General features: G+C 34.9%; 4 protein-coding genes, 7 long non-coding RNA genes and 13 other non-coding genes across 37 annotated transcripts; 21 read left to right on the top strand and 3 right to left on the bottom strand.

Annotated features, from left to right (window-relative positions):
• Positions 1–24,377: 24,377 nt before the first annotated feature.
• Positions 24,378–27,670, bottom strand: LOC123921205. Of its 2 annotated transcripts, XR_006813988.1 has the most exons (8): positions 27,341–27,670; positions 27,201–27,263; positions 26,745–26,843; positions 26,093–26,162; positions 25,678–25,720; positions 25,245–25,339; positions 25,110–25,159; positions 24,378–24,672 (listed from the first exon to the last, which is right to left on the bottom strand). It is a non-coding gene; the product is annotated as an uncharacterized LOC123921205 (long non-coding RNA). The 2 variants fall into 2 exon arrangements; XR_006813989.1 differs by lacking the exon at positions 25,678–25,720.
• A 1,480-nt stretch (positions 27,671–29,150) lies between these two features.
• On the top strand, positions 29,151–31,535 carry LOC123921206. Its single transcript, XR_006813990.1, has 2 exons — positions 29,151–29,379; positions 30,871–31,535. It is a non-coding gene; the product is annotated as an uncharacterized LOC123921206 (long non-coding RNA).
• On the top strand, positions 30,112–30,203 carry LOC123882650. The gene has a single exon (XR_006799961.1). It is a non-coding gene; the product is annotated as a small nucleolar RNA SNORD25 (small nucleolar RNA).
• LOC123882607 lies at positions 30,287–30,429 on the top strand. The gene has a single exon (XR_006799923.1). It is a non-coding gene; the product is annotated as a small nucleolar RNA snoR136 (small nucleolar RNA).
• Positions 30,495–30,578, top strand: LOC123882575. The gene has a single exon (XR_006799899.1). It is a non-coding gene; the product is annotated as a small nucleolar RNA snoR31 (small nucleolar RNA).
• Positions 30,864–31,003, top strand: LOC123882567. Its single transcript, XR_006799891.1, has one exon. It is a non-coding gene; the product is annotated as a small nucleolar RNA snoR83 (small nucleolar RNA).
• A 1,536-nt stretch (positions 31,536–33,071) lies between the features above and the next one.
• On the top strand, positions 33,072–35,536 carry LOC123922452. Its single transcript, XM_045975166.1, has 5 exons — positions 33,072–33,216; positions 33,313–33,681; positions 33,771–33,995; positions 34,328–34,911; positions 35,483–35,536. The coding sequence occupies exons 1-5, from the start codon at positions 33,072–33,074 to the stop codon at positions 35,534–35,536; spliced, it is 1,377 nt and encodes a 458-aa protein (XP_045831122.1).
• Positions 35,482–35,573, top strand: LOC123882656. The gene has a single exon (XR_006799966.1). It is a non-coding gene; the product is annotated as a small nucleolar RNA SNORD25 (small nucleolar RNA).
• A 6,612-nt stretch (positions 35,574–42,185) lies between these two features.
• Positions 42,186–42,847, top strand: LOC123921208. The gene is made up of 4 exons (XR_006813996.1): positions 42,186–42,228; positions 42,328–42,393; positions 42,515–42,579; positions 42,790–42,847. It is a non-coding gene; the product is annotated as an uncharacterized LOC123921208 (long non-coding RNA).
• Positions 42,848–43,227: 380 nt separating this feature from the next.
• On the top strand, positions 43,228–46,712 carry LOC123921207. Of its 5 annotated transcripts, XR_006813995.1 has the most exons (4): positions 43,228–43,282; positions 43,883–44,015; positions 45,610–45,709; positions 46,278–46,712. It is a non-coding gene; the product is annotated as an uncharacterized LOC123921207 (long non-coding RNA). The 5 variants fall into 5 exon arrangements; XR_006813992.1 differs by lacking the exon at positions 43,228–43,282 and having other exon boundaries at positions 43,312–44,015; XR_006813993.1 differs by lacking the exons at positions 43,228–43,282; positions 43,883–44,015 and adding an exon at positions 45,338–45,481.
• A 2,220-nt stretch (positions 46,713–48,932) lies between these two features.
• LOC123921211 lies at positions 48,933–50,784 on the bottom strand. Its single transcript, XR_006813997.1, has 3 exons — positions 50,385–50,784; positions 50,110–50,179; positions 48,933–49,247 (listed from the first exon to the last, which is right to left on the bottom strand). It is a non-coding gene; the product is annotated as an uncharacterized LOC123921211 (long non-coding RNA).
• Positions 50,785–54,949: 4,165 nt separating this feature from the next.
• LOC123921209 (phosphoenolpyruvate carboxylase 4-like) lies at positions 54,950–61,429 on the bottom strand. 9 transcript variants are annotated; one of them, XM_045973647.1, is made up of 14 exons: positions 61,148–61,379; positions 60,478–60,562; positions 59,921–59,968; positions 59,786–59,829; positions 59,659–59,683; positions 59,470–59,578; positions 58,784–58,823; positions 58,611–58,674; positions 58,151–58,214; positions 57,947–58,008; positions 57,537–57,723; positions 56,400–57,301; positions 56,125–56,194; positions 54,950–55,264 (listed from the first exon to the last, which is right to left on the bottom strand). In XM_045973647.1, the coding sequence occupies exons 1-9, from the start codon at positions 61,164–61,166 to the stop codon at positions 58,187–58,189; spliced, it is 462 nt and encodes a 153-aa protein (XP_045829603.1). In that variant the 5' UTR covers positions 61,167–61,379; the 3' UTR covers positions 54,950–55,264; positions 56,125–56,194; positions 56,400–57,301; positions 57,537–57,723; positions 57,947–58,008; positions 58,151–58,186. The 9 variants fall into 9 exon arrangements, with proteins under 9 accessions (XP_045829603.1, XP_045829602.1, XP_045829606.1 ...); XM_045973646.1 differs by having other exon boundaries at positions 57,537–57,774; positions 61,148–61,378; XM_045973650.1 differs by lacking the exon at positions 58,151–58,214 and having other exon boundaries at positions 61,148–61,429.
• A 1,700-nt stretch (positions 61,430–63,129) lies between these two features.
• LOC123921212 lies at positions 63,130–65,387 on the top strand. Its single transcript, XR_006813998.1, has 2 exons — positions 63,130–63,360; positions 64,811–65,387. It is a non-coding gene; the product is annotated as an uncharacterized LOC123921212 (long non-coding RNA).
• On the top strand, positions 64,093–64,184 carry LOC123882651. Its single transcript, XR_006799962.1, has one exon. It is a non-coding gene; the product is annotated as a small nucleolar RNA SNORD25 (small nucleolar RNA).
• Positions 64,268–64,410, top strand: LOC123882608. The gene has a single exon (XR_006799924.1). It is a non-coding gene; the product is annotated as a small nucleolar RNA snoR136 (small nucleolar RNA).
• On the top strand, positions 64,476–64,559 carry LOC123882576. Its single transcript, XR_006799900.1, has one exon. It is a non-coding gene; the product is annotated as a small nucleolar RNA snoR31 (small nucleolar RNA).
• Positions 64,804–64,943, top strand: LOC123882568. The gene has a single exon (XR_006799892.1). It is a non-coding gene; the product is annotated as a small nucleolar RNA snoR83 (small nucleolar RNA).
• Positions 65,388–67,713: 2,326 nt separating the features above from the next.
• On the top strand, positions 67,714–68,714 carry LOC123921213. Its single transcript, XR_006813999.1, has 2 exons — positions 67,714–68,047; positions 68,445–68,714. It is a non-coding gene; the product is annotated as an uncharacterized LOC123921213 (long non-coding RNA).
• A 47,882-nt stretch (positions 68,715–116,596) lies between these two features.
• Positions 116,597–117,189, top strand: LOC123922453. The gene is made up of 2 exons (XM_045975168.1): positions 116,597–116,735; positions 116,837–117,189. Exons 1-2 carry the CDS (start codon positions 116,597–116,599, stop codon positions 117,187–117,189), a joined length of 492 nt encoding a protein of 163 aa, XP_045831124.1.
• A 2,126-nt stretch (positions 117,190–119,315) lies between these two features.
• On the top strand, positions 119,316–119,407 carry LOC123882653. Its single transcript, XR_006799964.1, has one exon. It is a non-coding gene; the product is annotated as a small nucleolar RNA SNORD25 (small nucleolar RNA).
• Positions 119,408–119,490: 83 nt separating this feature from the next.
• Positions 119,491–119,633, top strand: LOC123882611. Its single transcript, XR_006799927.1, has one exon. It is a non-coding gene; the product is annotated as a small nucleolar RNA snoR136 (small nucleolar RNA).
• A 65-nt stretch (positions 119,634–119,698) lies between these two features.
• Positions 119,699–119,782, top strand: LOC123882577. The gene has a single exon (XR_006799901.1). It is a non-coding gene; the product is annotated as a small nucleolar RNA snoR31 (small nucleolar RNA).
• A 3,575-nt stretch (positions 119,783–123,357) lies between these two features.
• Positions 123,358–130,901, top strand: LOC123922454 (beta-glucosidase 13-like). The gene is made up of 13 exons (XM_045975169.1): positions 123,358–123,592; positions 123,872–123,941; positions 125,619–125,677; positions 126,346–126,421; positions 126,501–126,578; positions 126,690–126,777; positions 127,192–127,447; positions 129,113–129,378; positions 129,756–129,973; positions 130,076–130,107; positions 130,196–130,298; positions 130,427–130,535; positions 130,634–130,901. Exons 1-13 carry the CDS (start codon positions 123,410–123,412, stop codon positions 130,803–130,805), a joined length of 1,710 nt encoding a protein of 569 aa, XP_045831125.1. The 5' UTR covers positions 123,358–123,409; the 3' UTR covers positions 130,806–130,901.
• A 1,416-nt stretch (positions 130,902–132,317) lies between these two features.
• TRNAE-CUC lies at positions 132,318–132,390 on the top strand. The gene has a single exon. It is a non-coding gene; the product is annotated as a tRNA-Glu (tRNA).
• Positions 132,391–144,179: the final 11,789 nt, after the last annotated feature.

Consider the following 144,179-nt stretch of genomic DNA (forward strand, 5'->3'; position numbering starts at 1 on the left):
CATCGTTGTGGTAGCTGGTACCATTTGATGCCGGGCTTAGAAGGTGCGGGGAACCATTCTAAGTGTTTGGAGATGTTAATCCAAACTAACAACGAGGAGAGGGGCTGTTGTTAAGCTTTCCTCCTCGGGGTGTGAACATCCCATCGCGAGCTGGGGTTCTACCGGGCGTGTACTACGACGATGGTGCTCCGTGGTCTAGAGATTTCCTCGCCAACATCATCGAGCTCTAAACGTCTCGACTTTGTTTTATATTTTAAGATTCATGCCCGTACCTAAGCACTCCTCCGTTGTATAGGCGTGTTTCTCATGGGCGAAGACACAGCCTTCGTTGAGGGATGGTTTTGACCTTCTCTCAACTGTAGTATTGTTTGAGCTTCTCGGCATTCCAAGGTCGGGGAATTTCTTTTCCGTAAAGATCTTCCAAATAATAGGCACCGTTTTCGGTTTTGGCTCGAACACGATAAGGTCCCTCCCAATTTGCCGCGAGTTTACCTTCACGAGAATCTTTTTGGTTGCGTCGGAGTACTAGTGTCCCAACGTCAAATTCTCGCTTGATGACCTTTTTGTCGTGCCGCTTTGCTATTTTTTGTTTCAAAGTAGCTTCTCGGAGGGCTGCGCCGTCTCGGAGTTCTTCCAAGAGGTCGAGCTCCTCTCTGAGCATTTCATGGTTGTCTTCCCCTTCGAGGGGTACTTCTGTTCGGAAGGAGGATGCTCCGGTTTCTACTGGAATTACGGCCTCTGTTCCGTACGTCAGTCGGAAAGGCGTTTCTCCCGTTGTAGAATGTGGAGTGGTTCGGTAAGACCAGAGTACGCTGTGTAGTTCCTCTGTCCATTTTCCTTTTGCTTCATCCAACCTTCTTTTGAGTCCTCGTAGTATAACCCTGTTCGCAGCTTCGGCTTGTCCGTTCGTTTGAGGGTGTTCGACAGAGGTGAAATGTTGGGTTGTACCTATTTTTGCCATAAATTCTCGCACTTTCTTGTCCGTGAATTGAGTCCCGTTATCTGTAATGACAACTTGAGGGATCCCAAATCTCGCAAGTATATTGCGTTTGAAAAATCGCAACACGTTGAATGTTGTGATGTGGGCGAGAGGTTCGGCTTCGATCCACTTCGTGAAGTAGTCGACAGCTACTATTAGGTATTTATTTTGTCCTGCTGCCGTTGGAAACGGTCCTAAGAGGTCCATCCCCCACCAAGAAAACGGCCACGGGGACGATAGCGTTCTTAGCTCGTTTGGAGGGGCCACGTGCATATCCCCGTGACGTTGGCATTTGTCACATTTTTTGACATGCTCTTTTGCGTCTGCTTGCATGGTAGGCCAATAGAATCCTGCTCGCAAGGCCTTTCTGGCCAAGGAGCGTCCACCGATGTGTTGACCGTTTATTCCTTCGTGGATCTCGCCGAGGATCGAGGCTACCTCGCTTTCCTCGACACACCTTAGCAGAGGGATGGAAAATCCTCGGCGGTACATTTTTCCATTTAGGATTACATATGCGCAGGCTCTCCTTTTTATCTTAGCCGCCTCCTTCTTATCAAGTGGGAGGTTTCCAGTGTTCAGAAATTCGAACACGGGTGTCATCCAGCTGTTGGCGTCGATCTCGCATATCAGGAATACCTCGGTGGGTTTTACTATGCTTGGTTTGGACAGCGTTTCCTGAATAAGTGATTGATTTCTGCCCTTCTTTTTCTTAGTGCTTGCGAGCTTTGATAAGATATCTGCTCTTGCATTGTGTTCGCGAGGAACGTGCTTGATTTCGGTTTGTCTGAATTTGGTTAATTTTTCTTTGATCAAGTTTAAATATTCCGTGAGTCGCTCGTCTTTTGTTTGGTATTCCCCGGTTATTTGTGATGCGACGAGCTGTGAGTCCGTGAATATTTTAATTTCCTCAGCTTCCATATCCTGAGCCAACCTTAATCCTGCCAAGAAAGCTTCGTATTCGGCTTGGCTGTTTGTGGTTGGAAAGGCGAGCTCGAGTGAAACTTCTATGAGCGCTCCTTCACCGCTTTCGAGTATGATACCCGCACCACTCCCTTGTGGATTCGAGGATCCATCTACGAAGATGGTCCATTTGTTTTTGTTCGGGGTAGATGATGTGGTCATCTCGGCTATGAAGTCTGCTAGCACTTGGGCTTTTAAAGCCTTTCTGCTTTCGAAAAAGATTTCGAATTCGGACAACTCGAGCGACCATTTTAGCATTCGTCCTGTCATATCCGGCCTCGCAAGGAGTTGCTTGATCGGTTGATCAGTTCGAACCACGATGGAGTGAGCTAAGAAATAGTGTCTTAGCTTCCTCGCGGCCATGACTACTGCTAAGGTCGTTTTTTCAATCTGTAAATACCGGAGTTCTGGTCCTTGCAGAGCCTTGCTCACGAAATAGACAGGTTTTTGTCCTTGCTCGGTTTCTCTTATGAGAACGGCGCTGATGGCCTCCGATGCTACGGCGAGATAAAGATATAATGTCTCCCCTTCGTTGGGTCGTGTTAGGACTGGAGGTTCGGATAGTGCTCGTTTTAAATGTTGTAGCGCATCCTCGCATTCCTTTGTCCATTCGAATGCGGATTCTTTTCGAAGTAATTTGAATAAAGGTAGCGCGTGTTGAGCGGATTTTGCGACAAAACGAGATAAGGCTGTGAGCATCCCGTTTAATGATTGGATAGATTTCTTTGAGTCCGGCGTAGGGAATTCAAAGAATGCTCTGCATTTATCGGGGTTAGCTTCGATTCCTCTTTCGGTTAAGTAAAACCCGAGGAATTTCCCAGCTTTTACGCCGAACGTGCATTTTTCAGGATTGAATCTCATGTTATACTTTCTCGCCTGGTCGAACACTCTTTTTAGATGGGCTGTATGATCGACTTCCTCTTCGGATTTGACGATCATATCATCCATGTAGACTTCGAGCATGTCACCGATTTCATTATTAAAGACTTTGTTCATCATCCTTTGGTATGTGGCGCCTGCGTTTTTAAGCCCGAAAGGCATTACGTTGTAATAATAATTACCGGATTCGGTCATAAACGCTGTTTTCTTTTTATCGATTTCAGCCATTTTTATTTGATTATAACCCGAGTACGCGTCCATAAACGATAGTAATTTAAATCCTGATGAATTATCTACTAATTTGTCTATGTTAGGTAAAGGGTAAGCGTCTTTAGGGCAAGCCCTATTAAGATCGGTATAGTCAACGCACATGCGCCATTTTCCATTCGATTTCTTAACAAGTACAACATTGGATAGCCAGGTGGTATACCTAGCTTCCGAAATGAAATTTGCCTCGAGGAGGTCTTTTACAGCTTTTTCGGCAGCCTCCGCTTTTTCGGGAGACTGCTTCCTACGCCGCTGAACAACGGCACTAGCCCTAGGATCTAAAGTCAGCTGGTGACAAGCGACCTCAGGGTCGATACCAGGCATCTCTGCAGCGCTCCAGGCGAACAGTTCAGCATTGTCCTTAAGGCAGGCGATCAGCTGCTTTTTGACCAAGTCGGGGAGTCCAGTTCCAATCTTGATCCCTTTGAGGGGGTCTTCGCCCAAGGGCACTAGCTCGAAATCTCCGTCCGGGATGGGGCGGTAGATTTTCTTTTCAGCATCGGCGAGGTCCTTCTGTTTTTCTTCTTGATGCTCCTTTTTTGTGAGTCGAGCATCGATGTCGACGGAACCTCCAATAGTGTTTACCCCCGGATTTTTCTTTTCAGTTTTCTTGGGGGTTGCCACGGTGCTCAGATTCTTTGCCGCGGCCTCGAAGCATCTCCTCGCAGCAGCTATGTCGCCGTTGATGGTGGCGACCTGGCCGTCCGGTGTGTAGTATTTCAGCTTCAAGTGAACAGTGGACGACACAGCAAATAGCTCCGCTAAAGTAGTTCTGCCGATGATGCAGTTGTACAGCGAGGGACAGTCGACGACCATGAATTGCGTCCTCACGGATTTCATAGCCTTTTCCTCGCCGAAAGTGACGATGAGGTCCACGTATCCCCAAGGTTTGGTAGTCGACCCATTGAACCCCTGAAGGTCGGGTCCTACATATGGGACCAAGTTCTTCTCCGATAGCTGTAGAGTTTTGAATAGCCCCGAGTACATTACGTCGCACGAGCTCCCCTGATCCACGAGGATGCGGTGGACGTCGAAGTTTGCCATGCGAGCCCTCACCAACAGTGGTATCTGATAGTTTGGTGAGCCCCCGGGAACTTCTGATTTGTAGAAGGCTAGCGGGTCGGAGTCTCCCTCAGGTTTGGTGACGGTGATGGGAGTCACCGAGCAAACGTTTTCCAGCTCTTCGAACTTCCTTTTTACCGATCCGAGGGTGATTTTGTTTAGCCCTCCACCTGTTATCACCAGTGCTTTTGGGAAATTTTCCCATGAGCCATTCAGGTGGGCGTTGAAATGCCTTAGGAGCGCTCCCTCGTCTGACCCCGGGGATGGGAGTGGAATTTCAGGTGCTGAGATGGCAAGCGCCTGAGGGACGATGCCTCTGTTTTCCTGCTCGGGAACATCAATGGCCATTGCGACCTCTTGAGGCTCCCGCCTTTGTTGTTGTTGTTGTTGTTGTGCTTGTTCGTCGTTCTGAACATATCTTCGGGCATAACCCTTTTGTATCAGAATCTCGATGGCATCTTTCAAGTGGACACAGTCCTCAGTGACGTGTCCATGGCTTTTATGATAGCGACAAAATTTCGTCCTATCAGTATTTGCCTTCATGGGCTGCTGTCTCGGGAAGTGGATCCCAGCCTTTTTGAAGTCCGCAGCGGAGACTTCGGCGAAAATGCGATCTCTTGACGCATTCAGTGGAGTATATGTTGTGAATTTTCCCCGAGGAGGTTTGGAATCTTTTATCCTTTCCTCCCTTTGCTTTTCGTTACCTCTTCGCGAGGTCCCAGCTTCGTCCTTTTCATGGTTCCTGGTTTTTTCTTGACTTTTCGGCCTTCTTATATCTTTGGCCCTTTGTTTCTCCTCGTAGGTAATGTACTTCTTCGCTTTTTCGAAGAATGCATCCAGCGTTTTCGGCTCTTCGATACCGACAGCTTTAGCAAAGTCGCTGTCTGGATGTAATCCCCTGTCGAGGAGGTACAGCTTCATGCTCTCATCGACCTTCACTTCAACGGCTGCCTTGTTGAACCGTTCGAGGTAGGCCCTTAGAGGCTCGTTTTCGCCTTGGATAATGGCCTCGAGGGTTGCTTCAGTTTTCGGGTGACGCCTCGAGGAAGTGAAATGAGCCCGGAAGCGGGCGCACAGGTCCGACCAAGAGTCTATGGATCCTGGCGCCAAGCTCTTGTACCAAGCCATAGCGCCTTTCCTCAGAGTTGTGGGAAAGAGCTTACACTTGATAGAGCCTCGTACATTTCTGTACTCGAGGAGAGCTTCAAGATTTTCGATGTGCTCGTCAGGGTCTGTCGAGCCATCGTAGGTATCCATTGCCGGTGGTTTTTCGAGTCCGACCGGTAGGGGGAGTTCTCGGATCCTTCGGGAGAGGGGGCCTTGGTGATTGTCCCTTTCTTCCGGGGATCGGTTCCTTTGGCGGCGAGGAGGGTTGTCCCTTCTAGGGGAATGTCTCCTCGGTGGGGTGGAGTTTCGAGATATTGCCTCGTTTCTCCTTGGGCTCGACCTCCTTTCGCTTCTGTGGCGAGGTGGTGAGCGTGACCTGGAGTAGGTTCTGCTTCTCACAGGTGTGGGTGAACGGCGAGCTGGGCGAGCTTGCGCCGTGGCCCTTGACTCAGCAATTGCGTCGATGCGACGGCTTTGTTGCTCGAGCCTTTGATTCTGCTGCTCGTATCGCTGGTTCTGCTGCAGCAGTAAGTCCGATTGGCGGTTGATTGCATTGACCAACGCAGCCATCATTTCTTGCATTGGAACGCCCGGAGGGATAGCCACTGCCGGAGTCGCCTGTGGCGGGGTAGCCACAGGGATCTGCGGTTCTTCTGGGTTGTAGGGCTCGTAATGCGCGTCTTGCCCTCCCTGGCCATCTTCCGTTACGGAGGCGAACTGGCCGTCCAGCGGGTGGTACGGTGCGTAGTCCATCGGTTGAACGTTGTTCTCCGCCACGTGCTCCGGGATTTGGTGGTTGTTAACGCCAGCCATTGGTCGTGAAAGGGTGTTTTGAGGAAGTTTTTAGTTTTTGGTTTGAATAAACAGGGAAACTATGCTTCCCACAGACGGCGCCACTGATCGTGCAGACCAGAAAGATGCGACTTCGCCGGCGTTTGACGGTGGTTGAGAGCGTTTGAGACCCCTGTTGGAGCGGAGGGGGGTTGTGTACCTGCAGGCACTCCGACGCTCAAGTCAGTATGTGTGTAAGGTTTTCTTAGCTATAAAAATGCGTACCTTGCAAATGAAGTGAGATGCATATATATATAGCCCCCAGCGCTGGGCTAAGGCCCTTGATGGCATTAATGGCCATCAAGTGGCTGCCGGAAAACGGCTTGGAGGCCTTGATGTGCAGTAAATGCTCATCATTCCGGTTTACGGCCGTTACAATACGCAAGGGTATCTGACCGTTAGGACGTGCTCGGATGGTGTATGTGTTCGACACCCTCTGATGCTCGAGCTCGATGCTCGGCCCAGAACAGTGATGATATTTTTTACGTATGCATAATGTTGATCCACTTGAGGTTAAATAGATGCTAGATACCCGCGGGTACGGTTTTTACCTTCCTCGTTCCCCATACCCGAATCATTGATAAATACCCGTTCCCCGCCCATTACCCGACGGGGATGAAAAATTGAACCCAATCCCCGTCCCAAATGGGTTCGGGTATACCCAAATGGGTTCGGGTATCCCCGAACCTTGCCCTGCCCTGCTGAACCTTACCCGAACCCAAAATTTTCCTAAACGCTGACATACATACAATACAAAAAATTTCAAATAATAAAGTACAAACCAAAATTTCAATGCATTAAACATACAAATGAAATGATATTCCAAAATATCAAACCAAAATTATCAAAACCATAAAATAGTACCGGTACAAACCAATATTCCAAAATATAGTAATTTTATATAAACGGGCGGGTTTGGGGACGGGTTCGGGGTGGGTACCAATATCTCCGTTACCCGCCCCATCCCCATGTTTTGAAATCGGGGAAAACCCAAACTCGAACCCAAACCCAGTCAAATCGATTTTTCCCCGTCAAACTCGGGGTGGGTTCGGGCGGGTACCCGCGGGTACGGGTTCTGTTGCCATGCCTAGATGCTACTTGTGATAGTGAAGGCAAATGCTATTGATGTGATGCTAAATGAATTTGGTGCTTATGAGAATAATATAGAAGTAGTTTTATTTTGTTAATCGATGAACTGATGTCACTTAGAAATATTTTAAGTAGACCTTACATGATTGTGATTCATGAAATATTTTGAGATACCATAAACTATAATATGGTATATTGTGGATTATCCATTGTATTAAAATAATACAATGATGTTTAGTGAAATTTGTTTATAAGAAAATATTTAAAATTATAAATTGTCCTTATTGAAGGGTCACTGTCACTTGAAATAGTTCAAGTAGACCTGAATAAAAATCCACCTATGTTATCAAATGTGGGGGTGTCGTCGCTTGAAATCTTTCAAGTAGACATGTATAATAAATCAAATCTTGAGTTTTATTCACTCATTTGTGGAGACGTTGTCGCTTAGAAAAATTTATATAAGCAGACCTGATGAAATATATTATGAAAGTCAGTTTGACAATATATGAGATATTGCTTAATGTGATGAGCCATTGTATTAAAATAATACAATGATGTTAATCGGATAAGAGCCGAAGAGAATAAAATTAGTCAGTGAATTCAATTGTTCTAAGTGAGAATGTTGTCGCTTAGTTAACTAAGCAAAGATGTAAAGTTTTATCGCGGAGAACAAGTTATTGTTATAGACTTGAGTAAATATGTGAGATTGATTGACTTAGAGACGTCTTAGTCGATATTATACTTGATGAAAGAAAATTATGTCTTCATCATTTGTGTAAAGTACGAACTGAAAAAGCCCCTAGGAAGAAATAATTTTGTGACACATCGAGGGGAATTGAACTTAGCCAATTGAAATCAACAAGTAATAGGAACTCAACCTTTGTGATTGGAGATCCCATGAATAAGGTTCATATGGGTAAAAACAAGTTACTTGTTAGATCTGCTAGCACATAAAACTAGTTAATTAATTTTTGTCTTAGTCCTTTTCCTATGGTGTGAGTGAGAAAGTGCTAGACACTGCATTGTTGAGAAGTTAAGCTTACTATATAAAGTTTTTAATGAATTTCATATCCCTTATGGGTGGTGTATGATTTGCAGCATACACTTGATGAAATCACCTATGTGAGTGTCAAGTGGGGCCGCTTGTATGAGATCTTGGCGAAATCTCTATAGCACTCATGAAAGAATCCAGGCACGCGCACGGCCTATTCGCGCACCACAGCGTCAACAGCAAGAAATGTGGGGTGTAATGTGATTGGTAGACCGCTAACATACGCTAAGTATCATTGGTTCATATAGCTTGCTACACCAATGTTACTGTGTGTTAAGTACTATCAGTCTAGCACTGGTTCATATAGCTTGCTACACCAGTTTGATGCATTACATCAATGATGTTAATCCAGGAAATGTTTTTGAGTATTCTTTTATATACTTTAAAATAAATTGTGGGGGATTGTTAGATATTTTGATCTTATAATTTATTTTAAAGTTATTTAAAATAATTTTATAAATAATTTTAAAAAAATTAATGTTGTTGTTATTATTATTATTAATGATTTGTTAAAATGTGTTTTATACTTGGTCAAAGAAACGTTTATCTTTTAATTCCCATTATTTAGTATCAATCCCTATTAATAGGGCCTTGTGGTATATGCAAACATAAGAGGAAAACATAATGATATATGGAAAAAGGGGAATACGGTGCATATATATTTTTCATCTCACAAAGAGGCTTGGTTCATAGAGATTGGAATGTGGCTTACGGCAGTGAGAGAGGGGATATACATGGGCACATAAAATAAGCTAATTTTATTTTTTCTAATAAAAATTGAGGTGTTATCTTCCTGGATTACATCACTGATGTCTATTAATTCTTGCTAGTTCTGTCACCTCGGATATGATTCATATCCGGGAAGAACCTGTTGAATCCTAGGGGATTTGCGCTTATGAGGCGGATAAATCCTTAAGGACAGTGCAATCAGCACGCCTCAGGTATTGTATCACGGTTCACTATTTTGCAGGCTTATGATTCTGTGGTTGTTTACTATGCGGTTGACATCAAACTACTACACCCGCAAGAGATAAGTTTCTATAAACTCTATTTTAATTTATTCTCTATAATATTTGTTGAATTACTTAAATTAATATATGGCTGAATATTATGATTAGGTCCAATTTTAACAACAGAGTCGACAAGACTCTTCTTAAATAACAACCTCTAAGGTGATCTTGTACTTTAACTAAAGATGGTCGAGTAACAAAACTAGTCGCCTTCTTGCTACGACTTCAAAGTCCTCGTGATACACACTAGCTCAAAATCTAAAAAGAACCTGAGAGTCCAACACCATATCATAGGTAGCGTAGAGGGTCACCATCTAAATACAACATATAAACCAAGAACAGGCTATACAAGATACACCACAACTGAGTAATTCAGCAAAACGAGTACACATGCATGCCCTCTTAAGACGACTATTTGCCCTCCCTGGTTTCGGCTTGCTAAAGACTTAAAGTAGCACCATTCTTCAAACACAATATTGCTCGTCCTTTTGCTTCCAACTTACCGAAGATTCAAATCCTTACTATATTTCATAGCAAGCACTAGGGGGCAACTGTTTCAGACTGGCCAAAGGCACACAAAACCAACCGCCCATGTATATCCTAAGTCCAACGGCGCTTTGTCATCCTTACTAAGGCATATAGCCCTCATGGTGTAGCTCATCATACTCTTATGTTACACTGTCCATACTCTTATGTTACACTGCCCATAGCGGATAAATGACCTCTGTATTCATTCTTCATTCTGCTCACACGGTGAGATCCATAAAATAGTTATGCATATCATCTCTTATATATACATGCACATGCACTCATCCTCAAAGTACACATATTTACTCATTTCGTACACACTCATTTTGAGTTGTTACTAACTTGAGTGTTAAAGTGCTAACACTCTTGCATATACTCTTCCCGCGTGTACTTGAACTCGTCACCATCAACATCACCAAAAAAACCATATAGTTTTGCCCATTCAAAACCAATTATTATATGCAGAAAACAATTGGCATCATAGTATAAACTAAATACTAATTTAATTTACATCTAAACTTACTCTAAAATAAGTTCCTAATAAATTCCAATTTATTTCTAAATCTAATTTATTTAAATAAATTATGGAAAATGTTAAATAGTGCACCCGATGCACTAATTAAGCATACCAAAAAGGAAATTTTATCTTGAAACTTGTGCATTCAATGCATTGAAAGTGTAAAAAATTGTTTTTATCAACATTAACTTTATGTTTTATTTCTATTTTTGGTATGCTTAACAAGTGCACCGTTTAACATGACCCATAAATTATTTAAAATATTTTAAAAAATATAGAGAGAAATAAAAGTATTGTTTTTTCCTATCTTATGTTTCATAATTCATAGACATGTCTAAAATCTCATCTTATCCTTTGCACGTGGAATAGAATGATCCCCTCTTATGATTTGTTTCTTGCCTATTATTAGGCAAATCTTTTATATTATAAGCTTGTATACACAAGCAAACTCTAAACCCTAATTTGTTTTCCGTGTTTTCCCTCCATTTTATCTTGCAATTTTTATTAAAAAATAATATAATTTTGTCTTGACTAGGATTAGAACCTACAACCCTCCGGTGCAAGGCAATATTTCCAACCACTATGGCAAATATACCAATTGTGATTAAAATTATGTGCAATAATTGATAAGCACCATCAATTTTAAAAGTATATCATATCAAAATTATTGTTGACTATATTATTCATCACGAAATATTTTTATGTCTTTCTTGATCAATGATTTTTTTTCTACCGGATCATAAATTTATAGAATAATTATCATGTGAGATTTGAAAAGTTATTATCATGCGTGATTTGGAAAGTTATATATATATATAACAAAAAGCATTTTTCACATTTCAATGTCTAATGTTAACAACTTCACCACAATTTGACTTAATTTATTCAGAGGTGTGTATAAACTTTCATTTCTGTTTTGTGATTTATAATCTTTATTCCTGAAATCGATATTGTTTTAAAACTTTAAAATATATATATATATATATATATATATATATATATATATATATATATATATATATATATATATATATATATATATATATATAAAAACAGGTCCTTTGAATCTCAATCCTTTATCCGATCGGGAGAAAGTTGGTTAATGAATTGCAAATTTGTAATAGATTGTTTTTTACACCAAAATTCTCAATTATTTATATTTAATTTTATTTTATATTTTATTTCTATTAAAATTATGATACTGAGTATTGATATTAGGATTTTCACACACGACACAATTTTGCATTTAGTGACAAGTCATAATGATTGTGTTACAACAAATTTCTATACATCTGATAATGGAAGCGACAAGTCACAATGTTTTGATGAAATAAAGATGTATTATGACTGTAGATATTTGTCGGCATGTGAAGTTGCTTGGAGGATATTTTCTTTTGATATACACTATAGAGAGCCTACAGTTGAGCGGCTTAATTATCATCTTGAAGATGAGCACACTGTTTTATTTGAAGATAACGAGCGTATTGAAGACGTTCTAAACAAACCAAAAGTCGCAATCAAAATTTTTGGCATGGATCGATGCAAACAAGAAATTTCGAGAGGCAAAAAATTTAACATATAATCAATTCCCAACTAAGTTTGTGTGGAAAGAAAATTTGCATCAGTGGGCTCCAAGACAAAGAGGTTTTTCAACTGGTGCAGGTGAAAGGTTTTATTTGAGGACGTTGTTAAACTACGTCAAAGGTCCTACTTCTTTTGATGAATTAAAAACAGTGGATAATTTCAAATATGATAATTTTAAGGAAGCCTGTTTTGCAAGGGGTTTGCTGGATGATGACAAGGAGTATATAGAGGCAATAAAAGAGACAAGCCACTAGGGTTCAGGGACTTTTTTAAGGATAATGTTTGCAACATTATTGGTGTCAGATCTGCTGACCAAGCCAGAAATAGTTTGGACAAGTACTTCACACCTTTTGATTGATGACATTTTGCACAAACAGAGACGTTTGCTTGGTGCTCCAAGTATAAAATATTTTCAGCTATTTCTATAAAACCATACTTATTAGTTGTTTATTTTTTTACTCATGTAACCTTGCTTATATCACTTTTTAAATTATTTATTATGCAGTTTATTAAATTGTAGTTTTTTAAAATTGGAAAAAGAATTTTGTCAAAAAAAAAAAAAAGAATTGATATTTTTTATAAATACCCTTTATTTTTACGTTAATGTATCCAAACATAAATCAATTATGTTTAACTCACTTTTAACAAAAATCAAATCTATCAAACTCAATTATGTTAGCTTATCAAAAAAAAAAAAAAAAAACTCAATTATGTTAAATCAATTTTTTTTGCAATACAACCAAACACAAACATAGTCATGTCACTAATCACATTTATTATTTTGATTTTAACATTGCAGATTTAATATTAACCGATGATCAATTTATACAATATGCACTAGCAGATATTGAGATGATGTTACGTAGTTGTGAGAAAAGTTTAAAAGATTATCCTCCAATGCCTAGAGCAGACACATCAATAGTTCCTGATATACAAAATAGTTTAATACACGAAGAATTGAATTATAACAGACAATCATTAGCTGAGGAACATGTTAGATTGATGTCAACTATGACTTCAAAACAACGTAAAGTATATGACACAATCATGACAAGAGTTAACAAAAACAAACCTGGTGTGTTTTTTTCTTTATGGTTATGGCGGTACAGGGAAAACATTTATCTGGAGGGCCATGTCAGCCACATTACGCTCAAAAGGTGAGATAGTTTTAACAGTTGCCACAAGTGGGATCACTGCATTGCTTATACCTGGCGGTAGAACAACACATTCAAGGTTTTGTATTCCACTCAACACCATAGTTCCTAAAATCCCTTTGGCGCTATTAATACAAAATGCATATGGGATGAAGCACCAATGATGCACAAACACTGTTTTGAAGCTGTTGATCGAACTTTAAAAGATATTCTCAAGTCCGTTGATGAAAAAAATAAACACATTCCCTTCGATGGAAAAGTTATTGTTTTTGTCGGAGATTTTAGACAAATTATACCAGTAATACCCAAAGGTACAAGGCCATAAGTTGTTCATGCTACTATTAATTCTTCGGTTCTTTAGAATTTTTGGGAAGGTTTAACATTGAGTAAAAACATGGGCTTATCGGTGGTGCTTCGAGTGCAGACGTTGAACAAAGAAGATTGTTTTCTGAATGGGTTTTGGGTGTTGGCGATGGAGAAATTGGAGATGACAATGACGATGATTTAAAACTTGAAATTCCATCAGATTTATTGATTTCAAATTCAGGTGATCCTCTTGCTTCTATCGTTGAAAACACCTATACCCAATTTTTACAAAACATAATGATATAACGTATTTCCAAAATAGAGCTATACTAGCTCCAAAAAATTCAATAGTCGGCACAATAAATGATTATATATTGGATTTAATTCCTGATGAAGAAAAAACATATTTGAGTTATGATACTTCACTCACACAAAATGTAGACGGTCAAACAGTGGATGATGTTCATACTCCCGAATTTTTTAACACGATTTCTACGCTGGAACTTCCAAATCACAAGTTAGACTTAAAGTTGGAGTTTCAGTTATGCTATTAAGGATTTTGAATCAAAAATTAGGATTATGCAATGGAACAAAACTTATTATTACGAGATTGAGAAAACGTGCTCTTGAAGGAAAAATTATTTCAGGAAGTAATATTGGTGATCAGGTTTTAATACCTAGATTTTCTCTGACACCATCTGACGTGAGAATTTCTTTTAAATTTCAACGGAGACAATTTCCTATAATGATTTCTTTTGCGATTACTATTAATAAGAGTCAGGGACAATCTTTAAAGCATGTTGGGATATATCTTCTGTCGCCATTGTTTTCACACGGTCAGTTGTATGTTGCAATTTCAAGAGTTACTTCTAGAAAATGATTAAAAATATTGATCATCGATGACGACGGTGAAGATACGACTAAGACTTCGAATGTGGTCTATAAGAAAGTGTTCCGTAATATAACATAATTTTCTTTGTATGAATATTTTTCCAAAATTATTGTTGAAATATCGTTTAATGTTACTCAACTTTTTTCATATACCTTACATTATTGGAATTATCATATCTTATTTAATCATTATATATCTTACAGCTAATCAGACCCGTGTACCGCACGGGTCGATGTTCTAGTGATACATATACATGTGTACATTTGTTATAGGTTTTCTTTTTACATTATATATTAATAATTTTTAATATTTACTCAACTACAACAAATCGTATGTATATCAAGTAAAAATTTATTATAAATATTATATACAAATCAGCAGTGCTATATAGCACGACACATTTGGCCGCACGACATCATTTACAAGTTACCACGCGTATTTCATATCCTAATTTTTTTCATGGTAATTGATTTTATTTTTTTTAATCAAATGGTAATTGATATCTAAGTATTTTTCTATTAAAATATTATTTATGCAATTTTGTGTTTTTAAGCTTTACCAACAAGGTAGTGATGGAGAATTTCAAAAAAAAAAAAAACACAAGGTAGTGATGGCAACAATTATATTACAACATAAATTTTAGCTTTCTTTGATAAAATTAAACTATAAGTTAGCATTGTATTAGTTTTGAGCTAATAGTTGGAAAGTTACTAGAATGAAATAAAAATATTTGGTAAACTTAGCTGTTATTAGTATAAAATAATATAAAAGTATAAGATTAATTTATGTGAGTGAGTAGTTATTTTATGAGTGGATAGTTTTTTATGAAAAAAATAAAGAAATTAAAATAATAAGGTTAAAATTGAAATGAAAGGTAAAAAATTATAAGCTCTAAATTCAAATGCTACTACAAATAACATGTGGAAAAAACTATAAACTAGTGGAAAAAAAACTTGTTATCAAATACCTATAATTTTATGAAAGAAGCTTATAAGCTTTTTTTTTGTTACAAGAGAGAAAGAAAAAGAGAAAGACAAAACAAAAGGGACTACTCCCTAATAAAAATCACACCCCTAGCGTCAGCGTCAAAAAGATTGAGCAACTCGATAGGGGGAACTGTTAACAACACTAGAGGAGAATTCGCTGAAGCTCCCAATTTAGCCAAAAGGTCTGCACACTTGTTGCCTTCCCGAAGAGTATGGTCAATCACAACCCTCCAATCTCTTCTTAATAGTTGCCGAATTATGTGAACCTCATTTGCCAAACTGTGACAGTTTGAGACACCCTCATTTATCAACTTGACGGTAAGCAGAGAGTCAGAGAAGCATACAACATCACGGAACCCCTTATTCCAGCATAACTCGTATGAGCATCAGTTGGTTTCGATCGGGTTGGGGCCAGAAATCACAAAACCAATAAAAATCGCAATGATTTAATTTGGACTTAATTCCGACCAATTATATCTTCGGTTTGTTCAGGTGTCAGGCCGTACGAGTGGCAGCGTGGCAGGTAGATCGAATCGATTAAAATGTTCATTATCCAAAAATTCAATATGTTGTTTGTTATATCAGTTTCGAGTCGGATCACAGGTTCATGCTCAACTCTATAATAAACTATAAGTCAGTTTATTTGTGTTACCAAATAGACCTTTTAAGATTTATTTTTGAAGTAATTTTTTATTTCATTTCACAAGCCGACAATTAAATCAAAGCTTATGTAAGTTATGTGTTCTCAAAAAATAAAAAATAGCAAAAGCTAAATAATGACATTAAAAGGAGAGAGAGAATTTCCATTTGTGCAATGCGACGACCGATACATGTCGTGCACTTTAGCATTATTGTATACAAATACTCCCTCCGGTCCTTATTATAAGGAACAGTTTGGATTTTTTTTTTGGTCCTTTATATAAGGAACACTCCTTAAATCTATGCTTTATTAAATAAGTAATTCCTTTTATACCCTTATTGAATTGAATTGTATATTCCAATATAACCTATTCCAATGCTTAACATTAATTACACACACATTTCCTATACAAAAAAATTGGAGGCAAATTTTAGTAAACAAAGAGTCACATAAATGGTCTACCACCATGTATAGGAGGAGTTACACTGGAATTAAGAATAGTGGTTTAGTATATTGATAATTACAAGAGACAACAATCAATTAAGACCAAGGTTATTTTTGGAATTAAACATAACATTTTAGAATTTTTAATAAAAAAAATAGGTTTCCTTGGTTTGTGTGTTTTTGTCAAACTGTTCCTTATAATAAGGACCGGAGGGAGTAAGAGAGAGAGAGAGTACAAAATTATGCATCATAGTTGATGATAGCTTAAAGAAATCAATTACCACCGTTTATATTAACTAAACTCATCTTCTTTTCATGATCCTATAACATAATAACAACTTCACAATTCAGCTGTCCACATTTATTTATTTTTATGTCAGTGGGGTAACTTTGGGTTCGGGGAGGGGTGGGTATCAACACCCAACTCCGCCCCGAATTTAAATACTAAGGAAATTTTGTTATTCTAAATTCACACCCGGTCATAATCAGTTTTTTTTTGTCCGAATTGGAACAACTTCACGTGGATATGTTCATAATTTTGTATGGACAAAAAAAATATTTAATTTAAAAAAATTAAATTGAACATGTTCACTTCAAACAAGCCCCAAAAATCAAGAGTCAAAATCGAAGAAAGGGGAGATGAATTCAAGTTGCAAAATTTTAATTGAAATTAAGCATACATGATACATGAAGTAACAATAGCGACAGCAAATTGGTTGTCAAGTAGAATATGTCAAGAATAAACGGATAAAATTAAGATATACTATTCTCTTTACAAGTCATTATTGTAAGTCATAATCTTTTTTTTTTCTTCTGGATAAGTCATAATGTTTTTTACAATAAATAGAAAAAATGACAAGTTACTAAAAACTTAAACACACAAATAAAGAGGCCGAAATTTAAACCTCAATTATAGTGTTAAATCTAATAATTTTTACATTTTTTTTAATTAAACTAAAATTTATGTACAAGTCATAATCCTTTTCTACATATAAAAAACATTCAATCAATTCATGAATCCATTTTATTATATTAGTATTCATTTTCTACAATGTTTTCCGCGGTGGATGACATAAAGGATGGTATGGGGTAGAGGATATGATAACGTTGTAGTTGTAGGTGTAGGCAATATAAAAAACAATTATCAATGATTTCTTTTTCTCAATAACTTTTATCAATTGGTAATATTATTTGAAACATTATTGTAAATTACATATGACACCTCAGTTTTAATGAGTTCCTTCTATAAGTCATAATCAATTGTTTATAAGAATTCAAATTTCATTTTTCTTTCAAAATAGTAAACCCATTTTTCAGAGTAAACTAAACGGAAAAAGAGCTTATCTTCTTATAACAGCTCTCTCAGGGAAGCTTAACATATAATCGAACTTTTAATTAAATGAGTTTTCTTTTCTAAGAATCAAATGATAATTAATACTTAAAAAAAATAAAAATGGACAACTCACTTGGTTGAAATATGAATATTGATTTACACCATTGTGAATATTGTCTCATGCACTTAAATTAAACCAATATACAGAGCTGTTTATAAAATTTTGGTGGCTAAAAGGCGAATCTATAATTTAAGAGTCCAAATTTTGAGCTTATATTTTTAATTTAGGACAGTTGTCTTATTCGTCTACCTCAAATACGGCTATGCCAATATATAATAAAAAAATAAGTCCAATTTAGCACAAAATGTGCACAAACTAAAAAAAAATACAATATTATTAATCAAAACCATAGGGAAAACAATAAAACAAAACTATATGTTTTCTCCCACTTTATCTATATATGATTTTCTTTGAGAATATCGTCACTACCTTAAGATGCATAATAATAATAATAAATAACATAGCTTTCATGGGGTGGGTAAGCTCCAAAACAAACCATGCTGAGCTAGCCTTGAAAATGAAAGCAAAAGAGTGACATCAATTGAATAATTAGCGTGCGGCGACACGAAGAAGTTGCGTATGTAATTATAACAAGACCGGTAGGGACAATGACATATATGTATTTTTTAAAGATTGAATAAGGTGTGGATTTTGGTACAAGTTCAATCAACTTAATTGTCAAAAAAGTTCAACTTATTTTTTTTTGCATTTTAGGGGTTTAAAAAATTGACAATGGACCACCTTATCTATACTTGAATTAGAGAAATTATGTCATGTGGATGGAATTATTGAATCACTAGGCAGGACAATGTATGGAGATGAGAATGTGGCAAGTGAGTTGCTATAATTAGGCAGTAGCACTCTATTTTATTTATAAAAAAAATATTAAAAAATGTTTAGGCAGATTGAGTAATTCGCAGTTTCATAAGGTTGAAAAATGTCTCATGATTTAGTGACTGTTTTGATAGTCATCCGTATGTTTTAAAGTCATCCCACCATGAAAAAATAGAAGTTAAAAATAGTTGCTTCTTTGTGGACGTCCGTTTAAGACATGTGTGCCGCAAAAACAAACAGATAACTAGAAAGTACTAACGAATAATGTACTTGCGTTGAATTCAAACTCACGCTATCACATTGATATTAGATTCAATCTCAAATCCTCGTAAAGTTTTAGTTGGATCAACCTATGTTGGCATTGTGCTTTATCTAATACTCCCCCAAAATTGTATTTTTTTCAAAAAATATCTCTATTCATGAGTTAATTCTAGAATATCATTTTTTTAAAGTGTGGGTGTCAAATTAGTCTTTAAAAGTGTTAATCTTTAATAATATTTAAATTCAAGGGCTAATTTGAGAATAGGACAATGTCAGACTAAAATTAAAGGGATTCATTTACCGGCAAAGGTTGGCAGGGTGGAAAATGTTAGACTCCTTTGACGTGACAAATAAAGTTTAAATATATATATGACAAAAGAAGTCTATATTTTTAATATCCGAGACGCTTTAAATACAATTACTTTTGGTGAAGCTAAAAATAATTACCGTAATTACTTTTGGTGAAATTAACACATGAAAAATCAATAAATAAATTCTTTTTAAAATAAGAGGAAAGTCTTTGTTATGACAATTTTCGATTAATTATTTGCCTAATTAACTCTCGATGTCTACAATTCAATAGGTATATATGATTTAATCGTGACTGAAGTAAGTGTGACTATTATTTTTTCTTTTATAAATGGAAAGTTTCTCATTTTTTTTTTTTTGACAGAAGAAATTTTCTCATATAATAAACAAGCCTAAAAAATGCATTATTTTGTGAGACGTCCGAAATTTATAAACCAAAAAATATGTTTAGATTTTTAAATTATGAACACGTTGTAAAGAGTATTTTCATATTTTGGGGGGAGGGGGACGAAAGAAGTGTGTGGGGGGCAAAAAGAAATGTAAAGGATAATGTTATCATAAAAAATATAATGGACCGTAGAAGAATACTTTTCTTCAAAACATTCTTGAAAAACCCACCATCTATATTGCAAGCTCTATATTTGACCGCAAGATTTCTTCTTGTATGTTTTTGCCACAGTGGATGTGCTGCACATTCTCTGCCGTGTTGACATCCCTAGTCCCAATGCCTCCCTTTTAGTGGTATGTAAATTTAAAAGGAAACTCCGCATAAATCAAATTCTTTCCCTAATTGTAGGTTTGATTTGCAACAAACAGAGCCTCAAACATTGTTGAGGTAGATTCATGGTAATTAAGAACACTTTAAATTTTCTAATGTTCCATGAATGTAATTGGTTGCTGACCTTCAAGATGCAAACATAATCTCAAAACCCAAGCCGCTTCAGCTGGTGGCATGTATCTACAATTGTAGTAGTGTTTGACTTCATCAATTGGGGCTGTTTGTTGGCCGTCTTTAATATGAAGGTTAGCTGGTGTGCATGGTTTGGAAACCACACCATACCACACCTAATTGATGGTTTTGGTTCTAAACCAAAACCATTTCAATAACAAACCGGTTATTTTTTAAAACTAATTTGGATTTGGTTATTAACCGGATCGAACCAATTTATAACCGGTTTGTAATAAAATTTAAGTTATTCACATGATCCAATTTTAAATAGGTTTTTTACTTAAACTATTTTTTTTTTATTAGTTGATTAAAAAAAATAGATTTATTAATTATTTTAAAAACATAATTTTTCATTAATTTTATGATTGAATTGGTTTATAATCAACCCACAAAATATTTTTTTTAAACCCAAATTATTTTTTACTTAGCCGAAAACTTGTTTTTTATATTGTTTTAAAAATATTTTTTATTATTTAAAAAAAGAGTAATTTTTAAAATTAAAAAATCTGATTTTTAAATACAAAAAAAACTAATAAATAGGAAAAAAATTAAAATACTAAATTTTTGAAAAACTAAAAACATTAAAAACTGATTTTTTAATTATTTTAAAAAAAAACTGAATTTTTTAATTATTTTTAAAAACTAAAAACATTAAAAATTGTTTTTTTAATTATTTTTAAAATAATTATTAAAAATCTGATTTTTAAAATAAAATAATAATAAAATAGTATGGGTGGTTGGTGGTGGCCGGCCGCCGGAGCACCAACACCGGCCACCGGAGCACCAACACCGGCCACCGGAGCACCACCACCGGCCTCCGTGAAAGTCGCCGGAGGTCCGCCGGAAAACTGCCGTCCGCCGCCGTGCCGGTCGGAGCGCCGCCGCCCCCTCTTTTAATTAATTATTTTATTATATAATAAAGAATTTTAAAAAATTGAAGAGTGGACCTGAATTAGCTATTGGGCCTAAATTTTCAAACCAATTCCAAACCAAATTACAAAATGTGGTTATGGTTTATAATTGGTGTTTTTTTATTGGAGTGGTGTGGTTTTTTTTTAAATGGATTTTACAAACTAAAATTGGATATGGATTGGTTAGTAATTTGGTTAAGGATAACCAAATTTTTTGCACACCCCTAGTTAGCTCTATCACGCCCTTTGTTAACATCCTTGAATAAGTACTTGATTGTATTTGATTTGTTGTAGTGGGAATGGATTCTCTCAAGTGTAATTTACACTTGAGAGAATAAAGTGTGGTTTGTTACCATTGATATCAAGACAGAGAAACATATAAAAATTTAGAGAAAATAAATTTAGATGGTGTTAGATTACACTTTATTCTCTCAAATGTAAATCACACTTGAGAGAATTCATTCCCTATTGTAGTACTCAATATTCACATGACCGTGGTACCTTATTAAAAGTTTTGGATTGTAAGGAACTACATTTCTATTGTTCAAACATGCTCCATTCTTGTTCACAATGTCACCATGGATATTCATCTTCATCTATGGTAGTGTCTGTTAAAAATTTATTAGAAAACCAAGTATTTGGAACATTTTGTCCCTTCTTAAGATGACTTCAAATAACCAAACCCGCATGGACCATGTATCATATGTACGATGCAACATGAAACTACTACTTTGGATATAAATCGAGATGCAGAATTTCAGCTAATATTATCTTATCTATATCGCTAGTAGTCATCAATTTGTTTGTACCTTCTAACCACTATAGAATATGTGCATGTGAAAGCCCTCTTTTTTGAAATTAACTCTTTAAGTTGATCATAATAATATTTTTTCATACTGAAACTGACTAATTTAAAGAAATTTACAAACCTGCGATAACATTGCAGAATATTTCTTTTTTAAAAAAACAATAAAATCTATCATCATTTCACAAGTTTCAATTTGAAAATGCAAGATACAATGTATGGTTATCAAATACATTCAAACCTCTCTTTGATACAAAGTCGCGCATTTCGCTCCATTAGATTTGCACATTACTGTAATGAAAAGATCTTGAATTTTTTTGAACATGTAGCTTGGTGAACTTGTAAATGAATATGGAAGTATGAGTCTTTTTCCCACCGAGCGAGGATCGGTATCATCAGAATCTACTGCGTCTTGCAATCCATTTAACAACTTTGATCGAATTGTTTGTTGCTTATTTCTTTTAAAAGACATATGTTGAGCCTCAATCATGGTGTAACAATCAACTATAAATTACTGAAACAAAACAATGTAACCAAATTCACATTTCCTCTCTTGGATCCTAAAAGCAATAAACTCTCTTATAGAAACTTTTGTCCATGAACGATGTGTCTTGAAATCCATTTGGACCAACTTCTCTTAAAGTAATATCTTCCTCAAAATCATTCTAACCACGAGGAAATACCAAGGAATATTGCAGTGACATGTATAGAACACGTGTCTTATGTAACCTTCTCAATCCTATTATAACATCATCAACAATATTCTTCTCAAGGTCTCATGTTCGATTCCCTCTGATGCCAATTTCGGTGGACTAGTTCATACAGAACAAAAAATAATCTGGCTTTAAATGACCCCCCGCAAGTGGACGTAAAAGTAAGTTGTGGATATGCATATGCCCACCTACCATATGCTTAAATTCCACTTTTTAATTAGAAAGTGAGGGGAGCGGGGATCGAACTCTAGACCACTTAATCATAGAAGCCCTGATACTATGTCAAATAACCGATTATCCCCAAAACTTAAACTGTTAAGATATGACCACATCAATAATTTTATATTATTTATAACAGATCCTAAGGCCGAATACCAATTTTATTTTTTTAAAAAAACATCATCAACAATGATATCTATGCCTTCTTCATTATGATCAAAGTCACCAACTATCAAACCCGTAACTTCATCTACGATTGGAATGTTTTGCATTGTTGAATCATTTTCTCTTTTGTAAGGCTAACTTTGGACGTTCTCCTTGATCAACAATATCTTGAGTTTTTTTCAATGTTTTAAGAACCGGACCGGACCGGCCGATTTGACCGGGAACCGGACACAACAGCGGTCCGGATGAGTGCTAAGAACCGGTAGTCTGTAGAACCGGAAAAAAACTGTTTGGAACCGTTCTGAACCGCCCTGAACCGCTCAAACCGTTGAACCGGGGGCGGTTTTAAAAAACCGGCCGGTTCGGAATCTAGCTTTTAAAAAAAAAAAACATTTTTTCCCCTATTGTTCGTTTCTTTTCACGCTTTTTTTTTTTCAAGAATTTTTTTTCCTTTTATCCATTGATTAAGATTTGCCTTTGTCTTTTACGGTAATTAATTAACAGAGTTGTAAAAAGATCCGTACATAGAAATACAAAGACCAAAAGGATTCAATTTTCTTTTCTTGTGCTTTTATACAAATAAAAGTAACTGATTTGTTTAAAAAGTAAAAGAAAAGAGAGAGATTTGTTTGAAGAAGAGAAAGAAAAGAGAGAAAAAGAACAAGATTGAGCTTGAAGAAGAGATATAAGAAAGGATGTGCCAATAAAAAATAAGAAAGAAAAAGAAAGAAAGAAAAAATCTCACGTGATTGAGAAGAGAAAGATGAACAGTGACGGCTGATTACATTACCTTTGCATATTGTTTGTATTGTATACTAAGATTAGATTAGATATTTATATTTAGGGTTTAGTAAATGAGCTTGGGTCAAGTATGTTCTTTTTTCCCTAATAAATTGGGCTTATTGTTGAGCTAAGTATTATTCTTTTTATTTTATTTAATATTTATTTATTTATTACTTTCTTAAGTTGTGTTTTGTTAGTTTGTTATAGAGAAAAAAAAAATTCTATTCTATTTTGTTATTATAGTAAAATTATATGAACGGTTCAATATAAACGGTTCAATAACGGTCGAACCGGTCCGACCGGTTGAACCTTGAACCGGTGGTCACAACGGTTCGACTTCCGGTCCGGTTTTTAAAACATTGGTTTTTTTAAACCATGTCACTAGTAGAAAAAAGCTTTTTTACATCTGGTGAAAACCACTTTTTACATCTGAACAATTTCAGATGTAGGCGCACGAGACTTAGTAAGTATACACGTTTTACATCTGGCGTAGTCAGATGTAAAAAAACACTTTTTACCTCTGACCAAGGCGAAAATCAAATATTATTTTTTTAAAATTAAATTGGACTTTTTACATCTGACCAAGTCCACCAGATGTGAAATCTTAACTTTTTTTTTTGTTAAAAACCTGCGTTTTTTTTTTTTTATATATTTTAAATCTTTTTTTTTTATTAAAAAAATCTAACCCACAATGCCAACAATATAACATAACTTGCATCAAGAACATAATACTAAAATTCAACATCCATAGCCAAATTCAACATATATATATATATAGTAATAATATCATTAAAGTACAACCACATTGTAATCCAAAATACAAAACATCATAATAATTAATACTAATCCATCCAAAGTACAAATTAAAACATCATCATAACTAGTCAATTGTAACTTCACACAAACCTAACTAGCTCCTAATCTTTCTCGTCGGCATCATCATAATCTACCTCGGGATTATATAGTTCAAGAAAACAAGTTGCCCAGCGGTCTCGCAAATCATACAGCTCATCCTCTGTTAATGCCGTGGGATCATTGAACACCTACAATATGTAAATAACTTAATTCATATGTAAACTACAATATGTTAATTAATGTATGGTAAATGAATCAGCATAGCCATTTAGTGAACCAGCATAGCACAAAAATTGTGAACGCTATAGCACAAAAATTGTGAACCAGCATAGCACAAAAATACACCAGCTGCTGGAGCCAAAAAAGGTGCCCAAATAGAAATGCACAGCAGGAAAAAAACAAGCACAGCAGCAAAAAAACAAGCACAACAATGACCAGCAACCAAAATAGAAATGCACAGCAACCTATATATCATCATTCATTCACTACTAAGTATACAAATGTCTTCCTATCATCATTCATTCACTATACTAAAGTATACAACTGTCATTAACTACTTAGCTAAATGCACTAAACTATGAGTCTCATAGAAAAATACAAATTCATTACATAGAAAAATACTCACAGTCATGATGTCGCCAGCATACATAGCCAAAGGATCATTTTTCTTTTCACCTGCAAATGTCAAAGACAATGAAACAATTACTACTACAGGTAGTAACATGCAATAATGCAAAAGGAAAGATATGCAGATGCTTACAAATTTTATAAGCAACTGAAGGAAGGTGCAGGGGAAATCAAGATATCATATTGATCCAATGTCTCCTTAATGCTATTCCTTATAATGGTTCTCACCTGTAACATACAACACACATAAAACGTCTTCTTGTAGATCCCAAACCTCTAAACAAAAAATGAAATTCAGATTATTGATAAGATAACCTACGAAAAGAAGCAAGAGTCTAACTATCACAACAATATCTATGTAACATTATATTCTAAGAGACACAAAAAGAACAAGAGTGGATGTATATTGTGTAAGGATGAAATCTTGAAACATTATAAATTTCTCTAAGCATTTGTGTATTTATCTGAGTCCTGTGATACTGAATTCATCGTCATTGGTTGAAGACTGAAGACTCGAGAGGTAGATCAGATACACCAAGAAATACATAAAATAAAGTTAGCAGTACCTATTGTAAAGTTAGCAGTACCCATCAAAATTCCCATTTTCACCTGAAATGTATTAAACATAGAAAAGTCGTGCTTCAAGTAAGCATTTAGAATGTCCACCAAAAAGAACTGAAAAAGCTAAGTCGTGCTTCTGTTTTAATTTATTTTCTTTTTCCCCTCTATACAAATTAAATCCAACCAATATATACAAATTTCTTAACACAAATCACAAAACCTATATACCAGTTTTCAGAAAATAGATAGTCATCACTCTCTTATTACTTTGCAGACCACAAAATATACCAATTTTGCAGTCTCCGCAGCAACATCGCGCAACAACATTGACAGTGTGACCGCGACTGTCTTATGAATTGACTAATATTCACTTACTAATCACAATGAGAAATAGTTATACATGTTGCAATGAAAACTAACCTCATCAGTCTCTAGGCCAGTTGGGTGATTGGTTGCTTCAACAAGAAACTTCTCAGCTCCATCTTCAAATCTATATATGGAAAAAAAAAAAATGGTATTGTATTAGTTATAAAAGTCTTTAATTTGGAGAAACTGAAAAGGTATTAACCACATCAAATACAAAGACTAAACTGCTAGCTCGTTCTTCCGATCTATGGAGAAAAAAAAAGAATATTATGTTTCCAATTTAGTCTATCATCACAATTTTTTGCATAAAAAGTATTAAACACAACACATACACAAGTGTATCCAACACTCAATTTGCAATAAACTCCTATCATAATATTAATTTATCAATCTCAAGTGTGAGACAAAAATTAAAAAGGTGCAATCCCTAACGACACACTTGATGTCTTTGTACTAGTTCATGACAACGAGAGCACAAAGGAAAAGGAAAATTAATGTAACTTCAAGCTAGGAAATCCTTAATGTCTTTCTACTAGTTCATGACATCCTTTAATTTATTATAGTTTGAAACAATGAGACAACAAACAAAGGAACTGTCAAGAACATAATACAAAACTGACAAGACAAATATGGAGATAAACCAGAAAGTGCAGTTGGTTTACAAGGGTTATTGCGATATGGAGATAAACCATAATAATATCTCAACCTTTTAGTTAAGAATCCATTTGTACTTCCCATCGATACTTCCATAGCAACACTTTCGCCACACTTACACCAATTAACTTCAGGAACCTTGGCTCCACTCCTAGTTTCAAAAATAAATCACATCAACAGATATGCATATACCCACATGATTAAGACATTATTTATTTGGATATAAACAGCTTCATAAAGCACTCATCATATAAGCTATTTCTATCATAAAAGATAAAATAAACTCAAACCAAAAATAATTATATAACTTCAATACTAGACAAAAAAATCATATAATTATGAAAAAAATCACTATCATATAATTTACCTTCATAATTTCCACTATACCAGACAAAAAATCACTTGAAACTTTAAATGAAATAAAACTAAGAAAACATAAACAGATCTGACAGAGTTCCAAACTAAGAACATAATTTTAAGAATAAAAATTGAGAAATAGAATCAGTACCTGTTTGCGTTTTCAGTCGGAGAGCTTCGATTCGTGACGAGAGAGAGCTTCAATTCGTGTATACTAGTACAGAAAAAGAAATTGATGAATATACAGAAAAGGAAAATATTTAAAAAGGAATAAAAAAGAAAGAAGAGTACCTGAATCGATGAAGGTTTGACAATAGTGAAAGAGAAAGACAAGCTTCGATTCGTGAGAGCAAAGGCTTCGATTCGTTTCAATTTGTTTCAATTCGTGAGAGCGGAGAGAGGCTTCGATTTGGAGTTAGGGTTCAAGTGAGAAGCTTCGATTTGACGAGTGAGAGAGACAGAGGACGACTGCGAGTGATAAGGCGGTGGTGGTGAGTTGTTTTGAGGTTGCTGAGGGTTCAATCGATGGTGGTGGTGGACGACTGCGAGGGTTTGTTCATGGCTGAAGGTTGTTCATCGAGAGAGAGATTGCGTTGATTTGTTTTATTTTTTTGTATCAGATTGCGTTTTTGTTTAGTCTATATCTAAATTCACTTATTGGTTCCAATAATTTTTTTTTTTTTTATTCAACCTGACTTTTTACTTCTGTGGGTAAATATGGCCAGATATATATATATTTTAGATAATTTTCGCCATAATTACAGGATTGCCACCGCGTTCACTTATGTTTCTGGTACATTGACACCAGATGTAAAAAGTCTTGTCTATATATTTTTTACTTCTGTGGGTATTGAAATCAGATGAAAAGACTACTCCATATAGCTTTTCACATCTGACATATGTTCCTCAGATGTAAAATGTTTATGTAATATGTCATTTTTCTACTAGTGTGTGCACAGTAGATTTGAGTCATCCAACATATTTGTTAGATCGTCTACCAATGAAAGGTCAAAATTATCATCCTCATCAATCATCATCATTAAGTGATCTGCATCCATATACATGTTTGATAAAAATTTGATGTTAAATTCAAGTTGATTTACGACAAAAAACTGGATTTATGTTCATTGGGCTGGGTTTAATTGTGTTTCAGGGCCCATAATGGTATTCATTAATTGTTTTGCTCCAAATTTAAATTTGTAAGAAGTGGTGGGAAAATTCAAATATTTGGTAGTGCTCGTTAGCTTAATTTGGTAAAGGAATGTGAAATTGAAGTGAATGTAAGTACAATTTGGTAGTTCAAAATGTTTGGTAGTGCTTGTTGGTTCAAAATGTTGACACAATTTAAAATTTTTGATTTCGTCACACTTTGTTTTGTTGCTTGAAGGTGATTTCATCGCACTTACCTTTTAAGATCTGACACAATTTAAATGTAAAAGTACTCCACATAAATTTCACATGAGTGTGTTCAAAATTAATATTGAGATACATACATCTAGATGTTTCGAAAACTAAATCCCACATGATAATTAAATAAACCTAAAATGTTCCTCTATGCATAATTCAGTCGTAGAGACATTGCAGTTGTAAATATATAAGAAATGAAATTCAAAAATGAGATTCTCTAACATAACACAAGACCCAATTTCTTTTAAACTAAAAATTCACTATTTTATTTCATGGGCCATAAAAAATAACCTTATTCAGACCAAACTGTATTCCCTATTCAGCATGCTTGAGTGAAGGTAATTAGGGTTTGACCAAGCCGCACATAAACCAGCAATATATACAAAAACAATATACACCGTCCGATCACTCTTCTACTAACCGTCCGATCAACCATCTATTTCATTATATAACCAACCACACAATACACATTCTTCATCCACTTCTTTTCCTCTTAGCCCCTTGTCATACCCCAATTTTTGACCTAAAATCCTTCATCAAAGGACACCTCACTTTTTTTTTTTTTTTCATTTTATCCATTAACCATAAATAAAAAATTTATTTCCTTACAAAACACCTAAATTACCCTTTACCCTAATTTCCCCCGATAAATACCCTTCATTCCTAGTTCACAAGGGGAGGCTTTTTTGGAGAAAAAAAAGAGAAAAATTCTTAGATCCAAAAGCTCAAAAAAATCACATATTCATCAAAAATCCAAAATCATCAAAAACTTCAATCCATTCATTCATAAAGCTTCTAAACCATTTCAGAAGCTTGAATCACTCAAAAACCACAACAAAAAACACCCAAAACCGTGACAATCCTAGCTCACGGTGGCAAAGAAAAAGCTTGCAATCCATAGACCGAATCTTAATCCAAAAAACGTAGGTTCCTCTGGAAACTTGTTACCCATCATGTTTAGAAGCTTTCTATCGGTTTAGATTGTTCTGATTTTGCTTATTTTTAAGTTTTGTATTTTTGAGTTTTTTCTTTTTTCGTTTTTCAAGTTTCACACCTCCAATGTGAAATCTAGTCATGGATTCGTGATCAGGAGGAAGAAACAAGCAAGATCATAGCTTGTTTCGTGTGTTTTGGTCCCCTTTTGGGTATTTACCATTATTGTGTTCTTGAAGTTTTTGCTTCGTTTTTCAAATTCCAAGCACCTATTGCAAAATCTAATCTCATATTTGTGATCTATGCGAAAAACCGAGCAAAACCATATATAACTTGTTGATTTTGGAGTCCGGATGCGACTCCGACAGTGTTTCATAGTACGCCGTTTCCATCCACTTCTCTCCTTTGCCCTCTTTTGAAATTAGGGTTCTCTAATTTTCTTTCAATCTTGTTTCTTTGTTCAATTTTTGCAATTCGAATTCGGAATTAGTAGTAGTAGGCTTCACTATCTGGTCGATGTGGATAAATTCAATTCCCATTCAGACTCGTTCCCTTGAAGCAATAGTAATATGTGTTGTTCTTTCAATTCACTTCCAAAATCCTTTTTTTTTGGTTTTGGGAGCTCGCTAGAACAACTAAATTTTAAATTTCTTTTTGAAAAATCAGTTTTTTATTAATGGGTTTTCTGTTTTTGAATCATTTGAGTAAATGGGGTTTTGGTAGTTAACTGTGATGAGTCACATACAGACACAGACCTGTAATGATTTGCGGCTATGATCGCAGATTTATTGAACATCTAAGGGACTGAGTTAACTATTTCTTCTCCCAATTTTAATTTTAATATTTAAGTTGTTTTAATTTTTTGTAATATTATGGTTAATTAGTTAACATGTTTTAGTGGCTTCAAATCATGAATTTAATAATGCTTGCATGTTTTTGTAATATGTTTGCAATGTTTTATTGAAGCCTATAATTGTGTTCCCCTCGCTATCCACTGCAGCAATTCTAATGCTGTAATTGGACGTCGGGGAACAAAATTTTTAATTTATTATAGATCTATTTTAATTTTTATTATTTGAATGTGTATCATTTATAGTATATATGGTAGATAAGGATGAAGCAAAATATATAATCCAACACTTGATCTGATTTAGTGATGCAAGATATATTACTATGTTTCTGAATCTACATTGTGTACTTAGTTTCATGCTCATTAGGATAAATCTTATGTTGTTATGTAATGATGTTTTATGTTGTTGGGTCATGTGATGAGTTTGGAATAAATCTTAGGACACCTTCCTACACAACAAATGTTGTGGATGAGATGAACTTTCCTTTCTGATGATGTGCCTAAATTGTTCTTAATATGAAATATGAAATTATTATCTTAACATGTATTAATTATAAATCTAATTATTGATTTTTTAGTTGTCTTTTTAATGTAATTTGTTTTTATTGATTTTTGGCCTTCATAATCCCAGGTAAGATTGAATATTTTCATTAGTGCTTAACTGATTCATGGGAGGCCAAAATTAAGTGTTGGGAGTTTCGCTGATAAATGCCACCATTTGATTATTACCTTGAGGTGTTTACTAGTAACTATGCCGCACACTCATTTCAATCTTTTTTTTTTATTTTATTTTCGAAACTGTTATGTAGAATTTGGTAAAGTAGTGGATTGGACTGTGTGAATTAGGTTAAATGGATAAAATAGTAGAAGCGAGGCTAGTTTGATTTTTTCTATATAACATTCCAATGAAGTTTGAACTACTAGTTTTTGAAGGCTTTGGTAGCTACAAATTTGAGCAACACGGTTGAATTTTTTGACGGCTTACACAATAACAATGTGATTGAAGGACACATTTGAATTTAGGCGATTTATTTGTTTTATTTGATTATCTTGTTCAATTTAATTTCTATTAATCTCTCTAACATAATTTGTTAAAATAGTTATTTCTCTTTTGGTGTTTTCACTCTTTTGGTATTCTCTTTGGTGGATGATAATCTTTCAATGTATGGTTGTTGATATTCTTCCAATGTAAAAGTTAAATACAACAAATGTGACAGGAAACAACAATTCCTCTAGTTCTGATGTAATATTAAACATACCCAATATAATTAATCTATGATTATTCTTTATTTTAAATTGGCTTAATTAGTCTTTTGGTCTCTTAAAGATATTTTAGGTTTCACAATGGTCCCTTAAAGAAAAAAAAAAGGTCAGGATTGATCCCACACATTCATTTCTCAATTGGTCATTTTCGTCAATTTTTTACGAAAAACGTTAGTTTTAATAGACTGGAATGTGGATGTCATTAAGTGTAAGTGATCCACCAAAAATTTTATTAATTTTTAAAATTTTAACCATTGAAATTTTTTGTTATATTTGGAGTTAAAATTTAACGGAAATGATCAATATGGCAAAAATATATGTCTTTAAGGGACCAATTCAAGCTTTTTTTTTTCTTTAAGGGAATAATTCAGACCTTTTTTTATTTAAGGGACTAGTGTAAAACTTAAAATGTATTTAAGGGACCAATAGACTAATTAATTTGTTAGCTGCTTCAAATTAAGATCATATCAAGAAACACAAATCTAGTTTTCTGACTACTTTTATCATGATAACTAGATGTGTAAATGAAAGGATAATTATAGCTAATAAGAAAATTCATTTAATGAATGCATTATTTTTTGTAAGGGTATAAATTGTAAAGAATCATTAATTGTGTCTTGCTTTCTTAAAAGAACCACAGTTTTGAAACAAAACTAAAAAGCTAAAAAGACAAAAAATTTGGGACGGAGCGAGTAATATCTACAAGTCGAGGATAACTATCAGAAAGTTATTGGGATTTCCTCATTTGGCAATGACAAGTCTTAGTTTGATGTACCTGATCTCCGCAGAAGTTCTCTAGAAACTTTTTTTTTTTTTTTTTTTCACCACCAGTTGAATTTGATTTAGGATCAGTTTTTGCCTCAAGAAACTTTTGTGTCACATAAACTTCTGCAAAAGCCTGCGATATCTGTTAGGAGAAACTCTTTGTATTAGCCTTACAAAGAAATCTGAAACCTGAGGGTCATGTAGAGTAAAATCATGTACAGTTTCCAATTAAAGAAGAGAAAAAACCGGGACAATAAATAATTTCTACTCTCCTACAATAACATACAACAGCTAAAATCTTTTCCTACCGAATGAAGTGCATAAATGCACAGACCAGACCGGACAATGTCATAATACCGTATCAAATTCAATAAAGGAACATGCAAAAAGAAATATTTTGTTGGAAATACCTTAGGAACTGAGAGCATCTGAGCTGTCTTAGCAAATACTCTCTCCGTCCCAAAATATAAGTAAAAAGTGATCAACAAAAATTGATAAATTTGGTTTAAAATTTAGTCTAGATACATTCATTTTTGTTGACTCATTTTTACTTATATTTTGGGACGGAGGGAGTATGTCTCCATAGATAAGATATCTGCAAAAGATTTATAAAAAAAAAATGGTTTAACTACACATTTGCCTGAGCCGCTAGTATATATACCACTTGGGTTGGTGCATTGGTATTGGCTTGGGACCTAGGAGTGTGCTCCTCTTGAGGTCTGAGGTTCGATTCTCTCTGGCGCCAATTTGGGTGGACTAATTTAGCTTCTTAAAAAAAAAGTATATATAAATCAGCTGTGTGAAATGGCTGAGGTGAAATCAGCTGTGTGGGATTATGATAGTTATAAAAGTCCGGGCCCAGACGGGATTAATTTTGGTTTCATTAAAGATTTCTGGGCTGAGTTACGGGGTGACATTATGCGTTTTCTTTCTGATTTTCATCGTAATGGCAAGTTGACAAAATGAATAAATTCTACTTTCATTGCTTTGATTCCTAAAATTGATAGTCCCCAAAGGTTGAACGACTTTCGTCCTATTTCGCTAGTGGGAAGCTTGTATAAAATTTTGGCGAAGGTGTTAGCGAATAGGTTGCATTTAGTGATCGGTAGTGTGATTTCTGAGTCTCAGACGGCGTTTGTGAAAGATAGGCAAATCCTCGATGGCATACTCATTGCAAACGAGGTGGTGGATGAGGCGCGGAAGTCTAAGAAGGAGCTTATGTTGTTTAAGGTAGATTTTGAGAAGGCCTATGATTTAGTGGACTTGGGCTATCTGGATGAGGTTATGGGGAGAATGTCTTTTCCGACCCTGTGGAGGAAGTGGATTCGAGAGTGTGTATGTACGGCTACGACATCAGTGTTAGTTAATGGTAGTCCGACTGATGAATTTCCTCTCCAGCGGGGCCTTAGGCAAGGTGACCCGTTATCCCTTTTCTCTTTTTATTGGCTGCTGAGGGTCTGAATGTGCTTATGGAGGCGATGATAGCGAATAATTTGTTTACAGAGTATAGTATTGGTGAGCAAGGTTCGATGACGGTGTCACACCTTCAGTTTGCAGATGACACTCTTTTGTCAGGGGTTAAAAGTTGGGCTAATGTTCGGGCTTTGCGAGCTGTCCTTGTGCTTTTTGAGACTATGTCGGGCCTGAAAGTCAATTTTAATAAAAGCATGTTGGTTGGAGTTAATATTCCGGATACTTGGTTAGGCGAAGCGGCGTCTGCTCTGTGTTGTAAAGTGGGAAAGATCCCTTTTCTTTATATGAGTCTTCAGATTGGGGGTGATCCGAGACGTTTGAGTTTTTGGGAACCGGTGTTGAGTCGTATAAAGAATAGATTGTCTGGGTGAAAGAGTCGTTTCTTGTCTTTTGGTGGTCGTCTGGTTCTGTTAAAGGCTGTCTTGACTTCTCTACCTGTCTACACTCTTTCCTTCTTCAAAGCTCCCTCAGGTACTATTTCCTCTATTGAATCTCTTTTCATTAAATTTTTTTTTTTTTGGGGGGGGGGGGGGGTTGTGAGGGATCTCGGAAAATTTCTTGGGTTAGTTGGAACTCTATTTGCTTAGGTAAGGAGAGTGGAGGTTTGGGGGTCAGGAGGGTGAGGGAGTTTAACCAGGCTCTTTTAGGTAAATGGTGTTGGAGGATGCTAGTGGACCGAGAGGGGTTGTGGTTTAGAGTGCTGGCTGCTCGTTATGGGATTGAGGGAGGTAGACTTCGAGATGGAGGTAGGAGAGGGTCATCGTGGTGGAGGGAGATTGCGCGTATTAGGGATGGAGGGAGTGAGACAGGGGGCAGTTGGTTTGGGGAGCAGGTTGTGAAGAGGGTGGGGGACGGATCAGATACTTTTTTCTGGACCGATCCCTGGGTGGATGGGTTTCCTTTGTGTCAGCGGTTTGAACGTCTGTTTGAGTTGACAGAGACCAAATCGCGTACGGTGGCAGAGATGTTTGCGTTAGGGTGGGGTGAGGGTGGCGAGGCGTGGGAGTGGCGGAGGCAGTTGAGGGCATGGGAGGAGGAGATGTTGGGGGAGTGTCAGTCTTTACTTCTTAATATTTTCTCGCAGGCTCATTCTATTGATAGGTGGCATTGGCGCCCAGATCCTGCTACAGGTTACTCTGTTATAGGAGCATATAAGCTTCTTACTTCTCATGTATTGGTTACTATGGATGGCGCGAATAATCTCATTTGGCACGTCTTGTGCTGGGGAGGCTGTTGTGGTAATATATCTCATTTTAGCTTGTTCAAAAAAAAAGTGTAGAATTGATTTTTTTTTAAAAAAAGTATATATTTAATTAATAATTTTTTTTTATGAGAATAGTGACCGAGTCACTCGAGGAAGTGTTATATAAACACATCCACACAAGACATATTTCATAGTACGCCGTTTCCATCCACTTCTCTCCTTTGCCCCCTCTTTTGAAATTAGGGTTCTCTAATTTTCTTTCAATCTTGTTTCTTTGTTCAATTTTTGCAATTCGAATTCGAATTGTAGTAGTAGGCTTCACTATCTGGTCGATGTGGATCAATTCAATTCCCATTCAGACTCGTTCCCTTGAAGCAATAGTAATATGTGTCGTTGTTTCAATTCACTTCCAAAATCCCTTTTTTTGGTTTTGGGAGCACGCTAGAACAACTAAATTTTAAATTTCTTTTTGAAAAATCGTTTTTTTTATTAACGGGTTTTCGTTTTTGATTGATTTGAGTAATTGGGGTTTTTCTAGTTAACTATGATGAGTCACATACAGACACAGACCTATAATGATTTGCGGCTATGATCGCAGATTTATTGAACATCTAAGGGACTGAGTTAACTACTACTCAATTTTAAACAAATATATTTTTATGTTTCTGAATCTGAATCTACATTTTATGCACTTTTGTTCTGTATTGGAAATTTCTTTCCTCATTCAATTCAATTTACATAACAAATGTTGTTTTATGTTGTTGGGTCATGTGATGAGTTTGGAATAAATCTTAGGACACCTTCCTACACAACTTATGTTGTGGATGAGATGAATTTTCCTTTCTGATGATGTTTGGAATACAGATGTTTCTCTGATTTTGCTATTATCTATTTTCTTGCAATGTTTTTGTTCTGGTTTTCTTTTCATTTTCTTTAACAGTTACAATGTTATTTGTTTCTGATTTATACTGTATTTTGTATGAGTTTGTTTGTTTTCACTTTTCACTATCAGTAGGTCTCATAATTGGATCAAAATGTTACATTACTTCTATTGGTGTTTTATGTTGGCCTCATTTTGCTAAAACAAATATTCAAGTTAGATGTTGAACTGAATGTTTCACCATCAGATATAAGCAAGATGTTGGATAGAATGCTTCAACATTGGATACAACATTCAGTGCTTCAACATTGGATACCACATCCAGTGCGCTCTGTTTTCGCGAATGATATATTTTTGCGTGAGATCTTTGAAAGATTTGATTGAAGAATTAATCCATGCCTTTTAATTTGTGTGCCAACACACAGGTGGTTCCAGAATCTTCAGAAGGCGGTTTGTGTCATAAAATATTAAGAAATAAAAGATTTGATTTTAAAATATATTTTGTGAAGATTGTTGCAAAAAATATAAAAGATTTATTTCAAATAAATCTTTATGGTTCAAGGAGATTATTATTGAAAATATATTCAAGGAGATTGTTACTGAAAATATATTTATGGACAATAAATATATTTATGGAAGGAATAAATATTTGGTGAAAATATATTTGTGGAAAATATATTTATCTTCTAGAAGACTTCTTGGATCTGAATTATTGTGCAGCTTGTTTACTCATCAAAGCCCATGTTGCTTATCCTATTAAAGAAAGGAGCTAACCCTAATTTACTCACCGAAGCCATTGTTCATCAAGATGTAGTCTTTAGGGTTTCGTGTCATGTAGCCACTCTCTAGGAGAGTTGGTGTAAGTGAACCACTCGGGTTGTGAGATGGTCACTATGTCTTCACTCAGAAACCTTTAGGTAATGAGTAGAGTATTGTAATATCTCCGGAGCTTCTAAGCAAGGAGATAGTGTGTGAACCATTCCTAAGCTTTGAAGTACGGAATTGGTGAATGTTTAAGAAGTGTGTCTTCATCTGCAAGTTGTTATGTGTACGATCACAGTGGCTGTGATTAAGAGGAGTTGAGCGGAGGTTCTCATACCTAGGTGTGACTTAGGTAGAATATAGCACGGGTGGTGATTAGGTGATAAGTTGTAAACGGGCGAGTTTAGCTTTGAACTAATACTATCATAGTGGATTCACTCCTGGATTGGTATCCCCCCAGATTAGGTGACGTTGCACCGAACTGGGTTAACAAATAACTTGTGTTTTACGTTCTGCACTTTATTATTAACTTGTCTGTACTGGTACGAGATGCTTAAGCATCGCGTTCAACATCAGTATACTATCGCTCCTGACAAATGTTGGAGCATCGTGTAGAACATCTACTGTTTACGTTTTTCAGTATCTGTTGTTAATGTTATATGCCTTGCCATATTATTCATGACAGACCAGATGTTTCGCCATCCTGTACAACATCTGGTTCTGCTATACCAGAATTTCAACTTCCTTTTAATCAATGGTGAGATTTATTGATCCGATAGTAAATACAAGCTTATAAGTGATGAAATATTTATTTGACTTGTGTAACATAGACTTGATCTCATAACGAATATTAGTTTGTGTTCTAATGTCCACCTAACATTATATAGCATAAAAAAGTTGTAGAATAACTTTAAAATTTGTCATATCTTACTGTGTATAGTATTTACCTGATATGAATCAAAATAACTTAATGGAGTGAGATGGTTAGTTCAACTGATTGTAGTTGAGCTAAAGGCGAAGAAGTTGAAGGTCCAAGATTAAGTCCTAGCAAGGAGAAAAATTAACATATCAATGTAATATACTAACAATTTGCCATTAAAAAATAAAATAAAAATCAACATAACTTATAGCTCTTTTGTTAAGCGATTTAAAGTAGTGTTTTTGTTCTATTATTTTTTAAAAAAATTGTATATATTATGGATTTTTTTAGAGTTGTCTAGTAGTATTCATATTCAATAACTTTTTGTTATTGTATGCCAAAGAAGAAAAATAACAACAAATTGCTAAAACTCTACATTTAATGTTATCCAGTATCCACTACTTCCGAAGCATTTAGAATTTTTCCATCAAAGAGGATGTTGTTTCGCTCTAACCAAACGCACTAAACCACCGCAAGCCAAATTATGTGAGAAACCTTCCTTCCCTTGTTTCCTCCACAAATAGTATTGAATTGCAAGAAGTTCTCTATCAGTTCTTCACCACAAAATGAAACCCTCCAACTCATACATAAGAAATTCTTGTCCCAAATCTTCTTTGTTTTAGAACAGTTTGCAAACAAGTGGCTTGATGAATCAAGTTCCTTGAAGCAAACAGAAAGTTTTACATTTAGGTACCATTTAACCCAACTTTTTTTAGGTGTAGATAGCAAAAACTAGAATAAAAACAATTCACATCGTAGGATGCAAACTGAGTCGCTCATTCGCTACCTGTGAGAGCAGAGTGAAGAGGACAAAATAAAAATTGATTATTTATAACGTTCTCATCCTAGGTAGCGACTTAGTTCGCATCCTAGGGGCTTGGATCATCTCCTTCAATTACTTTTCTCTCACTTTCTCATTCACTCATTTGCCTCTATCTCTCTTGCATTTTCTCAGTCTTCTTCTTTTTATTAGTTTTTTTTTATTGATTTTCTCTCCTATTACATCTATATTTTTGAAGGAGGGAGAAGGATGGAAGGAGATGATCGGTGTTGGGTGTTAGAGATATAAGACAAATAAATATGCATCCATAGATGAAATGTATGATTGGATTTGGATCGATTTAGATGAATGAATATAGATTAGTAGATAAAATCTGTCACTGCTATTTATCGTTTAAAAATTCTCTTATCAATAATAAATTATTTCAAATAGTAAAAGTATTCAACTCTTTAAGCGGATAGTCAGACGTTTAATACCTAATTCTAAAAACACATGTCATTCTTTTCTTTGTTTTACTAATGCATCAACATGAAGTAAAACACTATATATATATATATATATATATATATATATATATATATATATATATATATATATATATATATATATATATATAAATTTAGATTATCTTGACATCAAGGTAGAGACAGACATCCCAACTTAGTTGGCATCTCTATCCTTCCATGTCCTCTACCTATAGCTCATATTATTAATAAAAAAGAAAATAAGATATATACAATAACTAGCGAGCGGACATATACCTAACCCAGGGAGTCCACACAAAAGCGCGTAGAACAAGAAAATAAATCAACTTCTAGTTAATCCTAAAAGATAAAATAGAAATCCTAGATAATTGAGGCGAATTGACGACTGTCAGCACGGAAACGGTCCAACGTACCCACACTACTCCCTGCGTCAAGCAGCAAGCGTTGATACTTTTTCAAGCAATACAGTCCGAAATCAATGAATGATACGGATATTGAAATATCATCCACTGACAAAACAAATCTTGTTGGACAACCAAAGCAACCAGAACCGTTCGAAAGTCAGATCGAGGGATATTGGTCAATCAATGGAATTGAGCACCACAAACACGATAATCGCCAAAATAACCATCGAACCCCTTAGTGTGATGAACGACACTACCGCCAACACGGTGTATCACACACCAAACCCTTTTGAACATTATCAAGCTGAGACAGAACTTGATGAATTCGGAACGTGACTACCCTATTTATGCCAAATAAAACAATATCCATATTATATATAGTAAATAAATTGAGTGTGGGATCTAAGTGCATGAATAAGACACCATAGGAAAGATTTCAAGAATAACTTATTTATAAATTAATTCCTATATTGTGGCTCTGAAATAAATTCTTTATTATATGCTAATTTATCAACCTTAATTTACAAAACTAATTTTCTTATACTGACATTCGAACCATATTAGACGATCCAGGAGGCTGAACACTGATGGTGAAAACTCAAAAAAAAAATATTAATTAAGTTCTAAAATTAAATATAAATTATTGTTGAATATTGCCTTGAAATAATGTAAAAATCAGAAAATCATGTTTTGGTAGATTTTGCCTGCTCACGCCCAGGCATGGGAGCAGGCGCCCAGACGTGAAAAAACTGGGCTGAACACTGCCTGCTCACGCCCAGGCGTGGGAGGCTGCGCCCAGGCGTAGTGCCTGCGGGCCTATATATATGTTATGCGTTTTCTGACTTTTTTAAGGTGATTTTAGGGTTTCTAAAGCCAACAAAAGACTAGGGTTTATTAGAGAACTTCTCTTGGGCATACTCTAGGGTTGGGGATTGATTCATCACCTTGTAAACACTTATTGATTGAATCTCTTGGTCACGGGGAGAGATTCGGGAAAAGGGTAGAATTTAGGATCAAGGCTAAATTCTTGCAACTCTTGTATTGAATCTTTGTAATCAAGTTTTTCATTGATAGTGGAACGGAGAGTCTCTCTCCCCCAGACTAGGTTGTTATAACCGAACTGGGTAAACAATATCTCGTGTTCTTTACGTTTTCGCGGTTTATCTTTTGTTATTGTTATTATTGTCATTCTCGCTTGTTGATTGCTTTAATCCATTTGCTCCACACACATCAAGGTATTGGTGTGATTCAATCCGAATTCACAATAATTGGCGCCCACCGTGGGGCAAGGATCAAAGGATTAAGGTATCATGGGTTCTAAGTGGGAAATTGAGAAGTTCACCGGGAGTAACGACTTCGGGTTGTGGAAGGTGAAGGTTAGGGCAATTTTATTAACTCAACAAAAGTGCGATGAAGCTTATGAGGAAGGCTATGAGAGTGCGGGAGCACTCATAGTCACAAGTTGGGAACCATAGATGATTGTTCAGCCTGGAGAGGCGGTGGTAATAATACTCAACATCAGCCTGGAGAGGCGGGTGGTAATAATACTCAACATCAGTCTGGAGAGGCGGTGATAATAATACTCAACATCAGCCTGGAGAGGCGGTGGTAATAATACTCAACATCAGCCTGGAGAGGCGGTGGAATAATACTCGGGATTACGTTTGAAACAACAACTTTATTATTGTGAGAATGCGGATGTGCTAGTGTGGTGAAGTTGGGAATCAATGGAGTTGAAGTCATGGACTTTGGATGCTCCGATCACATGTGTTTTGAGGAAGGAGTACTTTGAAGCCCTAGAGCTAGTTGAAGGTGGAGTTTGTTCATCTTGGAGACGGGAAAGCTTATAAGGTTCAAGGTATGGTTGAATTTCTTTCACACAATGCGAGGTATTGTTCTTGAACTTTGTTACTAGTTGTGATTCTCATGGTGTGGATAAGTTGTGAAACTTCGGTTGGTTGTTAGTGACATTGGTTGGTTTTAGTTGTACTAGTGAAATGAAGTTTACTAGGTGGTGGAACTAAACCGGGAAGTGTTGGAGACTAACAATGACTTGATGTGTGTTTCGGAGTAGTTGAAAAGTGTTACGTTACAAGGTGGAGGACATAGTGGATATATCGGTTTGAGGTGGAGGTACACCAAAGTGGTATGGCTATGGAGACCTTGTGTGGAAGCAACGGTGATCAAGCTTGGTAACTTGTTAGACTGCGGGAGGTAGTTGGACACAAGGAGAGTTTGAGGTTGCAGCTTGTGAAACCACCTAAAAATTCCAAGGTTGGTTGGAGGCAAGCATATCTTCAAGAGTACGGAAAGCTACAATCCGGGGTTTGAAGATGGTACGGTGTAGCTTGTGGGTTGTCCTAAAAATCCAAGGGCAATTGGAGGCAAGCATTTTTTCGGGAGTACGGAGAGGTAGACTCCGGGGGCCGAATAGGGTGGTGTAAACTTGGAGAGAGCAGCACGGTGGTTGATGAGAAGTCGGCATCACCATTGATTTAAAGGCAAGGTGGAGAATTGTTGAATATTGCCTTGAAATAATGTAAAAATCAGAAAATCATGTTTTGGTAGATTCTGCCTGCTCACGCCCAGGCGTGGGAGCTGGCGCCCAGACGTGAAAAAATTGGGCTGAACACTGCCTGCTCACGCCCAGGCGTGGGAGGCTGCGCCCAGGCGTAGTGCCTGCGGGCCTATATATATGTTATGCGTTTTCTGACTTTTTTAAGGTGATTTTAGGGTTTCTAAAGCCAACAAAAGACTAGGGTTTATTAGAGAACTTCTCTTGGGCATACTCTAGGGTTGGGGATTGATTCATCACCTTGTAAACACTTATTGATTGAATCTCTTGGTCACGGGGAGAGATTCGGGAAAATGGTAGAATTTAGGATCAAGGCTAAATTCTTGCAACTCTTGTATTGAATCTTTGTAATCAAGTTTTTCATTGATAGTGGAATGGAGAGTCTCTCTCCCCCAGACTAGGTTGTTAGTTACTCACTTGATTGATGTTTGTATTGGATTAACAGTTGTTTCCTGGACGAGGAGGGTATCCCACCCTGGTATATATTTCCATAAAATTAAACATCAATTTTCTTCAACAACTGATGGATCTTTCCTGCTCAATTAATCTGATTATTTGCTGCACAATTTTTGTTCAGGCCTCACTTCAACCTGGCGGAACTATTGTTTTTGAGCATCGGAATCTTCAAGGACTGAATACAGCTGTTAGTGGTTCTATAACTTGACAATTGATGTGTATTTATCCTTTCTTTGCCAGCATGAACATTATGTTTAGTTTTAATTAAATTAATACTAATAACAATAACGATTATTATGATTTTGCAGTGAAAAAAGATGGTGCAGCTGACTTTATGATAATTGAATGAGTGAAAGCTTGTAGGTTTCAAGAGGTGAATATTTTGCTATTCTATTTCTGTTGATTTAGATTTAACAAGAAAGTAGATTATTTTGGACCTAATTTTTTATTTTTGGTGATTAAGGTTACTATGTTTTTGAGTTTGGTAAAATAGTTTCAGCTTTTAAATATCTCTTTTTTATGTTTGTAGAATGAAAAATGATTTATTTTCTAACATTTGATGAGATTGTGTTTTTTTTTGCAGATAAAGGGTGGATTTTGATCTAGCTTGAAGGTTTTGATCATCTCTTATAAGAGATAGTTCTCTTCTTGCATCTCTTACATTATGATGATATATCAATGTATTCATATTTATGTATGCATGCCTTGGGATATGCTGTATCTTAATGGCTAGTGTTTTGATCATGATGTATGTGTATACATCTACATATCCATGGCCAATCAACAAATTAAAATTGATGAATGTATGCGCAAATCCTTCCTCTCTTGACATCAATTCTGTTATCTGCATCCTCTCCTCATTTAATACTTCAATAATATAAGAATGGTTAACTCCACCATCAGACAACCCAAATCCCTTAATTTTCTTGCATCCAAAACCATCCATTCCCATCTATCATCTTCAACCAATCACTCCTTCATTATTTTTGCAAGGAGATTGATCAGGCTCAAGGTTCATGTGTGCACAATGTTCTTGACAAGATTCACACTTATCGGATGGAATATGATCTTACAATGTAAGTATAATCTCTATATACATTTTTCTCTATATATAAAAGATTGATTTCTTTGTAGTTTTGCATATCCTCATCCATTTTCTGTCATATGCTACCACAATGGTCTCAAGGAAGATTGACATGTTTTGTATGATTACTATCTCTATCATTTTGTTTTTCATGTGTTATTTTTGGACAATAATAAATCTTTGTTAAGATTTAAGACAATAATAAATCTTATTTTATTATTTTTGGACTTAATTTGTCAACAAAATTAATTGGGATTGTATACGATTTCCATATGTTTGAATGTTTTCCTCCTCTGTCAATTTTAGTGACATTTCTTTTGAAGAGCTGTTTTCTACCTTACCCCTTCAATTGTTTGTAGCTTTTAAATATGGTTAGTATATCCTGCTTCTGCATAATTGCTAAAGTTGAATCTTTTATCCAAACTTTGTATCATTATTTTTACTTGCTTTAAAATGGTATGAGATTTCTGTTAGCTTTTCCAACCTATGTTTCCTTGACCCCTTTGTTTTTCTAATGATATGATCAACTGGAGTTACTTCTTATTCATGAACTTTTTATCTATGTGGACAATTTTATGCTGGATAATTGGAGTGTGGCATGGACAAGGAAGGTGGAGATAAAGAATGCTCGCTAGATTGATGAAATATTTGATGCAATAAGTTATAGAAAAGGTGCATCTGTTATCAGGATGCTGCAAAGCTATCTTGGTGCTCAATGCTTTCAGGTTGGTACTGACCTCTTACCACTTTCAGAAAAAAAATTGTATTTTCAATGCTAAATTTTATGGAATGAGAACCCACAATGAACTGCTCATATGGGGATAATAAGTTGTATCACTATTAACTGCATAAGTAAACTATAGTTTCCAGTTTTTAGAGACTTCTCTCAACTTTGATTTTACACTTTTGAATGGAGTGGGTTGACTAGGTTGCACAGTGAGTTGGCAAGACACATTTTATATCTTCAATGGCTCATAGGCTGATGTTCTTTATAATAGGATGTAAAAGGTTTTAAGATGTACATTTTAGAATATGGTCAAAATCAAGGAAAGCCTTGAAAAGTAGGGATGTGAAACGAACAAAAAGACTAAAGCTTCCCAGCAAATGAAATTTAGTAGTTTTTTTAGGTGAAGATGGGTCTTAATGAGTTGTAATTTGTAAGGACTGTGTTGCAGCAACTCTTAGATGTGTGATGGACATTTGGTGTGCATAGAAGTTGGATAAGTTTATGAGAAACAGTTTAAGTCTCTCATCTTGGGTTGAGGATATTTGAAAGCATGAGGTTATGGCATTGGTTGTCCATGAATCCCTCAAAGGTTTCAATTGATTATGGATATATCTCTTTGCCATGGGTATGAAGATGTTAATCAATTTGTTGTACCTTTAGGCTCTTCCCATTTTGAAGATTGAAAAAGACCTAAATAGGTTAGCTGGCAGCTCCAAAGTTCACTCTGAAGTGGAATTTTTAAAAGACTACAATCAAAAGTGCTGGAAAAGATAACAGGTACCAAAAGTTAGGTGAAGGAACAACAAATTTATCCACTATGCTGTGCAGGAGTGTTCTGAATAGAACACTTTTTGCAGAATAGAGACATAAAAGCAATAAAAGATAAACAAAAGGATAGCTTGTAAATTGTTTGTTGCCTGAACCATATTTACTCTAAATCAGCAGCAAATGACAGACCGACTGTTACACATATATAATAAGTAATAGGAGAAAGTAGAAAAGAGTTAAATGACTCAAAAACCTTTAACACTCAACTTCAGTAAAAAAGTCAGTTAAATCTAACTTAGGTTACTTAGTGTATGTTTGGTTTCAATTCTGGAGCATCCAGAATTGATTCTGGACGTGTAGAATTGATTCTGACTTGTTTGGTTTCTCAAAAGTAGAATTGATTCTGCCTCCAGAATTGATTCTACTTGAAGCTAGAAATCGTAGCTTCTGATTCTAGAATTAATTTTTACACTCAAATTTTTTGTTCAACTCACTTTTTCATGAATATATCCAAACATAAACCACTTCAGCTTAAAATCAGTTTTCCTTCATTATAAATGTTGCTAGCCTTAAAATGATTTTGTTGAGCACAAAACATTATTCTTACTCATGATTAAAGATTTGAAAGGCAAGCGAGCGAGAGATAGAGAGAGAAATGGCTCTGTCTCTTAGGTATCGCCGTGTAAAAGAAATCTCGTGGTGGTTTCTACAACTACTTCTCTACTACTCAATTCTCTTCTCAATTACTTCATGTTTTCACAATTTTCATAATGTTTAATTTAATTTCTTCAACTAATTTTAATTTAATTTTAATATTTTTTTAGGTGACTGTTATCGGCAATATGGTAAAGGTTTAGGCTCAGTGCCATTTTCTCCTAAATCAATTGCTAAACGAGGTTTAGTGAGAGGTATTCATCAACATAGGTAATTGCTTTTTGAAATTTCAATTTTTTTCCCTTAATTCGGTGTGGTGGTGTTTGTTTAGTTCTTTTCAAGTTTATTAGCTTCACTGCATTGCAAAACAAATTTCATTATTTTGAGGATTATCATTTTTTAATTTTAAATTTGGCTTAAATAATTTTGAGTTTAATTTTGATACACTGTCAACAAATCACAACTATCACAACTAATTATATATGTGAATTTAGAAGTGTTTATGAACTTATGATTATACAACGATTATCGATATATTGGCATTGTAGAAAAACATTTATACTGATAGTATATATGAATTAAGTTTGGTTTTTGTGTTGATTTGATTACACTACTCACTGTTCAAAGAGATTAGTAATCATGTTATTGCTTGTGAACAAGCATGTTATTGATTACACTACTCACTCTTACCATCTCACTCACTATTTGGAGCAAGTTTGTTCACAACATAGTACCATTATTTGAGAAACTTTGGTTTTCACATATGAATTATGTTGCTGCATATTATATCCTCTTCATTATTTTGATTATTTTCATTTACATTTGTTGTATTTTTCAGTGTATGTGCAGTGAGTGTGCAAAAGCTTTGCTGTTACAATCAGATAAATACCCTATATGCCGCCAAGCTATCGAGGAGCTTATAGAGATCAAGATAAACAATGGCGACGACCAATGACATCTTTTGCCCTGAAGCCAAGCTGAATTAAGTGCATAGTTTTGTTTTTTATGTTATATTCACTTTATGTAAATTGCAGTCAATAATCTGTTTATAGCTTATATGTATTGTTATTATAATCAATAGACAAATAGATTCTATGTCGTTATCCTGTTGCTGAATGTTACTCCTGCTCATTTAAATTGTATAGGTGATTGTTTTGTTTTGGTCTGTGTGTGATATTTAAGAGAGGATCATTATTCATTTGTATTGTGTAGATCTGATTTGATCACTGGATGACTTCTTTGTAATGTATCTTGAAGGTGAAGGTTCCTTTACTGTATTATGTTTGAAAGTTATCATAGGGATCTTTAAGTTTCGCATTATGGTGAAGTTAATTTAAGAAAGAATATGGAATCATTTGCTATTTTGTAGATAAAACAAGCACTTTTTTTTTCGACAAAAGATAAAACCAACATTTAAATCTCGGAAAAATTATCAATTTCTACCTAGCACTTAAATATTGGGCTTTAATAACAAGTTCTTAATTTTTAAGATAATCGTTAAAACTACGGGTTTAATAGGAGATGCTTGAAGTATAAGTATAAATGGAGTGAGGAGGTTAAAAATCCTATCTCTAGAGTGGCCTTGATTGTGGCGTTGGTTCATCTACTTGCCTCTACCTCGATCAAAATCATATATATGTCCCATATTATTTTTCTAAACTTTATCTTAACTAGCATATTTTGCATACTTTAACTTAATATTCATATGCTTATGACTAACTCCCTTGGCTCATATCAACCATGATTGGCATATAGATGCCTATGCTTGCCCCCTTTCATTGTTTACAATCATGATTGATATATATTGGGCGTTTCGCAAAACCCGTGCAACGCACGGGCAGCCGTCTAGTTGTTTGTATTGTATACTAAGATTAGATTAGATATTTATATTTAGGGTTTAGTAAATGGGCTTGGGTCAAGTATGTTCTTTTTTCCCTAACTAGACGGCCGCCCGTGCGTTGCACGGGTTCGGCGGAGCATGATTTATATACCAATCATGGTTGTTATGAGTCAAGAAAGCTAGTCATAAGCATATGGAAATTTCTTAGGGGGAGTATCATTTATATATCAATCATGGATGCTATGAGCCGAGGAAGCTAGTCATAAGCATATGGAAATCAATTAGGGGGAGCATCATTTATATATCAATCATGGATGTTATGAGCCAAGGAAGCTAGTCATAAGCATATGGAAATCAATTAGGGGGAGCATCATTTACATATCAATCATCGATACTATGAGCAAAGGAACGTAGTCATAAGCATATGGAAATTAAGCAATTTAATTACAATATCATTACCAAAACCGCATAGTGGAAAGAAAACATAAGTGATCTCACCTTGCCATTGAAATTAAAACAAATTAAAACTGGATCACCAGAATTAGAACCAACCCGGATATTCTTTTTGTTGTTGACTATTTTGTCTTTCATGAGTTTATCAAATTTGGCCTGCCGAACAACAAAAGATGACTCCCAAACAACAGCTTCCGCAGAACAATGGTTCTTCCACTTAATGTACGTCAGATGTATCGGACAACCATCTTTCAACTTGACATACACATAATGACCGGGAATAGTTCCAAGACAAATAATCAGTGAAGAAAGGTCGAATGATGGGATGCCACGCAATGGGAAAGACCAGACATATATATTAGAAAGATACAAAACCTCTATATTACAATGAAAAAAAATTACAAATATATATTGATAATCGGAGAACAATAAAAAAAAAATTGTGAATCTCCATCAATACCCAAATGTTTATAAAACGTGCAATAAAGTAAGACATCAAATTGTGAGACCTCCATCCATGATTAGAATTAGGAACCTGGATAAGAAACTATATATTAAAAGTTGGCCTTAAGCGGAGATAATTTTTTAAACTCTATATGCAGCGCGCATAAATTATTGAAAGCGCCCATAAATTACATGCATATATGTTAGAAAGATACAAAATCTCTATATTAGAATGAAAAAAAAAATTATAAATATATATTGATAATCGGAGAATAATAAAAAAAAATTGCAAATCTCGATCGACATCCGAAAGTTGTGTACATTGTTATAGTTATTGAGAAGCAAGGTTAACCGGTATTCCTCATACCAGCAGCGATCCCATTTACAGTGATAAGCAAAGCATCTCTGAGTTTAAGGTTGTCATCATCGCGCCTTAACCTCTTGAGAATCTCCACTTGTAACAGGTTCATTGGATTGAGAAATGGAAGTCTGTTCTCAACCAACCTCCTCAAGCTCCTATTATTCTGCTGAAGTTTCTCATGGCCACTAATCACCAGCACAAACTTTTCAGCTGTCAAGAGCTCGTTTCTTAGCTCGCGGCCGAGTTCTTGCCTCTCCTCTGACACAAGGGCTTCATCATAGTACTTTGCTATAGTAGTGTCTGTGTCACGACCCAATTCCAATCGTGACCGGCGCACGAACTAATACTAGTCCGGCAAGCCTAATGACCGAATTTAACAAACAATAAATATATTATTTCCAAATGACTATTTACTTTAGAACAATTTTACTGAAATTTCGACAAAGTCTCATCTGTATTTTTAATGTTTCCAAATCAGAATAAATCCTGTTTGCAGCATATACATCATTCAGTCAAAATTTTCAAAATATACATGTTTAAATTTATACATTTAAAAACAAGATATTCCTAGACTCAAAATAGCTGCAGATACTCGATCAACTCCAAATATACATATACAAAATAGTTGTTCATCAAGAAGGCCTACCAAAAGAGTGACATTGACAAATCTTTAACTCTGATAGAAGCTTTCTATTCAGTTGACTTTGAATCTGAAAAAAAAAATATAAGATGAAGGAGTAAGTCACAAGGACTTAGTGAGAGATAACAACCATTACCAACTAGATGGGAAACACACAAAGGCACGAGCATTTGATTTTTAGAAAGCTTGTAATAATTATTGTGTAGCAGTAACTACATACTATAAATAATATTCGATCCAAATCATTATAGAGTTTGAAATTTGAAATAATAAAAAATATAGAAATCCAATCAAATAAAAAGAAGTCATAACGAGAGAATCGAGAGACGGCTCCATCTCGTTGATAGCCCTTTCCTCCTAAGAGTGGCCTTTCACTTAGGGGCGGCTCCATCTAACGGATAGCCCTTTTCTCCTCGATTACGAAAATACATCCTCATCTTTAATTAGAGAGTCTACAATATCGTTGATAGCCAATTCGTTACGAGAGAATCGAGAGACGGCTCCATCTCGTTGATAGCCCTTTCCTCCTAAGAGTGGCCTTTCACTTAGGGGCGGCTCCATCTAACGGATAGCCCTTTTCTACTCGATATTATATAACTAGGTGCACCTAGACCGTTATCCTCGTTATCGGTTACTTGATCGAAATCATTATTCTCAAAACATATTTATCAAAATCCACGTTTCACAAGATATTGAAATTTATCTAAAAATACCACAATCAAACCTCATTTTCAATTCATTTGTTCAACAAGTCATGGATAAGTCCAAATAAAGTATAGTTAAATTTGATGACTTGGAAATTATATAACAATGACGAGAAAATGTTCAAAGGTTGTGTTCCCCAATTTTATAAATACTTTAACATAGAAAATAAGTAACATAAAATTGATAATAGTAGTTAAAATAAGTAGTAATGATCATCATCAACTCACAACTATGACGAATCAACTCCGTTCCTAGCAATGCCTTCCGGAATGACCACCGGAGCAATTTTCATCGAATCTGAACATCATACAATAATTTCAGCTCTCGTGAAAACTTATTTAAGATCACACTACCAATAGATAAAAGAATTAGACAAAACCCCCAATTTGTTAGAGTTAGAGTTTAAAGTGACTCATGAAAATCTAAGAGTTTACTACACACTAGTTCTGCTACTCATCCAAAATAGATATCATTTTTAAACTCGTGAATCATAAAATTTTACCTCAAAGAATATAAATGACCAACTTTCAAGAGATGGATATTCTTCTCCTTTCTTAGAGCAATAACCCTAACTCCAAAATCTTTACCCATGAACACTTTTAGACTAGGAGATAGCTTTGCTTATATGAGTAATTAACCATCAAGAGTGGAGAGAAGAGAAAAAGAATTATGGTGAATTGGAATAGAGACGAACAAAATGAAAGTGAGAGTGGAGAGAATTCTAGAAGATGGGAGTAGAGAGTGAAAGGCACGTGAGAGAAATAGAAAGGGGTGGGTGGGGTTTCCGTGTTTTATTTGGTTTGTCTTTTTGTCCCATGTTTTTTTTTTTTATTATTATTTTTTTATATATTTTTTTTATTTTAGAAAAAAAAAAACCGAAACGGTGCGTTTCAATCTTCCCCCCTTAAGAAAATTCGTCCTCGAATTTATACTACTAATCTTGATTTTTAAATAAATGTGGATACTTGTCACACATGACTTATCTGGGTTCTCAAGTTATTACCTCGTTAAACAATCTTTGCCATAGAATCTCTGCTTAAACGATACCCTTTGATCATAAACATATATATCACTTCCTTATCTATATATATTATAGCTATCAAATGGTTCAACATAAGAAAAATCCTAGTCTAGCTGCACATTTTCATGAATAATCACATGAAAGGGTCATAAAGGTATTTCTAGAGCATAGAAATATAAAATACCGTACGGACTGTCGAGAGATCTGGTCGAAGTCCCAAGTGATAAGCTAGAAGTTCGAATCTCTACCGAAACTCTAACATTCCATTGAACCTTAAACTAATTTCCCCCCCCCCCCCCCCCCCTTCTGCCAAACCACAATACACCCTACATTTGTGAAACATGTAGGAATACATGCATGCTCTCCCACTGTGAACAGTAAGGGCGACATCTCTGATTAGAGTAAGACTTTTCCTACTTCGAATTGTCATTAAACACTCCTAGAAAATCTTAACCTTTTCAACAATATGTTGAATCAACTCTAGGCCCACTAGTTTAGAGTTTAGACTAGCCAACATCCAATCATACTATCAAAGACATACATTGTCTACATACAATGCCTCAAAGGCGCCACTTTAATACTAGATTCGTAACTATTTATATGAAATTTCCATCATAGAAAAACATTGGTCAACTTCCTCTAATAATAAGAACACAAGCACGAAACATATCCTCTATGTTTTTTTTTTTTTATAGTTTTGACAAATTGACCATCGGTCCTAGGATAATGATTGTACTAAGATTCAAACGGGTTCCTATTTCTGATAGACATCTAAAACGGAGCAGGCAACTGAGCACCATGTTGTCAGAGATAGTAGAGATTGACATACCATGTAAAGAAAGGATCTAGTTTAAATAAATCTTAACATAATGATCTATGGATGGTTTAAAGTTTCTACTGTTACTTATATGTAAAATGGTCTACTGTTGGCACAATTCCACTAGCATTCTTGCTGTAACTAACTAAAATTCAACAATAGATCTTAGAATCACATCTCTTTTAGTTCAATGGTCTATTACTTTAGGCATTTGGAATCATACTTTCACATCTTACAATCATTAAAACAATATACTCATGGTTCTCACTCTTGTGACATCTGTAAGACCACCCCCAACAAGAACTTATATAAGGTTGCAACATTACTTTCAAACAAAACACACAAGGAATTGAACATAAAATTAAAGGTACCGAACTTAAATTATGTCTTGAACAATGATGTATGGAGGTTTTGGGAGTAGCACTTCACACACTTCTAGTTTTATTTGACACCCTGCTTTAACTATAATCATTGCAGCATATCAAAATCTCCTTTCCACCAACATGCTTCCGCTGCGCAACTCTGATTTGTTTGGTAAGTAGTTTATGACCGTATTCCATAATACTCACCTAATTTACTCTCTACTGTTTCAATTTATCAACTCGTGATCTAATAACCCAAGAAACATATAGTAGGAAATATTGAGAGGTTTATAAAATAGTCTTCAAGAGCTTATAAATAAAAAATACTTGTTTCATTCATTCCAGAAGTTAATCACCTTGAATGACTATCACAGGGCATCATTCTATTATAACTAGTATTTATGTTATATAAATAAACCACCTACTTCATATTTAATTTACATCTTAATAGTCTACCAACCAAGCCTGGACATACTCAATCCAAATGTATTCCTAAATCAAGGAATATTAAATTTCAAGTTTAATAATATCCTTATCAAGGCCTAATTTTTTACTGATAAATATGTTAATAGCCTAGAAGCTACTAACCAATGCAGAGTTAATAGGTGGTTTTCCGCATGTTTCTATTGCTTAGGAATTCACAGATAAGTAATTTTTTATTTTTTTTTATTTTTTATTTTTGGTGACTCATAAGAAAAGGTAGAATTTTGAGACTTGAAAATAAATTTTTCAATCCTAGTAGGTCTTCAATACAATCTTGATTTGAAAACGCTCAGGTTTATGACCGTTCCTAACTCTATCAAATATCCATAAAGATGTTAGAGAATTAGTAAACTCAAAAGACATAACCAGAATTATATAATGCTCATAGTATGTGCAAAGAGTTTTTTATTGAAATAAGACCCCTCTCAACCTTTAATTGGTGATGCCTAGACCGCAAATCAATCCTAGACAAAACACTTAACTTCTTGAAGTTGATCACACAACTCGTCAATTCAAAGTAAACAATATTCAATCGTTACTACCCTCCTATTCGATTCTCTACCACACAATATCACATGGGTTCATCTTTCTTCCCTATAAACAATATCACGGCTTCCCAAGGAAAAGATGTTGGACTAATAAATATCTTATTGAGAAAATCATATAGCTTTCTCCCTTAACACTTAAAGTTATGCTAACTATTTGATGAAGAGGTATGGATGTCGTTGAGTGTTAGGAACCAAGTTTATAGATATCTTAATATTCTTATCATGAGGCAATCTAAGAAATTCTTCAGGAAAAACATTAGGAAACTCACGTTTTTTGGAACTATTTAATGTTTTTTCTTCACTCACTTGTATTTCCATAATCAAGAATAATTATCCATAATAACTCCTTTTTTTAACAACTTGTTAGATCCTAAACCAGAGGTTAAATTATATGGTACAAAATCACGTTCTACTCGCAAAGGATAAAAGCGATTACCCAATATCTCAATTCTCACTCCCTTGTTATAATAGACTAAGGTGATATGATGGAAGAACATCCAATTCATACACAACATCCTGTCATAATCTATACTAAAGCTACCAGTGTTAATTCATAACTAGATAATAATTGTGTCGTAGCTGCCAAGGACGACCCCTCCTGTTACTGCATACTCGACCACATTGAAAGTACATTTTACCCTCTTTGAAAAAAATTCAGATTGAAATCAACCTTTAAAGTCAAAATTATTCTAAGGAAAAGTGAATTATTTATATGCACCATAATCTAATCTACGACTCTACACTGTGTAAAAAAATTTGTCTACTAGAACTATCTCTCTTGTGATAGTAATATTTGTTGTGCCTTGAAAGTTCTGCAAAACGAGTTTTGTTCTTTGAAATTGACATAACCTCAGTTTGTTTAAATCCCTCATAGTCATAATTTAAACCATGCATCTCCAACACTTTCTAAAAGAAAACGAGTCATAAACAATCAAGAGATCTCACTCCATGCCAACGTCGGTGATCCTATTTGTACAGGTAAGTGTATCAAACAAGTCATATACCAAATCCTCCAACTTAAATGATGTCAACTTCACTGCCCCTATATCTGAGCATCCTAACGCTTTTTATAACCTCTTTAGATAGTCAATGAATTTAAGTGGATCCTCACGCACACTCGACGTAGAAAAGGTAAGGGTTTAAGTATCATGAATTTCTCTATATCAACATTAATCTCTCTAGATGGGGTTATCGTCTAGTACTCACCCTGGCTAACTACTTGTGACCCAACAAAATTTGTTTGTCTTAGATTATCATTATCATGCTACTTCTCAACAACAATCACAATAAGTTGTTGCAATACCTTTAGCAATATTTGTCTTCCTCTAGGCACCTCAACACTAACTACTACTACTACAACCAATCACGTCCGTCGACATGAATTCCGCATCCTCGATCATCTACTTTAAATCGACAACGAGTACGTACGAATCATTACTCTTTAACTAGGTTGGGAAGTAAACCATAAGGAAAAACTTTGCTTCTAGTGGAGATCCTAGTGTTGGGTGGCGTCCTGACCAAATGAAAGAAAATTGACCGAATATGGGACAAGACGACAAATCAGATGTAGACAAATCAAAGACCAAAAGAGATCATTGGATTGAACAACAAGTGAGACTACCATAGAATGCTAATAGCTTCTTGCAAGTAAATGGTGCCGCGGTTCACAATTTACTAACAAGAACCTATTCTCATTCTATGTCAGCAGCTATTAGGACCTATAACCGAGCTCTGATACCAACTTTGTCACGACCCAATTCCAATCGTGACCGGCGCACGAACTAATACTAGTCCGGCAAGCCTAATGACCGAATTTAACAAACAATAAATATATTATTTCCAAATGACTATTTACTTTAGAACAATTTTACTGAAATTTCGACAAAGTCTCATCTGTATTTTTAATGTTTCCAAATCAGAATAAATCCTGTTTGCAGCATATACATCATTCAGTCAAAATTTTCAAAATATACATGTTTAAATTTATACATTTAAAAACAAGATATTCCTAGACTCAAAATAGCTGCAGATACTCGATCAACTCCAAATATACATATACAAAATAGTTGTTCATCAAGAAGGCCTACCAAAAGAGTGACGTTGACAAATCTTTAACTCTGATAGAAGCTTTCTATTCAGTTGACTTTGAATCTGAAAAAAAAAATAAGATGAAGGAGTAAGTCACAAGGACTTAGTGAGAGATAACAACCATTACCAACTAGATGGGAAACACACAAAGGCACAAGCATTTGATTTTTAGAAAGCTTGTAATAATTATTGTGTAGCAGTAACTACATACTATAAATAATATTCGATCCAAATCATTATAGAGTTTGAAATTTGAAATAATAAAAAATATAGAAATCCAATCAAATAAAAAGAAGTCATAACGAGAGAATCGAGAGACGGCTCCATCTCGTTGATAGCCCTTTCCTCCTAAGAGTGGCCTTTCACTTAGGGGCGGCTCCATCTAACGGATAGCCCTTTTCTCCTTGATTACGAAAATACATCCTCATCTTTAATTAGAGAGTCTACAATATCGTTGATAGCCAATTCGTTACGAGAGAATCGAGAGACGGCTCCATCTCGTTGATAGCCCTTTCCTCCTAAGAGTGGCCTTTCACTTAGGGGCGGCTCCATCTAACGGATAGCCCTTTTCTACTCGATATTATATAACTAGGTGCACCTAGACCGTTATCCTCGTTATCGGTTACTTGATCGAAATCATTATTCTCAAAACATATTTATCAAAATCCACGTTTCACAAGATATTGAAATTTATCTAAAAATACCACAATCAAACCTCATTTTCAATTCATTTGTTCAACAAGTCATGGATAAGTCCAAATAAAGTATAGTTAAATTTGATGACTTGGAAATTATATAACAATGACGAGAAAATGTTCAAAGGTTGTGTTCCCCAATTTTATAAATACTTTAACATAGAAAATAAGTAACATAAAATTGATAATAGTAGTTAAAATAAGTAGTAATGATCATCATCAACTCACAACTATGATGAATCAACTCCGTTCCTAGCAATGCCTTCCGGAATGACCACCGGAGCAATTTTCATCGAATCTGAACATCATACAATAATTTCAGCTCTCGTGAAAACTTATTTAAGATCACACTACCAATAGATAAAAGAATTAGACAAAACCCCCAATTTGTTAGAGTTAGAGTTTAAAGTGACTCATGAAAATCTAAGAGTTTACTACACACTAGTTCTGCTACTCATCCAAAATAGATATCATTTTTAAACTCGTGAATCATAAAATTTTACCTCAAAGAATATAAATGACCAACTTTCAAGAGATGGATATTCTTCTCCTTTCTTAGAGCAATAACCCTAACTCCAAAATCTTTACCCATGAACACTTTTAGACTAGGAGATAGCTTTGCTTATATGAGTAATTAACCATCAAGAGTGGAGAGAAGAGAAAAAGAATTATGGTGAATTGGAATAGAGACGAAAAAATGAAAGTGAGAGTGGAGAGAATTCTAGAAGATGGGAGTAGAGAGTGAAAGGCACGTGAGAGAAATAGAAAGGGGTGGGTGGGGTTTCCGTGTTTTATTTGGTTTGTCTTTTTGTCCCATGTTTTTTTTTTTATTATTATTTTTTTATATATTTTTTTTATTTTAGAAAAAAAAAAACCGAAACGGTGCGTTTCAGTCTGCTTTCCCTAAAACCATCTCAATAAGGTCTATTGTGCTTTGAAAGAAAGGCCATTCTTTGTACATTGCTTTTAGTTCTTCACTGTGACCTTTCTCACTGGCACCTTTCAAACCTGCTCCGACTCCGAGCCAAGCTGGAAGAACAAATCTAGTTTGAGTCCATGCAAACACCCAGGGAATAGCACGTAGGTGTCCAATTCCTCTCGTGTTCTTCCTCCTTGCAGGACGGCTACCTATGTTGAGGAAGTCGAGTTCTGCTTCAGGCGTGGCTTCGGCGAAGTAGGTAAGGAATTCTGGATTTTCGTAGACTACGTTGCGGTAACACTGGCAACTGATCTCTGAGATTTCTTCCATGAGATTACGCCAATTTTCATCTCGAGGTGGGAGTGGTGGACGAAGAGTTGCAAGTAGTACTGCGGTTGTGTATATTTCAAGTTGTCGAACAGCTATTTGTGGTAACCCAAACTTGGCCTCTACCATTTTTCCCTGCTCAGTAGACCGAAGTGTTCCCTGCGATGCACCATCGGAAAAATAAATTTGTATTTTCAAATGTTATATTTAGATACTTGAGGACTACATAAATCACTACACTACCAGTCCAATAGTCCAAATGTTACTTCCTTACGATCCAAGGAATCAAGTCCTTGAAGTTGAAACCATACAACCACCATCACCTCATACAATTAGTTTTAAGAAGAAAAAATATATTGAGAAAAATAATAACAAAGTTAAATGTATAACCTACCATCACAGACCCGGGTGGTTGAGACTGAATAGCCAGATATGTAGGGCCACCACCTCGGCCAATACTGCCTCCACGGCCATGAAACAATGTAACTTTAATACCGTAATCATTGCAAGCAGCTACAACATCCTCCTGAGCTTTGTAAAGTTCCCAAGCAGCAGTGAAGCGGCCAGCATCTTTACCATGGCTGCCATGACATATTCTTAAAGATTAGTTTCAACTTTCAACTTAGTACTACCTGCAAGCAACAACGACAACATTACAAACCTGTTGCAACTCATAATCAGCACAAATGACACTAAAATCATTTAAGACAAAGCTTGTTATGTTTTTTCCCTTTCAAATAAATTAATCCTAAATAATTCTAAACCGTCATCGTAAAAAATAGCAGTCCGACAAAGAACACTTACAGCTACCCGTTGTTGGTTGATCCCACCATTTGCACTAACCAAAATGTATCCATTACTTCCCTCTAATGAAGTAGTACAATAGAAGAGAGCAAACTGTGAGTACTCATAATGGACCAATAAGCCTTTCTTTATTTGTAATTGTAGTTATGCAAAGACATGAATCATGATAATAATCGTCAAATTTCAAAGTTCAGACACACATACCATTAGGTTCCCAAATTCGCTGATCAGAACATGGTGTCAAAGAAGAAGCAGGGACCAAAGGTTCCTGCCAAAAATCTTTTGGTTCACATTTGTTCTCCACCATTACACAAAACACAGTTACTGAAAATCGAAAATTGTGCAATGGCAAACAATTGAAAATGGTTTGGATTTCGCGAACTTGGTGAGTTGGAATTGAACAATAGAATACAAATTTTCAATTTCTAAAGCCCCCAAATAAGATACATTGTATCATTAAAGAACCAATCATAGTGCTGCATATAGTATAACATGTTAAAATTGAAAACAATTTAAAGTGAAATAGAAAGGAGTAATCACTATCCCATCTAACAGTTCCTTTCCAATTTTCATGAGTGGCAAATCTAACAATCTATCAAACTCCACAATAAAAAAAAAGAAAAATCTAAATATCGATCTATATCTACAGGCCATTTATTCATACCATTCGACCCGCCAACAAATAAGTCCCCGAGTCAGCAATGGCCGCACATCCATCAGCACAATATCTTGAATGACAATAAGAAAACGTCAAACCAATGAAATTAAAGCTAAGATCAATTTATGAAATATTAGGAAAATGAAGTGGAATCTATGCTTATAGCAATCTACACATACCAGTGGATTTACCATCAATAATTACATCTCCAATATCAAACTGAAAAGAAAAACAAAAAAAAAAAAAGGTTACGAAAAAGAATATTATACATGGAAAAAAATTATATGTAGTAATTAACATGCCAATATCCTTTTCTTGTCACAGGCACATAAAAGTGATTTCCCTTATAATGAGCAAATTCCGGCGCCAAGTGAAGATACAGTCTCAGATCCTTAGAACTAAGTATCATTGTTGGACCACCAATCCAGTTCCTCTCCATATCACTTTCTTTCTTATGTGGAATAAAAATAAAACAAATTAAAATTGAAACAAATCAAATAAAAAAAAAAGATACAAAATCTAAAAAAAGAAAATCTAAAATTTAACAAAAACAAATCAGTTATATTGTATTTGAGAAAACCATCTAAATCCCACTAACAACTCCTAAAAGGTAGTGATTATTATTAACTAAAACATAGAAACAAATCCTAATAAATATGACAACTAAGCATCTAAATCCCACTAACAACTCCTAAAAGGTAGTGATTATTATTAACTTAAACATAGAAATAAATCCTAATAAATATGACAACTAAGCAACAATAATTTCAAAACAAAAAAAATAAAAATAGAGAGAGGATTATAAAATCAGATATAAGAAACACAATTGAAGAAAAATAGGGAATTCAAATAAAAAAGGACATACCTTTTTTTTCAAATTCATGAACAACAATCTCTGATAATTGATTTCTGAAACACTATATTCCATTTTCTGGTAATCAAAACAAACCCAAGTTTTCTGATAAAATTGAATTCTGAAATGAAAACTTACTCAAATCCCAAACATCAGCTAAATATTACTCAAATACAATCAAATAAAGTTTAGAAAACTTACACAATCAAACCATAATTTTGTGAACCTGAACAAACAATAAAATTCGCAAAAAAAGAAATCAGAATATGAAATGAAATATATGAAATAAGGAAGGGATTTCAATTATATCTTCATGAGTTTCACATACCTTGCTTTTTGAGAAGCTCTTTAAACATTCCTTTATGAGGATACCTGCATGTCAATTGACCAAAGAAAACACAGGACTCATTAAACACAACAATGGTGTGAAACCCATGAAATCCAAAGCCAAGAAAAACATTACCTTAATTCCAAATCTTCATCGATCTTTGTCGTTGCTGGGTTTGTAAATCTGAACAAACATTATTTGTGACATAAGATTAATAGAGCAATTGATCAAAAAGCCCAATATTACTTAATTTGGTAGTTTTATTCCTAAAATTATTCCAACACTAACCCAAATATCATCTGAACACAACCAAGTCTGATTGACAAATAGAAAGTAGCTATAATTTTCATATGAGATTGACAAACAAAAAGTCTACAGAAAGTAGCTATAAAAAACAGTTAGAATCGTTTCACGGATGCAAGTCTCATTGATTCACTAAATAGCTTTAAGAAACCATTAGCTTTAAGAGAAGACACACAACACAAGCAATCCAACATCAAAATCAAAAATAAAAAATACCAAAATCTACCTTGGATAATGGATTGGGTGCAATCTTGCAGGAGAAACTATTTTATCAAACTCAAAAACATAATAACCTTGAATCATCAAAAATAAATAATTAGGTCCAAAATAACCAATTTTCTTGTTAAATCTAATCTAAATCAACAAAAATAGAATAGCAAAACATTCACCTCTTCCCATTAGAAAGGTTGTGGTCGTGAGTTTTCACCATTTTCCTAGCCGCAAAACAGAGACAAATCTGAATATGAAAGAAAACTAAAAAAGCGAAAGATTAAGCAAGTTTATGAGCACATTGACATGAGGAACCTGTTGTAACAACAAACAAACACACATTAGTTAATCAATTAATTAAAAATATAATCCAAACCCAAAAGATAATCTCATATTAAAATGAAAATCATACATCACAGTTATGAGAAGAAGGAACAATATTTTCAAGTTTTTGGCCAGTGAAGATGTCAATACCTACAAACCAACACTTAACATGATGTTTTCCAGTTTTGGAAGTTGAAACTTCAACTACCTGTGTCCAACACAAACAAACAGACCCCACAAAACGTAAATCATTAAAAATCAAAACTTAACTTTGTTTTGCACAAAATAACACAAAAATCATCTGAGGTTTGATTAAGCATAATCCAATTGATAAAAATTCAATTTTATCATTGGAATGCTTTCTGCAAAAATTTAAAACAAAAAAAAAACGAAAACAGTTTGAAAGAGAAAAGAGATTTTTCTAGTCAACTGAGTTTATTGACATCCAAAGATCCAATTTCATGGAGGATCTCTAAATTTGAGGAATTGAAATTTGGGGGTTAGGGTTGATGATTTTCGGCCTACCTGAGAGGAAGAATAACATGATTCTGATGACGGCGGCATCACCGGAAGCGGAGAGAACGTTCTGATTCGGAGATTGATTTGAAGGTGGTGGTGGAGGTTATGGTGGATGCGGTGGTGGAGGAGGAGATGAGGCAGGGAGGAGAGATGAAAGTGTGAGATGGTGAGAAAAGAGAGAGCGTACGAGAGAGAGGAAGAGAAGAGAGAGAAAAAAACTTTACAAATGAAAAAATTTTGGGAAAAGAGAAATACATATGTCACTGGGCCCAATGCATGTATAACATATTGCTAGTATGGGGAAGCTTCTTGTTACCTCCTCTGCATCACAACCCACACACTTGTCATGTGAGGCTTTGCATGGATGACATATAGATGGTTTCAAAGTTGACAAAACCTTGTAGCCAGGCATGTGGAACATGATCATTGGGCCAAGACAAGCACATGGTGGCAATACACAATTGGACATGAGTCAAGGTGTGAAGCATTTATTGGCCAATTGATTAGGGTTTGCAATTAGGGTTTCCCAATCCATGATCTTTTATGTATATTATAGACTATAGATAAATTGGGCTTATTGTTGAGCTAAGTATAATTCTTTTTATTTTATTTAATATTTATTTATTTATTACTTTCTTAAGTTGTGTTTTGTTAGTTTGTTATAGAGAAAGAAAAAAATTCTATTCTATTTTGTTATTATAGTAAAATTATATGAACGGTTCAATATAAACGGTTCAATAACGGTCGAACCGGTCCGACCGGTTGAACCTAGAACCGGTGGTCACAACGGTTCGACTTCCGGTCCGGTTCTTAAAACATTGGTTTTTTTAAACCATGTGCACAGTAGATTTGAGTCATCCAACATATTTGTTAGATCGTCTACCAATGAAAGGTCAAAATTATCATCCTCATCAATCATCATTATTAAGTGATCTGCATCCATATACATGTTTGATAAAAATTTGATGTTAAATTCAAGTTGATTTACGACAGAAAACTGGATTTATGTTCATTGGGCTGGGTTTAATTGTGTTTTAGGGCCCATAATGGTATTCATTAATTGTTTTGCTCCAAATTTAAATTTGTAAGAAGTGGTGGGAAAATTCAAATATTTGGTAGTGCTCGTTAGCTTAATTTGGTAAAGGAATGTGAAATTGAAGTGAATGTAAGTACAATTTGGTAGTTCAAAATGTTTGGTAGTGCTTGTTGGTTCAAAATGTTGACACAATTTAAAATTTTTGATTTCGTCACACTTTGTTTTGTTGCTTGAAGGTGATTTCATCGCACTTACCTTTTAAGATCTGACACAATTTAAATGTAAAAGTACTCCACATAAATTTCACATGAGTGTGTTCAAAATTAATATTGAGATACATACATCTAGATGTTTCGAAAACTAAATCCCACATGATAATTAAATAAACCTAAAATGTTCCTCTATGCATAATTCAGTCGTAGAGACATTGCAGTTGTAAATATATAAGAAATGAAATTCAAAAATGAGATTCTCTAACATAACACAAGGCCCAATTTCTTTTAAACTAAAAATTCACTATTTTATTTCATGGGCCATAAAAAATAACCTTATTCAGACCAAACTGTATTCCCTATTCAGCATGCTTGAGTGAAGGTAATTAGGGTTTGACCAAGCCGCACATAAACCAGCAATGTATACAAAAACAATATACACCGTCCGATCACTCTTCTACTAACCGTCCGATCAACCATCTATTTCATTATATAACCAACCACACAATACACATTCTTCATCCACTTCTTTTCCTCTTAGCCCCTTGTCATACCCCAATTTTTGACCTAAGATCCTTCATCAAAGGACACCTCACTTTTTTTTTTTTTCTTCTCATTTTATCCATTAACCATAAATCAAAAATTTATTTCCTTACAAAACACCTAAATTACCCTTTACCCTAATTTCCCCCGATAAATACCCTTCATTCCTAGTTCACAAGGGGAGGCTTTTTTGGAGAAAAAAAAAGAGAAAAATTCTTAGATCCAAAAGCTCAAAAAAATCACATATTCATCAAAAATCCAAAATCATCAAAAACTTCAATCCATTCATTCATAAAGCTTCTAAACCATTTCAGAAGCTTGAATCACTCAAAAACCACAACAAAAAACACCCAAAACCGTGACAATCCTAGCTCACGGTGGCAAAGAAAAAGCTTGCAATCCATAGACCGAATCTTAATCCAAAAAACGTAGGTTCCTCTGGAAACTTGTTACCCATCATGTTTAGAAGCTTTCTATCGGTTTAGATTGTTCTGATTTTGCTTATTTTTAAGTTTTGTATTTTTGAGTTTTTTCTTTTTTCGTTTTTCAAGTTTCACACCTCCAATGTGAAATCTAGTCATGGATTCGTGATCAGGAGGAAGAAACAAGCAAGATCATAGCTTGTTTCGTGTGTTTTGGTCCCCTTTTGGGTATTTACCATTATTGTGTTCTTGAAGTTTTTGCTTCGTTTTTCAAATTCCAAGCACCTATTGCAAAATCTAATCTCATATTTGTGATCTATGCGAAAAACCGAGCAAAACCATATATAACTTGTTGATTTTGGAGTCCGGATGCGACTCCGACAGTGTTTCATAGTACGCCGTTTCCATCCACTTCTCTCCTTTGCCCTCTTTTGAAATTAGGGTTCTCTAATTTTCTTTCAATCTTGTTTCTTTGTTCAATTTTTGCAATTCGAATTCGGAATTAGTAGTAGTAGGCTTCACTATCTGGTCGATGTGGATAAATTCAATTCCCATTCAGACTCGTTCCCTTGAAGCAATAGTAATATGTGTTGTTCTTTCAATTCACTTCCAAAATCCTTTTTTTTTGGTTTTGGGAGCTCGCTAGAACAACTAAATTTTAAATTTCTTTTTGAAAAATCAGTTTTTTATTAATGGGTTTTCTGTTTTTGAATCATTTGAGTAAATGGGGTTTTGGTAGTTAACTGTGATGAGTCACATACAGACACAGACCTGTAATGATTTGCGGCTATGATCGCAGATTTATTGAACATCTAAGGGACTGAGTTAACTATTTCTTCTCCCAATTTTAATTTTAATATTTAAGTTGTTTTAATTTTTTGTAATATTATGGTTAATTAGTTAACATGTTTTAGTGGCTTCAAATCATGAATTTAATAATGCTTGCATGTTTTTGTAATATGTTTGCAATGTTTTATTGAAGCCTATAATTGTGTTCCCCTCGCTATCCACTGCAGCAATTCTAATGCTGTAATTGGACGTCGGGGAACAAAATTTTTAATTTATTATAGATCTATTTTAATTTTTATTATTTGAATGTGTATCATTTATAGTATATATGGTAGATAAGGATGAAGCAAAATATATAATCCAACACTTGATCTGATTTAGTGATGCAAGATATATTACTATGTTTCTGAATCTACATTGTGTACTTAGTTTCATGCTCATTAGGATAAATCTTATGTTGTTATGTAATGTTGTTGGGTCATGTGATGAGTTTGGAATAAATCTTAGGACACCTTCCTACACAACAAATGCTGTGGATGAGATGAACTTTCCTTCCTGATGATGTGCCTTAATTGTTGTAAATATGAGATTATTATCTTAATACTGATTTTTTAGTTGTCTTTTTATTGTAATTTTTTTTATTGGTTTTTGGCCTTCATAATCCCAGGTAAGATTGAATGTTTTCATTAGTGCTTAACTGATTCATGGGAGGCCAAAATTAAGTGTTGGAAGTTTCGCTGATAAATGCCACCATTTGATTATTACATTGAGGTGTTTACTAGTAACTATGCCGCACACTCATTTCAATCTTTTTTTTATTTTATTTTCGAAACTGTTATGTAGAATTTGGTAAAGTAGTGGATTGGACTGTGTGAATTAGGTTAAATGGATAAAATTGTAGAAGCGAGGCTAGTTTGATTTTTTCTATATAACATTCCAATGAAGTTTGAACTACTATTGTAGTTTTTGAAGGCTTTGGTAGCTACAAGTTTGAGCAACACGGTTGAATTTTTTGACGGCTTACACAGTAACAATGTGATTGAAGGACACATTTGAATCTTTAGGCTATTTATTTGTTTTATATGATTATCTTGTTCAATTTAATTTCTATTAATCTCTCTAACATAATTTGTTAAAATAGTTATTTCTCTTTTGGTGTTTTCTCTCTTTTGGTATTCTCTTTGGTGGATGATAATCTTTCAATGTATGGTTGTTGATATTCTTCCAATGTAAAAGTTAAATACTCCCTTCGTCCCGGAATATAAGCAAAAAAAAAGTTTTCACACTTATTAAGAAACTCTAAATTTTATCAAAACAAACGATTGAGTTTCCCGTATTACCCTTGTTATAATTACTTTTTGTTAATGGAAAAAATTAGCTTTTTGATTGATGAAAGCTAAAAAGTCATATTGAAAGAAGTTAACTACCCAAAAGTTTATTGGGAAACTAAACAATAGTGAATTATGATTAAGGGTAATTTTGTAACTTTAGTATTAACAAAGTTGTTTTTTTCTTATATTTTGGGACATTAGAAAGAGGTTTTTTTTGCTTATATTACGGGACGGAGGGAGTACAACAAATGTATGATTATTCTATGATTATTCCTCTAGTTCTGATGTAATATTAAACATACCCAATATAATTAATCTATGATTATTCTTTATTTTAAAATGGCTTAATTAGTCTTTTGGTCCCTTAAAGATATTTTTTTAAAATTTTAACCATTGAATTTTTTTGTTATATTTGGAGTTAAAATTTAATGGAAAGGACCAATATGCCAAATATATATGTCTTTATGAGACCAATTCAAGTCTTTTTTTCTTTAAGGGATCAATCCAGACCTTTTTTTTCTTTAAGGGACTAGTGTAAAACCTAAAATGTCTTAACCTAAAATGTCTTTAAGGGACTAATAGACTAATTAAGTCTTTTAAATTTTAAGTGCCATATTTGTAATTTATTGATGGATTGATATAATTAAGTAAATAAAACCTTATTCAAATCGATTCAATATTAATAGCGCCAAACCTGACTACCCAATCCAAAAAGACCCTATAATTTTTCGGTTAATATATATTTGTGTCTCCCTGAATCATGAATCCAGTTTGACCTATAAGATTATCAAGTTTTACGATTTTAGTCATTATGTCACAAATTTTGGAATTTTTCACACCTACCTACAAATATAATCATATTCTTAAAATTTAGGTGTGAAATATTTTGCAAACATTCCTTACACCTTTTATATATATATATATATATATATATATATATGACACTGATATATTTTGTGTGTGAAATTTGTTTACAACTAGTAACCGACCCGTGTGTTGCACGGGTTTTTAGGAACGTCAAATATATTTCAATCATGGATGCTGTCAATCAAAATAGGTTAAGCATCACAATATATATGTCAATTATGGATGTTATTAATCAACGGGGTTAGACATAAGTACAACAAAATTAACATAATAGAAGTCAAGTCCGATACAAATTTAAACATCATAACTTTAAAAACAAACAATACGAAGATAATCTGAAATGAAAATAGAGGGAATCCTAGTAACTGGCTCGTGCATTGCACGAGTTTGATGGAACACCATATATATTTCAATCATGAATGCTGTTAAGCAATTGGGTTAAACATCACCATATATATTTTAATGAGGTTGTTGTTAATCAAGTGAGTTAAGCATAATCTATCATTGCAAATATAGGATGTTGTTTTAAATTAAAGACATCATATAATTTAATTTTAATTAAGTCAACATTATTTAGTTGCATGTCATCACAATTTTTTTAAAATCTCATAAACCTGCTACAAAATATTACAAACTTTTATCAACGATAAAAATTATCATCTTCGCGTGAATTATAAATTTTTATCATTAATAATTTGTAATAGTGATTTTAAATTTTTTATCATCAATAAAAGTGGTCATCTCCCTGTGAATTATAAATTTTTATCACTAATAACTTGTAAAATCTCCTCGTGAATTTTAAAATTTTTATCGGTGACAACATTTTAAAATTTATAATTCAGTGATAATAGGATCAAGAAGTATATTGCATAATCGCAATATCCAAAAGAGTAAAATACTTAAAAACCAAATCTTAATCTTAATAACTACAATACAAAAGTGAACCACGTTATTGTCGGATGACTCAATTACATTAAATTTTATAGTGGAGTCTTAAATGACCCGTGACATGAATAAAATTTAATTTTTACCATTTTTTTGCCCAATTAATATGATTCTAAAGGACAAATATCAATAGATTAAAAAGAAAAAAAAAATTAACAAGGAAGGGGTCAAACTGAAACGAAGGGGTAAGAATAACAAAATAAAGGTCAAGGCCCAGTCCAACAGACCCAGCTGAGCTAAGCTTTAAAAAAATCCGAGAAACGATCAGGACCGTCTAATTAATCAGACGTCCCTGATTTGATCAAGTGATAAAGAATCTGGGCCATTGGATTCGATCAAACGGCTGTAATGGGAGACGCATGGTAAGCGTGCGTGCACTGGAACCAACTGGGTATAAATACCCAAATTCTTCACATAATCCTCATTTACTATTTTTCCTTCTCTCTCTTCACTCGCTCTCTCTCTAGTCTCTATTTTCTCCCACCTTGTTCATCTTGTTCATCCTCTTGGATGAGTTTTCCGGCGGCGGTCACCGTCCGGCCAAACTTTGGTGGCGGCGCTGCCGTTCCGGCCGCCATCTACCCCTACCGGAATGCCAAAAAATTTAAAAATTAACCCAAAATCCCTATTTTTTAGTTTTAAACATCAATCAAACAATAAAATATCAAACAAACCTTGAATCCGAAAATTCCCAAAATAGAAAACCTAGATCTTTACCTAATCATGCATAGAAAATCAACAAAAATACATGCAAAAGAAAGGTAATTTTTTTTTTTATTTTCTTTTATTGTTTTTTCTGTTATTCTCTTTCCTTTTTTGACTGCTTCTTCTTTCTCTTAGGTTACTGTTAAAAGAAGGATTTTTTTTTTGTTTAGGTAGGAATTTTTTTTTTAGGTAATTTGATTTTTATATTTACACTAAAAAGATCTTTTATGATATTTCTTTTTTTAGATGTTTCTGTTTGTTTTTTTATTAGGTCTAAATAGATTAATATATAAAATAATTTCTTCTCATCTCTTTGTTGTCTTTTCTGATTCCTCCATTAGTTACAGGCTCAAGGATTGAAATTGTATAAACCCTCAAACTTATCAAATTTTTTTTTACTGTTAATATTTTTTTTTTATCTTCCTTCTAAATCCTTTCTCTTTTTGTTGCAAGGCTTTGCTCTGTATTGTGGAGGCAGGAGTTGATTTAAGGTTCTTAGTTTTCATGTGTTTTTTGTATCTCAATTTTTTATTTTTTTTATATTCTGTTTGGATTCATATTATGTTATAAAGAAAAAATTTTGATAAATATTTTTTTTGAATTGTTTATATCTCCTTGTGTGTTTGATTTATGTAAACAATACTTTATAAAGTTCTAAATTAAGATAAGATCTTCTTTATGGTGAGTGATGTATGCTCTTCATAGTGGGCTTCCTCTTCTACACTTCTTCTCTGCACTGACTTTTCTATCCATCCTTGGTTCTTTCTTTTTTGACAAACACAGTTCTTTATTTTCTTTGTTACCATTGTTATTTGTTTCTATGTTTGTTTTCTTCCGTAACAAATTTAAACCAACATAATTGTTGCAGTCCTATTTTTAATAATTGTTGCAATCCTTTTTCTTTAGTCATCCACACCTGTAAAATCATACAAGTTGTTTTTTTTTTCACTTGTAAATCCTGCAAAGAAAAAAAAAACATTTGCTAGTAATATTAAATTGAAATTGAGAAGAGAAAGAAGGTGAATGAAGAGAGATGAGAGAAAAATTAGAATTTAATGAAGAAAAAAAAAAAAGAGGGAGTGTGTGAGTTGAAGGAGAGAAAATGAAAATGGTGGGTTTGAAGCAAGTGAGTGTGTGAATGTAGTTTTAGGATGAGTTGGTTTATATAGGATTGATGAATTTATCTATGGAAGACACTTGTTCATTGGCTTACATGCATGATACCACTTGTCTATTCCCTTCCATACACATCTTCCATGAAGCAAGTAATAGAGTAAATAGATATAATCATGATAGGAATAGCTAGTAAATAGTTATAATGATGATAGAGAAGCACATAAAACCTTCTAGTAAGCCATGTGTAAGATGACTATTGAATGGATTTAACACTAGAATGAAGATCAACATGTAAACCTAGAATGGAAATGCAAACCTAGAGGTGTCAACATTTTATTGGCTAATACACAAAGATGTCAAGTGACAATTGGACAAGAGATTAGGGTAAAGCAATTAGGGTTTGGAAAACAACTCATCCTTTAGTATAATATCCTTTAGTATAATAAAGATAAAGATAAAGATAAATATATTATCCCACGTTTACGTGTCATATTAAGGAATTAATTTTATTCAATAATCATCTAATTTGATGGTTTATTTTATTCATGGAATAAAATTATGGTTTCACATAAATACTATGACTATCCAATCAATATATTACGGTACATCGATGTTGCTTGACCTCTCCGTGTGCATTTCGGAGCACTTTGATGTATCGATTTCAGATAAAATCAATTCCGGAGTTTTTCTGGAAAAAAAGTTTCGGATGTTTTCCGGAAAAAAGTTTTCGATTTTTTTATGGAAAAAGTTCCGGAAAAAAGTTACCGATTTTTTGGGGAAAATAGTTTCGAAATGTTCACCTGAAAAAATATTGCTGCTACATAAAAGAGTGAAAATATTGGAAACTTTTTTTCCGAATAAAATATTGGAACTTTTCCAGAAAAATATCGGAATTTTTTTTTTTTCTTCAGAAAATATCCGAAACTTTTTTCCGAATAAAATATCGGAACTTTTTTCCCGAAAAAAGAATGAAAACTTTTTTGTTCAGACAAAATTTCCAGAATTGTTTTTATCTAAAATCGAAACGTTTTCCCCCAAAAATCGGGAACCTGTTTTCGAAAAAAAAAATCAAAAAATTTTTCTCGAAAAATATCGAATTTCTTTTAAAAAAACATAAATAAAAAATAATATAATACTGACACTACACCGTAATATCATGTACACATTCAATCCAATCTATAAAACACGTGATGCATCGGTGAGAGATGGTCTCCCACCCTAGAATCCGCCTAGAACTACCCTCTGTTCATGCATCTGCATCATCCATCTTTGTCGCAAGTGTTACTATATGGCTTTCTTGAGATTTTTTAATCTCAGCCATTGAAACTCTTAATTGCCATATGTCATTTATCCGTATGAACACTTGAGGGAAATGAAGGATAAGCCGGAGGATTAGCCAGCGGAGTAGATCTGAACTCTTTATGTACTACTAAAATAAAGTAACGACCACTTACTTTAAAGATCCATTGACTCCATGGTTTATTTAGATCATCTCTTATAAACTTTCAAGGATGTTTTTTATATATAAATTTTTTATGTATAAATAAATTTAGTAGTACTTTGGAAGATCCATCTATTTATTTTGGCACAAAAAATCTTAATTATTCCTCCGTTACTATATATAAGAAATATTTAATTTTTTAGATTTATTCTAGAATTGCTGTATTTAGACAATAATATAGTCCAAATACATGACCTCATCCCGACAATCAAAATCCTTCCTGACCTGTCTCACCTACCTCTGAAGCTGGAATGCCTTTCTAGAGGACCCAAGGAATCGATAAGTTTGAAGTGGGATGTGAAATATGATTTTTACGATGAATTTAAAAAGTGAAATGTTTCTTATATATAAGATCGGATGAAGTATTAAACAAACAATCAAAGACACATACCGGAAATTGTTCGTAGAGAATTTGTCCCCATACATAAATCATCATGATATTTATTTAAGTTTTAAGTTTCTTCTACTGTATCTTAATGTTTCATTTGTAGGACTTAATACTTAATGTGAAGAAATAAAAGTTTTTGAGTCATTTTATGATGACTTATGATCAAGCCTTGCTTTATGGAAGTGGAGATAATAAAATATTGTTTTTTTTTTAAATTAAAAATAAACTGTATTTTTTCATTTTAATTGATAGAGTACACAAACTCACAACATCAATATTAATAGTATAAAATTACAAATTTCATAAACTTACGAATATGACTATATTGTTTTATTGTTTTATGACCGGTGAAGACACTTAATTGTGAAAAATAAATAAAAATCAAAGTTGGTTCCTAGTCATAAAGTCAAGAAACCGTCACTTGAAGTTGGGAAGTTGAAAAACATCACATTTTGGTCATGTCGAGACCATGCTATCGGCTGTGACAGCCACTACAGAGGGCAAAATCAGTTTTTGTTTTTCATTTTCCCATTTTATTGTCCATTAAGTGTATTGAATTTCCATTAAACTTGGATTGGCACGAAAATCAGAGGTCTTATGCCTATAAATACATAGACCACAATTCTCTTGTAACAATCATCCAATCTCTTGTAAACATTGCTACTTAGACTTTGAAAGGCATACATTTCAATAAAATTGTTCTTAGTTATTTGAGCATTGCTATATAACACGAAGAGTAGTGCTAGAGTCACACTCTTTAACACACTCTTCCAACACACTCCAATTATAATTATCCACATCATCAACTTTTTTTACACATTAACTTGCTACCGTTTTAACTCTATTTGGGTATTATTATAAAGATTAAATAAATAAATATCTTTTAACACCATCGGCTACACTCCTGCAAGTTTTGGGCTTAATTTATTGAACATCCCAACAAACATTGAACAAAAGAGTAGGAAATAGGAACCTTCAACCACCAATTTTTTTGACCACTTAACAAATTTGATTTCTTCAATAGCCAACCAGTTCATCTCCACCGATACACCTCAAAACAAAGACTTTCTAAGAGTAGTTTGTTATCAAAATCTTCAATTTCCAAAACTCCATCTTAACAGTTCTTTCAAACAAGAAAAAGAAAAACCAAGTTGACAAAAGAGGTCAGCCTTGAGAGGTAATAGAAAAAGACCTCAATTGGTTACAAGAGATTAAGAGAGAAATTATGGAGAAGAGATGAAAACAACTAGTTAAAAATTTTAGAATAAGAAATTTTGGAAGACGAGGATGTGAGAGAAGAGATAAACAAGAGCAAAATAAATTAATGGAAATGATGCAAATCGGTGGACTAAAAGATGCCATGTCATTCGCTACACGTTCGTGATGCTCCAGTTCGCGATAAGTAGTATTTCTCTAGTTATTTTTCTCTTTTATTCTTAGTTTAGTTTAATAGTTTATGCGTGGTTGCTAGCCATGATAAAGACTCTTTTGGTGGAGATTATGTGATTCATAGTCAAACCAACAACCACATCTTCCTAGAGTGTGAATGGATGAGTCAAGTTTAGTTTGCATTTCCCCTTACTATCAACCTAGAGAATGTGCAGATAAAAAACTTCTCAGACCGGCTAGATTACATGATGCAAGCTTCAAAGGACTTGGAACGGAGCAACACATGAGTTAGCAAAATGGGCTCAACATGAGCCCAAAGTGGATCTCTAATTTTCCGTTTTGTATTCTTCACCACTTCCAAAAAGATATGACCTTTTTTATAGCTAATAATATTTCAAGGTTCCACTTCAAAAAAATTAAATAAAATTTAGCTTATTTTATTGAATCGATTAAAAATATACTCCATCCGTCCTATTTTATAACACCTCATTTGACTAAATGCATTTTTCATATATAAATGTAAATATTATCATATAAAATATTGTTTGATTTGTTTCGACGAGTATTTTCAAAATATCAAATTTCTATAATTTTTACTAATGTACAATTAAAGATAATCGTGTGAATATGTGCCTTGACAGGATTATTATATTTTGATGATGGACAAAGCAAAAATGTTCTATGCAAAAAGCGGTCAAAGGATTCTCGGCACTAAAAGACGTGGACTATAAAATTACAAAGCGGTCAAAGGATTTCCGGAGCTTAAAGACGCGGACCATAAAATTAATTTTATGATCCATATATTTTTTAGGGACTTTGTGTAAAGTAGAAAAAGCTCTCATTAAAATAAATCACACACTCACAAAATAGTTTTTACAAATATATTTTTCTACTAAAATTATTTTTGAAAAGTGGTGAGAAAATTATTTTAAAATCTTTTTAAAGGTTACGGTGGAAAGATTTTCTTCAATGTGTCAAAAGAATTAAAGGAAAGTTTTTTTGATCTTATCATGTGTTGTATCACCGATTTGCAAGTAAGTGTATATATGGCAATTAAGACTATATGTGGACTATGTGATCATACATCTTATCTATTCTTAATAAGCTATATCACTGCCATAACTTGTTTCTCAAAATAGTCCTATGCTCAAAAAGCCAATATCATAACAACAAATTATATCCTTTCCATATGTTTCTGCTACTAATTATTTTGTGAAGGAATGGAGCGTACCAATTGAATTAATTTCCTTTCCAAACTTATTTCTTCCACAAGTCCTATAAATAGGACGTGCTTTTCACCTTTTCAAATCACCAAAAACTCACCGAAAAATATTTCTCTCATTCATATTCTATCTCTCTTATATTGCTAATACTTCTCACTAATTCTACACTTGCTAAAATATTTTCTTGAGAGCTTTTTTTTTATACTATATAGTTTACTTTGTAATATTTGTGTTTCAATTTGTTATATCTACACAATTGGTGTAATCTTTCAATTCTTGTAATTTCTTTTGTATTGGGTGTGATCCCAAGGTTTCCAAGAGAGGTGATATCTCTTGGTTTAGAGGCTCTTGCGCAAGGGAGGTGATATCCCATTGTTTGTGTTGAGAGTTCTCGGTTGTAAAGGTTATTAGCTTATCCTGTTATAAAAGCTTGGTTTAGTGAAATCTCAAGGTGCTTTCCTTAGGGACTGGAGTAGGCCCTTTGTTTTTTGGCCGAACCAGGATAATTTTTTTGTCTTTTTCTACTCTTTCATCTCTTTATTTCCTGCGACTCATTTTCTTTTGTCTTTATCTTTCTGTTTTTTTTTAATTATTGCATTGTATCTTATTTACACTTAAATTATTTTCATTTGATCAAAACGAAAACAAAAAAAAAATATTTTAAAGTGCTTTTTAATTGATATTTTAATCACTCAATTCACCCCCCCTCTTGTGTAACAAGTGGTATCAGAGCTTGAACTCTTGTTTATAGACTAATCGTCTCAAGAGCCAAGATGACTTCAAACATTAATGATTCCTTAAACAAACCCCCACATTTTGATGGTGATGGGTATGGTTATTGGAAAGAGAAGATGAAAATTTTCATCGAGGGAATTGATTGTGATGTTTGGGATGTTGTTGTTAATGATCCATTTGTTCCCACACATCTCGTTAATGATGTAGTGGCAAACAAACCTAGAAATCTTTGGACCAAAGAAGATAAAGAAAAGGTACAATACAATTTGAAGGCTAAAACAATTATAAGTATTGCTTTAAGCATGGATGAGTTTTACCGAGTTTCAAATTGTACTACCGCCAATGAAATGTGGGACACCCTTCAATTGACCCATGAGGGAACTCCCGAGGTCAAAAGGGCAAGAATGAACACATTAACTCGTGACTTTGAACTATTTATGATGAAATCGGAAGAAAGTATAAAAGATATGCAAACACGATTCATCCACATAGTTAATCATCTTCGAGCACTTGGAAAAACTTTCAATAATGAGGATTTAATTAACAAAGTTCTTGGATGTCTAAATCGGAGTTGGCAACCCAAAGTGACCGCTATTTCCGAATCCAGAGATTTAGCATCTATGGACTTGGCTACTCTTTTTGGAAAACTGCAGGAACACGAGATGCAACTAAATCGACTCAAAGAAAGTGAAGAAGGAGAAAAGAAAAAGAAAGGGCTTGCTTTAGCTGCAACTACCAAAAATAGTGACTTTGAAGGTGGTGACAGTTCCGATGAAGATGATGAGGACATGGCCTTAATGGTTCAAAATTTGAAAAAATTCATGCGATACCAAGGTAAACCGAAACAATTTCGAAATTCACAAAAGAAAAGTGACGAAGGATCCTCTTTCAATCCAACATGCTATAACTGCGGTAGGAAAGGTCATATAAAACCAGATTGTCCGCAATATCAAAAGAAACATGAAAAATCGGACAAAAGATCACAAATGGATTCAAAAGGAAGAAAGGCTTTCATTGCTTGGGATGACAATGACATGGACTCATCCGACGAACTTGAAAATGAGGAAGCAAACTTATGTCTCATGGCTCATCATGAAGAAAACGAGGTAAAACCCAACTTTACTTATGATGAGTTGCTCTTTATTTGTGAAGAATTAAATAATGAGTCTAGGAAGTTTAAAAAAATTGTTTCTACTTCTAAGAAAACTATTTCAGATCTTGAATCAAAAATAAATGTTTTAACTAAGGAAATAGATGATCTTAAAGAGAAACAAATTTTTGTAAGCACACCTTGTGGAAGCGAGAAAGAAAATATTGAATGTAACGAATGCAACACTTTAAAAAATAAAGTTGAAGATTTAAATAATGTTCTTGCTAAATTCACAATGGGTAGAGACAAACTAGACATGATTTTGGGCAATCAAAAGGGAAACTACAATAAAACTGGTTTGGGCTATCAACCAAAAAGACACACTTTAACCTTTAAAAGAAATTTTAGTCCAAACAAGACTTCTAGTAGCCCTTTTGTTAAATGCTTCTATTGCAATAAAAATGGTCATACTTTCTCGCTATTTGTAATTTGAGAAAGAACCAATATTTAAATAATAGATGGGAAGGAATGTCAAATTGCACTTTTTCTATAACTAACACAAAAGGACCCAAAATGATTTGGGTACCAAAAATTAAGACTTGATCTTGTGATGTAGGTGTGCTTGAAAGCCAAGAACTCAAATTGGTATCTTGATAGTGGCTGTTCAAAGCACATGACAGGAGATAAAAGCAAATTCTCCTTATTAACTTCCAAAAATGGTGGGTATGTGTCCTATGGTGACAATAATAAAGGTAAAATTATTGGCATCGGCACAATTGGGTCGTGAGCTCTTTTAACAAACAAACTATTTTTATTGGTCAAAGAATTGGAAACACCTATATTTTAGATCTAAATGATCTACCTTCAAATGATGTATGCTGTCTTATTAGTAAAGAGGATGAAACTTGGTTATGACATAGGAGAGTAGCTCACATCCACATGGATCTTTTAAATAAACTAAATCGTAAGGAATTAGTAATTGGTCTACCAAAGATCCATTTTGAAAAAAATAAATTATGCAATCATACGGCTTTTGTCTCTCAAATTGAACCCAATAACATCAAAGAAGCTATCATTGATGAACATTGGACTCTTGCTATGCAAGAGGAGTTTAATCAATTTGAAAGAAATTGTGTGTGGGAACTTGTTCCTAAACCCAAAGATAATCTAGTGATCGGAACCAAATGGGTCTTTCGTAACAAGCTTGATGAAAATGGTGTTATTATAAGAAATAAAGCAAGGCTTGTTGCAAAAGGTTACAATCAACAAGAGGGCATAGATTTTGATGAAACCTATGCCCCAGTAGCTAGATTAGAAGCTGAAATTCCTGGCACACAGTGGACAGGTGTTGCTCAAGGTGTAGCAACACTTGTCTGTTGTAGACAGATGTTGTTACTGGTGCGCCAACACTTGTCTATAAACAGAGCAAATAACATAAAACAATACAAACAGTAAAGTAAATAACACACGAGAGTTGTTAACCCAGTTCAGCCTAAAGCCTACTCTGGGGGATACCAATCCAGGAATGAAGTCCACTATCAGCAGTATTACTTCGAAGCTAAACTCACCCGTTTACAACTTCTCACTTAATCACTACCCAATGACACTTCTACCTAGGAACTCCTAGATATGAGACCCCGTCCCAATTCCCACCTTAGCAACACAGACAGCGCTGCTATTCAATTCCACAAACACAACAGGTGGAGACACACTCCTAAGAAACTAGGATTCACTCTTGCTTAAAAGCTTGTGAGTAAACCACACAACATAATAGAACAATCTCCGTACTTCAAAGCTTAGGAGAAGTTCACACTTACAACTCAATAACACTCAGGTCCTAAGCTTGCATCAATGAGACACAAGAAAGGCTCACAATTAACACTCTAAAATCCTAAAAACACACGCTTTGTAAAACACGATTTTAGATACTTGAAACCATATGCTTGCCTTCGTATTTATAGCAGTAGAATGACTTGGGCTTCAAGACAAAATTAGGGCTTCTAGAATTACGACAGCAGTGGTATATTTTTGAAAATAATAGTTATATTTTTGAAACCGCAAAAATATATTTTCCAAAAATATAATTCCTTTGGAAAATAAAACTAGGGTTTAGCTGCCTCCTGAATCACATTAAACACGTGCGCCTTCTTCTGCAAGATACCTTGAACAAATTCTTCAAACAGATCTTCAAAAGATTGAGTAGAAAATAATAACATCCAGCTGGCGCGCGCAGGAACAGAGTCAGGTGTTGTTCCAAAGTGTCCCAACATTTGTCACAACACTTGGGGTCAGCACACTTGTCTCAACACTTGGCTTAAAATATGTTTTTGCAAAATGTAGCCAATCATACAAAAACCCAACAATCTCCCCCTTTGGCAAATTTTGGCTAAAACAATATTAGACCAGTGTATATAGAGATACAGTATTACTTTTCCTTCGAGTCAACATGACCACACAACTAGGAAAGAAGATAACACACAATAAACTACTTCCAAGAGATTTAAGTAGCATCAGAGGCAATGCAACAGCGGAATAAGAACAACAGGGAAAAATAAGTTCCCATAAAACATCTGAGAAAAATAAATTCTCAGTCATAAGAGATAGTGGACTCAATAGTCAGGTGCCATAACACTTGGCACAACATTCGTCATCAAATACATTCAGGCGATCAAGAGATAATATCACTCACACTCCCCCTGAATTCATGCATACAGACATCAGATAGAGAAAGAATATTCACTACTCCCCCTCAGTACATGCATATTACTCACACTCCCCCTCAATACGAGCATACGAACAATTCATGCAAACACAGTCACCAGATGTGAGAACATCTGTCTTCACACTTGTCACACACACACACTACTCCCCCTTTTTAGCCACAATTTAGACAAACATCATGCATAGGAAATAGTAGTGTACCAGAGCATAGAGAATATCAGTGTGCAGTTATTACAGACCATCTAGAAATCCAGGGCCTTGCCCATAAAAGGAACACCAAAGAAAAACAACAAAAGTACATCAGAAACAACTAAGAAAAACATCAGAAATCATATTGAAGAACTTTCATCAGAGTCCTCCATCACACCCTCAGAACCATCCTCAGACTCACTAGCCTCTTCTCCTTCTTGTCCATTTGGCTCACCCTCAGCCATCTCAGCAGCTTCCTCAGCCTTGAGTGCCTCAATCACACGGTCTATTTTCAGCTTTCTGGCCTCAAGAGCTCTGCTGGTCTCAGTCAAGTCTGCAATCATCTGCTTCCTAGAGAGTACCCCAGTCTGGACAGATGTGCCAACACCTGCTGCAGCATTCGTCCCATCCAGCAACCTCTGTTCAATCACCAACACCCCTTTCCTTTTACAAGGAACATCAGTACTCCTTAGTATATCTGGGTGTTGCTCAAGAATGATATTGCATAGCAGAGTAGGGAGAGCAACTGGCTTCTCAACAGCATAAGTCAGGGCATGGCTTAAGGTTTCTTGAAAGAAATAAGATCCATAATCAAACTTGGCCTTGGTACCCACAGCATAGATAAACCTACCCAATCCTCTTGCCACATCTCCTGAGTGGGTTGTAGGCACCCAATTATGGGCAGCAATCCTATTTAAAACAGCATAGAATGGAGAGAGGGAAGTTGCAGACAACTTAGCCTTGCTTGGCCATACTTTAACTCTTCCACCAGTGAGGACTTTGCAGACCTCATTATCTGTGGCTTTTAGAGGAGCCACTTCATCAGAACTTCTTTGGAGATATTGGTTTATCACAATAGGGGAGAATTGAACACACTTTCCACGAACAAACACTTGCCTGTATTCAGGACTTGCTGGATTATTACAGTCTGCAGCCACATTAATCAAAAATTCTTTGACAAGCCTGTCAAAGCACTTGTCCAATCCAACCACAGTTTTCATCAGACCTGCATACTCAAGAGCTTCTACAACACTTGGACATTCAAGAATATCATTCTTCAAATTCCTTTCCAGAGCCAGTCTCCTATGATATACAAATTTCCATCTTGCAGACCCATTTTCTAGGTGGAACGAGACATTATCTAAAGGAGCATAGGGAACAGTTTGAGGAACCTTCTTCCTTCCTATACTCTTCCTAGATGTGCTGCCAGATGCAGCAACATCTGTCTCTGGCTCAAACTCAGAATCACTTGTTGGTGAAGCTTTCCTTTTCCTAGTCTCAGTTCTAGGAACCACCTTACTGACAGGTTTTGGAGGTCCATACATAGGCTTTTTACCAGTATCCTTTCCAGCCTTAGAGGGTTTGGGTGTTTGGACAGGTGTACTAGCAGTCTCTACACCTTTATTAACCCTACTTCTAGTCCTCCTAGCCACACTAGCCTCAGAGTTTGTAGGAACAGCCTTATCACTAGCAGTAGTTTCATTAACAAGTATAACCTCTGGATTATCATTCACAGCTTTATCAGGAACAGTTTCTTTATCAGTAGCCTTAGGTGGGGGACTCTCATCTGACTCAGAATAGTCAACCAAATTTTCCTGTGCCAAAGATGTGGTAACATCTGGCACCACATTTGGCGTAGCGCCATGTGTTGCAGCACTTGGCATAACATGTGTCTCAGTGTCAATTTTTGTGGGCGACTCAGTAAAGGCATCAACATTAGTCTCAGTAGCAGCATCAACATCAGTATTAACAGCAATAGGGGAGTTAGGAGCACTTTTCCCCAAATTATCAGTCCAAGTAGGTTTTTCTAAACCTAGGTTTTCAACAGAATTTGGAACATCAGAGTTTTGATTAAGTGAATTCTTACCAGATGTGTCAACATCGTCCTCTGAGGCATCAACGACAGGAGTGGGAGCATCACTAGACGGTAACGGATCAACATGCAGTTCAGACATTGTATAGGACTTACTCGATTCCGTTCGCGACTTTTTGCTCTTCTTCTTTGATTTCTTAATTGAAGAGGAGGGAGATGAAGGATTCGCTCGTGATGACCGTTCTTTCTTCGCAACTGACTTTCTTCGCATCTTTGGACTTGTGAAAGGAATGGAGTTAAGAGGAATAGCGTTGATTACTTCTTTTTGTGTCGACGGAGCAGCATTTGTCTTGCTTGGTGAAGATTTGACAGATTCAGACATGATTGTTGAGTAAGAGTATCTGAAAAGAGCAGAAATTGGAGAAGTGTTGATGGAGAAGTTGGATCGGTTTTGAGCGTGAGAGAGAGAGTAGATGAAAAGTAATGATTGTGGTTGATGGAGGTTGTGGGAAGTTGAATGAGAACTTCCTTGATTAGCGTGTAACTTAAAGTGATGAGAGGTAGTTACACGCATTGCATGCTGTAACTGCTATTTGTCTTCAAAAAGGCAAATTCCAAGTTTGCCTCTTAAATTTTCAAATTGGCTTGCGTCCAACGCTTTAGTAAAAATGTCTGCTAACTGTTCTTCAGATGCAATGTGCTCAAGTGTAACAATTTTTTCTTCTACAAGCTCCCTTATAAAATGATGACGTATATCAATGTGCTTAGTCCTACTATGTTGAATAGGATTTTTAGAAATGTTTATAGCACTCAGATTGTCACAGTAAAGTGTCATGACATCTTGCTCCACACTATACTCTTTCAACATCTGTCTCATCCATAACAATTGAGAGCAACTACTCCCAGCTGCTATATATTCTGCCTCAGCTGTTGATAGAGACACGCTATTTTGCTTCTTACTAAACCAAGATACTAGATTGTTTCCCAAGAAGAAACATGCACCAGAGGTGCTCTTTCTATCATCAGCACTTCCAGCCCAATCTGCATCACAATATCCAATTAAGGTAGAATCATTACCATGAGAGTATAGAATTCCATAGCCACATGTGCCATTGACATATTTGAAGATCCTCTTGACTTGAGTCAGATGACTCATCTTGGGTTCAGATTGGTATCTAGCACAAACTCCAACTGCAAACATGATATCAGGCCTGCTAGCTGTGAGATATAGTAAGCTCCCAATCATACTCCTATAGAGACTTTGATCCACATCAACCCCTTTCTCATCTTTGGTAAGCTTCAAGTGTGTAGGTGCAGGTGTCCTTTTGTGACTGCCACCCTCCATTCCAAATTTCTTCACAATGTTTCTTGCATATTTTTCTTGAGAGATAAATATGGTATCTTCCATTTGTTTGACCTGAAGACCTAAAAAATAAGTTAGCTCACCTACAAGACTCATTTCAAATTCAGATTGCATTTGATGCACAAAGTGTTCCACCATTTGTCGCGACATTCCACCAAATACAATATCATCCACATATATCTGAGCTATCATTAGCTTCCCTTTCTCTTCTCTAACAAACAGGGTTTTATCATTACCACCCTTCTTGTATCCATGGCTGACGAGGAATTCAGTCAATCTTTCATACCATGCTCTAGGGGCTTGTTTCAATCCATAGAGTGCTTTCTTTAGTTTGTAAACATGGTTAGGAAAGCTTGGATCTACAAACCCTTTTGGTTGCTCAACATATACCTCTTCATTTAGATATCCATTTAGGAATGCACTTTTTACATCCATTTGATATAGCTTGAATTTTAAAATGCATGCCACAGCCAAGAGTAATCTTATGGACTCCAAGCGAGCAACTGGAGCAAAAGTTTCATCAAAATCTACTCCTTCTATCTGGGTGTATCCTTGTGCTACAAGTCTGGCTTTATTTCTAGTAATATCACCATTTTCATCAGTTTTGTTCTTGTACACCCACTTTGTACCAATAACATTTATACCATCTGGTCTAGGTACTAGATCCCATACCTCACTTCTTTTGAACTGAGTTAGTTCATCCTGCATAGCATTGATCCAGTATTCATCAGTCAAAGCTTCTTTAACATTCTTTGGTTCAATCTTTGATATGAAACATAAATTGGAGATTGCTTCTTTTGATCTTCTTGTTGCAATTCCTTGATTTGGATTTCCAATGACAAGTTCCAGAGGATGATTCTTCTGTGTTCTAGTGGATGGTCCCTTGTTTGGTCTAGGAACCTCTGTAGTAGATTCAGAATGTTGATCAGGTTCAGGTTCAGTTTGATCATCATCAGGTGTTGGGACAGGTGTTATAACATCTGTCTCTTCAGCTGGATCTGCACTTGTTGTATCACTGTCATCAACAACAACATTAATTGATTCCATCATAGTTCTTGTTCTGGAGTTAAAGACCCTGTAGGCTCTGCTGTTGGTTGAGTAACCTAAAAATATCCCCTCATCACTTTTGGGGTCCAATTTTCTCCTAGGTTCTCTATCTGCCAAAATATAACATTTTGACCCAAACACATGGAAGTACTTCACAGTAGGCTTCCTATTCTTCCATAGTTCATACAGTGTTGTAGCAGTACCTTTTCTTAGTGTTACTCTATTGTGAATGTAACATGCTGTATTCATGGCTTCAGCCCAGAACTTGTAAGGAACATTTTTGGCATGCAACATTACTCTAGCAGATTCTTGTAAGGTTCTGTTCTTTCTCTCAACCACACCATTTTGTTGAGGTGTAATTGGTGAAGAAAACTCATGAGTTATTCCTTCAGCAGCACAAAAGTCAACAAATTTAGAGTTCTCAAACTCCTTACCATGGTCACTTCTAATTCTTACAATACCACAATCTTTCTCCTTTTGAAGTTGTAAGCAAAGATTTTTGAATTCTTCAAAAGTCTCAGATTTTTCCCTAATGAAATTGACCCAAGTATATCTAGAGAAGTCATCAACAACAACAAGTACATATTTCTTACCTCCAAGACTCTCCACTTGTATGGGCCCCATCAGATCCATGTGTAGTAACTCAAGAACTTTAGAAGTGGACAAGTGTTGCAACTTCTGGTGCGACACTTTGGTTTGCTTCCCAATCTGACATTCACCACAGATATTGCCTTCTTGTATTTGTAAACTTGGTAGTCCTCTGACAGCTTCTTCTGATATGACTCTCTTCATGCTCTTCAGGTTAAGGTGTCCTAATTTTTGATGCCACAGCTTAACCTCTTCATTTTTAGTTAAGAGACCTGTAGATACATTAGCTTCTTCAAGAGGGGTCCACAAGTAGCAATTGTCTTTTGATCTAACACCCTTCATAAGGATGTTTCCTTCATTATTGCTGACTAGACATTCATTTTTTGTAAAGTTGACTCTCATGCCTTGATCACATAGTTGGCTTATACTAATTAGATTGGCAGTTAGGCCTGTTACAAGGAGAATATTTTCAAGTTTTGGTAGACCATTGTCAATCAGTCTTCCAATACCTTTGATTTCCCCCTTTGCTCCATCTCCAAATGTCACAAAGCTTGTGGCATAGGATTTTACCTCTTTCAAATACTTTTCAACACCAGTCATGTGTCTGGAACAACCACTATCAAAGTACCAATCTTCTTTTGATGAGGCTCTGAGTGACGTATGGGCAATCAAACTTTTCCCACTGCTTTCAGCTGTATACTCCTTTGTATTGGTTGTATCATTTTTTTGCTTCCATTCCATCCTTGTTTTTGTAATGGATGGATCAGATTCTTGAGGGGTTTCACTTGGATACCCATACAATCTGTAGCAGTAAGGCCTTATGTGCCCCTTTCTTCCACAGTGATGACATCTCCATGAGTGGTACCTGCTTCTGGGTCTAGGTATAAACCTAGGTCTCTGCCATCTTTGCTGATGTGGTGCCACATGTGGCAACACTTGTCTCTGCTGTCTAGGAGACAGGTGTGGTGACATCCTGTCATGCATTTTTGGAGATGGTTGTTTACTTATCTCAGGCATATATTTCCCTTCTTTGTTGTAATCCATAATCCTATTAACATTTTTGTATTCATACCCAATGCCAGTTTTGGATCTGCTAGGAATAGGCAGAGTTTCCAGGATTTCATCTAGATCACTTCCTTTGAATAGCCTAAGAACATGCTTCTTTAAATTCTCAAGATGAGAGTTTAATTCAGTTACCTCTTCATTCAGATGGGCTATTTCAGTCAGTTGTTTGATCTTGTCAGCTTCTAAGTTGATGATAGTTGCCTTTTGTTCCTCAATGATCTTTAGACTATCTTCCCATTTAGTACTAAATTCAGAGATTCTTGACATATTAGCAGCTCTCTCAGTTTGCAACTTAGTGATTGTTTCTTTTTGTTCTTCAGAGACTCTGCAGACTTCTGCACTCTTCAGACACAGCTTTTTATATGATTCAGCAAGTTCATCAAAGGTCAGTTCTTCTTCACATGATTCAGTGTCAGATGTGCAAACACTTGTCAATACATGTATTGCCTTTGCAGTATTGTCTTCTCCCTCAGAATCTTCATCTGACCAGGTTACAGTCATTCCCTTCTTCTGTTTCTTTAGGAAGGTTCCACATTCACTTCTAATGTGACCAAACCCCTCACATTCATGGCATTGAACACCTTTATTTGGAGCTGATTTCTCATCTGTTACAGGTTTTCTGAAATTCCTGTAAGTGTTGCGCCCAGTGTCAGTTGCACCTGTCTTAGAGCGTTTGTCCATTCTCTTTAGCACCTTATTAAATTGTTTTCCCAAAAGAACCATTGCATCAGAGATGCTGTGTTCAGACTCTGTGTCACTCAGTTGATCTTCTTCCTCAGCATTTGTAACAAAAGCAATGCTTTTGTTTTTCTTATCCATTTTTTCATTTGTAGCTACCTCATAGGTTTGTAGTGAACCAACCAGTTCATCTAGCTTCATATCTGTGATATCCTTGGCTTCTTCTATAGCTGTGACTTTCATGTCAAACTTCTTAGGTAGAGACCTGAGCATTTTTCTTACCAGCTTTTCTTCAGGTATCTTTTCACCCAGGGCATCAAATTGATTGTCAAAATCAAGTATGGTCATGTGAAAATCCTGAATGGTTTCATCATCATTCATTCTAAGATTCTCAAACTTCGTTGTTAGAAGTTGCAGCTTTGACAGCTTTACTTTAGAGGTACCTTCATGAACAGTCTCAAGAATTGTCCAAGCTTCTTTAGCAGAGACACACTTTTTAATGAGTCTGAATATGTGCTTGTCAACACCATTATATAGTGCATATAATGCTTTTGAGTTTGCAAGAGCAAGCTCATCCTCTTCTTTGGACCATTCTTCAGCAGATTTCAACTCAAGAGTTGGTTTACCATCTTTGTCCATCTTCACAGGTGGAGTCCACCCTCTCAGAACTGCCTTCCAAGTCTTGCTATCAATTTGTCTTAGAAAGGCCATCATGCGGGACTTCCAATAGTCATAGTTTGAAGCACCAACCAGAAGAGGTGGTCTGGTAACAAAACCTCCTTCTTTGTCCATCCTTGCCAGAAAAAGTTTCCCTGGAGCTCACTGATGGATAATTTCGCAAGTGCACGAAAACCACGTAGTAATAAAAATATCGATCCACAGGGATTGTGTGATCAAACTAGTCGAATTGTGTTCATAGACATTATACCGAAAATACACATAAATTGGGGGTTTAGTTTGAACGATGTGTTTGTACTAAAATGTTGAGAAATCAATTGATTAAGAATGAGGTTGGATCGTCGACAATTCCCTAAACACTAGTATCCACATGCAATTCAATTGTATCGTAATGAATCACTCGAATGTTACAACTAGATCAACAAAATGGTGAATCGCAATCTCTTGTCAAAATCCACCCTATCCTCTACCGATACTTCTCCAATCTCTTGGATGGAAGCTACCGGTAGCGGAGTATTTGAAAACGCGTTGATCGTATGCTACATTCTATGTTTCAATCTCTCGACCGGAAACACTCAAATGCACAATGAATTCAGTTCGGATTTCAACTCATACTCTCGTACATAATTAAAATCTAAGTTCATTGCAAGATTGATCAGAAATTGTAAAGCATTAAGGATAGAAATTCATTGAATAACATTCATAAAAGAGAGATTCAGTACAGATACAACTGATTACATGAAATACATTGGTTTAGTTCCTCGTCATGATCCAACCTCAATGGAGGTCTAGCCTCTCATCGTGACGTAGCTCGATTCTTGCTCCAACTTCAAGGATTCCACTCCCATGATGTTGAATGCTTCCAATCTAGCCACCTTTAGCCTCTGCAACGCAGGATCAGCCTTCAATCGTGCCTGGAAAACAGTTCCCAAGATCAAGATCAGATTCCTCCAAAATTTTCCAACCCTGAAACAGAATTCTGCAGAAAATATATATACAGAAGGCAACCACGCCGCGCGCCAGATCTATCACGCCGCGCGTGGTTGCAATTTCATCAACTACGCCGCGCGTGGTAACAGAATCACGCGGCGCGTGATCAAGTCAGAGAGCAATCTTCATCTTCAGCAAAGCATCTCGCCGCGCGTGGTAAGGCATCACGCGGCGCGTGATCAGAGTCAAAATCTTGGCTCTCTGAGAGCTCCATCACGCGGCGCGTGATGGCCTACGCCCCCAGCGTAGTGAAAATCATTCAAATCCTGCAATTTTTCCTGTTTTCTTGTAATTCAAGTAATCAAGCTATTAGTTAGATTTCTCTTATATTTATTGCTAAAAACCTACTAAAATGTACCTAATGTTGCTAAAATAGGCATGGATTAGATAGTGTGACGATTTGTCATCACAACCCCAAACTTAAACCTTTCCTTGTCCTCAAGGAAACAACTTTTACCTCAAGCTTTTGTGTCAAGACCTTGGCATTTTCCTTAAATTCACTCGAATCATACATACGTGAGACTCACCTGATGATCAATGCTTCACCTGCAAACAATGCTCAATTGCACAACCGTTCCCGCAAGACATTTTCAAGTAGTTCACACTTTTCGACCAAGGCTCTATGATTTCATCACACTACTCACATGCACTCTTCAGCTTTTGGTAATACACTCAAATCAACACATCAATGCAAGTCAACAATAATTTTGCAAGTAGTCTAAGAATTCATTCGGTTCACTTTGTGCACACACATTAGAGGTCTTTTAGGGTTATAACGTGGCTTGGCTAGGGTGGATGGTGACATTTTGGGATAAGTAGTAGAAAAACTTGGAGTTAGATCCCCCTAAGGTCCCTAAGGTCAAAGAACATTTCATAAACCAAACCCCTTTTGAACTATGGTGGACTAGAGAACTTTTTCAATACATCAAACAAAGTTTTGCAATTCTTTGAATTCAAGGCTATCACTTCTTTTTGTACCTCTTTTCTATTTTTTTCTTTCACATTCATCTCTTTTTTTTTTTTGTTTCATTTTTCTCTTTTTCATTTTTCTTGCCTTGCAATTTTGAAAATTTTTCTCAATTTTTCAAATCAAAACTTTTTGTAAGTTCTCTAGTACCCTCACCCCAAACTTTATTTGTTGCTAATTCCAAAGAGCAACCCCAAACTTAGTAGTGAGCAATGCGCATCAACCACTAATTAGGTGCCTAACCTCCAAGAAAGTCATTCCTTTTTTCATCAAAAATTTCTCAAGGTTTTGCAAAAATAACATATTCTTTTTCAGCTCAAATTGGTTAAGCAAAGGATAATTATAAGTAAGGGTGGATAGAAAGGCTCAAAGGTACCAAGGAACATGCCTCGTGTGTGCTACAAAAGTACCAATCAAATAAAAAGACGACAAGCAAAATCGAGAGACAATACATGAGTGGATATCACACATAAAAGAAAAAAAGGAGTGTTTGGCTCAATACCTCTCGGTTGGGTCGAATCAAAGAACCGGTCAAAAAGTGTGCGTTCCCTTCCTTTGCCTTTTGATCACATGAGTGCAACAAGCTATTGCACTGCAAGTTTCACATATCACACACGGAGAAAATCAAGTAATTGATACTCAAGTAACTAGAAGGAACATGCCAAAATATTGAAACAAACTCTAGAAGTAAAAACCATTCCACAATTAAACAAAAGAAGATTCAAATTCAGAGTACATAATGGAAATATTCAGCCAATATCCAAGCAACATCAGAATATTATTACAAACCAAGCAAATAAAAGACAATTAAGTAAAGATAGAGATAGAGTAGGAGAATAGTAGCAGCAGCAGCAGTAGAACAGAAGCAGAGAAGCCCTTACTTCACAGTTTTTGAAACTTCTTACCAACAAAAGTGCAAAATCTATGATTGAAGAAAAGGAAGGTTAATAGTAGTCACGTGCATTGATTTTAGGACTCACATCCTTTTGAAATACTGGGATAAATGGGTGGATCTGAGGCCTAAAACCAAGCACCAGACTGTATACCTTAATACTTGCGAAAACCCTCATGATATTGAATTAATGAGATGAAGGTTACTGGATTCACTTGCACTGATTTTAGGCTTCACATCGCACTTAAAAACTTTAGTGAATTTGATAGATCTGAAGCCTAAAACCAAGCAGATGAATCCGAACCTTGATGAATGGTGAGTCTCTAGCTATAACTTGAGAGTTTAAATAATCAGAACAGAGTCACCTGATGACGCCGCGCGTGACTTCCTCCACGCCGCGCGTGATCTATTTCAAAATTTCTCTCTGGCCCCAAATCCAACGGTCATGTTGACCAAATTCAAACGGTCCAGTTGACTTGATCACGCCGCGCGTGGCTCTCTTTACGCGGCGCGTGATCACTTCAGCACAACCACTTTCCTCTCTGCCTTGTTCACGCGGCGCGTGAAAGAGACCATGCCGCGCGTGATCACTAGTCAGAGAGCTCACTTAACCACTTCCATCATCACGCCGCGCGTAGGAAGCCTTCACGCCGCGCGTGATTGATACTCCAGTGGCACCTCTTTCCTCCATTTACAAGACGCCGCGCGTGATCTCACTACGCCCCCAGCGTAGTTCACTGCAACCGTGCTCTGTTTCTGCTCTGTTTTCTACTGAAAGCTGCGCACCTACCTACATACTTCAAAAGAAAACAAACTAAAACATTAGAAACCGTTGGGTTGCCTCCCAACCAGCGCTTGTTTAACGTCCCGATGCTTGACGTTCCATGCCCTTAAGGGTCTTGGAAGAAAAGAGCCACGTTGTGACGAACCAGCTCTCCACCACGATAAACTTTCAACCTTTGACCATTCACCTTAAAACTCTGATTCTCCTCCCCTGATTTGAAGATTTCCACAGCCCCATGTGGAAACACCTCCTTAACTACAAAAGGGCCAGACCACTTAGACTTGAGTTTACCGGGGAATAGCTTGAATCGAGAGTTAAATAGAAGCACCAACTGTCCTTCGTGAAACTTTTTCGGAACTAATTGCGCATCATGATAGCGTTTCGTCCTTGCCTTGTATAGCACCGCATTTTCATATGCCCTTTCACGCCATTCCTCTAACTCATTGAGCTTCAACAACCGAGCTCTACCGGCGAGTGTGGCATCCATGTTCAGTTGCTTAACAGCCCAGTATGCCTTGTGCTCAAGCTCCACGGGTAAATGACATGCCTTCCCATAAACCAACTGATACGGGGAAAAGCCGAGGTGGGTTTTAAACGCAGTACGGTACGCCCATAACGCGTCGTCGAGTTTGAGTGACCAATCCTTCCTTGATGAAGAAACCGTCTTCTCAAGAATCTGTTTCAACTGGCGATTGGACACCTCAACTTGTCCGGAGGTTTGAGGATGATAAGGAGTAGCAACCTTGTGCTTAACGTTATACTTCCTCAACAAATTTTCCAGATGCTGATTAATGAAGTGCTTTCCTCCATCGCTGATTAAGATCCTCGGCACCCCGAATCTTGTAAATATGTTCTTTTTAAGAAACCGCACCACAGTGGCTGAATCATTGGCTTGGCAGGCTGTAGCTTCGACCCACTTTGTAACATAATCCACACAAACCAAAATGTGCACATTAGATTGGGACGAAGGAAATGGTCCCATGAAATCGATCCCCCATACATCAAATGGTTCGACTTCAGTTAGGCCATGCTGAGGCATCTCATCTCTTTTAGAAACACCCCCCGATCTTTGACACGCATCACAAGCCTTTACAAACTCCATGCAATCTTGAAAGATCGTTGGCCAAAAGAATCCACATTGTAAAACCTTCGCGGCTGTTCTTGGGCCACTATGATGCCCGCCACAAGGCGAGTTATGACAATGCCACATAATACCTCGGATCTCACTATCGGCCACACATCGACGAATCATGCCATCATTACTCATTTTGAACAAAAATGGATCATCCCAGAAATAATGTCGCGAATCCGCGAAGAGCTTCTTCTTTTGTTGTGCCGTCATTTCTTCCGGAATGAACCCACTAGCTTTGAGGTTGGCAATGTCACCGAACCATGGAAACTCAGATACGGCAAGCAATTTTTCATCCGGGAATTCACACTTAATAGCTTCTTCCTTATTAGTGATATCCGGATTGCTTAGCCTTGAGAGGTGGTCAGCCACCACATTCTCTACCCCCTTCTTGTCTCGAATTTCTAAATCAAACTCCTGTAAAAGCAACATCCATCGCAACAACCGCGGCTTGGAATCGCCCTTTGTCAACAAATACTTCAAAGCTGAATGATCTGTAAAAACAATTACTTTTGACCCAATTAGATAAGAGCGAAACTTTTCCAAAGCGAATACCACCGCTAGCAATTCCTTCTCCGTTGTTGTGTAGTTGATTTGATTCTCATTAAGGACCTTGCTAGAGTAGTATATCACATGGAAAAGTTTGTTATGATGTTGGCCTAGGACTGCACCAACCGCGTAATCACTTGCATCGCACATCAATTCAAAAGGGAGATCCCATTGTGGCGCAACGATCACGGGGGCAGTAACCAACTTAGTTTTAAGGCAATTAAACGCAGTCACACAAGCCTCATCAAAAAGAAACACCGTATCCTTGACTAGTAAGGATGATAAGGGTTTTGCAATTTTTGAAAAATCCTTAATGAACCGCCGGTAGAACCCGGCATGTCCGAGAAAGCTCCTTACCCCCTTTACATTTAACGGTGGAGGTAGCTCTTTGATTACCTCAATTTTGGCTTGGTCTACTTCAATCCCTTTTGATGAGATTTTGTGACCGAGAACAATCCCTTCTCTTACCATGAAGTGACATTTTTCCCAATTTAAAACCAAATTGGTACTTATACACCTTTTCAGCACATCATTCAAATTAGATAGGCAAAAATCGAAAGACTTACCGAAAACCGAAAAGTCATCCATAAATACCTCCATTGTGTCCTCCATCATATCGGAGAAGATGGCAAGCATACATCTTTGAAACGTAGCTGGGGCATTACATAATCCAAATGGCATTCTTCGATATGCGAACACCCCAAAGGGACAAGTAAATGCCGTTTTCTCTTGATCTTCCGGATCGACGGTGATCTGATTGTAACCTGAGTAACCATCAAGGAAACAGTAGAACTCTTGCCCCGCTAACCGTTCCAACATCTGATCCATGAATGGCAAGGGAAAGTGATCCTTCCTAGTCGCGGTGTTGAGTCGGCGATAGTCAATGCACATACGCCATCCCGTGACAGTCCGAGATGGAATAAACTCATTCTTATCGTTTTTCACCACTGTCATTCCCCCCTTTTTCGGCACCACATGCACCGGAGATACCCAAGCACTATCGGAGATAGGATATATCATGCCGGCCTCCAATAGTTTCAGCACCTCTTTCTTCACAACTTCCTTCATGGTAGGATTGAGTCGTCGTTGAGGTTGCACAACAGGTTTAAACTCGGCTTCCAACTTGATTTTATGCATGCAAAATGTGGGACTTATTCCTTTCAGATCGGAGATAGTCCACCCCATTGCGGCTTTGTTGGACTTCAAAACTCTCAACAGTTTCTCCTCTTCCAAATGAGTAAGTTTGCTGCTAATGATGGCTGGAAATGAAGCATCATCACTTAAGAACACATATTTCAGATGTGAAGGGAGTTGCTTCAGTTCGGGGACTTTCCTTTCTTCTTCCCTTTGATCCTTATCATTCACTTCAAGGAGGTTCTCAAACTTAGGACTTTCATCTATCCGATTAGCATTCAAATTGCTAACACATAACTCAATTTCTCGCTCCCATTCGTCTTCTACATTATCCAAAGAGTTAACCAACACCTTTTCAAGAGTGGAGGAGGAGTGTTGAACCTTAAAGATATTTTCAATGACCTCGTCAACCAATTCAACTCTGAAGCATTGAGTGTCATCGTCGTGTTGTTTCATAGCTTCAAACACATTAAAGAGGATTTGTTCACCGTCAGTCCGGAACATTAGTTCTCCCAATTCCACATCGATAAGGGCGCGTCCGGTAGCTAAGAATGGTCTTCCTAACAGCAAGGGTTCCCAATTCTTATCTTCCTCCATGTCTAAGACAACAAAGTCAGCTGGAAACACAAATCCGCCGACTCGCACCAGAACATCATGTAAGATACCTTCCGGATACACGATGGATCTATCCGCCAAAGAGAGACTCATCTTTGTCGGCTTTGCTACAGCTCCCGGTATCTTCTTCATCATCGATAACGGCATCAAATTTACACTAGCACCCAAGTCACACAAAGCCTTTCCAATAGTAAGATCACCAATGGAACATGGAATTGTAAAGCTCCCCGGATCTTTCTTTTTCTGAGGTAGCTTCCGTTGAATGAGGGCGCTGCACTCTTCAGTCATACTCACCATTTCATCATCCAATGGTTTTCTTTTCTTTGTAAGCAGCTCCTTCAAAAACTTCGCATAACTTGGCATTTGCTCCAATGCCTCCACTAACGGTATAGCCATCTCAAGCTTGTTCAACACCTTCATAAACTTCTTGAACTCCTTTTCCCGCTCAAGATTCTTAACTTTCTTTCTCCTAGGAAAAGGCATCCTAGCATATGGCGATTCATCAACTCCTTTATCTTTCTCCACCTTCTTACTCTCTTTTTCTTTTATCTCCCTCTGTTTTTCAACTTCTTCTACTTCATCCTCACTAATTTCAACTTCCTTAGGCACATTTTCCTTTTCTACTTCTCCCTCATATTTCTCATTTTCAACTACAACTTCTCGCTTATTTTCAACTTCTCCCTCATTGACCTTCTTTTTCAAGGGTTTCTCCACAGCTGGTCTTTCCGGTATCTCTCTACTCCTCAAGGTGATTCCATTGCAAGTTTCATTTTTCGGATTGTCATGAGTGTTTCCACCGAAACCTCCTTGGTTTTGCAACATAGAGAACTGTCTTGACAGCTGGCCCATTTGCACCTCAAGATTCTTTATAGAAGCTTCATGATTCTTGTTAGAGGTTGCTTGACTCGATTTCATCGCTTCAAAGTTGCTTTGAGTCATGAGCATGAACTGGTTTAGAGTCTCTTCCATCCTTGATGGAGGCCTTTGCTGCTGTTGCGGTGCACCTTGACTTTGCATACCATTCCCCCATCCGGAACCGTTGTTATTGTTGTTGTACGGCTTCCGAAAATTGGCCAAGTAGCGAGCCTCCTCTGAACCTTCCGGAAAGCATCCGCCATTTGGGTGGTCCTGCAAACAAAAATCACAGCGCACATTGTCAATTTTACCTATCGGAGAAGTTTGGACTTGCGGATTGGACAGCAGCTTCATCATTGCTTCCATTTGGCTAGTTATGAGCTTTTGCTGAGCCAATAATGCAGTTTGAGTATCCAATTCCAACACTCCGCCTTTCTTTTTGGCTCCTCTATCATTAGTAGCTCTATACTCGTTTTGAGCCATGCTTTCCACCAATTCTCTCGCTTCAGTTTCGTCACGGTTCTTCAACGAACCACCGGCTGATGCATCAAGTATCATTCGCGTTTGAGCCCTCAAACCTTGGGTAAACATTTGCATCTGATTGTGGCCATCGAAACCGTGATTCGGACACCTTTTAAGACAGACCTTGAACCTCTCCCAAGCATCATACAACGTCTCACCATCCGCTTGTTCGAAGTTGCTAATTTCAGCCCTTCTTTCTAGAAACTTATGAATAGGAAAGTAACGATCTAAGAACTTCCGCTCCAGCTGTCTCCAAGTTTCAATAGTCCCGGCGGGTATCGTGTCTAACCAATCTTTAGCACGGCCGGTGAGAGAATGCTTGAATAACCTCAGCCTTTTGTCCGATTCGCTCACCCCCGGTGGATCGGTATAGTCGCAGGCTTCATAGAAATGAGACAAGTGTAAGTTCGGGCATTGAGCTTCCGAACCTGAATACGGATTCTCTTTTAAGGCGGAAAGGACCGTGTTCTTGATGTCGAATGAGACAGGATTCGCCGGCTGAAATCCTTGATTTGCCAAAGCGTCATTGTCTCTCCTCCCATAATCACCAAGGGTACGCCTCGGCGGTTGAGGAACTGGTGGAACATGGACCGGTGGAACCTGTTCTTCTTCCATTATCGCTGAATTCTGTCCTTGACAGTCCGGTGTACCACCTAGCAAAACTATTCCCCTTGAAGCTTGAGCTTCCCTTCTTGCCTTTCGAATTGCGCGAACTGTCTTTTCAATCTCTGGATCAAATTGCAGCTCTTGAGGACCTGTTCTCTGTTGGGAAATCGTTTTATAAAACACTTTTATAAACGCAGCGGAATTTTAAAATTAAAATTTCCCATCAATGGATTCTTGTGAATGAGCATGATCAGGTGTAGAATATTACCTTTGAAGAACAAATTTGTGGTCGCCTTTCTTGATCACAAGCACCGCACTTGCAGCACCTCCACTTAGTCCACACGAACAGGAACCTTCGATCTCACAGTGCTAGCTGTTCTTGGATGAAGGCTGAGGGAATTTTGTGCGGTTTAGGGTTTAGAGAAATTCAGAATTTTTCTAAACTCAGTTAGGGTTTCAAAACGTAACTACTGAACTTCATAAGGCTCTATTTATAGAGTTTCTTATGAGGTCTTTAGTTTACACGAAATTGGGCTTCTCAAGCCCAATAACCGTTTTTCACTAACTGCACCCCCACAATAAGTCTCACTTATTTTTTTTCTTCTTAACTGTCCTTATGTGTGTGACCCTGTAGGTTCTTATGACGTTGGCAATAATATTAATCGTAATATTATAAACAGTGAGCGGTATCTAGCAACACATCACTGTTACCCAAGTCACAGGAATGTCACGTGATCTGACTAACCTTTCCGTGATAAATATCTTGTGCACAATTACCCTTTTGTCCTCATGTCTATATTGAACACAAGGCATAGTATGTCATCCTTGTCTAGTTCAATATTGGGCCCATAGACATATCTCCCGTTATGTAGGAGAGACAAATTCCATCTAGGTCACTCATGTCCCTCAGCATGATTCGTGGGATACCCATCAACCAACTTTATAATTATCCAGTTACGGATAACGTTTGAATGGCAACAAGGTATTACACTCCTGCATCTAGGGTACATAGTGGTTTCAGGTCGAAGGGTGGAATACACCTTTTATCACTATGAGAAAACTTATGACATTTCATAACACTCTATGTAGTATTCTCATGGTGGGTCAATCCGATATAAAGTTACCCTTAACATTTATATCTATGTGAAGACTTGATAACTCATTATCCATGATCAGTGAGATATGATCATCAGTCTACCAACATAATAGTCTTTATGCTTTAACGTTATCCCATTTCACAATAAAGCTTGACTATGGATATGTTTAAGAATAGTGTTCTTATATTCAATGGAATCTCACGATTAAGTCATACTTAACGTTCCATAAATGAACTGACTATTCTAGGGACTTTATCATTTTAACATATATAAAATTAATAAAGAAAAGCCTTTTATTTGATAAGTAAATTATTCAATACATTTATTATGCAATTATAAATAATTGGCCTCTAGGGCTTACACCAACAATCTCCCACTAGCACTAGAGCCAATCAGGCATACTCCTAATACCTATGCCCCTAGTGTGGCCCTCATGCTTCGGCTGAGCAAGAGGCTTTGTAAGTGGATCAGCAGCATTGTCAAGTGTTGGTACTCTGCATATTTTCACATCTCCTCTATCAATTATTTCTCGAATAAGATGATAGCGCCTGAGTATGTGTTTGGACTTTTGGTGAGATCTAGGTTCCTTAGCTTGTGCGATTGCACCATTGTTGTCACAAAATAATTCAATGGGATCCACAATGCTAGGGAATATGCCAAGTTCAGTAATGAACTTCTTTATCCAAACAGCTTCCTTTGCTGCATTTGATGCAGCGATGTACTCAGCTTCGGTTGTAGAATCAGCAACTGTATCTTGCTTTGAACTCTTCCAGCTCACAGCGCCACCATTTATGCAAAACACATAGCCTGATTGCGACCTAAAATCATCCCTATCTGTTTGGAAGCTAGCATCAGTGTAACCAATTACATTTAGCTCTTCTTGGCCTCCATATATTAGGAATGAGTCTTTAGTCCTCCTTAAGTATTTAAGGATGTTCTTGACAGCCACCCAATGAGCCTCACCAGGATCAGACTGATAACGGCTTGTTGCGCTTAAGGCATATGAAACATCTGGTCGAGTACATATCATGGCATACATGATAGATCCTATAGCCGATGCATAAGGGATCTTACTCATGCGGTCTCTTTCTTCCTTAGATGAAGGAGATTGTGTCTTCGAAAGACATAGGCCATGTTGCATAGGAATGAATCCTTTCTTGGAATCATGCATATTAAAGCGTCTTAACACTTTATCTATGTATGTACTCTGGCTCAGGCCAAGCAGTTTTTGTGATCTATCTCTATAGATTCTTATTCCTAATATATAGGCTGCTTCACCCAGATCTTTCATAGAAAAGCAATTCCCTAACCAAGTTTTAATTTGTTGCAAGGTAGGGATGTCGTTTCCTATTAGTAATATGTCATCTACATATAATACTAGGAATACGACTATGCTCCCACTAACCTTCTTGTAAACACAAGGCTCATCTTCATTTTGAATGAATCCGTACTGTTTTACAGTTTCATCAAAACGAAGATTCCAACTTCTGGAAGCTTGCTTCAATCCGTAGATTGACCGCTGTAATTTGCATATCTTTTTGGCTTCTCCTGGAATGCAAAAGCCTTCAGGTTGTGTCATATACACGTCCTCAAGGAGACTCCCATTAAGGAAGGCAGTTTTTACATCCATCTGCCAGATTTCATAATCATAGTATGCAGCGATGGCAAGTAAGATCCGAATGGATTTGATCATCGCAACTGGTGAAAATGTTTCATCATAGTCTACCCCATGAATTTGTTTGAAACCTTTAGCAACCAATCGCGCTTTGTAGGTCTGTACCTTTCCATCCATGTCAGTCTTCTTCTTGAAGACCCACTTGCATCCTATGGGTTTAATCCCATCAGGAGCTTCCACCAAGTTCCAAACTTGATTTGTGTACATGGAATCCATTTCAGATTTCATGGCTTCAAGCCACTTCTCAGATTCAGGGCCAGTGATGGCCTCTTGGTAAGTCACAGGCTCATCTTGATCCATGAGTAATACATCACCTTGTTCCGATATGAAATATCCATATCTTTCAGGTTCTTGACGTATCCTGTTGGACCTACGTGGTTCTTGTGTTACATGAGCAGGATTCTCTGTCACAACATCTTGTGCATCCTGCTCTTGTTCCTCCATTGGTGTGTCACTACTTTGTGGATCATGAATTTCTTCAAGATCTACTTTCCTCCCACTGATTCCTTTGGAAACAAAGTCCTTTTCTAGGAATACTCCTGTTCGAGCGACAAACACTTTGCCCTCAGAAGGATTGTAGAAGTGATATCCTTTTGTTTCTTTTGGATATCCCACAAAGAAGCACTTGTCAGATTTAGGTTCAAGTTTAGTAGAAATTTGACGTTTTACATAAACTTCGCAACCCCAAATCTTTAAGTAAGACATATGTGGTTTCTTACCACTCCATATCTCATATGGTGTCTTTTCAACCGTTTTAGAAGGAACACGGTTAAGTGTATAAGCTGCTGTTAATAGGGCGTGTCCCCAAAAGGAGTTTGGAAGATCAGCGTGACTCATCATAGACCGCACCATGTCCAACAAGGTTCGGTTTCTTCTCTCAGACACACCATTCCATTGTGGTGTTCCAGGAGGAGTGAGTTGGGATAAGATCCCACACTCTTTTAGATGGTCATCAAACTCTAGGCTTAAATACTCACCTCCTCGATCTGATCGAAGGATTTTGATTTTCTTTCCTAGTTGGTTTTGTACTTCATTTTTAAATTCTTTGAACTTTTCAAAAGATTCGGATTTATGCTTCATTAGATACACATATCCATATCTACTGTAGTCATCAGTAAATGTGATGAAGTATTGAAAACCTCCTCTAGCATGTGTGTTCAATGGTCCACATACATCAGTATGTATGAGAGCCAAAAGATCACTTGCCCTTTCACCTTTACCAGTGAATGGGGTCTTTGTCATTTTTCCCAATAAGCAAGATCTGCATGTTTCAAAAGATTCATAATCAAATGAATCCAAGAGCCCATCTTTATGGAGCTTGGAAATGCGTTTCTCATTTATATGGCCTAAACGACAGTGCCAAAGGTATGTAGGATTTAACTCATTAGGTTTAATCCTTTTTGTATCAATGTTATATATTGGCATTTCAAGATCAAGAATATATAATCCATTACTCATTTGTGCTGTGGCATAAAAAATATCATTTAAATAAATGGAGCAACAATTGTTCTTTATTGTAAATGAAAAGCCAAGTTTATCCAAACAAGAAACAGAAATAATATTCCTGCTAATGGCAGGTACATAAAAACAGTTCTCTAACTGTATTATTAAACCAGAAGGTAAAGTCAAATTATAAACTCCTACAGCTAATGCGGCAACTCTTGCTCCATTTCCCACTCGTAGGTCGACTTCACCTTTAGCCAATCCTCTACTCCTTTGCAGCCCCTGCACATTAGTACAAATGTGAGAACCACATCCGGTATCTAATACCCATGTAGAAGAAGTAGATAAATTAATTTCAATAACAAAGATACCTGCTGAATTAGAGCTCTCTACTCCATTCTTTTTATCTTCCAGGTATTTTGGGCAGTTCCTCTTCCAATGTCCAGTCTTGTTACAGTGGAAGCACCTACCCTCCTTTGCAACTCCCCCAGTGGGCTTCAAGGCTTTAGGGGTAGGTTTGGGTTTGGCAACTTCCTTGCCCTTCCCTTTGACTCCCTTCCCTTTGTTGCCCTTCCCTTTGTTTCCATTGCCAATCATAAGAACATGGTTGGACTTCCCTTTTGTTTTCATATTCTGCTCAGCTTGCCTCAACATGCCTAGCAGTTGTGGCAGAGTCTTCTCCATGTCCGACATGGTGAAGTTCAGAACAAACTGATTAAAACTCTCCGGCAACGATTGCAAGATCAGATCAGTTGCAAGCTCATTTCCAAGTGGAAATCCCAATTTTTCTAAGTTCCCCACGTACCCAATCATCTTGAGCACATGTGGACTTACTAGAGATCCCTCAGATAGCTTGGCTGAAAACAGGGCTTTGGAAACCTCAAACCTCTCAATCCTGGCTTGCTCTTGATAGAGCGTTTTCAAGTGTTCGATCATATCGAACGCATTCATGTCCTCATGTTGCTTCTGAAGCTCAGAGGTCATGGTAGCCAGCATGAGGCACTTTGCATCCATGGCATCATCAAGACGCTTCTGATAAGCATCCCTTTGTGCCTTTGGAGCATTGGCGGCAGGTTCATCCTCAGGGTTAGGTTGGGGTTCCTCAATAGCATACAGCTTTTTCTCGTGCATGAGGACTATCCTCAAGTTACGATGCCAATCAAGAAAATTTGTCCCAGACAATTTCTCTTTGTCAAGAATGCTTCGCAAAATGTTGTTCGAAGTATTGGTGTTTGACATGGTGATCTACAATTATAAAAGTGAAAATATAAGTATTGAACAATTTTAATACACATTTAATTAGGCCTTTAATTAAACATGCTCTCTCACTATTTTACTCAAAACAAATGACCCTCGACATTTGATTCGGAAAATCCCGTTGGAAGATTTTCTAGTGAGAATGAGATCCATATTTCACTTCGTTTTAAGTCAGCGTTGGGCTGATTACACAAAACTTAGTTATTTAGGTAGGAAACTCCTTTCCAATTGTATCTCATACAACTCTCATATCATTTCTATTGGGTGAATAACACTTATTCTAATCCATCACATGGAATAACCCAATACTTGCTTCTAAAGTTATATAATCTTATTATATTTTCTTTAGTTAAGTTAGACCCATTAAATAGCGATCGGATAAATAAATTACCTCACCGCAACTTATCAATATTGACAATGCACTTCGCGTTGGCAAAACCTACATTGATCGATATTGATCTTGAAGGGCGCTATTCGTTGGAAAGCAATAAAACTTAATATTAATTCCTTTGAGGGCTTTTATAATTAATTTGATCTCACCTTACCACGGCTTACATACAATGACGTCACTCCATACATAACATGCATCAACATACATAATATAATAAAATGATATGGTTATGGCCCCTAGCGTGATTGTTCCCTCAAGCAAATGAGAGAACCTATGCTATATCTAAGAACGACCTATACTTCTCCAAGATAGATCTTCATTGATGTCCTTCCTGTCCTATTTGCTAATCTTATATTACATCACTACAAGAAACTCGTGTTCATACGAGGGAGTGAGATGAGAAAAGAAATTACATCAAGAAAATATAAGAGAGGCACGACACGCAGGCCGTATTTAAATCCCAAATAAAACGAAAAGAAGAACTAAGGCCATAACCATTCATCATGCAACTTTAATAACAATAAACACACAATTTATTATTATTATATTAGTCCAATTAATAAAACACCATGATTGATCACCTTACGCAGAGTTAGCCGGGGGTTCCGCTGCTCGGTCAGCGGACGGTGGTTCCTTACCAACATTTGATGCTTCAGATACAAACCCTAGCCGTACTCTGTTTTTATAACAATACAACCCTTGTATTGTTACAGTAATCATTCATCAAAACGTTTCAGGATTTTGTTCACCATAGACGATTGGATATATGATGCTTCACCAGTTATCGGTTCCGAAGCTCACGCTCACAATCATCCATGCTCACGACAATCACTTAAAACTTTCAATGAGCAATATGTTCTGTTTATATAACAACACAACACTTGTATTGTTATAAACCCTAATACAACCACCATTCATCAAAACGTTTCAGGACTGCTAGTTCTAGATGAACGATCGGATATATGATGCTTCACCATAAACGGTTCCGAAGCTCACGCTCACAATCATCCAAATTAAACGCCAATCACTAAAAACATTCGAATGAATGACACGATCAGTGTATCACATACACCGATGCGTCGTATCAGAAATATATATCACATATATATTTTAAAACCGATCAATCAAATTTTTATTAATCCTTGTTGTTCTTATTATTAATACCGATTCAAAACCATATTAATAAAACAGTAATAAAACAACAAACCGATTCATGGTTTCACAAGTGGCTCTGATACCACTGTTGGGAAATCGTTTTATAAAACACTTTTATAAACGCAGCGGAATTTTAAAATTAAAATTTCCCATCAATGGATTCTTGTGAATGAGCATGATCAGGTGTAGAATATTACCTTTGAAGAACAAATTTGTGGTCGCCTTTCTTGATCACAAGCACCGCACTTGCAGCACCTCCACTTAGTCCACACGAACAGGAACCTTCGATCTCACAGTGCTAGCTGTTCTTGGATGAAGGCTGAGGGAATTTTGTGCGGTTTAGGGTTTAGAGAAATTCAGAATTTTTCTAAACTCAGTTAGGGTTTCAAAACGTAACTACTGAACTTCATAAGGCTCTATTTATAGAGTTTCTTATGAGGTCTTTAGTTTACACGAAATTGGGCTTCTCAAGCCCAATAACCGTTTTTCACTAACTGCACCCCCACAATAAGTCTCACTTATTTTTTTTCTTCTTAACTGTCCTTATGTGTGTGACCCTGTAGGTTCTTATGACGTTGGCAATAATATTAATCGTAATATTATAAACAGTGAGCGGTATCTAGCAACACATCACTGTTACCCAAGTCACAGGAATGTCACGTGATCTGACTAACCTTTCCGTGATAAATATCTTGTGCACAATTACCCTTTTGTCCTCATGTCTATACTGAACACAAGGCATAGTATGTCATCCTTGTCTAGTTCAATATTGGGCCCATAGACATATCTCCCGTTATGTAGGAGAGACAAATTCCATCTAGGTCACTCATGTCCCTCAGCATGATTCGTGGGATACCCATCAACCAACTTTATAATTATCCAGTTACGGATAACGTTTGAATGGCAACAAGGTATTACACTCCTGCATCTAGGGTACATAGTGGTTTCAGGTCGAAGGGTGGAATACACCTTTTATCACTATGAGAAAACTTATGACATTTCATAACACTCTATGTAGTATTCTCATGGTGGGTCAATCCGATATAAAGTTACCCTTAACATTTATATCTATGTGAAGACTTGATAACTCATTATCCATGATCAGTGAGATATGATCATCAGTCTACCAACATAATAGTCTTTATGCTTTAACGTTATCCCATTTCACAATAAAGCTTGACTATGGATATGTTTAAGAATAGTGTTCTTATATTCAATGGAATCTCACGATTAAGTCATACTTAACGTTCCATAAATGAACTGACTATTCTAGGGACTTTATCATTTTAACATATATAAAATTAATAAAGAAAAGCCTTTTATTTGATAAGTAAATTATTCAATACATTTATTATGCAATTATAAATAATTGGCCTCTAGGGCTTACACCAACATTCTCCGCATGCACAATGAAACACACAAGTAGAACGCTCCGGGAGAAAAATATAAAACAGAAAACAATAAAGAAAACACAGAAAATATGAACACTATTGCCTAGTTGAATCAATCACAATCCCCGGCAACGGCGCCAAAAACTTGATGGATAATTTCGCAAGTGCACGAAAACCACGTAGTAATAAAAATATCGATCCACAGGGATTGTGTGATCAAACTAGTCGAATTGTGTTCATAGACATTATACCGAAAATACACATAAATTGGGGGTTTAGTTTGAACGATGTGTTTGTACTAAAATGTTGAGAAATCAATTGATTAAGAATGAGGTTGGATCGTCGACAATTCCCTAAACACTAGTATCCACATGCAATTCAATTGTATCGTAATGAATCACTCGAATGTTACAACTAGATCAACAAAATGGTGAATCGCAATCTCTTGTCAAAATCCACCCTATCCTCTACCGATACTTCTCCAATCTCTTGGATGGAAGCTACCGGTAGCGGAGTATTTGAAAACGCGTTGATCGTATGCTACATTCTATGTTTCAATCTCTCGACCGGAAACACTCAAATGCACAATGAATTCAGTTCGGATTTCAACTCATACTCTCGTACATAATTAAAATCTAAGTTCATTGCAAGATTGATCAGAAATTGTAAAGCATTAAGGATAGAAATTCATTGAATAACATTCATAAAAGAGAGATTCAGTACAGATACAACTGATTACATGAAATACATTGGTTTAGTTCCTCGTCATGATCCAACCTCAATGGAGGTCTAGCCTCTCATCGTGACGTAGCTCGATTCTTGCTCCAACTTCAAGGATTCCACTCCCATGATGTTGAATGCTTCCAATCTAGCCACCTTTAGCCTCTGCAACGCAGGATCAGCCTTCAATCGTGCCTGGAAAACAGTTCCCAAGATCAAGATCAGATTCCTCCAAAATTTTCCAACCCTGAAACAGAATTCTGCAGAAAATATATATACAGAAGGCAACCACGCCGCGCGCCAGATCTATCACGCCGCGCGTGGTTGCAATTTCATCAACTACGCCGCGCGTGGTAACAGAATCACGCGGCGCGTGATCAAGTCAGAGAGCAATCTTCATCTTCAGCAAAGCATCTCGCCGCGCGTGGTAAGGCATCACGCGGCGCGTGATCAGAGTCAAAATCTTGGCTCTCTGAGAGCTCCATCACGCGGCGCGTGATGGCCTACGCCCCCAGCGTAGTGAAAATCATTCAAATCCTGCAATTTTTCCTGTTTTCTTGTAATTCAAGTAATCAAGCTATTAGTTAGATTTCTCTTATATTTATTGCTAAAAACCTACTAAAATGTACCTAATGTTGCTAAAATAGGCATGGATTAGATAGTGTGACGATTTGTCATCACTCACCCTAAAATTCAGAACAAGGTGCCTGCTCTGATGCCAATTGAAATTCCTGGCACACAGTGGACAGGTGTTGCTCAAGGTGTAGCAACACTTGTCTGTTGTAGACAGATGTTGTTACTGGTGCGCCAACACTTGTCTATAAACAGAGCAAATAACATAAAACAATACAAACAGTAAAGTAAATAACACACGAGAGTTGTTAACCCAGTTCAGCCTAAAGCCTACTCTGGGGGATACCAATCCAGGAATGAAGTCCACTATCAGCAGTATTACTTCGAAGCTAAACTCACCCGTTTACAACTTCTTACTTAATCACTACCCAATGACACTTCTACCTAGGAACTCCTAGATATGAGACCCCGTCCCAATTCCCACCTTAGCAACACAGACAGCGCTGCTATTCAATTCCACAAACACAACAGGTGGAGACACACTCCTAAGAAACTAGGATTCACTCTTGCTTAAAAGCTTGTGAGTAAACCACACAACATAATAGAACAATCTCCGTACTTCAAAGCTTAGGAGAAGTTCACACTTACAACTCAATAACACTCAGGTCCTAAGCTTGCATCAATGAGACACAAGAAAGGCTCACAATTAACACTCTAAAATCCTAAAAACACACGCTTTGTAAAACACGATTTTAGATACTTGAAACCATATGCTTGCCTTCGTATTTATAGCAGTAGAATGACTTGGGCTTCAAGACAAAATTAGGGCTTCTAGAATTACGGCAGCAGTGGTATATTTTTGAAAATAATAGTTATATTTTTGAAACCGCAAAAATATATTTTCCAAAAATATAATTCCTTTGGAAAATAAAACTAGGGTTTAGCTGCCTCCTGAATCACATTAAACACGTGCGCCTTCTTCTGCAAGATACCTTGAACAAATTCTTCAAACAGATCTTCAAAAGATTGAGTAGAAAATAATAACATCCAGCTGGCGCGCGCAGGAACAGAGTCAGGTGTTGTTCCAAAGTGTCCCAACATTTGTCACAACACTTGGGGTCAGCACACTTGTCTCAACACTTGGCTTAAAATATGTTTTTGCAAAATGTAGCCAATCATACAAAAACCCAACAGAAGCCATTCGAATGCTTCTTGCTTTTTCATGCATAATGGATTTTAAACTCTTTCAAATGGATGTCAAAAGTTCCTTTCTTAACGGTTACATTCAAGAAGAGGTGTATGTTGATCAACCACCCGGTTTCACAAACTTTGAATTTCCAAATCATGTTTATAAATTAAAAAAGGCTTTATATGGTTTGAAACAAGCACCTCGAGCTTGGTATGACCGCTTAAGCAAATTTTTACTTGAAAATAGTTTTGAAAGAGGAAAAGTTGATACAACACTTTTTATCAAAAAATCAAAGCATGACATTTTACTTGTTCAAATATATGTCGATGATATTATATTTGGTGCAACTAATGAATCTTTGTGTAAGGATTTCTCTAATATTATGCAAAGTGAATTTGAAATGTCTATGATGGGTGAGCTTCGTTACTTCCTTGGTCTACAAATTCATCAATCAAAGGAAGGGATATTTATAAATCAATCCAAATACTGTAAGGAGCTTCTCAAAAAATTTGGTATGCAAAATGCCAAAGAAATTTCAACACCAATGAGCACCTCATGCTATCTCGACAAAGATGAGGGAGGTAAGTCGGTAGATGAAAGTAAGTATAGAGGTATGATCGGATCACTTCTCTATCTCACTGCTAGTCGTCCTGATATTATGTTTAGTGTGTGCATGTGTGCTAGGTTTCAAGCTAATCCCAAAGAATCACATCTCTCTGCGGTCAAACGCATAATGAGATATCTCATAGGCACACAAAAAATGGGTTTATGGTATCCTAAAGGTACATATTGCACTTTGGTTGGGTACTCGGACTCTGATTTTGCAGGCTGCAAAATGGATAGAAAAAGCACCAGTGGAACATGCCACTTGCTTGGAAACTCTCTAGTCTCTTGGCATAGCAAAAAACAAGCAAGTGTAGCATTGTCCACCGCCGAAGCGGAATACGTATCTGCAGGTAGTTGTTGCGCGCAAATTATTTGGATGAAACAACAATTAAGTGATTTTGGAATTAATTTAAAAACTGTCCCAATAAAATGTGACAACACTAGCGCCATAAACCTCACGAAAAATCCGATTCTTCACTCTCGGACTAAACACATTGAGATTAGGCACCATTTTATTAGGGATCATGTTCAAAAAGGGGATTGCTTGATTGAGTTTGTAGAAACATCTAAACAACTAGCAGATATTTTTACTAAACCCTTGCCCAAAGAAAATTTCTTTTTCATAAGAACTGAATTAGGAATATTAAATCAGTCATGCATTGAGTAACTGCATTTTCTTATTGAATTATCACTGATTCCTTTTGTGGAGTCTGCTAACAAGTTTATGCAGGTTCTGTTCCCAAATAAAATAAAAGTATAAAAGATAGAATATTGGCATTGCACAGAATATATCCCTTGAAAGGTCAGCTGATCAATAAGACTCTCAAGATCTGAAAGGCTCTGCACAAGTTGATTATAAGTGTTATAAGCGTTGCAACATACTATAATTGAATACTGCCGCATTGTCCCAGTTTTCAAACATAAGAAAAGAACTGATTACAAGGCCTATATATATTTCTCTTTGAAAAACAAGGCCTTATATAATTGATTTTGTTATGGTCATGTATAAAAGGTCAGGTACGATTAGTTTTCTTTACTTTTTCTCATCTATGTTGTGTTGATTTATATATGTGCAACAAACACTCTTTATGCATCATGCTCATTTCTTTTGGTCTGTATATGAGCTTAATCTATGTGCCTTGAATATTTTCTATCTATAAATCATTTGACTAATTCCACATATCAAACTTGTATTATGCCTAATGCTTTTCCCGCTTTTTGATAATGCCAAAAGGGGGAGATATTTTATGATTGCATAAATTCAGGGGGAGTAATTTTAGTTGTTTGCAAATAGTGAGGGGGAGTTGTATGCGCTTAACTCTGATTATATTTTTTACTCTAACCTTCCATTTAAGCACAACTAGTATCCAGACCCGTGCCAAGCACGGGTAAAAATGCATTTATAGAATTATTGACTTATAAATAATATATTTTAATAAATTTTACTTTAAATTGAAAAATTAAAATTTTAATTGCTAATGGAAGATTGACAATTACATAAGCCACTATATTTGGTCTAGTGGTGAGGGAGTTGGGTAGTATGCATGAGGTCTTAGGTTCGATCCTCATTGTCAACATTGTATACCAAAAAGAAGATTGACAATTACATAAATATTTATATTTATAATCTTATATAATATAATAATTAAAATAACATTGTAAAATTTATGTATAGTGTCATAGGTTTTCTTAGAGAAGATTCTTATAGTTCGTATTTTTTTTTATCAAATTAAAAATGTATCATAGTTGTTTTTCTATTATTCTCCACTAAAAGAATTATAAAATTGATGGAAAATAATTTCTCTATGGGATATATGGAAGAAACTTTAATGTTTCATAAAAAGACTTTGAAGTGTATATGAATTACAAATAAAAAGTGTGTATCAATATATAAGTAGAAATATAGACTGCAATATAAATAACAAAAAAAAAAAAAAATCTATTCCCGTATTACTATTTAAGTAGAAAGAAATATAGGAATTAAAATGTATGACCAAAAATATAGATCCCGTAAAAATTATAAAATAAATAGATCTTCGTATTAATATATGAATAAAAATAGTAGATCTTAGTAGAAATTATAAATAAAAATAGTCATCGGTATTAATGCATAAGTAGAAATATATGTTCCCGTAGTAATTACAATAAAAAATAGGCCCCGTTTTGATGTATGAGTTGAAATATATGCCACATAGAAATTAAAAATAAATATAAAAAAATTTTGTATTAATATATGAGTAAAAATATAAACTACAATATAAATTACAAAAATGAAATAGGTCCAGTATTAATATGTCAAAAGAAATATAAATTTATGTAGTAATTAAAAATAATAGTCCTTGTATTAATATGAGTAAAAATAAATTTCGTAAAAATGTTAAAAAAGTAGACGATCCAATGGTGCAGGTGCACTTGATTTTTCTAAACATAGTTTATATATATATATATAGGGGAGAGATCAAATTACACCGGTGTAACATTTGAGTAATGTTACATTGCTTAATAACGCTTTAACGAATTGAAATTTTACAAAATTCACCGTTGGATTGAAATACTATATTATATAGATCATTCATGTTAAATTGTACAAAAATCTAAAATTGTGTGATATGTTTTTGAGATTGATCAAGATTAACGGTATTCAATAAAAAACATAAATCATTAATTTTGTTGAGTCTCAAAAACATATCAAATGATTTTAAATTTTTATAAAATTTAAAATGGATGATCTATATGATATAATCTTTCAATCCAATGGTGGATTTTGTAAAATTTCAATTCGTTAAAGCGTTATTGAGCGGTGTAACATTACTCAAATGTTATACCGGTGTAATTTGATCTCTCCTCATATATATATATATATATATATATATATATATATATATATATATATATATATATATATATATATACACACAAAAAAAAAAAAAAAAAGTGACTCCCATTCTAAGAGAAAATTTATCTATATTTCTCTCTAAGATGACTAATTTCTTTTTTGGAATCATAACATTTTTCTTCCATCTAAGAAAAATAATCTTAACATAATCAAATTAAATTAATTTTGTCCACTCTAAGAAAAAAATATCATTGATCCGTCAAGTTCAATTGCAATCATCTTGGTCTTAACTCATTTCTTTCATAATCTTTCTAAACATTTGCAAATGAAATATAATAATGATTAAATCCAATACAAAATATCATATTGACAAAATCATAATAAAAAAAATAATTTGAGAGTAATTACTGATAAAAAAAATATACATCATATATTCATCTAAAAACATATAGGCATGATTTGAAAATATATAATTGCAAGAAAAGTAATATATAAGAATAAAAAAAAAATAAGAACACAAAGAACAATATAAAAAGAACAAATAACAGAACAAAGAAAATAGAGGTTTAGAGAAGCCTAAAAACTGTAAGTCTAAAAAAGCATTAATTATAGGCAAAGACATAAAATAATCCCATTAATTAGTTTTCCTGATTTATAGATGAAATAGCAGGAAATTAAAATTGTACATTAATGCTAAAAAAAATCTATACAGTAGTAGTAATTTCCTAAATTTGTAAATTTGAATTATAAAAGCAAAATTGTAGTATTAAATAAAACCTTCCAGTTTGAAATTTTTTAAAAATAAATTAAAAGAGAATACCAGACATTATTTTTATAAACACGTGTACACTCATTTTATTTATGTAAATGTGCATAAATATGAGATGTATGCTTTTTTCGAAAATAAAAAAGAAATATAATATTTGTGAAATTAAACAATAACTATATTTTATTTTTTTCGTCAAAAAAATAACTATTTTATATTGTATACTTGTGTATATAATACTAATATAAAGATGGACAAAACTTATATTCATTTCTTTAGATGCAATTTTTCCTGTTCCTCTCACAAAAAGATAGTTATTTATATTTTTTAATTAAAAAAAGAAAAAGAAAATTATTTTTAAATAAAAATAACTTCCCCCATGTATCTAGCACAGTAAGAGCTGTGTATATGGAACTGTACATAAGTTTGGTCCTATAAAGATATTGTAGAAGATTTTATCACTCGATAAAAATTTAAAACTTGTTTTTCTAATCTTCTTTTAAAAATTTGTTGTTTATTGCATATTAAAATTTTGTAAAGTCTCATTGAAATTTCCAAATTAGTGGCCAGTAATAAAGACACACATCAATTTCTTTGATTTTCTGTCACGATAAATTAGCGGTAATAGTACAACAATAAATATACGTACAACAATTAAAGGTAAATTGGGATTTCCAGCTATACATAGACATTTTTTGTCCACAAATATACCTTGGTCAACATTTAATTAATTTGCTTATGAGATTATAATTAACCTTAATTGCCAATCAATATCGGATTAAAGAAAAAAAAACGAAAAAACTAAAAATCATATATTGTCATATAAAGAATAAAGAATTATATTAAATACATTTATGACCAAAATAATATGGAAGAAGAATGCATTTGGAGACGCCAAGTATACACTATCATTTGAGAAAAGGCTCCCAAATAATATATTAATAGATTTGTTGATCTTATCTCGACCAAAGACAGAATTTTAAGATCTTCAACATTGATATTTAAGTCTAAAAGTAATGATAATGATATACATCAAATTATAATTAACCTTGATTTGATATATACATCAAATGTCTTTTTCCATTATGTGTTTAATCTACGGGACATTAATTTCATTATTTAAGGCAATAATAATAATGATATTACTGCGAAAATAATATTTAAGGCAATAAGTTATTTATCTCAATATTATTTAAGTCAATAAAAATGATGATATTACTGCTCAAATATTATTTGAGGCAATAAAAATGATGATATTACTGTGAAAATATTATATAAGGCAATAAAAATGATATTACTGCCAAATGAATAGACGTGAAAGTTGGCACCTCTTGTAATATCATTATTTAAGGCAACAATATTTAATTTGCGAAAATAATTATAGACGACAACTATTTTACAGTTTTTTTTTGAATTCAAAAATTAATCCAATGAAATAATGAAATAATAATCAAATAATGATATTGAATGCTAAATGAAGAATAAATTATTTTACAGCAAATCATATGCCGTAATGACTAATCTTATGAAAAAAAGGCATAATTATCAACAAAAAAAACAAAAAACCATATAAAGCATTTAATAGATTAATGGCTAGAACAATAAGGGAGAAGAAAGAATGAAAGATGCCACGTGTACAATTTGAAATGTTTATAGAAAAAATAAAATTCACTCAACCTAACATTATCATCTCCAACATTAGAATTTCTAAATGTTGAAATACCAACAAAAAAGATGACTATATTGTATACATGCATTATGAATTGGGAAATACCCCCGAAATAGACCGAGTAAACGGAACAGGGGACAGTTTGATTGACATTTTATAATTTTAGGGGGTATTTGTTTATTTTTAAATTTCAGCGGTGTATTTGACAAATTTTAAAATTTTAGGAGGATACTTGACAGTTTACCCATTAGGAATTATTTAGGATTGAACAAAAAATAAAATAACAATTGTAATTGAACTTGCATGTTTCTTTCACAGAGCTCCTCAACTTCAACACCTGTAACCATGCCCATTAGATCTAGGTACACAAAAACACACAAAAAAGATTAATAATTCATTTAAGAATTCAATGACAAATAAAATAAAAAATTTCAAAATGTGGATCCTTGCTTGATCGAAAAAAAAAGAGAAAATTATTCATGTCAAAAAGAATAACTGAATAAGGAAGAAATTTCTACCAAAAAAATAAAATAAGGAAGAAACAACAAAATTGTGACCCACGTGACAATATCATTTTGATTACTTTTATCAAATAACAATTTTACATATCAATTTTTTTACAGTTATTTTGCATATAAATAATAATACATATAGCTTAAATTATATCACGAACACAATCCTTCCACCACAATTCTTTTAACAATAACTGAGGTTATAAGTCTTTAGTTGTTTCCAATGTTATGGGAATTTCTCTTTACTGTTTGATCTTCGTAACATCTTCTTTTGGATCTTTTGACCCCTTTTAAATTTAAAAAAAAAGAACAAAACAAAATCAGTTGAACCCTTTGACTCAAATGTTCACACATCAAAAGGTAAATAGATTAAAAATAAAATAGAGAAAAAACTTAAGAATAATTGTTGCGTTTAAGAATTATAATTTATTGGTTACAAAGTTAACCTGATACTTTACATGTTTCTCCCATAATAAAATGCTAGCTTCCTTTCACCCATACTTGAATACGATCACCCTTAAAAATCAAATATCAAATATAAAATTAAAATAGATTATTGAACAGGACTTGTACACTTGATTTAAAAAAACGCAAAAATATCAAATACATAGAAAAAAAAAGGAGTTTGGTTGAAAAAACACTTACATTCTTGTACATCATTTCCATTTCAATGGAAAATGGTAATTTTCAAGAATCAAGATCTTTGACATACCACAAATGCATGACACGAACCATCAGGTTCCAGCTTTCTTTCAAAGCATTGATCGAAGCAACGTAATCATATGATAAAGCCATGATATATTGTAAATAAGGTTGATAATGCAAAAATATTATATGGTTGTTTTGATCTTGATGAATATAAACTTGTTGTAGACAGTCTATTTATAGGTGTAAAGCTCTTAAACAATATGTTTAATGGTTTATGCGTGTCTTATATTTTTAAGTGGTAATCTTCAAAATTTAATTTCAACCAAAAATACATGAAACCGACATTATAGTGTAATTATGAAAATCGTATAAATTAGGTGGCATTATTATGAGAATGAATATTGTGATGTCATATACACTCATATACACTACATAACTACATAAATATAAAAATATGATTGTGTAATAAATTAATTCCATATTTATTAAGAGCACAATGATTGTTTTGTTTATTTTGTTTTTGATGTGTATTATATAAAAAATATAAATTAAAATTAGTAAATTACGTGCTTACAAAAAAATTCTGAATTTTGGTTTTAAAAAAATAAATTAAATAATTAGTAAAATTCGTTTTATAATAATAAAATTAAAAAAATAAAATAATCAAAACAACCGGATTTCTTTAACTCTTTTTGACATGAATAAAAAAGAAAAAAAACATTAAATGCATTGATTATCAAATGAATGAGAGAAGAGAATGAATGAGAGGCCAGATATTTTGAGGAAAGAGAAATGCAAATAACCTTGGAGAAAGATAAATATATATGTATATCAACATTAAATGTGAGGAATGAGGTTGAATGAGAAGAGGAGAGAGAAAGAGAAATATGTCTGGCTTATTACATATTATAGATTCTCCTTGAGATGTTTGTCATCATCAAAAAGGGGGAGAATGTGAATATGTGCCTTGACAGGATTATTATATTTTGATGATGGACAAAGCAAAAATGTTCTATGCAAAAAGCGGTCAAATGATTCTCGGCACTAAAAGACGTGGACTATAAAATTACAAAGCGGTCAAAGGATTTCCGGAGCTTAAAGACGCGGACCATAAACTTAATTTTATGATCCATATATTTTTTAGGGACTTTGTGTAAAGTAGAAAAAGCTCTCATTAAAATAAATCACACACTCACAAAATAGTTTTTACAAATATATTTTTCTACTAAAATTATTTTTGAAAAGTGGTGAGAAAATTATTTTAAAATCTTTTTAAAGGTTACGGTGGAAAGATTTTCTTCAATGTGTCAAAAGAATTAAAGGAAAGTTTTTTTGATCTTATCATGTGTTGTATCACCGATTTGCAAGTAAGTGTATATATGGCAATTAAGACTATATGTGGACTATGTGATCATTCATCTTATCTATTCTTAATAAGCTATATCACTGCCATAACTAGCTTGTTTCTCAAAATAGTCCTATGCTCAAAAAGCCAATATCATAACAACAAATTATATCCTTTCCATATGTTTCTGCTACTAGTTATTTTGTGAAGGAACGGAGCGTACCGATTGAATTAATTTCCTTTCCAAACTTATTTCTTCCACAAGTCCTATAAATAGGACGTGCTTTTCACCTTTTCAAATCACCAAAAACTCACCGAAAAATATTTCTCTCATTCATATTCTATCTCTCTTATATTGCTAATACTTCTCACTAATTCTACACTTGCTAAAATATTTTCTTGAGAGCTTTTTTTTTATACTATATAGTTTACTTTGTAATATTTGTGTTTCAATTTGTTATATCTACACAATTGGTGTAATCTTTCAATTCTTGTAATTTCTTTTGTATTGGGTGTGATCCCAAGGTTTCCAAGAGAGGTGATATCTCTTGGTTTAGAGGCTCTTGCACAAGGGAGGTGATATCCCATTGTTTGTGTTGAGAGTTCTCGGTTGTAAAGGTTATTAGCTTATCCTGTTATAAAAGCTTGGTTTAGTGAAATCTCAAGGTGCTTTCCTTGGGGACTGGAGTAGGCCCTTTGTTTTTTGGCCGAACCAGGACAAATTTTTTGTCTTTTTCTACTCCTTTCATCTCTTTATTTCCTGCAACTCATTTTCTTTTGTCTTTATCTTTCTGTTTTTTTTTAATTACTGCATTGTATCTTATTTACACTTAAATTATTTTCATTTGATCAAAACGAAAACAAAAAAAAAATATTTTAAAGTGCTTTTTAATTGATATTTTAATCACTCAATTCACCCCCCCCTCTTGTGTGTTTGGAGTCACTTGTGTAACAAATCGTAATCAAAGTTATGCATTGGTGTGCGTGCAGTGGTCAACTAATTCTTATATTTTGGGATGAAGGAAGTATTTATCACTCAATTTTAGAGTGAAATCCTAAACTCATTACTCACTCTGTCTCATATTAAGTGATAATTCTTTAATGTATCTTAATGCACAATTTTGATTAGGTCAAATGCATCCATATTAAGTTTTGTATTTGTAAGTGTTAAGTTATCTAAGTTTTTTAGTTAACAAATGTCTTTTAATTTTTTAGCTAACAATCGGTGTTTTAAGTTTCTAACTTGTTCCAGTTATCCTTCTTTCCATATATTCTAATTAGTACTAAGTCACTACACCAAGGAACCTGTCCATCATTAGATCATCATAATTCAAGAACGAATTTAAGAATTGTCTGCATTGCGTTGATTTCTTATTTTGTACTCGTTCTTTTCATTTTTACTATATGTTAATACATAGTTATTATTTTCCTGGTTTATGAATTATGTTCATACTTGATATTTTCCAAGTTCTTTCAATGAACTATTATCCTTAAATCACCCATTTTACATTAATTAATTAATTAATGCTGATATATCATCCTCTGATAATCTAGATTTCTATCTAACTTCATAATCAATTTGTTAGCTGCTTCAAATTAAGATCATACTAAGAAACACAAATCCAGTTTTCTGACTACTTTTATCATGATAACTAGACGTGTAAATGAAAGGATAATTATAGCTAATAAGAAAATTCATTTAATGAATGCATTATTTTTTGTAAGGGTATAAATTGTAAAGAATCATTAATTGTGTCTTGCTTTCTTAAAAGAACCACAGTTTTGAAACAAAACTAAAAAGCTAAAAAGACAAAAAATTTGGGATGGAGCGAGTAATATCTACAAGTCGAGGATAACTATCAGAAAGTTATTGGGATTTCCTCATTTGGCAATGACAAGTCTTAGTTTGATGTACCTGATCTCCGCAGAAGTTCTCTAGAAACTTTTTTTTTTTTTTGGTTTTTCACCACCAGTTGAATTTGATTTAGGGTCAGTTTTTGCCTCAAGAAACTTTTGTGTCACATAAACTTCTGCAAAAGCCTGCGATATCTGTTAGGAGAAACTCTTTGTATTAGCCTTACAAAGAAATCTGAAACCTGAGGGTCATGTAGAGTAAAATCATGTACAGTTTCCAATTAAAGAAGAGAAAAACCGGGACAATAAATAATTTATACTCTCCTACAATAACATACAACAGCTAAAATCTTTTCCTACCGAATGAAGTGCATAAATGCACAGACCAGACCGGACAATGTCATAATACCGTATCAAATTCAATAAAGGAACATGCAAAAAGAAATATTTTGTTGGAAATACCTTAGGAACTGAGAGCATCTGAGCTGTCTTAGCAGATACTCTCTCCGTCCCAAAATATAAGTAAAAAGTGATCAACAAAAATTGATAAATTTGGTTTAAAATTTAGTCTAGATACATTCATTTTTGTTGACTCATTTTTACTTATATTTTGGGACGGAGGGAGTATGTCTCCATAGATAAGATATCTGCAAAAGATTTATAAAAAAAAATGGTTTAACTACACATTTGCCTGAGCCGCTAGTATATATACCACTTGGGTTGGTGCATTGGTATTGGCTTGGGACCTAGGAGTGTGCTCCTCTTGAGGTCTGAGGTTCGATTCTCTCTGGCGCCAATTTGGGTGGACTAATTTAGCTTCTTAAAAAAAATATATAAATCAGCTGTGTGAAATGGCTGAGGTGAAATCAGCTGTGTGGGATTGTGATAGTTATAAAAGTCCGGGCCCAGACGGGATTAATTTTGGTTTCATTAAAGATTTCTGGGCTGAGTTACGGGGTGACATTATGCGTTTTCTTTCTGATTTTCATCGTAATGCAAGTTGACAAAAGGAATAAATTCTACTTTCATTGCTTTGATTCCTAAAATTGATAGTCCCCAAAGGTTGAACGACTTTCATCCTATTTCGCTAGTGGGAAGCTTGTATAAAATTTTGGCGAAGGTGTTAGCGAATAGGTTGCATTTAGTGATCGGTATTGTGATTTCTGAGTCTCAGACAGCGTTTGTGAAAGATAGGCAAATCCTCGATGGCATACTCATTGCAAACGAGGTGGTGGATGAGGCGCGAAAGTCTAAGAAGGAGCTTATGTTGTTTGAGGTAGATTTTGAGAAGGCCTATGATTTAGTGGACTTGGGCTATCTGGATGAGGTTATGGGGAGAATGTCTTTTCCAACCCTATGGAGGAAGTGGATTCGAGAGTGTGTATGCACGGCTACGGCATCAGTGTTAGTTAATGGTAGTCCGACTGATGAATTTCCTCTCTAGCGGGGCCTTAGGCAAGGTGACCCGTTATCCCTTTTCTCTTTTTATTGGCTGCTGAGGGTCTGAATGTGCTTATGGAGGCGATGATAGCAAATAATTTGTTTACAGGGTATAGTATTGGTGAGCAAGGTTCGATGACGGTGTCACACCTTCAGTTTGCAGATGACACTCTTTTGTCAGGGGTTAAAAGTTGGGCTAATGTTCGGGCTTTGAGAGCTGTCCTTGTGCTTTTTGAGACTATGTCGGGCCTGAAAGTCAATTTTAATAAAAGCATGTTGGTTGGAGTTAATATTCCGGATACTTGGTTAGGCGAAGCGGCGTCTGCTCTGTGTTGTAAAGTGGGAAAGATCCCTTTTCTTTATCTGAGTCTTCAGATTGGGGGTGATCCGAGACGTTTGAGTTTTTGGGAACCGGTGTTGAGTCGTATAAAGAATAGATTGTCTGGGTGGAAGAGTCGTTTCTTGTCTTTTGGTGGTCGTCTAGTTCTGTTAAAGGCTGTCTTGACTTCTCTACCTGTCTACACTCATTCCTTCTTCAAAGCTCCCTCAGGTACTATTTCCTCTATTGAATCTCTTTTCATTAAATTTTTTTTTTTTGGGGGGGGGGGGGGGGGGTTGTGAGGGATCTCGGAAAATTTCTTGGGTTAGTTGGAACTCTATTTGCTTAGGTAAGGAGAGTGGAGGTTTGGGGGTCAGGAGGGTGAGGGAGTTTAACCAGGCTCTTTTAGGTAAATGGTGTTGGAGGATGCTAGTGGACCGAGAGGGGTTGTGGTTTAGAGTGCTGGCAGCTCGTTATGGGATTGAGAGAGGTAGACTTCGAGATGGAGGTAGGAGAGGGTCATCGTGGTGGAGGGAGATTACGCGTATTAGGGATGGAGGGAGTGAGACAGGGGGCAGTTGGTTTGGGGAGCAGGTTGTGAAGAGGGTGGGGGACAGATCAGATACTTTTTTCTGGACCGATCCTTGGGTGGATGGGTTTCCTTTGTGTCAGCGGTTTGGACGTCTGTTTGAGTTGACAGAGACCAAATCGCGTACGGTGGCAGAGATGTTTGCGTTATGGTGGGGTGAGGGTGGCGAGGCGTGGGAGTGGCGGAGGCAGTTGAGGGCATGGGATGAGGAGATATTGGGGGAGTGTCAGTCTTTACTTCTTAATATTTTCTCGCAAGCTCATTCTATTGATAGGTGGCATTGGCGCCCAGATCCTGCTACAGGTTACTCTGTTAGAGGAGCATATAAGCTTCTTACTTCTCATGTATTGGTTACTATGGATAGCGCGAATAATCTCATTTGGCACGTCTTGTGCTGGGGAGACTGTTGTGGTAATATATCTCATTTTAGCTTGTTCAAAAAAAAAAAGTGTAGAATTGAATTTTTTTAAAAAAAAGTATATATTTAATTAATAATTTTTTTTTTATGAGAATAGTGACCGAGTCACTCGAGGAAGTGTTATATAAACACATCCACACAAGACATACTCCCTCCGTCCCAAATTATAAGGGAAAATAAAAAAATCACACTTATTAAGAAAAAGTAAAACATGAGAATTTGAAGTATGATTTTGTGGGTTTTCCTTAGAATAAGTTGCATAGGAAGATGTAAAAATAATTTTTATTGGTGGTTGTTTATTGAGAAAATGAGAGAGAGAAGAAATTAAATGCAATTTGTATTTAATTTTATGAAAATAAGGAAAAAACATTCTTGAAAATGATTTTTTCTCTTATAATTTGGGACAAAAAAAATGGCCTTTTTTCCCTTATAATTTGGGACGGAGGGAGTATTTCATAGTACGCCGTTTCCATCCACTTCTCTCCTTTGCCCCCTCTTTTGAAATTAGGGTTCTCTAATTTTCTTTCAATCTTGTTTCTTTGTTCAATTTTTGCAATTCGAATTCGGAATTAGTAGTAGTAGGCTTCACTATCTGGTCGATGTGGATAAATTCAATTCCCATTCAGACTCGTTCCCTTGAAGCAATAGTAATATGTGTTGTTCTTTCAATTCACTTCCAAAATCCCTTTTTTTGGTTTTGGGAGCACGCTAGAACAACTAAATTTTAAATTTCTTTTTGAAAAATCAGTTTTTTATTAATGGGTTTTCTGTTTTTGAATCATTTGAGTAAATGGGGTTTTGGTAGTTAACTGTGATGAGTCACATACAGACACAGACCTGTAATGATTTGCGGCTATGATCGCAGATTTATTGAACATCTAAGGGACTGAGTTAACTATTTCTTCTCCCAATTTTAATTTTAATATTTAAGTTGTTTTAATTTTTTGTAATATTATGGTTAATTAGTTAACATGTTTTAGTGGCTTCAAATCATGAATTTAATAATGCTTGCATGTTTTTGTAATATGTTTGCAATGTTTTATTGAAGCCTATAATTGTGTTCCCCTCGCTATCCACTACAGCAATTCTAATGTTGTAATTGGACGTCGGGGAACAAAATTTTTAATTTATTATAGATCTATTTTAATTTTTATTATTTGAATGTGTATCATTTATAGTATATATGGTAGATAAGGATGAAGCAAAATATATAATCCAACACTTGATCTGATTTAGTGATGCAAGATATATTACTATGTTTCTGAATCTACATTGTGTACTTAGTTTCATGCTCATTAGGATAAATCTTATGTTGTTATGTAATGTTGTTGGGTCATGTGATGAGTTTGGAATAAATCTTAGGACACCTTCCTACACAACAAATGTTGTGGATGAGATGAACTTTCCTTTCTGATGATGTTTGGAATACAGATGTTTCTCTGATTTTGCTATTATCTATTTTCTTGCAATGTTTTTTGTTCTGGTTTTCTTTTCATTTTCTTTAACAGTTACAATGTTATTTGTTTCTGATTTATACTGTATTTTGTATGGGTTTGTTTGTTTTCACTTTTCACTATCAGTAGGTCTCATAATTGGATCAAAATGTTACATTACTTCCTTTTAATCAATGGTGAGATTTATTGATCCGATAGTAAATACAAGCTTATAAGTGATGAAATATTTATTTGACTTGTGTAACATAGACTTGATCTCATAACGAATATTAGTTTGTGTTCTAATGTCCACCTAACATTATATAGCATAAAAAAGTTGTAGAATAACTTTAAAATTTGTCATATCTTACTGTGTATAGTATTTACCTGATATGAATCAAAATAACTTAATGGAGTGAGATGGTTAGTTCAACTGATTGTAGTTGAGCTAAAGGCGAAGAAGTTGAAGGTCCAAGATTAAGTCCGAGCAAGGAGAAAAATTAACATATCAATGTAATATACTAACAATTTGTTATTAAAAAATAAAATAAAAATCAACATAACTTATAGCTCTTTTGTTAAGCGATTTAAAGTAGTGTTTTTGTTCTATTATTTTTTTAAAAAATTGTATATATTATGGATTTTTTTAGAGTTGTCTAGTAGTATTCATATTTAATTTAATAACTTTTTGTTATTGTATGCCAAAGAAGAAAAATAACAACAAATTGCTAAAACTCTACATTTAATGTTATCCAGTATCCACTACTTCCGAAGCATTTAGAATTTTTCCATCAAAGAGGATGTTGTTTCGCTCTAACCAAACACACTAAACCACCGCAAGCCAAATTATGTGAGAAACCTTCCTTCCCTTGTTTCCTCCACAAATAGTATTGAATTGCAAGAAGTTCTCTGTCAGTTCTTCACCACAAAATGAAACCCTCCAACTCATACATAAGAAAATCTTGTCCCAAATCTTCTTTGTTTTAGAACAGTTTGCAAACAAGTGGCTTGATGAATCAAGTTCCTTGAAGCAAACAGAAAGTTTTACATTTAGGTACCATTTAACCCAACTTTTTTTAGGTGTAGATAGCAAAAACTGGAATAAAAACAATTCACATTGTAGGATGCAAACTGAGTCGCTCCTTCGCTGCCTGTGAGAGCAGAGTGAAGAGGACAAAATAAAAATTGATTATTTATAACGTTCTCATCCTAGGTAGCGACTTAGTTCGCATCCTAGGGGCTTGGATCATCTCCTTCAATTACTTTTCTCTCACTTTCTCATTCACTCATTTGCCTCTATCTCTCTTACATTTTCTCAGTCTTCTTCTTTTTATTAGTTTTTTTTATTGATTTTCTCTCCTATTACATCTATATTTTTGAAGGAGGGAGAAAGATGGAAGGAGATGATCGGTGTTGGGTGTTAGAGATATAAGACAAATAAATATGCATCCATAGATGAAATGTATGATTGGATTTGGATCAATTAGATGAATGAATATAGATTAGTAGATAAAATCTGTCACTGCTATTTATCGTTTAAAAATTCTCTTATCAATAATAAATTATTTCAAATAGTAAAAGTATTCAACTCTTTAAGCGGATAGTCAGACGTTTAATACCTAATTCTAAAAACACATGTCATTCTTTTCTTTGTTTTACTAATGCATCAACATGAAGTAAAACACTATATATATATATATATATATATATATATATATATATATATATATATATATATATATATATATATATATATATAGATTATCTTGACATCAAGGTAGAGACAGACATCCCAACTTAGTTGGCATCTCTATCCTTCCATGTCCTCTACCTATAGCTCATATTATTAATAAAAAAGAAAATAAGATATATACAATAACTGGCGGGCGGACATATACCTAACCCAGGGAGTCCACACAAAAGCGCGTAGAACAAGAAAATAAATCAACTTCTAGTTAATCCTAAAAGATAAAATAGAAATCCTAGATAATTGAGGCGAATTGACGACTGTCAGCACGAAAACGGTCCAACGTACCCACACTACTCCCTGCGTCAAGCAGCAAGCGTTGATACTTTTTCAAGCAATACAGTCCGAAATCAATGAATGATACGGATATTGAAATATCATCCACTGACAAAACAAATCTTGTTGGACAACCAAAGCAACCAGAACCATTTGAAAGTCAGATCGAGGGATATTGGTCAATCAATGGAATTGAGCACCACAAACACGATAATCGCCAAAATAACCATCGAACCCCTTAGTGTGATGAACGACACTACCGCCAACACGGTGTATCACACACCAAACCCTTTTGAACATTATCAAGCTGAGACAGAACTTGATGAATTCGGAACATGACTACCCTATTTATGCCAAACTAGCGGGCCAGGCAGGCGCGTTCCGCGCCTGCCTGTGTCTAACTTATGTACCCAAAAAAAAAATACGTCTTATGTTATGGTGAGTTTATTAATAAAAGATTTTTGTTGCTACTAAAAAAAAGCAAGGGTAATGTTGGTATTATGAAAATTCTACCCCAAAACTTATGTATTCTTTTTATATATTATAGTATAGAATAAATATAGATGAAAAAACCATAAAAAAAAGAGAGGAAGTTAAGGGCAATTATGGAATAATTAAAAAACCATAAAGAATGTTAAGGGCAAAATTGACCAAAAAAAATCCAGCCCAAACTCCCTTATCCACTTTATATATTGTTATAGAATAGATAAAACAATATCCATATTATATATAGTAAATAAATTGAGTGTGGGATCTAAGTGCATGAATAAGACACCATAGGAAAGATTTCAAGAATAACTTATTTATAAATTAATTCCTATATTGTGGCTCTGAAATAAATTCTTTATTATATGCTAATTTATCAATCTTTAATTTACAAAACTAATTTTCTTATACTGACATTCGAACCATATTAGACGATCCAGGAGGCTGGACACTGATGGTGAAAACTCAAAAAAAAAAAATTAATTAAGTTCTAAAATTAAATATAAATTATTAACAAAATATCCATATCTTTTTTGTTGTTTTTTGAGTTTAATTGTTTATATGGTTAGTATAAAAAGTTTTACACCGCAAATAAATTATAATCAATTAAATGAATGAATTTATAACTATTTATAATTAAAGTTAAATATTTTTATCAATCTAATTATAATCGATTGACATTGTATATTATTATTTTTATTTATTTTTTATTTACTTTCCTAATGGGGGAATATAATATAAAAAAGGTAGAAGAGCCTGAACTAGGTAACCATATTTGAAAAGCAATTAATTTTCTGGTAAAGAAAAGCAATTAATTTTAATTTGTCCTTTTCTACACCTTAATTAACAAACAAATATCACCAAATGACTCATCTTGCAGTTTTTCTTGCATAAAAAGCTCACATTCATACAAATGTTATAGATGCAATTTCAACTAATTAAAATCATCACATGTTATGGCATTCAACAATGTTTTTCTTCTCTGCCTCTTTAATCTAATAATTATTATTACTACCATAGTGACATTGAAAAGTACTTTCTCAGAAGCTAATTCTCGCAATATTTTTGATGTTACTTCATTGAATCGAAGTAGTTTTCCTAAAGACTTCATCTTTGGAACATCAACCTCAGCATACCAGGTATATATACATCAATATTATTTTTTACTCTTGATTTTTTTTTTCTTTTTATTCTTTTTACTTTTTTTTTTTTTGACATAAAAGAGGTGCAACTTTTTTTACTTAATAAACTCTAATGTTCTTACACATCATAAAATCTTTTGCTTAATTTATTTTATTCTTTGATTATTATTATACTGTCTCAACTATAAAATTGTTAGCTTGTAGCTTTTAAAAAATCACGGTTAGAGTGGATTGGAATAATATAGTTCTAGTCGTATTTTAAACAACTTTATACAGTACGAAGGTGCTGCAAAAGAAGATGGCAAAGGAACAAGTACATGGGATACCTTTACTCACAAATATCCAGGTATATTTACCATTTTGGATTGAATTTCATGTAATTATGCTGTCATCATCTAGATTATTAGATTGTCTCACTTTGTGTTTCAAACTTGATTTAAAAGTTCACATATATAGACTATATGATTCTGATCAAATAGTTCAAATAATTCTCATAACCGCGTTAAATGTCTATCCATATTCTGTCTACAATTCTACTCCCTCCATCCCAAATTATAAGGGAAAATAAAAAAAAAATCACACTTATTAAGAAAAACTAAAACATGAGAATTTGAAATATGTTTTTGTGGGTTTTCCTTGGAATAATTATAAGGGAAAATAAAAAAAATCACACTTATTAAGAAAAACTAAAACATGAGAATTTGAAGTATGTTTTTGTGGGTTTTCCTTGGAATAAGTTGCATAGGAAGATGTAAAAACAATTTTTATTGGTTGTTGTTTATTGAGAAAATGAGAGAGAGAAGAAATTAAATGCAATTTGCATTTAATTTTATGAAAATAAGGAAAAAATATTCTTGAAAATGATTTTTTCTCTTATAATTTGGAACAAAAAAATGGGTTTTTTTCCCTTATAATTTGGGATGGAGGGAGTATTTAGAAATTCTGCAAAATAGTTTTTTAGAAAATTTTTAAGTGAAAAAAAAAAAAGCACCAACAGTGTAAAAATATATATTTTTTTTTTTAAAACTTGGTATCCGGTCTTAGGACCGACTATTCCAAGGGGACCAATCCCACCGCCCACTTGCGGGGGCCCCATTTAAAGCCAGAGTTTTTTTTGCTGTGTATGAACTTAGCCCACCGAAATTGGCACCAGTGGGAATCGAACCTGAGACCTTGAGAGGAGCATACTCCAAGGGCCCAAGCCAACACCACTCGTCCAACCCCAAGTGGGTTGTGTAAAAATATTATTACACTAACATCCGGTGAGTGCTTTGTATTCTGCAAATCATATAAATACTTTAAGCTTAACTGTATGACATGATAAATTGTTGGTTTTTTATTAGATGATCATGTAAACTATATACTTTAAATTGTCGGTGCATGTTCATTAAATCCAACTTTTAAATTATTTATTAAAGATTATATAACAATTATATTCTGTAAAAAAAAAAAACAATTATATTCATTAAGCTTCACAAACAAACAACCACTCATATATATATATATATAAATGATTATATCTAGACTTAAACAACAAGTGGTAATACATCTTAATCATTTATCAAAAAATGAATTCGGTTAGAAGGTTAAGTAAGATAAAATTAGAATACATCAACTGTCCCTCCTTTATTACATTTCTATAATCTTATCAATTGGGGGGGGGAAGTTTTTATTAGGACACTATTTTTAGCGGACCATGTTTATGGTGCATAAGTGATATGAATCTTTTATTATGTATAATTTTATTTTTACTAACAGATTAATAAGTCTCCTAGTTCATGCGTATGAAAAAAATTCGGTGGAAAAAGGAGAATTCACCTTGTATATATAAAAAAAATGTCTCACCGGTGGTGAGACATTTTGATCAAATGGTGAGACATTGTTTCAATATCGTGAAAGATTTGTCTCACTTATACATATTAGACAAAGCTGTTCTTTGCATCATTTGTCAATGTTGTTAATAAGTCATTTTCAGAAATTATGTAAGTGCTTGATATTTATTCAATGGTGATTCAACATACAGATAAAATAATCGACAGAAGCAATGGAGATGTTGCTATTGACGGATATCATCGGTACAAGGTATGACTCAAATGATAAAGCATATGATCCTTAAAACTAAACCCAACAAACTTAACTTATTATAGATGATAATCAATACTTTTTCTAAATTAAGTCAATGTTAAGAGTTAAGACCCCTCCATTTGTGTAAAATAAAATGAAAAAGACCCCTCGTTTGATTTTTTTTAATGTAGAAACTAATAATTGGTAAGATTGTTTTTAATTAACGATTAATCATGAAAAAATGAAGAGTTCAAAAAGAAAAATATTGGATCAAATGATAAGAAATGGTGAATAAAAATAAGTTTCATACTAACTAGTGTTTTTGGGATATTAGTTATGGAAACAAAAATGTCCATATTATATTGAAAATACTAACATTTTTTATATGTTTAAAAAGTTGACTACATAAGCCATTATATTTGACCTAGTGGTAAAAAGTTTGAGTAGCATGCATGACATCGTAGGTTCGATTCTCGTTCACAAGATTGTAAAAAAAAAAGTTGGCTACATAAGGAGTAGATAATTAAGGTCTTTCACTAAAAACAAAAAAGTCTCTCACAAATTTTACTTTTATGTCTCACTCTATATTTTGGGTGGCCATGATTCTTTTATGTATCAATGTATTTTATGTTATAGAAATATATGTTATATTTTATTGGAATAGAATCACTTGATTTATATTACAGGAAGATGTTGAGATCATGAAGTATATGAATTTAGATGCATACAGATTATCCCTCTCCTGGTCTAGAATACTACCAAGTAAGTTTAATATTGTTGATTACTAATCCATATATCAAGTTGATTACTGCATTCATAATAAAAATATATATATTTACAGATGGAAGGATAAGTGGAGGTATAAATCAGGAAGGGATCAGATATTACAACAACTACATCAATGAGCTAATAGTTAATGGTCACAATCCAAGCCTTTTTTCCATCTCAACTTTTAAATATTGAAATTTGCATTTTATAATTTCTCAAGAGATTGTTATAATCATAATTGAAAAAAATATTGGTTTTTCAGGTTTAGAAGTATTTGTCACCCTTTTTCATTTTGATCTACCACAAGCCTTAGAAGATGAGTATGGAGGTTTCTTAAGTCCTCAAATAGTGTAAGTCACAATGTGTTACGTTACAACTACAATTTATTCATAGTTGTATGAGTAAATTACAGTTTTGTTTCTCATTAAAGGTATATGTTATAACTTAAAAGTTTATGTTTGATATTACGGCGGGTATGTCAGAATCATGGTGATCCACCATTGATTTTCTAAAAGCAAGCTACAGAGTGTAGTTTCTGCAAAATCACAGTGGATCACCGTGATTTTGATATATCCAACGTAATACCAAACATAGGTACATAGGTTAAGTGTCTCCATGTGTCTCTTTAATGCAAAAAAACTAGTATTCTTTTGTGCATGGAGCGGTAAGAAGAGTCATGGCATTGTACCGAAGTTTTATCCTAATTCTTAGGCCACAATAGTGCAACAAAATGTATGATTATATATTTCAATATGAACTTTTAGATTTGATTTTCGGGATTACGCGGAGCTTTGCTTCAAGGAGTTTGGAGATAGAGTGAAGTATTGGATTACCCTGAATGAGCCGTCCACTTACACAACAGCTGGGTATGTTATAGGGATGTTTCCACCTGGTAGATGTTCTGATTGGCAAAACCTCAATTGCACCAGCGGTGATTCGGGGACAGAGCCCTATTTAGTTGCACATCACTTGCTCCTTGCTCATGCAGCTGCTGTTCAAGTTTACAAGACAAAATATCAGGTTCATTTTATCTTAAAGCGATGATAACTTTGAAACTCTAAAATGTATCAAACTTGTGTTTATAGAAATATTTAACAAAACACTTTTCAAAAAATTTAGGAATACCTTCACATCAACTATAGTCATCAACAAAAATGATGAGTTTAGAAATATCTCTTGTAGGTATTGGTCCATATAAGTTAGCATGGAACAACTGCAGAACTTAAGATGTTGTCGAAGCCTTCTTTGGAAAGGATTATATGTGTTGCTTCCCAATCATGCACACCTTTGATGCATCATCCTTGGCAAACCCCTATACCATAATCTTCTGATCCAGGATTTTCATGCTTTTGAGGCTGAGATCACCATATCTACACTCTACAGTGCCATAGGTGTCTGGTGTATTCATAAGTTGATTTAAAACAGGTGGGAGAGATGATTAAGACCATAACCCTAAACTTTGTTAAAAAAAAGACCATAACCCTAAACATCCGATTGGAATGGATGGATGATATATGAGCTTGAATTATCAACCCTCTTTCTGGATGGAAACCTTTACACAGGTTCTGTTGAAAGACAATGGTCAGGTTCTTCTCTTGCAACTGAACTGACCAATACTAAGACAGATCGTTCTTTAGCTCAGGAATGTAGTATACATCAGATACCACTTGAATAACAACACCAACACATAGATTTACATTCTGAATCATTTCCGAAAAGTTGTACTGATACTCTGAACTTTTCACTATGATTGTGAAACTAATCCTTATTGCCACACATATGGCTGATGCATCATGAATCAAGAAACAATACTGATTGATATTTTATAGGCAAGTATACCCAATATCGTCAAGTAGTAAAATACCTTCTTTTCCAAAGTGTCCTTTGTTTCAATATGAGCCATAAGCAACATTTCTTCCTCTTCAGTCTCCATCAAACTCTGCATAGTTTGCTTTTTCATCCAAATTAGGAGACTCATACTGAAAATGCCCTAACTCAGGACACTTATAGCATTCATCGAATTCTTTGTCGAAAGATTGTCTTCCTTTCCTCCATCCGCTTCCTCCACAACCCTTTTCTCTTCTGTTTTCCCTTCATTTGTGACCTTCACAGCATGTTCCTCCTCTCTATTCCCTTGAGTCATTTGCTCACGTATTAATAGATTACTTTGAAGCTCATCAATTGTAAAAGTACTCACATTCTTGGTTTCTTCAATGGAACAGACAACATAGTCGAATCCTTGAGCCACGGTCTAAAGATCTCGTCAACAACTATTATTTGTTCTACATTGTTACCATGCATTTTCGACTTATTGATAATGGAGAGAATTCTTGCAAAGTATTCATCAACTGTTTCTTTCTCCATCGTGTCAACAAGCTTGAACTCCTTCAAAGGGAGTTCAATAAAGGCACAACAAACTAATAGTGGCCCAACAAACTACAAAGAATAATATAAAGATAATTAGCACATCTCTAGTCGAAACAATTTATAGTCTGACTTTACTAATTACCTTCCATCCAAACTTATAATTAGCCCGTTTACCCTAAAAGTTAGAGGGTTAAGATGAAAAATATTGTATCATGATCATCATACATCTAAGCTTTGTATTAGTTGTGTGTATAGACAAGTGCTCATAAATTTTTTATATAATTGAATAGTAAATTGGAAGGGTCTAAATTACTGCAGGTACCGTTGTTACTTAAAAGCCAAACCACATCTCAAATGGGTTGGATAGGAATAGCCTTACAATCCTTCTGGTTTGTGCCGTTCTCAAATAGCAAATCTGATGAAAGAGCTGCAGAGCGATCAATTGGCTTCATGCTTGGATGGTTAGTAGCTCACTGTACAGTGTACACTCGCTCTACATATGAAATTATGAACTTAACACCACTTAATTATATTAAAAAGAAAAAACAAATGGAGCATGATTTACAAAACCATTTTCATTTTTCGTTTATCTTCCAAATTTTGAAGCATTGTTAATTATGAATATTATTATGGAACTCTCAATTACCCTTATTGTTTTTCGGGCGCATTCTATCCTGCACAACCAACCACAATGAATAGCATGTCTTTGCCCTTGGATGTATTGTAATTTGTTATCACAAACAATGGTACAAAAAGGATCACTTTATTAATAACAGAAATAATAATGACCTACATTGTTGAAGTATTATTTATAATACTCAATACATTGATTTGGGGTTTATGACAGATTGACAGTCACAGAGACACTATATGCACGATCACGAATCAATGATAAAAATACACACTCAAACATAGCACCATAAGAAAGCTAAAGAAAATTCAATTGAAATCTCGATTTCAGGTTTCTAGCGCCATTGACAACCGGAGACTACCCACAACATATGCGATCCTTGGTTGGACGAAGATTGCCAAAGTTCTCTGAAGATCAAGCCAGGCTAATCAATGGTTCTTTTGATTTTATTGGACTAAACTACTACACATCTAGATATGCTGCTGATGCACCTCATTTAAACAATACTAGACCTTGTTATCTCACAGATTCTCTTGCCAATGTTACAAGTAAACACATTACTTATTCATCACTTATATGTTAATTAATTTCAACTTATATCTATATGTTGAATTTGACAATGTCATATCTTGTATATTTTGTGATGGAAGCTGAGCGTAACGGGATACCTATAGGTCCAAAGGTACAAACAAACCACATCAAATGAAGTTTATATATCTTTCTGATAACATAAAAATATGAACTTCATTTATTGTTATATATATTTGCAGGCTGCTTCAGATTGGTTTTATAGTTATCCAATGGGATTTACGAAACTATTGGTCTACGTCAAGGAAAAGTACAACAATCCTTTGATTTACGTCATGGAAAATGGTAAATACAACAACCTTCATAGCTAATACAAATTAACTTTCTATGAATAAACATGACATGTACAAGCATATGTATGTGTTAGTACATGTAAGAGAAATTTTGCCTCACAAGCATGACTTGATTTGCAGGTATAGATGAGAATAATGATCCAACACTGTCATTGGATGAAGCACTAAATGATATTCACAGAATCAAATATTATTATGACCATCTCTTATATCTTCAATCAGCAATTAGGTAATGGTTGCTTTTATATCTAAAGATCCTTTGTCTATTTGTTTCAACACATAGCTTAATAATTTCTGTTTTGTTTTTTGTTTCTGAATATATAAAAGGATCGGCGTAAATGTAAAAGGATATTTTGTGTGGTCTTTATTGGACAATTTCGAATGGGCTGAAGGGTACACAGTGAGATTTGGGGTGAACTTTGTAGATTACAACGATAACTTGAAAAGATATCACAAGCTCTCAGCACAATGGTTCAAGAATTTTCTTAAGAGACCTTAGACTTTCTAATATTTATATGTATGTATCTTGTTACGATAAGTAATGTAACAAGATTTATAAAAGAATCATATATGAAGTAGTTACATGTGATTGTTCTTTCTCAAAAGAAATTATGTGATTCATTATATTATGGTTTCTGCGTATATTTAGTCTTCTCTCGCTATGTTTCAACAATCACAGCGCTACATCCCTTTCAAGTTTCAACCCCAACCACGACCACACTAATAACATGCATACATTAAAAGAAATTTTGACACAAACACATGATAGATTATGAGGATCAGAAGAAATACCTCTCTTAAAAAATTGAGATTTAGTTGGTAATCTATCTTTAGAAATTAAAGCTTGCAAGAGAATCACCAACCCCGGTCAAAAAGTCCTCTTCATTGCTTCAAGTGTTCACCCGATCAAAAAAGTTTTGAAAATCTATTAGCAAGTCTTTCTTCTCCTACTTAAACACCATTCTCCTCCGCTGTTAGGACCAACTCGAGACGCTCCATTAAAGTACTTCCTTTTGATAGGTGTCAAAGCCTTCAATATCTTCTTGGGTCCCTAACAAAACCAAAAGAAGAAAGAAAAAAAGAGGTAAGCATGATAGGACAAAATTTATTAAGGTTAATTTACCTCCTAAAGATGAGTGTCTTCCTTTCCATGAAATAAGTTTATTTTACATTGCTCCAATTCAACCACCGATTTCCATGTTCAGCATTTCGTTCGATTGGATCCCACTAGCTAGTAATCCTAGGAACTTAAATTGAATGTTGCCAATACAACAATACAAAAACTTTGAGGTGACATTTAGAAAGGATTCTTCCACGTTAACCTCAACAAAACTTCATTTCGAGAAATTCAACCTAAACTCGGAGCACAAATCAAAACCCATATGAATAGCTTTAATACACCCTAAATTCTCCCAAGAGACATCAAGGAACAAAATAGTAGCCTCTGAGAATTGAAGAATGGCGAAAGGTATTGTCGTTCGATGCAACTTTGGTAACCAACCTAGATCAGCATTTTATGATCACTAAGATATTCCATTCTAAGGTTCCACATAATTTGAATATCTTCTTCCAAAGGACTAACATTAATTAACTAGTATGGACAAATTGAAGTTGAAAGTACATGCCTAATCCACTTCCTCTATGTATCACAAAAATTCAATCTACCAAGCATATATTCAAGAAATTCTCTATTACTATCTGAATCATAATCATAAGTTTCTTTTAGGGGGAAAGAATAATGCAGCGATTAATTATATATGTATAACAAAAAAATAAAAGTATTGAATAAAATTATGCACCTCGAATTTGATGATATAAGGAAAATAAGCCAGATGAGGAATATTATCCCAAAGAAAATTGAAAAATCTATAACTTACAGGTGAATTATATGAAGTGAAAAAGTTCAAACTTAATAGGTGCGATAGAAGCAAAAACACTACAATTTCATCAGCGGCTTGTTCAATGAATTAACTTTGTACTAATTATATTTAACGAAAACAATAAGCACAAATCCGTTGTAGTCTAGTTGGTCAGGATATTCGGCTCTCACCCGAAAGACCCGGGTTCAAGTCCCGGCAACGGAATTGTTTTATTTTTTTTCAAATATTTCTATTGCAACGAATATGCTTTTTAGAGCAAAATGACAAACAATTACTCCTACCACCCCCACAATATCTCTATCATGCTCAACTTTTATAAAGATGGTAGTATTTTTGGGTTAATAGAAGAGGGAAAAATATGATTCATATGACATCTATGTCTTTTCAACCATATAAATGAAAAACTACTTTTATTTTTTTTATAAGCAAATTTGTATTAATAAGAAGTACAAGAGGTATTCAATCCTAACAATACAAAATAAAAGCTATAAAGCTTCAAATCAAATGCTTTGTAAACGGTATAAAAGGTTATTACACCAATTAAAAAAATAAGTAACATGTTTTGTGTCCCGCTATACAACTAAATCAATGCCAAGAGATGAATTCAACCACCGATTTCCATGTACTGCATTTCGCTCGATTGGACCCTACTAGTAATCCTAGGAACTTAAATTGGATGTTGCCAATACAACAATACAAGAACTTTGAGGCCACATTTAGAAAGAATCCTTCCACGTTAACCTCGACAAAATTTCATTTCGAGAAATTAACCCTAAACCCGGAGCACAAATCAAAACCCTTATAAATAGCTTTGATACACCGCAAATTCTCCCAAAAGGACATTAAAGAACAAAATAGTAACATCCGCAAATTGAAGAATTGCGACAGGTATTGTCGTCTGATGTAACTTTGGTAACCAACCTATATTAGAATTGTATGACCACTAAGATATTCCATTCTACGGTTCGGTTCCACATAATTTGAAAGTACATGCCTAATCCACTTCCTCTATGTATCACAAAAATCCAAATCCAATCTACCAATCATATATTCACGCTGTTTCTACGATTTTGGTGGCATATGGTCGATTATATAATTTGGGTCTAACTACTATAAATGATATAAAAAATTTGAATTCTTAAAAACATCAAATTTTTTATTTAATATCAAAATACTCATACAAAACACCTCCTACGAGTATTTTTAGTTGCAAATTCATTTATAATTGTTTCTATATCAATATGTTCTATTATTTCTTTCTTAATACATAAAATGACTAAATTATTCAACCTTTCTTGTTAAATTAACGGTCTCAAGTAGTTTTTCAACAATTTGTACTTCGAAAAACTTCTTTCATACATCAACATTAGGCAGATACATTTACAACACTTTCAATTTAGAAAAATAGATCATCTACATCAACACATAACAAATCCTTAAGAGAAAAAGCAGTCTAAAAATTTGTGCAAGGTTTTTTTTAATTCATCATTATCCAATGATTTCAACATTTTTGGATCAAATGCAAGACTTTGTCAATAGTCATGCTAGATACAAAGTACTCATTTCTATCAAGGCTCTCAGATTTTAGTTTTTTACGTCAACTCGTTTTGGCTAAGTGAAATCGAAACGTAGATTTTGAAGTAACAAGGTTTGTCACAAGGAAGGGGGGTTTGAATTGTGACCCTTTAAAATTTTCTACTGCAAAATAAGGTTAGACAATAACAGCCTACAAAAGCTTGATGGTTAGATCAACTGGAGAACGTTCTCCTTAAAATGTAAGTGCAAATAATCAAGTGATTAGTGTGTATAGTGTTTGCACAAAATAAGAGAGTAAGGGAGAAGAGAAATACACAAAGAATTTATCCTGGTTCACCCCTTAATAGTATGGGCTACTCCAGTCCCCACTTGCGTGAGATTATCCACTATAATCTAGACCAAGATTACAGAAACTTCCCTTTGATCTAAGCCCAGATCAAAGAACCCTTTATGACCTAAATCCAGATCACAAAGTATCCAGCTATTCAGCTGATCTACCTTTACAAGGTAACCTCAATCAATTATACCCAATTGACTTGAGAGAATCCTAATGATTTTTCAATGGTTTCTTTGGATCTAAGCTTATACACCTAACCGGATGTGAAGCTTACAAATTGATACACTCAAAGTACTCTACAAATATATGATCCTAGATTTCTAAAGAGCTTTAGAGTATGAGTGAAAAGAAGAGCTTGATTGCTTGAGATGGAATGTATTTAGATTGCTTTGTGTGCTTCAAGTTCTTACTCTTCCCATTAAACCAACGTGCTATTTATAGATGGAGATGCTCCCTTGTTGCTTGGACATCACACATATTCGTTGTGAGTGGAGAAATAGCCGTTGAGAGACAAACAAACCAGCCCATGTGATTCTGTCCTTCAGATGCTTCAGGAGATCGTTCTTCTCATGGTCTCTGACAGTCACTTGTACTTGTTGGTCAGAAATATTCTTTGGCCAACTGTAAATGGGTTGTCTCTGAGTGTATATCCGTTGCAAATGTATTTCCCATGTGGGAAAATAAGATTTGAATTCATTTGGATAAGATTGCCACCTAAGTGCAGAAACTGGGAGATCATTCTCCAGGACGTTGGAGACCATTCTCTGAGATGGTGTGGATAAGGTCCAACGAAAATATAGCTGTTGCAAGTTGTTGCAAGTTGTCAACCAGCTGTAAACTCTTCATCAAAGGCATAGAGTAGCCACTGTTCACTTGTCCTTCAAAGGACACATGAATAGTGAGATAAGTACTATTTTATGGGAGAATGTAGCCACCCATGTCATAAGCTTGTACTTTGGATCAGATATGAACCTTCATTGCAAGCTGTATGTACTTGTTGCTGAGTTCTCATTGGTCTAGATTAACTTCTTTAATGATGTTCTTGGAGAACATAAAGCCTTGTTGCAAGATGTGAAGTTATTATTCCTTAAAGAAGCTTATTCGAGTAAGCTCAAGAACCAAAATCAATTCCTTGCCTTAAATGACTTATTTGCACTGTTATGATCCTTTAATAAGTCCAACTTAAAAAGTTCTTTCTTGTCTTGTACCAGTTGACTTGAATAAGTGCTTATGCTTTAGAACACACAAGTCTGGAGACCAATCTGAGATCATTCTTCTACTGCAGATTTGTCTAAAACTTGTTTGATTCTTTTCTTATGAGTGAAACAAGGTTAATTTAATCCATTGCATCTGTTCTTAAATTAAATCACTCAAGAGCACTTGTTAGATCACAAAATGATCAGAATCAAATTAAAATTTAATTAAGGGTTGTTATCTTTAAAACATCAAAATAGGATTTTGTCTCAACAATCTCCCCCTTTTTGATGATGACAAAACCTTTAATTAATTTTTGATTGTGATTCTGATTAAACCATATTCAGTAATAATACTTGTGATTTAATCATATAAAGCTCCCCCTCAATTTTAGCATTCTTTATCAATTTATAAAATATGCAAATGCAAATTGAGTAAAAATATGTAAAGACATAAATTTGAATCAAACATAACATTCATTAATCAAACTCATAATCAGAGAATATGACATTGTTCAGGTACATGATTAATGATTCAAAAAGGTGATTCAAAACATAATCTAAGTTCTTAGAATTCAAACAACATACAATTAGAAGTTGAAACTAAGACAACTTCCAACTATATCTACAAATTCTAAGACTGAAGTACATAAGGCAAACAACAACATAATCAAAAGAGTTTTTCAAAATATCATAATCTCCCCCTAATTACTACAGAATTCATTCTCCCCCTTTTGTCAACAGCAAAAAGGCTTGGGAGGTATGAAGGAGTGCTACTGAGGATCTGCAGGAGAGGAAGGATCAGAGTTAGAGTCTTTGCCAAGTTCTGGAAAATCTGGAACTTGTGGAGGAGGATTTGATGGAGGTGGATTGATGCGCATTGCTGGGCAAAATTCTTCAATGAGCCAGGTCCTAAAGAGCTGGTGCTCATGGATAGTGTAGTTCATCAGAGTGTTGTTGATCTTGATGGCTTGAAAGAGCTTAGCCATATCTTTCTCAACTTTTGACTTTTTGATGGGTCTTGAGTCAAAAGGAGGTATATTTGCAGAGTTTTGGAATGCAGCAGAATCAGTTGATGGGTAGCTAGTGCAGAAAGAGTTCATGGAAGCAAAGTTTTGAGGGAAGGATGGCAGAGATGGACCAGCATCAGTATAGATAGGCTGATGGATTTTTGAAAAATCTGAAGGAGTTGAAATGAAATTTTTCAGAAAATCTGTGGTGTCAAAGGAGGTTTGTGGAGAGGTTAATAAAGGTGAGAAGATGGATGTATTGACAGGATTATTAATGGTTGAAAAGTTATTATCCAAGACAGAGGTGTGAGGATTTTGAGGGTTGCCAAAATCATTTCTTAGGTTATCAAACTCTAGGGATACAAAAGGATTGAACTGAGCAGAAGTGGTTTTTTCACTCACAGTTTCTTTGGTTTGTTCTGTTGGAGCTGAGACTGGGAGAATGATCTCTGGATGGTCTCCCTGCTGTGTTGTCACAGCTTCAGCTAGAAGGTTCAGATTGCTATCCTTTTCAAAATCTTCTCTTTTTCTTTTCTGGCTTGGATCAGGAATGGTGTGGTCTTCAATATCTCCTATGAACTTCATTCTTCCAATATTCTTTAGGGAGAATGTGGTAGATGAATTCTTTCCTTCTTCTCCTTCAAAGCTTACTTTGAATTTGTTAAAGACTCTTGTTAGAAACATTCCATAAGGAAGAGTGACTTTTCTGGATTCATTTTCAATGACAGAAACCATATGTTTGAGCATGACAAAGGGTAGGTTGAGAGGAATTTTGTTGAACATATGATACATTATCAACATATCATTGTCAGTGACTTTATCCTTGCTGCCTTTTCTGGGAAAGATGGCATGAAGACACATGTTGTGGAACATTTTGAACACAAGTTTAAGTTTGGAAGAGGATGGATTTTTGAGAGAGGTTCCGGGTTCATAGATTTCAGACATGAATGTTTCCTTGTTCACTCCTGCCATGGAGAACCAGCTTTCTCCATACAGTTTGTGACCAGATGAGGGTACATCTAAGAGTTCACTGAGGAGATGTTCAGTGACCTTGAATTTGATTCCTTTGAGTTCAGAGGCAATGTAGGTTTGTTCAGAGGAAATAACAGCATTGAAGTAAAAAGCTGAGATAAGGTTAGGATAATGAGTTTCTCTAATGTTGAACAAGTTTGTCCATCCAAGAGGGTTGGTATATTGGGTTAGGTCATGATCTGTGTTTATAAGATCATCAAAGTTATACACTCTACCAGGAAGAACGGGTTTTTTCTTTGAAAAAATTTCAAAACTTTGTTGACAATCCTCATGAATAAGAGGAGCAGGTTTTTTGAGTTTTCTAATCATGATATCTTCTTCAGAAGATTCAGATTTTGAAGGTTTGGTGTGGTGTTTGGACGATGAAGGTCTTTTTGAGTAGGTTTTAATTTCAGGAACAGATTTGGCTTTTGGAGAGCCTGAGTGTGTATTTTCTGAATCATCATCAGAGAGAGAGTACACAGTTTTATCTATTGCTGGTCTTCTCCCAGCACCTGAGGCTAATCTACTTGATTTTCTGACTTTTGAAGCATCAAGTGATTTTGATTTTTTGGTTTTGGTTGAAGTTGAAGTTTTCTTAGTGATAGGGTTAGTTTTGATTTTTGGAGTGGTGGTTTTGATTTCAGCAGAGGTTTGAGAACATTGAATGGGTTCAATGACGGTTTTACAAGTAATTGGAATGGTTCCAATTAAAACTTCAGAGATTTGAATGGTTGTTGGTGGTGGTGATTGTGTTTCAATAGAGGGTTGGTTTGATTGAGGCGTATTTGAGGGATTTGATTGAACTTCAATCTCATTTTCACGAGTTGAAAGGGATTTAGAAGAGGTAGAGGAGGATGATTTGGTACCTGACTTTTGAGAAGAGGATGAACAACTTTCCATTTTGTTCTTGTTTGCAGGTTTCTTCAAACGAGCCATGGAAGCAGAATTTGATTTTGGAAGATGAACAGTGGAGAAGAGATAAGGGTTTGATGAATAGTGGAGAATAGATAAGGATTTTACGGAAGTGATGATGAAAGAGTGTAGATTTTGTTTTGATTAAATAAACCACTAATGAGAGAGTGTCTAGAGAATAGGAAAGGATTTGATAGATAGGTTAGGTGTAGCTTAGTACAATTATGAATAGTTGCAAATTGTACTTAGGAAAACTAAAAGGAGAGAGAGAGATAGTTAAGGCGTGAGAAAGAGAGAGACAAATGTCATGGGAAGAGTAAAGGACTTAAAAATTATAATTAATTTAAGAAATAAACATTTAAGAGTTTTCAGTCAAAACTTAGATCATTTTTAAGACCTGATTTTTTTTTTTTTGTTCAGGGAAAGAATGTTCTCCTGACGTTCTCCAAGAGGAGAAACTTTGTCTCAACAATATTCAGCTGGGATTTTTTATAATTCTTAAATTTTCTTTAATAAAATTAAAACGATCTTCAGTTAGAGGTTTTGTAAAAATATCAGCTAATTGAGATTCAGTATCAACAAATATTAATTCAACATCTTTTTTGCAAACATGGTCACGTATGAAATGATGTTTAATTTCAATATGTTTAGATCTAGAATGCTGAATGGGATTCTTTGATAAGTTAATGGCACTAGTATTATCACAAAGAATTTTAATATTTGTGTACCTTAGGGAAAAGTCCTCAAGTTGGTTTTTGATCCATATCACTTGTGAACAACAATTTGCAGCTGATACATATTCTGCTTCAGTTGTTGAGAGTGCTATGGTGTTTTGCTTCCTACAGCACCAACTTACAAGAGCTTCACCAAGAAATTGACAAGCACCACTTGTGCTTTTTCTTTCAAGCTTGTCACCAGCATAGTCAGCATCACAATAGGCTTTTAGGTCAAAATGAGATCCCTTTTTGTACCATAGACCAACATCTGGTGTTCCCACCAAATATCTAAAAATCCTTTTGACTGCTGTAAGGTGAGATTCCCTTGGAGATGTTTGAAATCTTGCACAAAGACCAACTGAGAATACAATGTCTGGTCTACTTGCAGTTAAATATAGAAGTGATCCAATCATTCCTCTATATTCTTTTTCAGACACAGTTTTACCACTTTCATCTTTGTCTAAATTTGTTGATGGATGCATTGGAGTAGTCATGATCTTTGCTTCATTCATGTTGTACTTCTTGAGAAGATCTTTGATATATTTTTCTTGACTAATAAAGATTCCATCATCTTGTTGCTTGATTTGCAAGCCAAGAAAGAAACTGAGTTCTCCCATCATGCTCATTTCAAATTCACTTTGCATAAGGTTTGAAAAGTCCTCGCACATTTTTTCGTTAGTAGCACCAAATATAATATCATCAACATATACTTGCACAATTAATAAATCATTTTCATTTGTTTTTCTAAAAAGTGTTGTATCAATTTTTCCTCTAGAAAAACCATTTTCAATTAAAAATGAGCTTAATCTATCATACCATGCTCTTGGGGCTTGTTTAAGTCCATATAAAGCTTTGGTAAGTTTAAAAACATGATTAGGTTTGTGTTCATCTTTAAAACCAGGAGGTTGATGGACATAAACCTCTTCATTTAAAAATCCATTTAGAAATGCACTTTTCACATCCATTTGAAAAAGTTTAAGACACTTATGAGATGCATATGCAAGTAATATTCTAATTGCTTCTAACCTTGCTACTGGTGCAAAAGTCTCATCATAATCTATACCTTCTTGTTGATTATAACCTTGAGCAACAAGTCTTGCTTTGTTGCGAATTACCTTACCATTTTCATCCATTTTATTTCTGAAGACCCATCTAGTTCCAATGATAGAATGATCTGTAGGAGCTGGTACTAGTTTCCATACTTCATTCTTTTCAAATTGTGAAAGTTCTTCTTTCATAGCAATTTTCCATGATTCATCAATGATAGCTTCATCTATGGATTTTGGCTCAATTTGAGAGATCATAGCTAGATTGTTCTCATTAAGTTGAAATGATCTTCTGGTTCTTACACCTTCTGCAGTATCGCCTATTATTTGTTCTTGAGGATGATTGTTTACAATCTTCCACGTTTTAGGAGGTTCTTGAGGTGGTGATTCCTGTTCTGCAACCTGTTCTTTTGATGAGCTTTGCTCATCTTCATCATCTATTTCTCTTACACATGATATATCATCATATTCATCAAATTTTACATGCATGCTTTCTTCCAAAGATTTTGATGTTAGATTATAAACTCTATATGCTTTAGATGTTAAAGAGTATCCTAAAAAGATTCCTTTATCAGACTTAGAGTCAAATTTTCCTAGATTGTCTTTAATATTTAAGATGTAACAATAACACCCAAAAATGTGAAAATAAGAAACATTTGGTTTTTTATCTTTCCAAAGTTCATAAGGGGTTTTGTTCAAAACTTTTCTAATAGACATTCTATTCAAGATATAGCAAGCAGTGTTGACAGCTTCAGCCCAAAAGTATTTTTCAACATTGGATTCGTCTATCATAGTTCTTGCCATTTCTTGTAAGGTTCTATTTTTTCTTTCAACAACTCCGTTTTGTTGAGGAGTTCTTGGGCAAGAAAAGTTGTGAGAAATACCATTTTCATCAAAGAATGATTCAAAGTGGGAGTTTTCAAATTCTCCACCATGATCACTTCTTATGGAGATGATATTTGAACCTCTTTCATTTTGAACCTTTTTACAAAAGATTTTAAAAGATTCAAAAGATTCATCTTTACTTTTTAAAAATAAAACCCATGTGTATCTAGAGTAGTCATCAACAATAACAAAACCATAGTTTTTGCCACCTAGACTAGTAGTTTTGACAGGTCCAAACAAATCTATGTGAAGTAATTCAAGAGGTCTTTTAGTTGAAATAAAATCTTTAGGTTTAAAACTACTTTTGGTTTGTTTTCCCTTTGTACAACTTTCACATAGTTTATCTTTGTCAAAACTTATCTTTGGTAATCCTCTTACTAGATCAAGTTGAGAAAGTTTTGCAATTGTTCTCATATTTACATGTCCTGCTCTTTTGTGCCAAATCCATTTATCCTTTTCAAGAGATACAAAACATGACTCAATAGGCAGTTCATCTAGATATATGACATATACATTCTTTTTTCTTGATCCATTAAAAAGAGTTTTTCCAGAAGATATTTGTTTAATTTCGCATGTATGAGTTTTAAAAATAACTTCAAGACCATTATCACATAGTTGACTAATACTTATTAAGTTATGTTCTAGACCCTCTACATAATGAACATTTTCTAATTTAGCAGAATTAATTTTACCTATTATACCTTTACCTTTGATACTAGCTTTTTCATTATTACCAAAGGTAACAGTTCCTCCTTCCTTTTCTTCAAGGGAAAGGAAGCTGTGCCTGTCTCCAGTCATGTGCCTCGAGCAGCCACTGTCCAAGTACCATGGCTTTTTCTTGACTGCTAGCATACATTCCTGTATTTGAGTTTAGTAAGACTTTTGGTACCCATATGGATTTGGGTCCTTGTTGGTTAGTGTTTTTAAAATGCATTTTCTTATGAGATGGTTTTGTGTATGCATTCCTTTGAGACCAGTTTTGGAGATTATCTGGAGAATGATCTCTCACAGAATTTTTTGATCTTTTCTTAAAACAAAAGTATCTTATATGTCCATGTTTATGACAGAAGGAACAAAACAGTTTTTTTATTTTTTGATCTTTTTTAGGTAAGAAAACTTTATCATAAATTGTTTGATGAGTTTTGAAGCCTATTCCATTTTTATCAATTACTCTTTGTTGAACACCTAGGATGTTTTCAAAGGTTTCAGTTGCTTTTACATATTTGGCTATGTCTTTTTCTAAAAGTGAAATATTCTGTTTTAGTCCTAAGTTTTCTTGTTGAACAATAATTTCTTCTTTACTTAACTTAGATACTTTATCTAGATCATTTTGAACTCTTTTTAAAGTGTCTTTTAAGGTTTTATTTTTAGTTTCATACTCATCTTTTTCTTTGATGACTTTAGTAAGTTCAAATTTATACTCATCTCTTTCTTTAATAATTTCAGTGAGTTCATTTTTAAGTTGATCATACTTTTGAGCAGTAATTTGTGAATCATACAAGAGATTATCAAATAGTTGTTCAGTTTTCATGCATGATGAACAAGGTTCAAGATTTACCTCATCAAAGTTGGTTCTGGTCATTAGGCAGACATTTGCTTCTTCTTCTTCTGGTAATTCTTCTAGATCGTCCCATGTAGCCATCATGGATTTGTTGTAGGGAGGTTTTCTTTGCTTCAGCTTTGGACATTCATTTTTGTAATGTCCAGTTTGATTGCATCCGTAACACTTTACTTGGCTTAAATCAGTTTCATTTCTTCTTGGTGGAAATGAATTTTTGATTTGATTTCTTCTCATCATCAGCCTTTGGATTCTTCTTGAGAGAAAGGCCATTTCTTCCTCATCATCTTGTTGAAGGGGATTCTCTTCATCACATGTTATTTCTCTTTTAAGGTTCTCTTTTACTTGTGATTCTAGAGCAATCATTTTGTTATTTGCTGGTTTCTTTTCTTGAAGTATTGCTTCATGAGCTTTTAAAGATCCAATGAAATCTTCTAGATCCATTGTTTTGAGATCTTTTGCTACAGTTATTGCAGTTACTATGTGTCTCCATTCTTCTGGTAGACATCTTAGTAGCTTTCTTATTCTCTCATGTGTGGTATACTTTTTGCCAAGAGAATTTAGCTCATTTATGATGACTGTAAACCTTCCATACATTTGATCTATAGTTTCACTATTACTCATTTCAAACAGTTCAAACTTTCTTACTCCTATGTCAATCCTTGTTTCTTTTATGTGGCTGGTTCCTTCATGGTGTGTTTGAAGAGTGGTCCACATTTCTTTGGCGTTCTTGCATTCCATGATCCTGTCATATTCTTCCCTGCACAAAGCACTTTTAATAAATAATTGAGCTTTAGTGTTTAGTAGTACCCTGTCAGATTCTTGAGTTGTCCATTCAAGTTGTGGTTTTGGTGTGAATGAATCTTTGACCAGTGGAGCATAGTCTCCAACTTCAACTACAGCCCACATGTTGATGTCTTGTGACCTAAGAAATAATTCCATCTTGTCTTTCCAGTAGTAGTAGTCATTTCCTTCAAAAAGAGGTGGTCTATTTGATGATCCTCCTTCTGAGATGAATTTTGCAGGTTTAGACATTACTTCCTTCCTGAATCTTTTCCTCAAGCACTTGTTAGATGCTTAGATTTTAGAGGCAGTGCTCTGATACCAATTGAAGTAACAAGGTTTGTCACAAGGAAGGGGGGTTTGAATTGTGACCCTTTAAAATTTTCTACTGCAAAATAAGGTTAGACAATAACAGCCTACAAAAGCTTGATGGTTAGATCAACTGGAGAACGTTCTCCTTAAAATGTAAGTGCAAATAATCAAGTGATTAGTGTGTATAGTGTTTGCACAAAATAAGAGAGTAAGGGAGAAGAGAAATACACAAAGAATTTATCCTGGTTCACCCCTTAATAGTATGGGCTACTCCAGTCCCCACTTGCGTGAGATTATCCACTATAATCTAGACCAAGATTACAGAAACTTCCCTTTGATCTAAGCCCAGATCAAAGAACCCTTTATGACCTAAATCCAGATCACAAAGTATCCAGCTATTCAGCTGATCTACCTTTACAAGGTAACCTCAATCAATTATACCCAATTGACTTGAGAGAATCCTAATGATTTTTCAATGGTTTCTTTGGATCTAAGCTTATACACCTAACCGGATGTGAAGCTTACAAATTGATACACTCAAAGTACTCTACAAATATATGATCCTAGATTTCTAAAGAGCTTTAGAGTATGAGTGAAAAGAAGAGCTTGATTGCTTGAGATGGAATGTATTTAGATTGCTTTGTGTGCTTCAAGTTCTTACTCTTCCCATTAAACCAACGTGCTATTTATA

This window comes from Trifolium pratense, linkage group LG4 (genome assembly GCF_020283565.1).
Source record: "Trifolium pratense cultivar HEN17-A07 linkage group LG4, ARS_RC_1.1, whole genome shotgun sequence".
NCBI lineage: Eukaryota > Viridiplantae > Streptophyta > Magnoliopsida > Fabales > Fabaceae > Trifolium > Trifolium pratense.

Coding starts and splice junctions, on each gene's coding strand:
- LOC123922452 (XM_045975166.1), top strand. CDS start 33,072: ATGGCTGAGGTGAAATCAGCTGTGTGGGATTATGATAGTTATAAAAGT. Junction 33,217..33,312: donor TTCTGATTTTCATCGTAATG/GCAAGTTGACAA, acceptor CTATTTCGCTAG/TGGGAAGCTTGTATAAAATT. Junction 34,912..35,482: donor ATAAGCTTCTTACTTCTCAT/GTATTGGTTACT, acceptor GGGTTTTTCTAG/TTAACTATGATGAGTCACAT.
- LOC123922453 (XM_045975168.1), top strand. CDS start 116,597: ATGGCTGAGGTGAAATCAGCTGTGTGGGATTGTGATAGTTATAAAAGT. Junction 116,736..116,836: donor TTTTCTTTCTGATTTTCATC/GTAATGCAAGTT, acceptor CTATTTCGCTAG/TGGGAAGCTTGTATAAAATT.
- LOC123922454 (XM_045975169.1), top strand. CDS start 123,410: ATGGCATTCAACAATGTTTTTCTTCTCTGCCTCTTTAATCTAATAATT. Junction 123,942..125,618: donor CTTTACTCACAAATATCCAG/GTATATTTACCA, acceptor TTCAACATACAG/ATAAAATAATCGACAGAAGC. Junction 126,422..126,500: donor CTGGTCTAGAATACTACCAA/GTAAGTTTAATA, acceptor ATATATTTACAG/ATGGAAGGATAAGTGGAGGT.